General features: G+C 37.9%; 4 protein-coding genes, 1 long non-coding RNA gene and 1 pseudogene across 7 annotated transcripts; 2 read left to right on the forward strand and 4 right to left on the reverse strand.

The window, feature by feature from the left end:
* Window positions 1-4,308: 4,308 nt before the first annotated feature.
* SPX (spexin hormone) lies at window positions 4,309-12,025 on the reverse strand. Its single transcript, XM_060166746.1, has 6 exons — window positions 11,959-12,025; window positions 11,463-11,543; window positions 11,182-11,239; window positions 10,654-10,716; window positions 9,316-9,399; window positions 4,309-4,446 (listed from the first exon to the last, which is right to left on the reverse strand). Exons 1-6 carry the CDS (start codon window positions 11,962-11,964, stop codon window positions 4,388-4,390), a joined length of 351 nt encoding a protein of 116 aa, XP_060022729.1. The 5' UTR covers window positions 11,965-12,025; the 3' UTR covers window positions 4,309-4,387.
* A 6,292-nt stretch (window positions 12,026-18,317) lies between these two features.
* GOLT1B (golgi transport 1B) lies at window positions 18,318-30,872 on the reverse strand. Its single transcript, XM_060166745.1, has 5 exons — window positions 30,726-30,872; window positions 25,519-25,610; window positions 23,942-24,120; window positions 23,042-23,123; window positions 18,318-20,854 (listed from the first exon to the last, which is right to left on the reverse strand). The coding sequence occupies exons 1-5, from the start codon at window positions 30,748-30,750 to the stop codon at window positions 20,816-20,818; spliced, it is 417 nt and encodes a 138-aa protein (XP_060022728.1). The 5' UTR covers window positions 30,751-30,872; the 3' UTR covers window positions 18,318-20,815.
* Window positions 30,873-31,038: 166 nt separating this feature from the next.
* Window positions 31,039-64,313, forward strand: RECQL (RecQ like helicase). 2 transcript variants are annotated; one of them, XR_009543572.1, is made up of 15 exons: window positions 31,039-31,108; window positions 33,427-33,474; window positions 41,139-41,336; window positions 42,227-42,406; window positions 45,918-46,024; window positions 49,682-49,880; window positions 56,137-56,303; window positions 57,231-57,312; window positions 58,368-58,516; window positions 58,605-58,722; window positions 59,490-59,628; window positions 61,343-61,434; window positions 62,740-62,959; window positions 63,244-63,425; window positions 64,016-64,155. XR_009543572.1 is itself a non-coding variant. In XM_060166748.1 (15 exons), exons 2-15 carry the CDS (start codon window positions 33,459-33,461, stop codon window positions 64,166-64,168), a joined length of 1,950 nt encoding a protein of 649 aa, XP_060022731.1. In that variant the 5' UTR covers window positions 31,039-31,108; window positions 33,427-33,458; the 3' UTR covers window positions 64,169-64,313. The 2 variants fall into 2 exon arrangements, 1 of the variants encoding a protein (XP_060022731.1); XM_060166748.1 differs by having other exon boundaries at window positions 63,296-63,425; window positions 64,016-64,313.
* A 544-nt stretch (window positions 64,314-64,857) lies between these two features.
* Window positions 64,858-88,073, reverse strand: PYROXD1 (pyridine nucleotide-disulphide oxidoreductase domain 1). 2 transcript variants are annotated; one of them, XM_060166749.1, is made up of 12 exons: window positions 87,900-88,073; window positions 85,167-85,247; window positions 79,820-79,939; window positions 77,156-77,284; window positions 75,125-75,198; window positions 71,961-72,121; window positions 71,087-71,187; window positions 69,956-70,091; window positions 68,929-69,041; window positions 68,166-68,288; window positions 66,258-66,395; window positions 64,858-65,262 (listed from the first exon to the last, which is right to left on the reverse strand). In XM_060166749.1, the coding sequence occupies exons 1-12, from the start codon at window positions 87,981-87,983 to the stop codon at window positions 65,014-65,016; spliced, it is 1,509 nt and encodes a 502-aa protein (XP_060022732.1). In that variant the 5' UTR covers window positions 87,984-88,073; the 3' UTR covers window positions 64,858-65,013. The 2 variants fall into 2 exon arrangements, with proteins under 2 accessions (XP_060022732.1, XP_060022733.1); XM_060166750.1 differs by having other exon boundaries at window positions 85,167-85,225; window positions 87,900-88,072.
* LOC132529787 (uncharacterized) lies at window positions 67,212-79,150 on the forward strand. The gene is made up of 3 exons (XR_009543573.1): window positions 67,212-68,317; window positions 75,551-75,714; window positions 78,802-79,150. It is a non-coding gene; the product is annotated as an uncharacterized LOC132529787 (long non-coding RNA).
* Window positions 88,074-131,278: 43,205 nt separating the features above from the next.
* LOC132530012 (small nuclear ribonucleoprotein-associated protein N-like) lies at window positions 131,279-131,918 on the reverse strand (annotated as a pseudogene).
* Window positions 131,919-144,179: the final 12,261 nt, after the last annotated feature.

The following is a 144,179-nucleotide window of genomic DNA, read 5'->3' on the forward strand; positions in this document are numbered from 1 at the left end:
AAGTAATTTGGTCTTTAGTGATTATTTTTATTTTTCACATGAGGCAGAACCATGAATTTATACCTAGCTTTGCAGACAATCAAACTCCATAGGACAGTAGCTACCCTAAATCCAGATGTTGACACATATTAATGCATATGTACAAGGTCACTTCTCAAGTTAATGATCAGGAGATGTTACCATTGTACTGTACCATCTGACTGTAACAGTTTTTTTCTGTTGTTTAAAAGGAAAGCCTTTTTGAAAACTTGGTCAGTCTTCCATAGGTGATAAATTGTTAAATCCATATGAATAAATATATCAGTATTTAAAGATTTAACTGCATTGATAATGTTTAAAATTCTTTTAGACATTTAAATAAGATAATATGTGCAAAAACACCTACTATAAAATAGTGCCTTATGAAGGATAACATTTAAAACTATCTTTTAAAAAAAGTAGCCAAAAGAAAATAGAGAGTCTACTTAATTATAATAAGGACAATGTCTCTGAGACATTGTTGAATGAGTGTAGTTAAACATATTAATGCTTTAAATGTAGTTAAACATAAATCAGCAAAAAACAAAACAAAACAAAACCCAAACCCCACATTCTCTCATGGATTGTTTTTTCCACAACTGAATGTTGTTACATTTAGATCACAGTGAATACCTTGGTTGGCCCAGGTCTGTAGGGGCTCTAAAAAAATTTAGGTCTTCTCAGTGCTGGGTTGTTGATGGCAATAAGGGAAGAGAAACAATGACAGTGTGTCAGATGGTGCAGGACCAGTGGAAAACTGCACTCCAGCTCTATCACCCCGTTGTTAGGGGAGAGTAGAAGAATGGCAGATACAAGCATCAACTCAGGTCAAAATGGAAGACCGTTGCAAACTCCCCTAATTTAGAGGTTTGTAAGGAAGGAAAATAAATTACCTAAAGCCTAATCCTTAAAAAATGCCCAATGGATACCAATTAACCCAACTCTCCAAGCTCTGCAGAGGAGATCAGAAAAAAATATGAACTAGATTTGTATTACAATCCAAATACTCATTTGCTGAAGTGCCAGAAAGATCTCGTGATAAAATGGGTTTCACTTTTGCAATAACCATGAAAATAGATCCCTAATAAAGTGGTGCAATGTGTGTATTCAGGTGATACTCTTGATTGGTAACTGGTTGATCCACGGCTACTGAAAGCATGAGCTATACAGAAGCTATAACTTCTTAATAAAAAACTTTAAAGTTCAAGTTTTTTTGTTTTGTTTTTGTTTTTGCGGTACGTGGGCCTCTCACCGCTGTGGCCTCTCCCGTTGCAGAGCAACAGGCTCCGGACGCGCAGGCTCAGCGGCCATGGCTCACGGGCCCAGCCGCTCTGCGGCATGTGGGATCTTCCCGGACCGGGGCACGAACCCGTGTCCCCTGCATCGGCAGGCGGACTCTCAACCACTGTGCCACCAGGGAAGCCCAAGTTTTTTTTTTTAAATGAAAGAATAGTTCTTTGATTAGAAATGAGTACAAATGGTATAGGACACATGGAAATGACTGATTTGCAAACACCTGGCTTCGAGTGGCATGTGTAAGAATCAGTTTCTACCCTGCACTTGGTCCTCTATTCAGACAGCTGCTGCCACCTGACTCCAACCCCTTGCTCCAGTCACTTAGTTGTCCTTTCCCCAAGACTGACAAAGCCTGGTGTCTAGTTGCTCTTTCCCCAATATTGACAAAGCTCGGTGAGGAACAACCAATAGGATTGTTAGGTGACTGTGTGTCTAGCACAGCACCTTATACACAGTAGTTGCATAAATGAATGGTCTTACTGGGAGAAACATAGATACAAAAAATTGATGCTCTTAAAGTATGTATAAAAAAAGAAAAAATAATAAATAATGTATGTATCCATAAATTGGAGGACAGGAAATATGGAAAATTGTGTGTGCCTGACCAGCTGACAGCAAGACTTTTTTTATGCATTGTACCACCCTTCCTTCCATGGTAAGGGCTAGAGTGAACAGAGCTGGCTTTACATATACAGATGGGAATATAAAATATTACAAGTGCTATACTAGTAGCTTTCCTGGACACAAGGAGGTCTCAGAAGAGGGATTGGTTAAGTGTACTTGAGGAGACTGAAAGCGACTTCCTAGGATGATCCTAAATTTCTGTGAAGTAATGTGGGAGATACAACTGCCCACTTCACATTGTGGTTGTAAGGATAAAATCAAATTAGACGTGAACATTTCCTTAAGGGATTTATAGTCCAGTAGGAGGAGACCAACAGGTTACATTCCCAACTCCTCTTTCTCCTGAGGCCAAGGTAAAATAATGTAACTCAGGGTTGGTAGGATATAGACTTTTATTTCTCATCAGCAGGTAAAGAAGAAATGCTAGTTGGAGGCTGATTTTAACCTCTCACCTTCTCTCCTTGCTTAGGATCACTATGGTGGGGGAGAGGAGTCATCCACTGGGGAAAACCAGGGAAATAGAGAGTAATTGAGAGCCCACCCTGGAGACCACGTAGCCACAGGGGAAGAAGGCTATAGAGGCAAAGAGGGGAAGAGCAACTGGAACGGGGTGAAAGTGGCTGCAAGTCCTATCTGGAGGTGGGGTATTCTAGTACATGGACATGCACAAGAGGCATATATTTTCCAATTTTAGACAAGCCATACAACGTGAAAAGTTTTGAGCACTGATCACTTATTCATTTCAGTTTTGAACAAGATAGAAACAAAGAGAATTGCAAAGACACCCCCGGAGAGAGAGAAAGTTACAGCAAACGGGGCATATGCAACTACTGGGTTAATGTGCACATCTGTACGGCAGAACAATGTTCAGGAAATTCAAGTACTTGTAATATTGTAGCTGATATTATAACAGCCGTTGGTCATTTAGACAGCTTTTACAAACTCTGTTTTAGTGGGAAATACTTGAGATTGTTCTAGTTGTAGAAGAATTACTTTGTAAGATAGACTTTAAATGTATTCTGGGACTAGACATAGTATTTAAGTAGTCCATATGTACAAGTCTATGTCAGGTGAGTACATAATTCTCAATAAACTGGACATATACACTGTCTAGAAAATCCACTTTAAAATCAAACAATAATTAATGACAGGCACCTATTATAATGCCACATAGATTTTTTTTTATTGCTAGCATATTATTTTTTTGGCAGACATCAAAGTTACATTAACTTGAATACAGTTTCATTATTCAATTATGAAATGGGATACAGACAAATCTTATAAGCAGGGTTTTGATTACTTAACACAGTAAAATTGTAATTCCAAGTTACAGAGACATTCACATAATGATATTCTTTAGCTACTGACTAATAGCTATATACTGATGACAATAAGAATGGACAATACTTTCTACTTGTGACATTTATCAATAACAACTCTCAAGTAATTAAGTCAAAAATAATGAACATGATGGTCGTATTGTAATTCCAAATAAATATACTATATGCTTGCTGTAGGTATGTGTGTATTTTATTTTTCAGATAGTACTGAACCCTAGTTGAGTTAAAAAATGAATAAATTAGGCATATTACCATGCACTTTGTATCAGGGTGCCTTTATGTTATGTTTTTATGTCAAATAAAGCCTAGAGTTCTAGTCAATTAGAGTAAGTAGTGTTTGAGTCTGTTTAGCCATGGAAAATGGGTTACCTCTAAAAAACTGGTTTGTTTCTTTTGTACAAGAGCAGCGTGTGTTTCCATCTGCTTATTTCCCAGTAACTTTTAGATCCTTGTTTCTAAACTGAATTCGGGGAGATCCCCAGAGAGCACAAGGGGGAGCTTCCAGCTGTAGAACCTTCCACTGGCTCCAGTCTCACCAAGGGTCCCCTCTCTCAGCAACCACACTGCAGTGCCTGATCACAGGGCTTCTTCCCAGTCATCCCTTCCCTCTTCCCTTCCTGACAACTTACCTCTCCTGGATACTAAAAGAATCACACTCTACTCTTTCCCATCTTGCCATGCTTCCCTGCCTCACCCTCCTTGGAGGTGACAAAAGGGGGAAAAGGAGAGGAGATTCTCTGCTGAGTGATAAGACAGCGCAAGTGGGTAACAGAATGAAAAAAAGCAACTAAGAATGATTAGATCAAGATGGGTATTTGTTGTCACAAAACAAAAGAACACTCTAAAGAGTCTTCAACCCAATAATTATAAATGGGCTAAAAAATTCAAGAGTAAGACACAAGGCGATCTAAACAGGACCTGAAGCAATGGAAGAAAGCAACGATGTTCTCACTAAGAACTCAACATCACTTTAGCTTCTGAAAGAATAAAACTGGCTGCACATGTTCCTAAGATTACAAATGAAGATAAAAAGGGTCCACAGGCTTTATTCACATGGTTCATGTTTTCAACAAGAACAGAACTATAATTGAATGGAATCTGGTATATTTTCACCAGTTTAGCAGGCTATCTTCTAGGAATCTGGTTTGATCAAAGTTTTCTTCTCCAGCTGTAAGGATAAAAAAAAAAACATAACATAAACATGTACCCTGTGTTTTATAAGAAGAAAATATAAGATGAAGAGAACCTCAGGAGATAAACATTTGCCCCCCTACATTATGTCAACTCAGGCACTCTGCTATGGAAACCACCTCCAAATTGGATTTTGATTGATTTTGTTTCAAAAATTTCCCCCTCAGCTTGGTATGCATTGAGGAATTCACATATGACATGTGAATCTCTACAGTGAATTTAACTATTACATGGTGTGTTTGGTAGAAATCTGAAAAGGCCACATGTCTTGCTCTAAATATGCCTCATGTCTAAAATACCCACCAGTAGAACCATTCACTTGCATCAAGGTACTGTTTCTGTATTTCCTGTTAAAATGCAGTTTAGCTGGGAAAGATGACAGAGGAACACATTTGCACATATTCTCCTTCCTACAAGTTGAACTAGATGTCTGGGGTGGAAGTAAGACAAAAAGAAGGGACACTTGTTAGCTGGGCAGGACTGCACAACTTCAGAGCAGGAAGAATCACCTCTGGGGTGGGGACAGCAGACTGAGATGACAGCAGATTCCTGGGACTAAAAATGGGTTGAAGGGCTGAAATTGAGGATGGGGAAGGGAGAGGAAGCTGCCAGAGGCAAAATTCCGTTCCTCATTTTATGTAAGGTCATCTCTACAGAAAACCACTTTCCCCTAGTTAGTTACAATATGGTTGGAATATCTGAGTTATAGTTTAACCTGAACTGGTAGTAAACTTCAAAATACTGCAGATTATCAGCTACTCTATTTTTTAAAAAATTTTTATTTTTCTATTTTTAAAGATTTTTATTGGAGTATAGTTGATTTACAGTGTTGTGTTAGTTTCTACTGTACAGCAAAGTGAATCAGTTATACATATACAAATATCCACTCTTTTTAGATTCTTTTCACATATAGGTCATTTCAGAGTATTGAGTAAAGTTTCCTGTGCTATACAGTAGCTCCTTATTAGTTATCTATTTTAAATATACTAGTATGTATTTAAAGGAAGGGAAAAAAATAAAAAAGAAAGGAATCATCCCTGTATATCCTCCATTAAGGTAACAATCCACTACTTAAAATAATAATCCACTGCATAAAATAAGTCCAAATAATACCTAGGGACTTCAGAATAAAAATATTAAAGGTGACTAGTTATTAATCTATCATATGGGAATCCAAAACTTTCCCACCCATTTAGACTAATAAAATTTTGTTTCCCCATTTCATCATCAGAGACAAGCCACTTCGGAAACTTCAATAATTAAAAACTTGAATTTATTCTCCAACAAAGACTTGAAATGGAGACCTACAGTCACATTCTTCTGTAAAGTTTCTAATGAAGATCCCTCTCCTCCTCTTTCAAATTAGCTCTACCTTCTCCATTCCAGCTCTCTTTCCTTTCTGGCTCTGCACATCCTCCCAGCAATTAAATCTCAGACTTCACTAACAATCCATCTCCAACCTCACTGTCCTCCTACTGACTTCAAAAATCAGTAAGAGGGACTTCCCTGGCATTCCAGTGGTTGAGACTCTACCCTTCCACTGCAGGGGGCATGGGTTCCATCCCTGGTCAGGGAGCTAAGATCCCGCATGCCTCGCTGCGCAGTTGGAAAAAAAAAAATCAGAGTGCCAAATGCTGAATTTAGAAAAGACCACCTTGGATGAAGCATCTTCTACCCATGATTCAACTCTTTCTCACCTTTTCATCACAAGAATTCTGAAAGCCATGCCAGTAAGCATCCACTTAATCTCTTAACTCTGCAGTTTACCTTCTTTTCCTAAATTCCCTTGAAACAAGGTTTCAGACGGGCAAGGCAGCAGCAAATCATACCACTGGGCAGGGGCTGAGGAGAAGACTTGTGAACCGTGATTTAACAACCCTTTCTACCCAACACAATCTTCCTTCTCCTTTGACTTCTGTACTCTTCCTAAGCATTCTGCTATATTTGATGCTTCTCATCACTCCTTTCTTGAAACTTTCCATCCTCGACTTCTTAGATTCTCTGTTATTCTGGCTCTCCTCCTACCGTTCTGCCTGCTCCTTTTGAAGTCCCTTCACTGATACGATTTTCCCCCTTTCCCTTGATCTCTGGGTATTCTCCAGGGCAAATCCTTTATTCTCTGCCCTTTTCCCACTACATCTGAGGCCTAGGAGAGAGTTCCATTTTCATGTTCCCAACCTTTATTAACTGGCTCTGAATTTCCAGTTGTTCCCAAACCTGACGTCATCAGAATAATGTGAGTGAACTTCTTAAGGATACAGATTCTGGGGCCTCACCCAAGTAGTATGGAATCAGACTCTCTGGACCTAAGGCCAAGAAATCTGTATTTTCAGCAAGTTCTACAGAGAACTCTGATGGAGCCAGTCCACATGTGGAGAGCAGAGAACCAGTGACCCTTTATACACCTTTATACACCTTTATCCACTGGAAAGGCTCCGTCACCTCAGACTGAACCTTAATTATATCCACAGGCATTTTCATTTGTCAGTATCACCATTTTAAACTCACAAAAACACTTTAAAAATGTGCTTGACTCTGGATTCTCTCTTTCGTTTTCAAATTTTATTGAAGTATAGTTGATCTTACAATGTTGTGTTAATTTCTTCTGTACAGCAAAGTGACTCAGTTATACATATATTTTTTTCATAGCCTTTTCCATTATGATTTATTACACGGTATTAAATATAGTTCCCTGTGCTCTACACGAGGACCTTGATTTTTATCTGCTCTTCCTTCCGGTATGCCTCAGGGTTGAGCCTCCATTCCCACTGACCTCATCACTCCACTCCTGAATGACTGCCTTAGTTTCTCACTGACATCATCACTCTGGCCTTTTCTCTTCAACACCATCTGAGAGGTGGCAGGGCATAGCTGAAAGAGCTACAGCATCCCACAGCCCTGAGTTAAACTCCGCATATCACTTCCTGCTGTGTAAACTCCCCATATCACTTCCACTCTATGTGGACCTTAGGAAAGTATATACAGCTCAGGAAGGGTCAGTTTTCTGGGCTATAAAGATTAGCATTAATATCTGACACGCAGTAGATGTTCCCATATTGTAGCTATTGTAACTGCTCTTATGGTTACCCTATAAGCAAGAACCAGTTTCATCTTCCTTCATCATGTCCTCCTTCTGGTAAAAATCCATGGACCATCTGATTGATTCTCAGATAAAGAATAAGTTACCCCCTGTTCTTTTATCCTAGTACTAGTATGTACCTGCAATGTGATAGTGGGCAAGCTACTCAATCTTTCTGTGCTTCTATTTCCTCATCTGTAAAGTGTAGATAATGACAGTGGGTAATCCTAGGAGGTAATTCATTTGTTATGGACTAATGAATTATTAATAAATGTATCAATCCGTATCAAGTGCTTGGAACAGTGCCTGACCCACTGCATTATAGTAAAACCCTCAATAATTATTAGCTAGAGGGAGTAGTAACAGTAGTTGTAGTCATAGATATACTATGGCCATGACTCTCACAGTCTACTGTCCTACTGACTGTTCACACCCTGCCTTTTCACTGCAAAGGCCATTCTCATTCTTGCTTTTGTTTAATCCATTTTCTTCTCTACCTGTCACAGTGCCTGGCACCTAGCAGGCATAAATGCAGATTTGCTGAATTCAGTATTATAATCCCCACCACCCAACCAAGTCAGCCGCAGACTTTCTCTGATTTCAGAAGACCTCTCTAGGGCTTCCCTGGTGGCGCAGTGATTGAGAGTCCGCCTGCCGATGCAGGGGACACGGGTTCGTGCCCCGGTCTGGGAAGATCCCACATGCTGCGGAGGGGCTGGGCCCGTGAGCCATGGCCTCTGAGCCTGTGCGTCCGGAGCCTGTGCTCCGCAATGGGAGAGGCCACAACAGTTAGAGGCCCGCGTACCACAAAAGAAAAAACAAAAAAATAAAAAAACCCTATTTATCCCACTCTCTTCCATTTGCTTCTCATAGGTATTTTGTTAAATACATTTTAACATTTAAATTATGTCATAAATATGGCATCATTACAGTTTTTGAGAGGGAAAAATCTAGATCCGTTGAATATGCTTTGATGACCTCTATTGTTAATGCTAATAGAAAGTACGTACTTTGTTTCATTTGGCTCTTAGAGCAACCTGCCCATGGATGTCATTATCTCATTTTACCCGTAATGACACTAAGGCTCAGGGTCACCCAGCTAGTAAAGCAACAAGGCCAAGATTTGAACCCAGTCCTGTTATACTCCACAGCCCTGGCTAATGTGCAACAAGATGCCTTAATGCAATTAGTGGTTTTAATGCTACATGGACAGAGAGCCGCTATTTGAAGAACACACCTAATCCTGGTATGGAAGAAGCTATATAGTATAATGCAAATCACACAGGCTTAGAATCAGAACTAGCCCAATCTCTTAGGGTGAACCATAAGAAACTGCTGTGTTTGTAAGTAAAAAATCAGTGATTTTCAGCTATTTCATTTGGTTCAAACTTTAATAGTGAGTAACTGGATTTGCGATTATTTAAACCTCTTTTGGCCTCAGTTTTTTCAAATATAAAATAACGAAGTTGGACTTTCTGGAGTTCTAACAGAAATAAAAGCTCCAATAGGCTATGGATTATGGAATTAACATGAAATTCTCCAGTCTCATCAAGGAAATGTTTTTACATTCTTGGGAAACACTTTAATGAGCAGCATGCTAGTATTAAAATAATAAACATCTCTGTGAATTTCTGGTGGTGTGGGCAACCGTTAATTATTTTAAAAAATCTGAATAAATAAAAGCAACTTCATTGTACTCAACACAGAATGCCCAAAGCACTCAAAGCTTCCCTGTCCTGCAGTTAAAAGAGGTCACTATAATTATACCTTCTTGCAGTTTCTGCAAGGAAGCCAATAGCACAGCTGCTGCCTCTGGAAGAGTTAGTAGTTGGGGATTTGGGCTTCGTCTTTCTGGAGAAACGAAAAAATAAATACAGATTCTATTAGCATTTAAATATTCATATAGATAAATCCTATTCCAGTATGCTATAATACTAGAAAATCTCTGTGAAATACCTCTGTGATCCCTCAGCAAAGAGCCCCTTACACAGAATGATTTTTACAAGTTGAAACATTTCACACTTCCCTTAGGCATTGCTTACAACTGGTTATGTTGTGTATTACACGGAATGGAAGAAAATTTAAACTATATACTACAGAGAATTTCACGAAAGCAAGGAGGATTAAGATAAAGAACTCATGAGAAATTTCCCCCTCAGAGCTTAAAATGGGATGTCTGGGCTGAAAGGTTTAGATGGCACCCTGCCTGGAGCCTGGACTATCTTCTCTCTTGTTCCTTCCAAAGCAGTTTGAGAAAATAATCTACCTTCTTGGCCACATGTTAAGTCAATTATTTGACTGAAGGAGAATCTGCAAAATATTAAAAACTATTTCAAATCTAAGCTGACAGAAGACAAACGGTCCTGATTCAACACAAACCATGATTTTTAATTTGGGAGCTGCTGAAGTGGGAAAACAACTTACCCTCCTACGGTAAAAAAAAAAAAAAAAAAAAAAAAAGGTTAATTACACTGCAGGCTTGAAGAAGGTAAACAAAAATTTGATAAGCACCTATGTGCTTAACACAGTGTTTGGTATTTTTCAAAATGAGTCTACTTGGTATTTTTAACAATCTTGAACATTTATCAAAATGAATGGTATTGTTATTTTTAAATCCAATGGCATGGAAAGGTTTATCATGAAACAGTCTCTGGCTCCATCCTTAAAGGCTCCCACTTCTTCACTATTTCTGGTTTTGAACCTTTTGATAGTTCTTTTTAGTAATATAATAGAGCTGTTTGAAGTTTTTAGGCAAATCACTATTTTAATAATGATGATGATGATGATACCAACATTGGCAACAACAACAGCGTTTAAGAGAAGTCTTGTAAAGATCATGCCCTAAACGGGAGGCCCATTTCTCGGACGGGGTAGGCGCACAGCTCTCATATCCATCCTGACGCCCGGGAGCGGAACCCCGGCCCCCGCCGCCCACCTCCATACTGGCGGGGCCTTGCGATCCCCAGCTCCGCCGCTGCCAGCGGCGCCGGGCGGGGCCGGCTCTCCCCCGGGAAGGCCCACGGGCCAGTCTTGGAGGCGGAGCGCGCCCCTCCGGTCCTGCGCGGTCCTCTGTAGACCGCGGCTCCCTCACCCCGGCGCACTCACCGGGCGGCGGCCGGTCGGCGAGGTCCTTCCTCCGGCTCTGGTCGGAGATGAAGCGGCGCCCCTCTGCCAAGGCGAGACACGGGCTCAGCGCCCACCCGGCCCGATCGATCGGGGTTCCGGGGCCGGGAGCGGGCGGGGCCCGGTGCGCGCGGAACTGCCCGGGTTGGGGCGCCGGCGCGGATGAGGGAAAAGTCCGCACGCCCCCCGCCCCCGGGCCCCCGAGTGAGCTTCGGAGGGGGCGGCGATCTCGCTCACCTGCCAGGGTGGGGCGGTGTGTCCCCGGAAATCCCAGTCTTCCTTTGGGCAAGAGCCAGCAACCCTCCGGTTTAGGGTGGAGGATTTCTGATAATCTACCCCCGCCCCCCAACCTTTCTCCTTGATTAACTGAGACCAGGATGACCTCGATTATTTATGGGAACAAACTCGATAGGATTCTCTCCCCACAGCTCTACATCTATCCCACCAATTCATGCACCCCTACGGATCTCCCTCTATTGCTGTCGGAAGAGCAAAGTATTTGGAACGTACGTGCACCCTTCAGGTAGAGCATAGCTTGTGGAGTCCAATTCCTTCTCTCAAAGAGTCTCTATAACCCGGGGAGAAGAGGAAAGCAGTTAGTAAGGCGTTGCTGCCCAGCCCACTATTAGGAAAAAAAAGAAGGGGGGGAGGGAAAGAAAGAAAGGGAAGGGAAGGAAGGAGGGAGAAGATATTAGGAAAAGGGGAAGAAATTGAAAGAGAGAGGGAGGAAGGAAGGAAAGAAGGCAGGCAGGCACACAGCACGCGGAGTCCCAATTTTTGCGTTTGATTACCTGCGGAGCACTGTTCGAATTTCCCATGAAAGAAAACACCAGGAAAAGAGTCAAGGTTGTTACCACCAGACTTGTGAATCCCTGTATGAAAAGATCAAAGAAGTCGTTTCTGTGCCTCTATAGGATCTTCTGCTTCCTTCCCTGGCGCCTGGACAATTACAAATCCCTTACTTTTTGCTATGTTCTGTTTTAGCGCTCAGAGGGTGGGGCAGAAGCGGGTTCCCCAGTTTATCGTCTAGTTAATCCACAAAGAGTTCTTTTTTAAAAACAATTAATTAGAAGTATATTATTTTTATTATTTAACCCAAATGAGGATTTGGGTGAATTAGTGAAACTTTTTCTTTGTAAAATCAAATGATTCTGATATTTTAAAGGCATAACGTTTAACTATCCTTTAGCCTCTGAAACACTTATTAAACATAAAAGAGGTAAAAAGCTATACAGCTTTTTTATAAAATAGCTAAAAAAACCTCAAGTATATAAAACCTTTACTTACCTTCATGTTCTACACCTTTCCAGAAGCTGCAATAACTATAACCTAACCTCTGAGTTTTCTAATTTTGTTCTGAAGGTGGGGCTTTTAAATCTTAGGGTCAAGGATCCCTCCTGATTTTGCATAGAGCTAGTGTCCACAGGGACTTCCTGTCAGTCTTCAAGATTGAGAGGATCTGATGACTCCTCCAGGGAGATTCAGTTGCAGGAAGCAGAGGAATGATTGATGGGTGAATATCATTTACTGTCCACATCAGCCAGGAGATATTCTGAAAATATCAGCATCATGACCTTTGATTTTCCTATTAGCTTCCCAAGGCAGTATTATTATTATTATCATTATTATTATTGAAAATGATTAATAACCCCAGGCAGAATCAAAAGTAAATGAACAAAGTAAGAAAACTTGTCTTGGGTAACTAACTAGCTATCAAGCTAACACCGGTGAGTAAAGATGAATCATTTGAGTAGAAATGAAAAGGTCAGGGAATCTCAATGGATTTTGACATCAGTCATTCACTTAATTATCCATTCAATTATTTAACAAATATTTATGGAATGCCTACTATGTAACAGACATCCTTCCTTTTAGTTCAAGGGACACAGCCATGTGTTAAAAAGACAAGTCTCTGCTTTGATCATGCTTATCTTCTAGTCAGGGGGGAAACACTCCAAACCGGTAAATAAGGTAATTACAGAATTTTAAAATGCTTTATAAAGGAAAAGTAAGCAAAATGATGTGATAAGGTAAGTGGTGGGCTACTTTAGGGAAGGTAAGAATAAAAGGGGGTCTGGAAAGATAAGCTGGAGTCAGACATGGGATAAACTGGGGTGGGAATCAGTATTGCTGACATTCTCAGGCAGAAGAAAAATACAAAATCTTGGGATGGCAAGTAGCTTGGCTTGTTTGAAGAACAGGAAGGAGACCAATGGAGCCAAAGCTGTGTGGGTGTCAGGGGAGGACACTGTAAATTGAGGTTGGAGAGTAAGAAATGGCAACTTGGTTGTAAGCAAAAGATGATGATGGCTTAGACTAGGGGAGTCCTTGCAAGGAATGGAGAGCTGTAATGAATTTGGGAGGCAGAAAACATGGACTTGTGGATAAACCGTATATGAGAGTTTAAGAAAAATAAATCAAGGATGACTCTTAGATTTTTGGTTTAATCAATGGGTGAATGATGAAACTCTTTATTGAAATTGGAGAGACTTCATAAAGAAGCAGTTAAGAGAGGGAAATAAAGAGTTGCCTTTGGACACATTAAAATTAAAATGTATATTAGACATCCAAGGAGAAATGTGAAGTAGGCAGTTGCAGATGTAAACTCTAGAGCTCAGCAAACAGGTCACCAGCCTATAGATTTTTTTTTCTAAAGACAGGAATTATCAGATTTAAGAATCTTGAGAATTTTAAGGCAGGAAAAAATTGGGATTGAAAAAATACTTAGGGAGTGAACGGAGTTAAAGAGAGGAAGAGATAGAGTTCTGAGAACAAACCTACAGAGATTGAGCAGAGGGAAAGTCAGCAAAGGAAGCTGAACGGAAGCAGTCGGAAAGAAAGAAATTCCAGGAGAACGAGGCCATGGGAGCTGGGAGACTATCCAATAACATTGAAAGGTTAAACTGATGTGAGCTAAGAAGTGTCTGCTGGATTTGAGAATATGATGGCTTTTGAGAACAGAAGCTAGACTGGGATGGGTTGAATAGGATATGAGGAAATAAGGACAAGTGTGGACAACCTTTTTGAGAAATTTCACCAAAAGGGGGAAAGGAAAATGAACTTTTAAAAAAGATATGTGAGTGTGGTGGAAGCGGGCTATTTTTTTTTTTTTTTTTTTTAGCCTTGCAGCAAATCTGAATCCTTTCAATTTTAGGGAACTTTGGAAATTCCCTAAACTATAAATTATGATTCTTGGTGGGAGGCAGCATCTTCCTTGTATTGTAGAAGCTGAAAATGCTAGACACTCTTTACCAGCCTCCCTATCGGGTAGAGTGTGGGCATGAGGCAGGCTTCACCAATCAGACGTACCCACTCGTCTGGAGCTGGGGAGGGAAGAAAGTGGGGAGTAGGAGAAATACTTTCTAGTGCAGCACTGGTTGTAGGATGCTTGAGTTTGTGGGGGCAATCCTGGCTACAATGCTAGTGACAGACACCAGCATCCAGTGCTAGAGGAAGAGTGATACTAACCGCACTGTCCTTTTAATAAAGTCCTCTTTTGCTTAAATCAACCAGGTCTGTTGGTTTCTTTTGATGACCATTTGCAGAACATGTGTGCTGATGGGGATGATCAGCAGAGAAGGAGAAATTGATGATGTGGAAAGAGAACTGCAAAAAAGGGAGTTTGTGGAAGGCAAGAAAAATAGGACCCAAATTTGTCAATATCCAGTTGAAACAGTTCTATACACAGGCAGACAGTGAACAAGGACCAGAGTGGCCACCATATATATGCTAAAGTACCATGGATGAGAGAGATGGTCACTTTCTTCGGAACGTTAGAGCAGTGCTCCGCAGGTATTAATGCGCTTTTGAATCACCTGGGAATCTTGTTAAAATGCACATTCTGATTCATTATAGCTGGGGTGGGACCTGAGAGTCTGCATTTGTACTAAACTCCCAAGTGATGCTAATGAATGCTAGTCTACTAATCCTTGGACATTTTGAGTAGTAAAGCTTACAAGATATAAAAAGTGATAAAAAAAAACACTAACGCTTAGAGTCTACATGGCTGGGAGAATGGTTAACAATAGAAACATCAGGGATAATGGAGAGGGACTAGATGAGTTTAGTTTGGGACTTAAGTTTGAGGGGTGATGCTATCTACCAGTAAATACTTGTCTAAGAGAGACTGGGGTTTGGGCATTTGATGTTTGGAATTGTCGATCATGTGCGGCCAAGAAAACTGAGATCTGGTTAGTAAATGAGAATGAAATATAGAAAGTAGTTTGTAGGTAGAAACTTGAGGAATATTTACTCCTTTTAAAGAATAAGTATAGCAAGAAGGAGCCAGAACCATGAATGTAGTGTTTTCCACTGTTTTAGGAGAGGAGGAAGATAAAAACTAAGGACTAAAAGGTTTTCACCATATCTAAAGAAAATCAATATTACTTTAAATATTACGTTTTAGGATTTTAGAATTTAATTTCAAAGGATTGTTAACAACTTCCAAAAAAAAAGCCACAGAAGAAAGATGATGCATGTGTTTATATTTTAAAACAATTCATAAGTGAAACCCAGTTATTAGGTTAACCCTAACAAGCAACTAAAATGTCTTTTCCCCCCCTCCATACACAAAACACACAAAGGTTTTAGAAAGAGGGACGGGAAAAGAAATTGCCAAACTGTGATTTGCATTTACCATCTTAAGGAAAATATAATGAACGTGATTTGTCTGTAACAGTTTCGCTAACGAATTCACAAACAGATTATTTACGTCAAAGCTGCCATTTTCAGCATAATATGCACAAGTGAGCAGAATGGCTTTGACATATTATCAATATTGTAGTCTTATCAAAAGTAACATGCCAGAATGTGTTTGTTCTAAAAGGGCATTGACTCCCAATCAAATGTTTTTGTTAAATTCACAATATTTTAAGATTTTTACAGGTCTAAACCTAGAGATTGGCTAAGAAAAGTTACTTATTTGAGAAAAAAAGTTGTTGCATAAAACCAGTAAATTTTATTCTGCTGATATGATGACCCGGCAGTGGGTACTGTACAAATTGGATCCAAAACCTTTTTTAAAGGCATATTTAATGGAGATCATTTTGCCTGCATCACTGATGTTATCTGAATTCTTCTAGTTGACTGGAGCGTGCCCAAGCCCCATTTAAAAAATACTGTCACAGTTTAAACTGCATTCTTACAAGGTCAGTGATTATTGTGTTCACACAGAAAACAGCTATCTTTTTAAAAAATTATTTTTAAACTTTATTTATATATTTTTAAATCGAAGTATAGTTGATTTACAATGTTGTGTTAGTTTCAGGTACACAGCAAAGTATTTCAGTTATATATATATGTAAAACATTTTTTCAGATTCTTTTCCATTATATGTTATTTCAAGATATTGACTATAGTTCCCTGTGCTATACAGTAGGTCTTTGTTGTTTATCTATTTTATACATAGTAGTATGTATCTGTTAATCCAAAATTCCTAATTTACCTACCCGCCCCTTCTGCTTTGGTAACCGTAAGTTTGTTTTCGATGTCTGTGAGTCTATTTCTGTTTTAAGTTTGTTTCTATCAGTTTTTTAGAAATCACACATAAGTGCTATCACATGATGTTCGTCTTTCTCAAACAGCTCCTATCTTGGGTAAGAGTACCTGGACAATATGACTATTGAGATACTCAAGTATCCAAATTACTCTCTGATAACAGAATAGAGGGTTTTGGTACAGGATGATGAGGTCATTGGGTTCAAGTCCTACTTTGGCTTTATTCTCTGAAGGCCAGTCAGCCCCATAGGCCAGTTGTCTCACAAAGGGGTGGAAGAAGTAATTTCCCCAAAGGGCTACCAGTTTTAGGAGGAGATTTAGGGACACTGAGAAGGCCTGCTATCCAAAATAAAGCTCTCCACTCATTGGCCAGTGTCTTTACTGTCCTTTACTTAAGGCTTTGAACTTTAAGAATGTCTTTTCGCAAACCATGTAAATACCACAAAACAATTGGCAGGTTCTAGGAGAGGACAGGAAGGGCCAGCTGTTTTGGCCTAGTCAGTCAAACAGAGGTGACCTTTTAATAGGTCTTAGAGTTGGTAAAGGTAAGACCATGAAAATGTGTCAGTCGATGAAGGATCTGGGGACGCCATTTCTATGTCCAACCTCCTATATGGATACAAGTAGCAGAAGAGCAGAAGTTGGAAGCTTGCAGCCCAGAGGACAATGTTAGAAAGATGTGCTGGATACTGTATTTAAAAACAGATTCACCAGACAACAGTCAAGACTTACAGTTGAATGACTGGATTCAACAAATACTTATTGGGTACCTTAACTGGTAGATTTGGCCAGTGGTTTTCAGCCTTACTAAAGTATAAGATCAAAACATTGCAGACGTTAAGTGATTTTATTTAAGTCACAAATACTTAAGTATTATATATTCCTTCCATGTAGAGAAAAAAACATTAAGCATTTCTCCACTAATTTCTAAATTCACTGCTCACTTTTTTTACCTGAAGTCTATTTCTATTTATGATTACATTTAAACAGTTTGGATATGGAAGATGTGACCATTATGTAAAAAAGAAAACTGCATATAAGGCTAATTTAAAAAACACGAGGTTATGACCCAGCAATCCCACTACTGGGCATATACCCTGAGAAAACCATAATCCAAAGAGTCATGTACCACATGTTCATTGCAGGACATGGAAGCAACCTAAGTGCCCATCGACAGATGAATGGATAAAGATGTGGCACATATATACAATGGAGTATTACTCAGCCATACAAAGAAACGAAATTGAGTCATCTGTAGTGAGATGGATGGACTTAGAGACTGTCAAACAGAGTGAAGTAAGTCAGAAAGAGAAAAACAAATACCATATGCTAACACATATATATATAGAATCTGAAAAAAAAATGGTTCTGAAGAACCTAGGGGCAGGACAGGAATAAAGATGCAGACATAGAGAATGGGCTTGAGGACACAGGGAGGGGGAAGGGTAAGCTGGGGCAAAGTGAGAGAGTGGCATGGACATATATACACTACCAAATGTAAAACAGATAGCTAGTGGGAAGCAGCCGCATAGCACAGGGAGACCAGCTCGGTACTTTGTGACCACCTAGAGGAGTGGGATAGGGAGGGTGGGAGGGAGATGCAAGAGGGAGGAGATATGGGGATATATGTATATGTATAGTTGATTCACTTTGTTATAAAGCAGACACCATTGTAAAGCAATTATACTCCAATAAAGATGTTAAAACAAAACACGAGGTGGGTTATTGTGCAATGCTAAAGTTTTAGAATTTCTTAATAAAAATACATCTGACCATTGTTATGGATTGAATGTGTTCCCTCCAAATTCACATGTTGAAACCCTAACCCCCAACATCATGGTATTTGAGAGTGGGCCTTTGGGAGGTAATTAGGTTTAGATGAGGTTATCAAGATGGGGCTCCTCATTAAGGGATTCGTGTCCTTATTAGGAGAGATGAGAACTTGTTCCTTCTCTTTTTCTCTGCCATGTGAGGACACAGTGAGAAGGCAGCTGTCTGCAAGCCAGGAAGAGGGCCCTCTCCAGGAACAGAATCTGCCAGCACCTTCATTTTGGACTTCCCAGGATGCAGAACCATGAGAAATAAACATCTGTTGTGTAAGCCAGTCTATGGAATTTTGTTATAGCAGTCCAAGTTGAGACAACCACCAGTTAATAGAAAAGTACCCTTTTATTGAGAAGTAAGACAAGTGTATTTACAATATTCAACTGTTAGATCATATAATCTGTGAGACTTTTAAAAGCAGCAGTATTCCAGGAATTACAATTTATAAGGGGAAAAGGAAAACATTCCAAATAGGTTTCTGTTTACAGAAAATACATTTGAACAATGCCAGAAACACTTAAGGCTAAGTAGTATTAGACCTTCTCCTCCGTCTTTATAGCAATAATCAGAGAATGTTTTTTGTCACAAAGACAGAAGGCTAATTTTGGAAAGGAAGAAACAGTATGATGTACAGTCCTTTCTGTCAGAAGACAAGTATGTTTAAAAATAGAGCCTCATCAATGGCTCTGAATAAGAAACATACAATGCTGCCAAGCAGTCCCAAACTCACATCTGAGATAAACTGTGGACTCATTTAAAGCTGAAAACTGCTCCAAGCCTCTCACTCTTACTAAGGACTGGGAGATTATCACATCCTTTACACATGTCTAATAATGCTTTCTGAAATAAGATTGCTGAAAAAGAGATCTCTGTTACAGTGCAAAGAACATTTTGATAGAAATTCATGTCTACAAAGGAGCTAAATAATACAGATGTTCCACACATTAACAGATACTGTTCTTGCTTTAAAAAGGTAGAATTATCTAGCCACTGTAAATAATACGGGTCAGTCAAAAATATGTATAACAGAGTCCTACAGGGCAACTTGTATAAGTCAATCCCCAAAATATGTATATATTTGACACTCTCCAAGTGAGGATATTACTTTTTTGAAGAACATTAGACACAACACTAGGTTTCTTATTATTCCATGAACTATTGAGGTAGGAGTCTCATTTTGTCAATATCATCTGTTTTCACAGATTATAAGTCAAATGCCAGTACCAAAAAGACAGTAATCCACAAGGCTGAACCATTAGACTATCTACCAAGTCCTTCCTTCTTTAGATGAGCAAGGTTGGAACTTCTCTGTGCATCAAGAGATTTAACTAAAAATAACATAGGCTGTAATATATTTTGTAGACACATTTGTCAATAAAAATCACAAATTTCAATTATGATTTTATACATTAAAAAGCTTTGCAATTGTTAAAAAAACAGAGTAAATAGTATAATCATTAGTGGTAAAACAAATAGTACTATGACTCTTGAAATGTCTTCCTACATCTATCAAAAGGGTGCCACCTTGGAAAACTACTAATGAAGAAACAACTACTGTTTCCTACTGCCTGTCAAGCAGCAACAGTAGAGAAGACAACACATCATTTTTGTAGTGTCATGTTTTTCAGAACTATAGCCAGTTTAATTACAGTAAAATAATTTAGTATGTGAACTCAGATATTCTCTCCATGAACTCAAATGAAGAGTGATCATATGAAACACACATTATGCATATTGATTTTTGTTATGGAAAAAGCTGAAAAGAAGGGAAAACTTGGCTTATGTAAATAGCCCTTAAAAAACAGCTGTAAGTTTAACCTTTTAACATGGTACATCTTAAAGTAAATATTACCAGTAGTAATTTTATGAAAAGCAAAATAATAAATCACTACTAAATTGTAAAAAATAAAAGAAAAAGAAAAACTGGATCACAACATGGAAATATCCATTTGGGTTGCATCATGTAGTATCTTAAATAACAAACTATTCAATGAAATGAGCTAGGTAACAGACTCCTACATCACGAAGAATGCTTTTTTTGTTAAATGCTTACATGTCATGAAAGATACAGATGCTCACGTGAGAGTCCCAAGAAGTATGAGGACTTCCAGAATGTGTTCCTGAAAGAAAAAGTGCTGAGTCAGCTATAACTTAGAAACTACAAGCTAGTAAAGAATGACCTTTGCATATTCCAACAAAGAATATCTAGTTCAGATTTTCATCTGGCTTTAAAATATTAAGATTCAGAAGAACCACAAAAGTTTTATTTTAACCATACGTTTACCAAAAAAAAAAAAGAAAAAGAAAAAGAGTGATTCATACATCGACACTGGGTTTTCCTGGTTTTAATATATCACGATGACATAATCCAATCTAACTCATGCACCACTTTCAGAGACACAGTGCAACTGGAAATATTTTCGCTGCTGCAGAGGACATTACAGTTCTAAAAAGCAAATGCCTATGGGTGTGCTTGCATCTTCAAAATAAAAAGAAAAGAAACAGGCACTACAGTTCTCTAAGGATGGCTGTGTTTCACACACTGTGGAAAAACAGTAAAAATCCCCTTCAAGAGTTTCAATATGCATTGTAACATAGATTTCATCTCCTTCGGTTTGCTTGCTGACTTCTTAGATGACTTGGTTAGAAGTCTGTTTTCACTGCTTCTTTGTTAACTGCTGTTGCTACTCTGTAGGCTATACGTTTTAAACTTCTGTAAGGAACATTACAAGCTATTTCATGTAATTTAATTTTGTGCTGAATATTCTTCAAAGGATTTTATAAATAATACAATATTTTAAATGAGTCTTCAATTCACTTGTTGTTATACCATATTGTTGCTTTCTCCGACTTTATCTACAAACTGCAAGAAGAAAAACAGATAATTAAATGAAAGCCTAGGGCACTATAAAATATTACATCAACACTTCAAATGTTGATTAAAAAACCCAGCTTTATAAGATTTGTGGAAATTTAAGGTATGACTGACAACGATTAATCCAGTACTACTCACCACCATCTTCTGACACATAAATGTATATAAAAAAAATTTTTTTCTATAAGTTGTTTCTGCATGACATGTTACACATATGACTTTAAGGGTGCAATACAAGAAACACAATGCAATTAATAAAAAATTGGATAAGATGAAGCTAACACTGCTAGCTCAACAAAAAAAAGTAAAAAAATAAAAAGCTGAAATGTCAGCCATTCATGCATTAATGAACCCAATAAGGTATTTCAACTGACCATTATTGTGGATCTCTTCTGGGCCTATGTAGTCTTTGAACAAACAGATTTAGCTCCATTAAGTTCAATAATTAACAACAGCTACTGACTAAAAATACTTTAAATGTGTATTCTGGACTTCAGACTGAAAGTGGCAATGACATTAAAAAGAGACTTAATGATGCAAGCATAGATCGATAATTATGGAACATAGGTTTTAACACACATTAATGTAAGTGGTTATTTACTTTGGTTACTCCACCCCAAATATAAAGCAACTGGGCTTTCTTCAGCATTCCAGATGGTGATGCAAACAGACGTTGAAACAAAGTAATTAGTGAAGATATTAAAAGTTACATAACCCAAGTGACTATATAACACTACCAAAATCTAGCAATCATCTAACCCTTTCTTTCATTTCATTATTCACATTTTTACTTAAGCATTTATTATAATGAAGTAATAATAATAGGAAACACAATTTATAGTATTGGATGTCCATTTATGCAAATACTGAAGAATCCTTAAATTAAGGACATGATTAATGATTACAGCTCTATAACTAGAAGTTTTAGTACATTCAAAAGACATTCTAGGTATAAACAACATTGACTACTGTATGAGTTTGGGGATTAATGCAAATGAATCAGGATATACCCCTACAAGCCTAGGTTCTAGCATTTTATATTATCGCAAATAGATCAATTGGCACACTGAAACTAAAAGTTGCTCTCAAAGCACTCATGGATTCATTAGAATTTTACGGTAAATTTAGGTGGAGAGAAAGCACAACATTGTCTCTCCAAAGGTAATTTCAAAAAATGTCTAGGTTATCTGGGCTGCAAGGTTCTGATTTGAGGATGGAAATGAGATTAGGCTTATAGTGGTACCTATTTTTAGTGGGTAAGCCATCCTTTAGCTCTTTGAGAATTCAATAAATGCTATGAACTACCTCTCTAGAAGCATCTACAAAAGTCTGCAAACAACTTTAAGAAGTTGACTGCCCGCCCTGGAGAAACAGATTTGACAAGACTGTTCTAACCGTGGACAGAGCTAGGAACGGAATTTTATCATCTGACTCCCAGTACAGTGCTTTATTTAATTGTCTTAAAGCACTCCATTTGGTGATACAGTCTAAGAGAGAAAACATTTGTAAGAAATAATGGTGTCCTTTTATATTATCGCTTCTAAAATTAGAGATCATATAAAAGTTAATTGAAAAGTGCCTTGAACTCTCAAAGAGAAAGGCAGCATAGCATATCAATCCAAGTTACATGAAAAAAGAGAGAACAACATTAAAAATGGATACAGTGAAACCAAATTTCAGGTTCTATAGGTTTAGCAATGATTATTTTCTCTGGTATTCATGGTAACCACGATCTATGCGATGCAACCACTCATATCATAATAAAAAACTTATCAATCATGTATCAATTCCTCAAATTTCTACAAAGAGCATCAGACAGCATTTATTTTTAAAATTTTTATTTTATTTAAAAAACTTTTAAAAATTATTGAAGTGCAGTTGATTTACAATGTTGTATTAATTTCTGCTATACAGCAAAGTGATTCAGTTATACGTGTGTGTGTGTGTGTGTATACACACACACATACACATTCTTTTTTATATTCTTTTTCATTATGGTTTATCACCTGATATTGAATATAATTCCCTGTGCTATACAGTAGGACATTGTTGTTTACTCATTCTATACATAATAGTTTGCATCTGCTAACCCCAAACTCCCAAGCCGTCCCTCTCCCCAGAGAACATTTATTTTAATGGTTTAAAAAACATATTGTTAAATATATGATTACTTACTGATCTAATTCCAGGTAAATTCAAGAGTGATCCAAGGACTGGCACTCTTCTAATAAATCCAACAACCACAGGAAAGAAGCCCCTGGGAGAGGCGAAGAAAGTTCTTAGAATGAACACATTCTCTATTACCAAAATGAACAGTTAGCCATGTAAAAAAAAAGGATCCTGTTGAAGTTTTGAATGTTTTAAGAGACTTCAAAATTCAGTTATTCCTTACCTCTCCCTGGATTTGAACCCTTCCTTAGTTGTGCTCATAACATTCTGTTTATATAGATATAAACATCTATAATGGCATTACTATTACATCCTACTGGTACCTTTCCCATATTAGAAATGAGAGATTCTCTAAAGCAGATTTGGCACTTAATAATGTGTGTTTCCTGTGGGCAATATGGTGCTTGGCAGATAGAAGACAAATGATACACCTTTCTTGAATAAATAATTAAACCAACTTACTTGAAAGTATTTTCTCACACTGCATACTATTATTTACTGGGTAAGTGGCATTTGTAAAATATTAACTGATCAAAACCTCCCATAATGTATTTGGTCCAAAATTTTCTAATATCTACATGCATTAAAGAAAGTGTCATCAAGTGACAGTAACTGTACAGCATCAGGTCTACATATTAAAATGCTGGATCTATCTATCTATCTATCTACCTATCTATCTATCTATCTATCTATCACTGTCTGGTTGGTGAAAATACCAAACATAAACAGAGTGCCGTAAAATGCCAACAAAATAAATTTTATTGCATTGAAAATACTTTATAAAATAATTTATACCCTGACATAAGCAATCATCTGCATCTGATAAACACATCTGGGTTTCTGTAATAATTATATGACATTATGGTTTACCTAAAGAGAAACAATAAAATAAAATGGTTGCCTTACCTGAACAAGAGAAAGAATCCATAAATTTCGAAAATCATGCCTATCAAAGGCCAACCAATCAGGACTACAAATACACCACCCAGGAAAAATCCTGTAGCTTTCATTTTATGTTTTTGGAAGAAGAATCTGAATGTTCTTTCTAAACCAATTACAAAAGCCAAGCCAGCCACAAATAAAACCTAGAAGAGGAGGAAAACGTAACACAGAAAAAGTAGTTAAATGCACTGCATGTGTTTGAAGGGGTAAGGTCAAAGCTAAATATGATAAAAAAAGACATGTGGCTTTTAATGTGAGCAACTGGCCAGAGAAAACTACAATGCACACCAAGAGGCAGAACCACGTTAAAGCTGTAGTTGTATCCCACTCTGTTCAGTCCTCTTCTATCTTGATTAGATGAAGAAAAGAGAAACAAAGAAAGATTAGGTGTCACCCAGCAGCATCTGCTTCTGCAGTGGTTTCCCCAGCTTTAGCTAGATGGCGATGGCTTAGTCAAGCAGATGAGCGGCAAGGCAAGAGAGGGAAGGTGCCCGTAAATATGTCAACCGAAGGTACTCCTGGTTCTGAAAACTTGATCGGGGTGATAGGAGTTCCCATGGATGGGAGAAAACCTGACATGGCCCAGTTGGTAGTAGAAGAAACCACGCAAAGCCAGCAAGAAGATCCTAGTTTTATTAATTCCGGAAATCTGGGAGCAGCAGAAATGAAATACAGCCATGCATTCTCAAATACTTATAGTTTGTATGTTTTCAGACAATGGACAAGAGATGGTGATTGACTAAAAGCCTGCGTTTTCCCAGGTTCTATTCCCAAATACTTGCCTTTCTTCATAACCATTCTTCAGCGAAAAATATTCCACAAAAGTATTTATTAAGCCTAATGGTTAAGCTTCACATTCTGAGATACCAATGCTGTTTATATTATTGTTTATTAAAACATTAATTTTGAACAATTGTTACCCTTTATATTTTCCAATGTCCAATTAAAAGCCCAATGTTAACATACACTTCAGAAATATTTTATCGTTATTCAGTGAGTTTATTGCCCTCTTAGAAGGGTTATTATTTATTTCTAGAACTCTTGCACAGCCTTCACACATGGACAACAGAGTACACATTCCAAATAAACAATATACACACCGTTTTTTAGCAGGTCAATTATTAATATAGATATATTTTTAAAGGTTTAAGTGGTTTTTAAAAATCTGTTCATTTTATGCTATTTAAGCAAATGTTAAATCTCAGATGTGTAAAGTCAAAACATTAACAAATTTACTAAGACATGGGGCTATCAAGTCATCTATTTTGAACTATTTGAGGCAGTCTTGATTTAATCTATTGTAAATCACATAGCAAACACTTAACAGAGCAGTTATGGAATTAGAAAACTTCATTAAGCATTTATCTTTTATTTAAACAGAAAGCTGACAGGTTCCACCCCTGATGAAATCAGAGGATGTAACAGGAGTCTTCACATGAGCAACAGTGAATTATTTCCCCCCAATTTCATAGCAGGCAATAATTCATTAGTAGTTAAAACTTCCTTATGAATTTAGTTAAAATAGATATTGAAAAACTCACATTTCCAATAGCCAGTAGTGCTTTGTCAAAAAAGAGAATCATTCCAAAGAACAGGAAAAACACTCCAAATCCTGTTAATCCCATTCCAATTTCTGCAATATAAGTTATATGGTTAGGGGTACAGCAAAAGTAAAGTTACATTAAGATCCTCATAAACTAAGCAAGAAAAAATTTTCAGTTTTTCTTTTGACTGATATAAGGAAATAGGACCCCAACATTGCAGGTTGACATAACGACATTCGTTAAGATCCAGAACAAATTAAATTAACAACAGAAAATTACTCCCAAAATTTAAAATATGAATGGGAATTTCTAATCCTTATATGAGAGAGAGCATTTCTCACAAACATATTCATAATAGAGAAAGACAAACCAGGAATCTAAACCTTTGGTTTTATTATTTTTTCCCTCCCAGGAGCCCTTCCGGCATCAGACATAAGTATGTGGGTTCACTTTTGTCTCCTCTTCTCCTTTCATATTCCATGACTAGTATTTGTATGCACAATATCTGCAGTTCCTTCTTTCCCTTCTGAAAACGAATTCCTTCCTTAACCCACTGGAAATGCTATGGGAGGTCAGCACAGACTGCTTCTCACAATGACAACAGGAGAGATTTTGAGTCAAGAAGCCGTCTCCTCCAAAGTTAATTTTCAGACTTTTAACTTCTTCATGGCTTATTATGGATTTATCTTCTACAAGTCTCTCTCAACTATGCATCCATTCACATATTTAGTCTAAGAGTCCTAAAATAACCTCTCTAACATTTCAAAGAACATTGTTTTACCTAATATTAATATTCTGGGTTTTTACTTTTTCATTCAAAAACAAAGAATTGTTGATCAACTCTTACATGCCAGCAACTGTTCTAGGTACTGAGTATAGAGTGATGGACAAAGTATAAGCTTTTACGTCTATGGTTACTCTTTATACAAAACTAATATTTTATTGCCTTTACACTCCCTAGACTTATCTTTATGTCTGAAGAGTCTTAACTTTCTAAGATTACAGTTGTACTATTCTGTTAACGTTACAAAGCACAATCCACAAAATTAGTTCCTTGATCATTTCAGTTTTGATTTCAGGAAACAGTCACCAATCCTTATTTTACCTAGCAGCACTATCTGCATAAAATAATAAATCAGACCGAAACTGCCATATTTTGGGAAACACAATTTTAAATACACAATAGTGATTTCTGATCTGTTACTTAACTTTTTTGCCTCAGCTCCAGAGAGCTAAAATCTAAGCCACAGCTACTTAAAAATTTAAGCCATGTAATATGTTATGATGAGTTGAAAATTTACATCCTATGCCTTTTTCGACATCCTTCACCTCAATTTACAGTTAACTCTTGCCTCCCATTCCAGCTGCCTTGTTCTCCGAAAGTTAGTCTAAAAGAATTCGGGTACTGTCTATAAATACACTGGTAAGTGTATTCCACGGACACAAATTCTCATGAAAATTGGAGGCTCATACCTTCATGCTTAAATGCTTTAGGAGAATTTAACCAAGTAACTGTTCAGGTGTCAGACATAATTTCCTACAGGAAAATATGGACAAAACAGCAAGGACAATTCCATTAAATAACTATTTAGTAGTTAGGATTTAGTCACTGGCAGCTGAGTTATTTAAATACAACTCATTTCTATCTTTTCACAAATTGTCCTAATGATTATGTACACATTTTGAGATGTTTGTTCATCAGAAAGGAAACTATATGGCAATATGCCTACTATGTATTGAGAATTTACCATGAATTGCCCATTACGAGGTGCTTTACGTATCTTACAGAACTTAATCCTCCCCATACTACTGCAAGGTAGGCATCATTACATTATTCTAGAAATTTTTTTTTGCCAGGTTAAATATGTTTGATTAAATGAAATTCAAGGGCACTGGAGTAGGCTGGACTTCTGGGAGAAGCATCTTTAGGTTTAATATAATTAGTTTGTTACTAATATAACTAAGGAGATGTCAGTATGAAATTGACTGCAGTGAACAAGGACAATGTCTGTACATGGTTTTACATTTAATGAGATGTTTATACAAATATGTCATAATTCCTTTAGCAAAACTGGGGTGTTAAAAAGTAGCACCAGCCCCATGTTTCATGTGGGCAACTGAAGACTCAGATTAATAATTCACCCTTGATCACAGAATCAGCAAATGTGCGTGTGGAGGGGGACAGGTGCAGGGAGGGACGGGGGTGTGGTGTGGAGTCCGTCTAGAATTCAAATCCAGTCTTCAGGCTCCACATCTTACAACTATAACAGGGGAAACCAAAACATTCCCACTACTTTATCCAGTGTCGTACAGAAAGAGAGGGTTGCCTATAATATTTTTGCCAAAACCGACACTAGCATGTTATTGCCCAACAGTCCCTGATCTGAATGGGTCAAAAGTCTCAAACTGACCTCGCTGTGTTATTTTCTCCCCTCCAGAATTCCATTCTTGCCTATGCCTATGTATTCACAAGCCCTCTGGTTATTAAAGCCCTACTTGGAGCTGCTCTCTCACCACCACAATCATACACAGTAAAATAAACATCTTCCTCTGTGCACTATCAAACCTTCATTCCCGCTCGTGCGCGCACGCACACACACACACGTGCACACATGCGTGTTTTTAAAGCATAATCTGATAAAAGCAGTCTAATAAAACAAATGTATCTAAAATCAAAAGCTTATTGTAGAAATTTGATAAGGAGAGCTGTTATTAATCCAATGACAATCACTGTTAGCATTTTGATATCTTATTTAAGACATTTTAAGGCAGCATTGTCTTTCTTACTATGCCCATTCCTTTCAAAAAGTAAAAATATCACAATAAAGAACTCAATTGAACACCATGGTAGAATTTCAGGCAATGTGACATAATGAAGTAAAGATTTAGAGGCAGCATAGGAACTGCCCCACTCCAGCCCCCTCAATAAATCTTGTGGGGTTTTTCGGGGGTGGGGTGAGGTAGGGGGTGCTAATATAGAATTCCTTAAAACAATTATGAATTGCTATTTACTATGATCAGTACTTGGTCTGGTACTTCTCTTCCAGAATCAGGATCCCAGAATAATTTTGGCAAGTCACTTGAATGATGGCTGATTCCTACAGTTAAACACACACACAAACACCATTTGAAATCCAAAGAGCTTTTGGTTCACTAATCATTTTGTGTTCTGATCCACTGTCTTATCTAAAACACTTGGCAAATGCGCAGCAGAGAGTATAATTTCATCCTCCTCATCAATTTAATGAAGTGAGGAGAATGCTTCTTATTCTGCCCACATTCTAACCCAACCCCCTTGTTTTGGTTTTTGGAAGGATGTAAATCAGGCACTTGTCCCTATAAGACTTCAGTAGAAAAGAATCTCTACACACAGGATAAGCAGTTCATATATTTACCTATGTAATAATCACAGACTAAGATAGGAAAGTTAGATAGGAAAAGTATGTAGAGATTAAGTACTTCCTCTGAGTAATTAGTAGTATTAGAAATAAATCCTAGCAATTTATGTATACAATTCTGCTAAATTCTGGGTTTCAACTGAGAGCAACAGAGCACTGCATCATAAAGAAAATAGGCTCTGAATATTCTACACAGTCTCTCAAAAAACAATCAATGCACAATTCTAAAGGATAAATATCTACTGTTGAAACTGTTTTTGCTATGGAACAATTTCATCATTCTAAGATAGATTTCAAATAAGCTTTATAGCAAGTCTTCTTAGATGCTAGTAGGGTACCGTGAAAAGAACAAAGGTTTTTGAGCCAGCAGACTTGGGATCAAGTCTTGTTTCTGTCACTTTCCTCATGATTATACACTGAATTTCTTTTGAGCCTCCTTTAATTTATAAGAGACATACTCCTCTTTGCTCTACAGGGCTCTTATAAGAATTAAGGATAACGATTTATATAAAAGCCCACGGTAAACTGAAATAAGATGCTTTTATACAGTTATATACAATGGCTACTTTTATTATAACAGTAAACCAAAACATCCCACAAAAAACAAACAAAAACCCCAAACAAAAAAGGACTATACTTATATTTTCTCTGATCAGAACAGGCAGACCAAAATGGGCATCCAAGGTACAGACCCAGTCCAATTTGAGGAAGGGAGGGAGCCTGACTGGGGTGGCAGTGTGTGCAGGAGTTATTAGCAGCTCGGTGAAGTTCAAGTTAGCCATGACTTGAATCCAAACCTTACGACTCCACTTTAAAACAGGGCATTTTTAAAGGAAGTTCTATTTTTATTTCAACAGACTGTTTAGTTCTTAAAATCTTTAAAATTCAAGTAAGTTATTTAAAATAAGAAAAACAAAGGCGTGGCAGAAAAAACAAAATGAGATAAAAAGTCTATCACGACCATCAAAAGATAGGAAGCACTGGAAGAAATGTAAATACAAAACTATTAAGATTGACAAAAAGGGATAGAAAAGTGGAAATTTTATATTGATAGAAAAAGAAAACAGACAGCAATGTTAATCTTAGAGATAAGATAGGCCTGGAGAACTCTGTGGCAGGCAGAAAGATGCTAAAATAATAAAACATGCCACCAAAGCACAATATACAATATTAACGAAAGAAATCGTTTAACTGAACACAGAGTTTACTATTGGGGAGACAGTAGCCGGTAGAAAAGTGAAGTTGTTTCAAGGGACTTTTAAAAGGTTGCTTCCAGTAGTGGCAAAAGGCAAATACTCAAAATATTTAAGCGTAAGCACATTTTCAAAAACAGCCTATCATAGATGACATTTAAAACTCGGCCTCCCAAACAACCAGCAGTAACTTGTAGAGGACCCCAAGCATGTCATGTGCAGAAATGTCCCCAAGAGTGGGCTGCGGGCACAGCGCATCAAACTTTCTCTCGTGGCCACCCGCGGGAACAAAGCGCCCATCTCCCCGGGAGTGAGAGCTGCGCTACCCCGGTGCGAGACAGACGCTCGGCGAAAGCTCCCCCTCCCCAGCTAGGGCGTCTCCCCAGACCCCACCGACTCTCCCCCCAGGCCAGGTCCACCACCGCGAGTCTAGCCCTCGTTTCCTCCAGGCAGCCCTCCAGACGCCCACAGCCCTAGCTCTGTCTCGCAAGCCACCGCCCCCATTCCGGAACTTCATTCATTGACCCGGGAGGGCGGCGGGGCGGGCAGGCGAGACCCAGCCCAAGGAAGGGGTGTCCGGGGCTCGAGGCGGGGCCTCGGAGCAGGTACTTACTCTGTGTGTCCGTTAAGGAGATCATGGCTGCAGGGGTGAGGTCGGCGTCGATAGCACCTCGGAGCGGCCAGGGTGTGAAGCAAAGTCGAGAGAACGAAGCCGGGAAACAACCCAGGCGAAAGCCGCCACGTCTTCCGGAAACACGCAGCCGCCCACACCCCAATTCAAAGCCGTTCCCCATTGGCTAAGCCTGCTCCCAACATCAACCAATCACCTGTGGCTTTGTTCAGTGACGCACATGGTGGCCACACCCCTCGACCAATAAGAGAAGGGTATTACTTCCAATTGGTTGAAAGGACCGACCCGGAAGGGTGGATGCTCCTGGCTGGAAAGAAAAGAAAGCCAGGTGGCGGGAAGTTTTCGTTGGAGCGCGTCTGAAAGCGGTGAGTAGCGGACCTGAGGCAGGGGCGTTTTGGGGTCGGAGACCGAGGAGGGGAGGATGTCCCTTAACCCCCTGGGGAGACGTTCTGGGGTAACTCCCGTTACCGCTTTGAAACAGCTAATATTCCTTTTCCTGGCTGATGGGGAGGCCGGCTCATTTCCTTCCACCAATACATTGGGGAGAAACAGGGGCCCTCGCCCTTCTAATCGAACTCTCTATCATCGCTCAGCTCTAATGGAACTCGGTCCTTTAGGGGCACGTTCCACTGCCGACCGGTCTTTTTTTATCACCAGCCTTTTCCGTGCAGGAGGCTTGGGTACCACAGCCGGTTTATTTGCAACCACTGTTTACTGGGAAACGCCACTGGGAACGCCTAAGCGCAAGGGAGGGTATTATTAAATTGCTGTTGCGTCTAAACGCAGGGGGCGAGGAGTTGGAGGATGTGTGTGTGTGATTTAGCCTCTGGTACTTGGTGTCAAGCATGCATGACTGCCTGAGACCCTGTAAAATATTTCCTGAGGATGCTTGCAAAAGTTCAGATATAGCAAGTAAAACCACTGAATCATGGAAGTAGTAATTAGTAAAAGTTCATGTGTACACACCAAAAAGACAGTTTGCCAACCGGGAGCACTCAAATCGAAACATGGAATTAGGCTCAGGGCTATATTGTTATAAAGCAGCTTGTTTAGTAAGGACTGTTTATTCTTCACACTGATTGGTTATAATATTAACATTTTCTTAAAGGATAGGGAATTGATTAGTGGTTACCTCATAGCATCCTTGGGAAACAGTTGGAGTTTTGCTTCTGATTTCCAGAGGCAGAAACAAAAAAATGCCCCAGGTCAAGTTAGTCTTTCAAAATAAGCTAAATTAAGTTTTGTTTGTATGTCTGTGCTGGTTTTGTCTGCCCAGGAAATTTTCAAGACTGGTCTCCGTTTGTTTTGGATTTTAACAGTGCCTAGGTATACTTCTGACACACATGCTATAGATAGCTCATTAATTTTTGAACATATTTTATGTTCAGATAGCTTTTGCTATTAAATCACATCCTTTGGGGAAGGAGTTTATGAGCAGTTTTTTAACAGTATAATCAAAGGAGTCGTTTAAAATAGTGGGGCAAAATGGTTGTAGATTACATCGTTTCATAAGTATAGAAAAACCCTCTGCTTTCAATCTCAGCAAACCTGAGCCTGCACTATATGCAAGGCACTGTGCTAGGCTATGTGGATACAGATGTGAAGGGACTCAATCCCTACCCCCCTGGAGAACCTTACAGTCTAGAGAAGGAGAATTATATTTCCACAAAATGGTGAAGACATATTCATATCGATAAATAATTAGAAGTCCTTGGTTTACTCCCCTCCTTCAGTATCTTTTAGTGGTGTGGCCCTTCCAAACTTCTTAGCAAGGTAAAGAAGACCCTACTTATTTTTCCAGCCTAGTAGTGACTACAGAATTCTACATGAGGAAGGGCATAAGATCAGCAGTTTGAGTAAGGGTAGGGTGATGCTGAAGCTTTGGAGAACATTCTAAGTTAGTTTTGGAAAATATTGGTGTTCCATGTCAGAGTTGGGGGAGGTGTTCCTGGAGATTATGGACAATCTAAATAAAGTTCCTACCCTCCAACCTGACCTCCTTCCACTTGCTCGTGTGTACTCTTAAGTTTTAGTCATTCAGAAATATTTTGAGTTCCTTAATACAAACCAGGCTTTTTCCCCACTTCTGACCTTTTCATGTTCTCTCCCTCTGAAATCTCACCCCTCTGTAGAATACCAATTCCTCTTTTAAGATTGAGTCTAAATTGTAACCCTTTAAAGCAAATATTCAGTAAAATGTTAAATTATTAATTTGAATATTATGTTAATGGATTTTGCTTCATCTGGGATATTTGAATCTATCCAACTTGTTATTTGTAAAATAGCCTACACCATCCCAATTTTAGAGACAGGGAAAGGGGCTGAGATGAACAAGTTGTTTAGGTTTGCTAAGATCACACAGTAATTTAGTGGTAAAGCTGTTTAACCTCAAAGCTTTGCTCTTTTTTTGTGACATTGCTTTGTGTCTGGTGGATATTTGTTCAGTGTTCTTGACGTCATACTTGTTATTATATGTTTATGTGACTTTGGACACCTCTGAAATCTAGAGAATTTTCCATAAAAATGTAGAGTGGGAAGAAGCATGTAGTCCTTATTGAAAGGTCACTGCAGTATATAGTTTACTTTCTAACATTTTTTGTGCTTAGTAATGACATTATCATTGAGCATTATCAACGGTACTGTTTTTAAAAAGTTGTTGCTCTGATTTTTTTTTCACTTTTAGAAAGAAACTTGGCTCTCCAATTCAACTTTAGAATGGCATCCATTTCAGGTTAGTGGAGATGATTACATTTTGTAGTTCATTCTCTTCTCTTTCTAATTGCATGTTTTTCTCTGTACCTTCCCCTCAATTTTGCTGTGAACCTTAAACTGCTCTAAAAAAGTCTTAATAGAAATTAATAAAAAATAAATTTAAAAAATACTGGTTTTAAAAATTTTGATTATAGAAGTGATGTTTTTTCAGATTTTTTTTCATTGTGGGAAAATGTACTTAATGAAATTTACCATTTTAACTGCTTGTAAGCATGCAGTTCAGTGGCATTACGTGCCTGGCATTACGTGCATTTGCACTGTTGTGCAGTCATCACCATTATCCACCTCCAGAACTTTTTCATCCCTCCAAACTGAAACTCGGTACCAGTTAAACCCAGTCCTCCCTTCCCTGCAGCCCCTGGTAACACTATTCTGCTTTCTGTCTCTGTGAATTTGACCATTCTAGGTACCTAATTTAAGTGGAATCATACAATATTTGTCCTTTTGTGTCTGGCTTATTTCACTTAAGCATGTCTTTGAGGTTCATCTGTTTTGTAACATGTATCTTTTTAAGGCTGAATCATAGTCCATTGTATGTATATACCACCTTCTCTTTATCCATTTGTCTGTCAGTGGACATTGGGTTATTTCACTTTTTGGCTTTTGTGAATAATGCTGCTACAAACATTGTGTACAAGTATCCATTTGAGCCCCTGCTTCCAGTTTTGGGGGGTATATACCTACAAGTGGAATTGCTGGTTAACATGGTGTTTCTATGTTTAATTATTTTAGGAACTACTGTACTGTTTTCCATCGTGACTATCCCATTTTACATTCCCAAAAAGCAATACGTAAGAGTTCCAAGGAATGATATGTTTCTTGATAGCATTTGGGAACTTATCAAGTAGACAATATAAATCATTTATAATCTCACTAGTCAGGTTAATACTGTAACATTTAGATGTATTGTTTTTCAACAAAATTTTTAACGTTTTGTACATAATGTTTGGTAATGTGATTTTTAAAAACATAATGTAGATATAGAGTATAGACATATTGTTAAGTAAATTCTATGTTGTAAATATTCTATTTTTAATACTGTTTTGTATTTTATTGTTTTGAAGTGACATTAAACAATTAACACTTTTGGTGTTGAACTTTCAGTCTGTCTCCATTTTTAAAATGTAAAAAAGGTTGCATTGAACATCTTTGAATCAAAAGCTTTGTGTGCGTCTCTGATTATTTCCTTAAGATAAGTTCCTGTAAGTGGAGCTATTTGAAACGTTTTTAAAGTATAAAAGAAAAACTTCCATTTGACCTTTTCCAGGCAGCTACTCTTGGTATTTTGGTATATTTCCATCCATTGCTTGTTTTTATAAACTTGGCTAGATTCTGTTGTGCTTATTAGTGAGGTCTTGCTGACTATTCAGTAAAGAAGTGGATGGCAGGAGTGAGGAACTTATTCTATGGTATTTTCCTGTCCTTTGTAGGATATAGTGAATATGGCCTTTGCTACATACTAGCACTAACAGTGGGGTAAAAAGATTAGGTTCTTTTCAAACTTTAAAGAAATGGTTTTCCTAAGTATGGCATCCTCCCATCCACCCCTAAAAACTACAATTTATTTAAATATAAATATGAAAAAAATAGTGACATAGATTTTGGCTTTGTCTCATGACTCATTCTCACAGCTTAAGGGTTAATAATAAATAGTAACAATTTAAGTTATATTAAATGCTAATCCAAATGTTCTTTACTAAGAGACAAAGGTGAAGGTTTCAGAGATGTTACGGAACCTTGCCTCAGTTGGGTATAGTTATTATTGGAATGCATAAATGAATTATTCTACTTAACAAGACTTTAAGCTTTCTCAGTAGGCTATGCTTTTAAAATAACTGAGTAATGACATAGATAAATTTTATTTAAGAGGAGATGCTTACTTTGAATCATTGCCTTTACAATATTGTGCCCCTTTCAAATAACCCACCTCTTCTATTGTTCTACCCACTTGTCGAACTATATTTGAAATGCCTCTGAAGTTGCCTTCAGGCAGTTTATTGATTTGGATTTGACGGCTTCCCTTGTGGCAAATCCCTTTCCTTTCGTTGTTCATTTCAGTATGGGATATTGCTAGAAAATGTGCTGTTTCTGAAGACTGATACCTCCCTTGCATCAGCTGTAAGCTTAGGAACTCTGGAGTGTGATTCCTGCTCAATACTATGTGCTCTTGAGATATATTATAGTAATAAGCCCTCTTTGTTACGGATTATTGAAATCTTTCACTTTTCAATCTCATCTCCAATAATACAAGTCATGTGTTGTCCGTGCTGGCAATAGAGGTGACATAATTTTGAACAAAAACATTAAAAGACCCTGATTTATTACAACTAGCTCTATTTTCTTATACTCTTAGTCAATCAGGACTTTATCTAAGGTACGATGATACTGACTTTGTAGCGTAGTTTGACATTAACATCTCTGTTACGTAGGATTTGATCAGGAAGCAGAGCCACTATGAGAGATAGAAGGGACTAACTGTAGGGATTCTACTTGGTGTGAATATGGGAAGTGGTTAAGCTCTTTCTTTCTGTCTGTTGCCTGCGTGTCTGGAGCTGGGCCCAAAGTTGGAGGAGCCAGCAGTTAGGAAGAGAAGATGCATATGCAGTGGGGAATGCCCAAACAAACTGCTCCCCACGAAGATGAATCTTACTGGAACCTAGATCAGTCTCTTATTGCCTCAAAGCCTCCAGTGTAGGTGATGCAGGACCTGTCAAAATGCTCACGTCCTTCCCCGTGGAGTTGCATATGACCTGGCTGAGTGTTCAGAGAAGCCAAGGGAGGAGAACCAACAGGATCTAGAGGAGCTGCAGACCCTGCTGTCTCCCTAAGGATATCTAGCAGCAGCTGGAATCATGGACCCAGTTGCTGCCCCATGCCAGTGAGGTCACCAGGCCTGACCTTGCACTGACCTTCTTAAATATGGAAAATATGGCGACGGCTTCACTTCCACCTTCTAAATCTCTGGCTCCCCAACATGATACAGCTGTCCCTGGTCCAACCAAATATACACTGATCCTCTCCTCCGAAGAGGACAGGAATTCTTTTTCTTCATCTTTGCGTGACGCTCATTCCTCTTCTTGCTGAATCACATCCTTCTTGATAATCTTCTAACTTAAATCCTGAGATACGAGGTTAGAGACTATTAACACTTTTTATTTTAGAATTTAGGGGAACGCGAGCAGGAACATCAATCAACCCATCCACCCATCCATCAACTGACCAACCAACCAACCAGCAACAAGAAAAACCCAAATTTGGCTTATATAGGAATGTCAAAATAAGGGAGAAATGCTTATAGCTATTGCAGTTCTTGGTTCTCACCTGATCACGTGGTCATAGCTATTATTTTATAACTGCCTTTTCAACTTCTCATTCCATATCCTTTTGTTCTCAGCAAGCACCTCACCTGGTCATGGGGCCTTGCCTGGTGGGATATGCCTTAGCAGTTTGCTTATAATGAGTTTTTGTAGTTTTCCATTAACTCTAATCAGAGGACATGGGAATACCAAAAGACAGCCTAGAGGATCCCCTCCATTCCAGACACACTTCTTTCCTCTGCAGTGTCATAGCAATCCAGTTCCCTTGAATGGTCAGGATCACTCCCCCCAGCCTGTCCAGTAACCCCCTTCTTTGCCTGTTGCTTTCCTGTCGTGAGGAATGCAAACTGGCCAAGTGGTAGTCAACTCCAGTTAAATGGAACCGTTGCTTTTCCTCCTGGTATAAGAGTTCTTCCTCGCTGAGACCTCTAGACCAGCAGAGTCCAAAGTTTCAGGGATGGGAAGCAAACATTTCACTAGTGGCAGTGGGAAGAGCACTATTCACTGTTTGGATAGGTAAGCACACTTATCTGCCTTCCACTTGGTCTTTCCTACCATAATAGTCCTTACTCTTGGGTCAGGAGACCTACGTGTGAACTCAGCCAGTTGCTGAATATACCTGTTCTAATTATGCCTGCTGGAACTGGGGAAGTAACCACAGAGTAGGTTGGAGGACCTCCTAACCCACTGTATGATGCACCCAAGCAAAACTGCATTGATCATCGGCTTTGCTTGTCCAGTCCCTACTCTGACTGGTGGATCACCGTGGCATTTTAGTTCTCCAGGAATTATCAGTTTAGAGTTGATGTCTGGTAATTTCTGAGAAGTTATTTTCCTTTTCCCAGTACACAATTACCTTGATAAGTTTCTCTGGAGAAGGATAGTGGAAAGATTTACCACATAAATTTTTAGCTGTGTAGGAGAGTCCTTTTTCAAAGGGCCCCAACTTCCACTTTATACAAGGGACTCTAGGTCTATAAACTGGCCATTTCCAGGAACTGGTTGAAGGACTATGTCTCCGTTGCGGTGATTCAAATCAGGCTTGTGTTTACCAGAATCAGGCCTTTGTATTTTGCCTGTACAGATCAAGTCGTCTGTTTCCATTTCAGACATCATGATCAGCTAGCTACTGCCGAAGATCTCTGTGGGTCAGACTGTTCTACTCTATTGCCGGGTATGGCAGCCACATCTACGTTTCCTCTGGTCGTGAACTGAATTCCCAGCATTTAGCCCCCATGTCTTAGAATCCATCATTCTCGTTGATTCAGGTAGTCTAGTTCAAAGGCAGTACTTCCCATGGTCATTCCGGGCTTACAGAGAACAGCCATTCCAGCCCTCCCAACTTTCTGATATTCATCTTTGGGACTAGCTAAGTAAATTATTAGAGCCACTCCTGGCCACTATATTTAGCACACTAAATCTAGAATTAATTTCTTTCTTTTTTTTTTTTTAAATTTTGTTGTTGGACTGTGTCCTGTCTTTTTAAAAAATAAATCTATTTATTTATTTTTGGCTGCGTTGGGTCTTCATTGCTGCCTGGGCTTTCTCTAGTTGTGGCGAGCAGGGTCTACTCTTCATTGTGGTACGCGGGCTTCTCATTGCTGTGGCTTCTAGCTCTAGGCGTGCGGGCTTCAGTAATTGTGGCACACGGGCTCAGTAGTTGTGGCTTGTGGGCTCTAGAGCACAGGCTCAGTAGTTGTGCAGCATGGGCTTAGTTGCTCTGTGGCCTGTGGGATCTTCCCGGACCAGGTCTCGAACCCGTGTACTCTGCATTGGAAGGCGGATTCTTAACCACTGCACCAACAGGGAAGTCCATAAATCCAGAATTTCTTATTGAGTCCACACCAGTAAATTTGGCTTCATTCAATATTGTATGCACCTTGATTTAGTAGCCTTAGGACCTGTTCCCACGTATACTCTCTAGTTTCTGGTGATGGATATTGGCAGATGCAACTCTTTTGGTGTGTGTCATGTTTTCTCACAGTTCACATTTTTATACCTCATCCTCTGGGGCCTCGTGGGTCTTGTAGCACTGGAAGGTGGTGGGGGCGGATCCTTCGAGTGATTAACATGCTCTTGCAGGGCATCTACCTCAGGAAAGACCGTAACAGGCAGGAGGAGGCTGTTTCAGAAAGGGGAGGGGGGGGCAAAAAAGACTTGGCAGAATTAGTGGCTCAAGGTCCCCTGCTTTGTTGGAATCTGCCCATATGTTCCCATCCCGATTTCAGGGTCTCACTCCTTCCAAATCAATGTCCTAACTTTAACAGAAGAGTCCCTGCGAGGTTGGGAATTCAGTTTGTATCATAATTCAGCCACCTGCAGAATTTAAACTTGTTTGTATTCAGTAATCTCTGGAGATAAGGGTTTTGTTTAGGACAGTCATAGAAACTTTGAGGTCCCTTTATGGACACCCTGCATTTCTCTCATCAAGTGCTCCAGCATACTCGCAAGCAACCAACCAACCCCATTATTCTTACAAAAATGTTCTGTGACAGCAAACACTTGGTCACCCAGAGCATTGCCTTCTCTAGGTACTTAATTACTGGTATCTATAGATGATAATTTAACTTTGTCTACTGCATGCTGTGGAATACCATTATCGCTTCTACTACTGCAGAGAGGGGTCATTAATACCCTTAAATCTAATCAGATCAGAGACTCAATTCCAGGTGGCCCAGAAGCGATTCAGAGAACCCATTAAGGTTCTGTTCCTCTGGGACAACATTTGGCATTGGTCAGGTTCCATCAGAGAAGCTGAATCATTATGAGTGATATAAGGGATTTATGCCAGGGATTAGTCTCTACATGATCATGGGAACTGGTGAAGAAGTCCGTTGCTGGTCTGGAAGTCACAAGAGCCAGCAGCAGGGTCAGGAGGATGGATGTGGCATGTGGGAGGATAAGGAAGAGCTGAAACGCACTAGGACCAAGTGGAACCTGTGTGTCATTGGGACTCATGTGATGTGTCACTGTCCCCAAGGCTCTGACCTCCAGGACGCTGGTGCCCTGCGGAAGAGCTGGTGCACTTGCCGCAGAAAGTTGCATTTGAACCCAGCCAAGGATTCAAAGAAGCTGAAGAAGCTGTGGGTAAACCTGCCCCTGCTTCTGCCCCCTGTCAGCAAGGTGAGCCAGCGGATCAGCGACAACGGGAGTGAGCTGCAGCAACACCTGACCTTATGCCAGCCTCCTGACTGTAAACCTGGCTGCTGTTTCATTCCTACAGATTTCCCTGGTGGCCAGCCCTAACCAAGAATCATGCAGGCAGTTGGTAGAATACAAAGCCACCGGAGCATCCTATTGTAAATCATAACTATAAGATTTCATCTCATGAAAAGATGAGATATATAAGATTTAATCTCATGAAAAGGCATTAAGACTGGACACTGACTGGGAATTCCCTGGCGGTCCGGTGGTTAGGACTCTGTGCTTTCACTGCTGAGGGCCAGGGTTCAATCCCTAGTCAGGGAACTAAGATCCCACGAGCCATGCAGCATGGCCAAGAAAAAAAACAAACCAAAAAAACAAAACAAAAACTGGACACTGATTAATGCAGGCAGATGTTTTAGAAAACACCAATCTATAAAATTTTTCTAGCTTCCACTGATGTGATATCAAAAGAAGTCTCACTTTGACTTTAATATTTGGACTGATTAGAGTCATATGTTAAGGCTTCTTTATAAGTTAGCATGCTGGCCTTGTAATGCCAATTCCAGTAGCATGCTTGATTTCTCTCTTTACTGTTACATCATTGTATTTATAATCACCGACTCCTTACAATGTCACAGTATGAACCCAAATATGAATGTTTTTGTAAAATGATAGCTAAGTAGTTAGGGTATGACTTTTAAATAATTTCCTCTTGCTTCAAAGTCTGGTCACTTTACTGAAATGATTTAGGAGATGGTTGGACCACTGCCCTACAACATAATAAAAAAAATTATTATAGATGAAATGCTTAACTGTGTGCCAGGTACTGTGTTAAGAACTTTCAATATGCTATCTCATTTAATTTGTTATAGCAGTTCTATGAAAGCTAGGTATTAATATTATCCCCATTTTACAGATAGGGAAATTGAGGCTCAGTTAAGTAGAAGGTACTTAGCCTGAGGTCACTCAGCCAGTAAGAGGAAGACCTAAGATTTAACTCGGGTCTGTGTGGCTCCAAAACACATGCTCTTAACCACTCTGCTATACTACGATAAGTATATAATTTTGATGGTGAGGAATACGTAAAAATCAATAATAAGGAAACCTAAAGTTGTGATTAACTCTGTCTGGTCATTGTATCTTTTTTCCTCCCTCGTAGCTCTAAATGAGGAACTGGATTCTATAACCAGTGAGCTACATGCGGTAGACATTCAAATTCAAGAACTTCTGGAAAGGCAACAGGAGCTTATTCAGAAAAAAAATGTCCTAACAAAGAGACTAAAGCAGTGTTTAGAGAATTCTGATGCTGGCGAGAGCAGCGAATGTGATTCGTCACCTGCCTCTTGGAATAAAGAAGGTTTGCTCTTTTTTTGTTGTTTTTCTTTTTATCTTTGCCAGTTTTGTTTCTTCTCAGTTCTATGAACTGGAATTAAATCATTGTGCCTGGGTCAGTGCTTTCTAGTAGCTTAAGAGTTGAAACTAGCCATTCCTTAAGTGGCAGGGGAACTTGGAAGCAGACCATTCTTTACCCATGTTCTTTTTAAATGAAGCCTTTATTATTCACAATGTATTATTTTGTGCAAATATGGTTTTAGCAACATTAATCGGTGCTTGGAAAAATAAGATATTTATTTAACTCAGTTTTCTAGGTTTTAACTAGAAAAAATTAAACAATTGAGAAAAAAATTCACACTTGTTAAAAGGCAGTGCATTCTCCTGCCCTAGTGAACAAACCTTTCTTGATTCAGGGTCTTGCCAAGCATCTTGTTTATCATTAATTGTGGAATACTATAACTCTTGAAAGAATTGAATTGCTTTTGTGGGCCTTTTTTTCCAGTGTTCATTTTTAAACAAGATATTTACACCAAAAATTTCAGGTAATCGTTAACTTTGTTCATGATAGTTGAGTTTTCTATGATGCTATGAATTTCCTGATGGACATGCAGACTGTTTTTCAAATACCTGACCAAACACCTTTCTCCTCTGTAAGTTATTTATCACCGGCAAATGTTGTCATTTTTTTCTGATGTACTTTTTCTTATGATATATCATTAAGTATGATTTTGCTTAGCATCGGGAATTAAACAGATCTCAAAATTATTATTATAAAAGTTAAATTGTCCATAGTATTAAAAGTCTTATATATTGATCTGATTCTTCTCTATTATAAAAACAGCCATTCACATTTGTGTCTCATTCATAATACTGAATAGTTCTAATCTATCTGGTTTGTTTTTCTCTTTCTAGATTTTCCATGGTCTGGTAAAGTTAAAGATGTTCTGCAAAATGTCTTTAAACTGCAGAAGTTCAGGTCACTTCAGCTGGAAACGATTAATGTAACAATGTCTGGAAAGGAGGTATTTCTCGTTATGCCTACAGGTGGGGGAAAGAGCTTATGCTACCAGTTACCAGCGTTATGTTCAGATGGTGGGTATTAATCAACATTAATTTAACGTGAAGAAACATCGTTTCTCTGAATATATCTTTAAGTCTTTAAAAAAAATGTCTAGCCCTATATTTGCCAAAATCAAGTGCATTTTTGTTTGATTTCTCTCTCCACTAATACACTTTTAAAGGATTCACCTAGAGAGGGAATGTTAAAGACTGAGAGTAGGGCTTCCCTGGTGGCACAGTGGTTGAGAGTCCGCCTGCTGATGCAGGGGACACGGGTTCGTGCCCCGGTCCAGGAAGATCCCACATGCTGCGGAGCGGCTGGGCCCGTGAGCCATGGCCTCTGAGCCTGTGTGTCTGGAGCCTGTGCTCCGCAACGGGAGAGGGCACAACAGTGAGAGGCCCGCGTACCGCAAAAAAAAAGACTGAGAGTAATTCATTCTTTTATCTGGTTCCTGAAACATCATTAAAGAACATGTTGTAGGAGAAAAAGCCCTAGAAAAGGAGTCAGTAGGCCTGGAGTCGAGCCCCAGGTCTTTGTGGAGTGTCTGCTGTGGTGTTAGGCCCTGGAGATACTGGAGTCAGCAGATGTATGTGGTCCTCGTTTTCACAGAGCTCAGTGGCCAGCAGTGCTTCCTCAAACTTTAACGTGCATAAAAATCAGCTGGTAATCTGATCAACATGCAGATTCTAGTTTAGTGTGAGACCCAAGAGCTTGCATTTCTGACAGGCTCTCAGATAACACTGATGCTGCTGTTTGGGGACTACCAGGGGTATAGAGCAGGGTCAGCAGACTTTTCCTCGAAGAACCAGTCAGTAAATGGGAGAGGCTCTGCGGTCCGTGAGGTCTGTGCCGACTGCTCAGCTGCCAGTGTAGCAGGAAAGCAGCCACAGACAATAGGTAAAGGGATGGCTGTGGCTGTTTTCCAGGAAAACCTTATTTACAAAAACAAGCAACCGGCCCTTAGTTTGTTGACCCCTGGTCTAGAGAATACAGCTTAATTGCAAGCAATTGCTTTAAGGGTTTTGTGATAAAGGTTTTAATAGGGAATTAAGTCAGTGCAAAGATCTGGTCTAGGGGCTGTTAGGGAAGGCCTGAGGAAGTGGCTTTTTTTTAATTTTAATTTTTTTTTAATTGAAGTATAGTTGATTTACAGTGTTGTGTTTCAGGTGTACAGCAAAGTGATTCAATTATACATATATATGTATATATATATTTTCAGATTCCTTTCCCTTATAGGTTACTACAAAATATTCAGTAGAGTTTCCTGTGCTCTACAGCAGGTCCCTGTTGGTTATCTGTTTTATATATAGTAGTGTGTATATGTTAATCCCAAACTCCTAATTTATCCCTCCCTTACCCTTTCCCCTTTGGTAACTATAAGTTTGTTTTCTGTGTCTATGGGTCTGTTTCTGTTCTGTAAATAAGTTCATTTGTATCTCTTTTTTTTTTTTTTAAGGATTCCACATATAAGTGATATATGATATTTGTCTTTCTCTGTCTGGCTAACTTCACTTAGTATGATAATCTCTAGGTCCATCCATGTTGCTGCAAATGGCATTATTTCATTCTTTTTTATGGCCGAGTAATATTCCATAGTGTGTTTTTGTGTGTGTGTGTGTGTGTGCGCGCACCTAAAAGTGAGAGAACATGCATGGTGTGGGGTATTCAATAACCTGGAATCATTTCAGTGTGGCAGGCAGTGAAGGCCAAGACATGTGGAAAGAATCTTTAAAGATATTTTAAAAACTTTTCCTTAGATGAGTGGAAAGCTATTGAAGGGTCTTCAACAGGTAAGAGACTTGTCAGATTTGTGGTTTAGAAGGATAATTCCAGCAGATGGAGGAATTCCAGAAATATTTAGGAGGTACGTTCAGTAGGACTTGGTATTCATTGGATACAGGACTAGGAGAAGAGATAGTCTAGCTGCCCAGATTTGAGGCTGGGACAGATGGTGAAGTTGTTCACTGAAACAGGGTACATTGGAGAAAGAACTTATTTGGGAATGGAGAGGGAAGGTGATGAATTTAATGTGGGGCCTGTTGAATTTGTGATGCCTGCAAGATATCCAGGTAGTATTGTCCTCTGAGTAGGAGGATGTTTGAGTGGAAAGCTTGGGTCCGAGAGACCTGAGGTTGCTGGGTTGGAGGCTGTTAGTATGCAGATGGCTATTGAAGTGAATTATATCATCCAGAACAGCGTGAGAAGAGAAGGGTGCCCAGAACAGAAACCAGAACACCAAGAGTTTAGGGATAAACAGAGACAGAGGGCCTTACAGAGAAGGCTAATACAGAGTAGCAAAGTGTAGGAGGGTAGTCAGGAGAGTATGGGGTTATCAGAAGCCTGGAGAAGGGAGTATTTCAAGCAGGGAGTAGTTAATAGTGATGACTGTTGGCAAAAGGTCAAATAAAATAAGGACATGGAAGTTCCAGTGGACTTAGTGACAAGGGACTCAAATATGACCTTGGCTAGAGCAGCTTCAGTAAAATAGTTGGGTGGGAACCAAAGAGCAATTGTTTGGGAGTGAGTAGGAGTGAGAAAGTAGAACCAGTGAAAGGGACACTCCTGGGAAAGAATTGCTATGCAGGGAAAAAGACAGGGGGCCCTGAATTAGGTGTTCAGGGTTTCTTCAAATTTGAGAGGGACTTGACCGTGTTTAAATGTAATGAGGGACTTCCCTGGTGGTCCAGTGGTTAAGACTCCGCACTTCCACTGCAGGGGGCACGGGTTTGATCCGCGGTCGGGGAACTAAGATCCTACATGCCATATAGGGTGGCCAAAAAATAAAATAAAGTAAGATAAAATAAGATAAGATGATAAGATAAAATAAAATACTAATGAGAAGGTGCCAGTAATGAGGGAGAAAGTGAAAATACAGGAGAGAGGACTAATTGAGAGGGTAAAATCCTTGATAAGGTCGTAATCTTGAGTATATTTTTTAAACTGGTCTGCTTTCTGCCCTAGGTTCTTTTAAGGAACAAACTACAGAAACGTAAGAACTTAGGATTTTAACAATGTAGAATAGCTTTTGTAGCTGCTGCAAACAATTTCAGTTCTCAGAGAAAGGGGATATATTACGATAACTTGTCAGTCAATAAAACCGTTCACTGATTTCTGATCCGACTAAATTAATCTGGTGCAGTAAGTGAATGGATACTTATGTAACTATCATTCTAGATGATACAAGTTGCTATGTTTTCTTTGGAAAGCTAACTGGATAGTATTTGACTTGATTTATATCATTTTACTGAGATTACCAATACCAAATGTTAAAAATGATAGTAAATTCCAAATGATAACATCTATCTATATTTCTGTAAGACTGATAGGGTGAGAGATGTCTGTTTATCTTATATCTGCTTATTTGGCTTATTGTTTATTCGTATCTACCTCCTTTATTAATGAGGGTAAGAAATAGCTGGTATATTGCTAAGGCTGCATTGAAAATCAGTCCGAATTGATAGGCAGGGCCGGAAGTTACAGTAAAGAAGGTAAACTCATTCTGGTGGTGATATAAAATTTAAAGTAGATTTCTTTCTCTTTTAGGTTTTACACTTGTGATTTGCCCATTGATCTCCCTTATGGAAGACCAATTAATGGTTTTGAAACAATTAGAAATTTCAGCTACCATGTTAAATGCTTCTAGTTCTAAGGTATGCGTGTGTGGCTTTTATTGTATTTTATTTTTAATTTACACTCTTCATTGAAATAGGAACCTTAGATTCAATTGAGTTGCTTATAAAATTAAAAAACTGATAACTGTTTACATTGGAGTCGAAAATTACTGCTCATAGGTCAGTTCTAGCCCACTGCCTATTGTGTGTGGTCCGTGAATTAAGATTAGTTTTTATATTTTTAATTGGTTAAAAAAAATCAAAAGAAGAATAGTATGTTGTGAAGTGTGAAAGTTACATGAAATTCAGATTTCAGTGGCCATAAATAATGTTCTGTTGGAACAGAATCATGCTGGTTCTTTATGTGTAGTCTGTGACTGTTTTCCCGCTGTAACGGCAGAGTTGAGTAGCTGTGATATGGACCACAACACCTAATATTTTCTATCTGGCACTTTACAGGAAATATTTGCTGACTGTTTTATAGTGTCCATTCTAAAATAGTGAGCAAGAATTTCTTATTATGCAATATAATTAAATAGAAAAAACGAATTAGTAACAAGGTACCCAACCCCTGTGGAATTTCTTCTGTTTGGGAATGGACTCTCTTACCTTTATCTGTAGAATAAAGCATTTCCAAGGTGTTTGTTTTTTAAAAAGAATATTATTGAAAATTTAAAAAATATACAAAAGTAGAGAGAATAGTATAAAAACTGCCATGTATCGTTAAGTACCTTTAACAGTTATCAGCATATGACCAATTTTTTTCGTCTATATATCCCCAATTTCCCCTCCTGCCCACCCTTGGTTTATTTATTTGAGATAAGTCCCAGACATCATATCATTTCAATTGTAGCTTCTTCTTCAGTGTGTATCTCTAACATTTTAAAAAGGTAACTGCAATGCCATTATCACATCTAAAAAATTTAGTATTAGTTCTTTAAAACCATCATATAAAAAGATTCAGATTTTTGTCTCATCAAATGTTGTTATTTTTTTTAATCATGGTCCAGATAAGGTTCATGCATTATGTTGTATTGGTTGATATATCCATAGGTTTCCCTTATTTCTTGTTTCCCACGCAAATTATTGTTTAGGTTGTTTTTTTTGTTTGTTTTTTTGTCCTATACTTTCCTATATTTTGTTTCTTCCTGACTGTATTCTTGTGATGTTGTTTCACTTGTTTCTTTTAGTTAGATCTAAAAGCTTGACTGTATTTGGGCTTTCTTTTCTTTTCTTTTTTTTGGCAAGAGTATACTTTCCCCTGGTATCACTCAGGAGGTATATAAAACCCAGTTATATTTTTGTGACATTAGCTTGATCAGTGGGTTCAGCTTATGTCTGCCTGCTCTATAATTATCAAGTTCTCTATCACCTTTTCACCTAATGGTTTTTAGCAGCCACCGATGATTATTGCCTATCCTAGAGCATTATTTAATTAGGGGGTTACAAGACGGTGATTTCTAATTCTCACTTTTTCTTATATTAGCTAGACTTTTTCTGTAAAAAAGAACTTTTTCCTTATTAACTCTGCATATTGAAAGTTCTTTCCCTTTCTTTACCAATTTTCAGAAAGAGTTGGTTTTCCAGCATTCTCCGAAGGTGGTCAATAAGTTCTTTTTTTTTTTTTTCCCAAGTATCATTGTAAATTTACGGATTTTTAACATGTTTGATGTCTTTTGATCCATAGTTATTATTCTTTTTTTATGGTGAAATAGTCCCATCTTTGAGTAGTGAGAGTCTTATCTAAGGTGGCTTCTCAATCTAGCTCATAGCTTTTGAGTCTTTGCTTTCTTTTATAAGATATTCTGTGCTCATTTTGTATATTTCCTCCCAGCCCTAAAGTCAGCTATGTCTTCAGGAAGCCCTGGTTCTCCTAGTCTTTCCCATATAATTTTGTTTTATTTAAACTCTTGTGTCATTATAACTGCTTTCTCATTCACCAAAATGAATCTGTGGAGAACACTGCCTTCTCATATTGCACTTCTTTTTTTTTTTTTTTTTTTTTTTTTTTTGTGTTACGCGGGCCTCTCACTGTTGTGGCCTCTCCCGCTGCGGAGCACAGGCTCCGGACGCGCAGGCCCAGCGGCCACGGCCCACGGGCCCAGCCGCTCCGCGGCATGCGGGATCCTCCCAGACCGGGGCGCGAACCCGCGTCCCCTGCGTCAGCAGGCGGACTCTCAACCACTGCGCCACCAGGGAAGCCCATCATATTGCACTTCTTTAAAACTGAAAAAGAGAGTAATAATAATGGAAAGTACAGTTGACCTTTAAACAACGTGAGGGTTGGGGGCCCCTAACTGTACACACAGTCAGAAATCTGTGGGTGACTTGTAGTCAGCTCTCCTCATTTCAGGGATTCAACCAACTGCAGATCGCAGTACTGTAGTATTTACTATTGAAAAAAATCTGCATGTAAATGGACCCATGCAATTCAAATTTGAGTTGTTCCAGGGTCCACTGTAGTTAGAAAGGTGTGATAATTACAAGTTCAGGCTATGTCACTACTGCTTGAAGAGTTGCTGAGGAAATAGCCTTATGTTTGCTCCTCTAATATTTCTGGGACATTTAGGACCAGCTGAAATATTTAATACACTTTGGCCATTTCTTAACAAAACTAGGAATATCTCGAGTTAACAAACTGCTTTTCTGGGATGATTGAAAGTGTTTTGACTTTCTATCGCATTCACCACTTCTTTTGGTCCTAATTAGGTTAGAGGGAGAAAATACAACATCCACTGTTCTAAATATTACAGAAAATAACAACATTAAGAACCTAATAGCTGTTAGTTCTTAAGATTTATTCTTATTACATATGTCAGCGGTCCCTGACCTTTTTGGCACCAGGGACCAGTTTTTTGGAAGACAGTTTTTCCACGGACGGGGGTTGGGGGTGGTGGTGGTTTCAGGATGACTCAAGTGCATTACATTTATTGTGCACTTTATTTCTATTATTATTACATTGTAATATATAATGAACTAATTATACAGCTCACCATAGTGCTGACAGGAGGTGAGCTCAGGCAGTGACGTGAGCGACGGGGAACGGCTGTAAATACAGATGAAGCTTTGCTCACTCGCCGCTTATCTGCTGTGCAGCCCGGTTCCTAACAGGCCACGGACAGGCAGTGTTCTGTGGCCCGGGGGTTGGGGACCCCTGATATATATAATATATAAATATATGTATTTCATATTATAAAAATTTAATGAATAAAATACTTCATAAAACCTAAATAGATTATGAGTAGATTTGATAACATCATTAAAATAGCTAGTTCACACATGCATGAAATGATTTCAAATATAATGTTAAAAATTAATAAAACTCACCTTTATCACCATACCTGTTGCATTGAGCTTACATTTTGGCATTTATTGTGAAAAATTTAGCAGTATGCCTTTATGGAATAAATGCTTATTGGAGTGTCTTCACATTCATTTTTTTGTTCTCTTTTTTGTCAAATGAGATTATTCTTTTATCAGCAGTCTGGATGTAAGTAAGTAACTGAAATGCTGTTTGCACAGCTGCCATGAAGTTTAGTACTGGGACATTACTTTGATTTTAATGAAGTAAACATCTGTTGCTAAAAGAGCCCCAAGGCTGTTGCTTCTGAGTAATGAATGTCTTCATTTACCACTGAGTATTGCAGTCTGCTAGCTTAGCTCTGCTATCATTGTGTCTGTGTTTCCTTTCAATAGGAGCATGTGAAATGGGTTCATGCTGAAATGGTAAATAAAAACTCCAAGCTAAAGCTAATTTATGTGACTCCAGAGAAAATTGCAAAAAGCAAAATGTTTATGTCAAGACTAGAAAAAGCCTATGAAGCAAGGAGATTTACCCGAATTGCTGTAGACGAAGTTCATTGCTGTAGTCAATGGGGACATGATTTCAGACCTGGTATGTATGTTGTATCTAGAAAACCCCTTGATGCTAGGGACTCTTTTCTTACTCAGCTTTACATGACGGAAATGCCTGCTTCCATTAAAATTATCTTCTTAGGTAGTTATTACTCATTTTTTCTTGCCTTAATATAAGGGGAGTCAAGAGGCAGAATCTTTGATCTCTTTACCCCTCACCCCTGGTAGTGTTTATTAGTCTAATTGCCTTTATCTTTTGAAATGTGTGCTTATTAGCAAATATTATACCTTGCCATCTTTAGCCATAAAGGTTTACTGACCTCCAGATTCTCCTTCACATCTGTTGAGGAATTTGCATCTGCTTCAGATTTGTCTCTTTTAGTCATCATTCTGGGTGTCTTTAGCACCCACTTCAGGATCTACACCCAACTAGCTCCTCAGTGTTATAGTTCTATGGTATATTTTAGTAACCTTATTCTTTGCTTCTCCAACAGAATCCTACAGTCATAGCCTGAATCAGATTACTCAGACATGTTCTGTGCAAAAAAAATCTGAAAATTAATTAAATTGTTTGGGTTTTTTTGCTATTGAGTTGTATGAGCTCTTTATATATTTTGTATATTAACTAACCTCTTATCAGGTATATGATTTGCAAATATTTTCTCCCATTCCATAGGTTGCCTTTCATTATGTTAATGGTTTCCTTTACTATACAGAAGCTTTTTAATTTGAGGCAACTCCACTTGTTTTTTTGTGTGTGAGTTTTTTTGCTTTTGTTGCTATTGCTTTTGGCCTCAGATTCAAAAAATCGTTGCCAAGACTGATGTCAAGGAGCTTATCTCATATGTTTTCATCTAGGAGTTTTATGGTTCCAGATATTACGTTTGAGTCTTTAATTCATCTTGAGTTGACTTTCATATGTGGTGTAAGATAAGGGTCCAGTTTTATTCTTTTGCATGTGGCTGTCCAGTGTTCCCAACACCATTTATTGAAGAAACTATCATTTCCCCATTATATGTTCTTGGCTCCTTTGTAGTAACTTTATTGACTGTATATGTGTGGCTTTATTTCTGGGCTCTCTATTCTGTCCCGTTACTTTAGCTATAGCTTTTATTTGTATGTTCTTATACTTTTATTACTGTAGCTTTGAAACATAGTTTGAAATCAGGAAGCGTAATACCTCTGGCTTTGTTCTTTCTCAGGATTGCTTTGGCTATTTGGGGTCTTTGTGGTCCATACAAACTTTAGGGTGGTTTTTCCTATTTCTGTGAAAAACACCATTGGACTTTTGATAGGAATTGCACTGAATCTGTAGATTGCGCTGGGTCATTTGGACATTTAAACAATATTAATTTTTCCAGTTCATGAGCACAGAATATCTTTCCATTTGTTTGTGTCTTCTTCAGTTTCATTCATCAGTGTCTTTTAGTTTTCAGTGTATAGATATTTCACCTTCTTGGTTAAATTTATTCCTGGGGATTTTATTCTTTTTTGATCTAGTTTAATTTCTCTTTCTGATAGTTGTTATTAGTGTATAGAAACACAACTGATTTTTGTATTTTGATTTTGTATCCTGCAACTTCGCTGAATTTGTTTATAAGTTCTACAGGTTCTTGGTGGAGTCTTTAGGGTTTTCTATGTATAATATTATGTCATCAGCAAATAGTGAGTTTTACTTCTTTCATTCTGATTTGGATGCCTTCTATTTTGTTTTCTTACCTAATTATTGACTAGGACTTCCAATCTATGTTGAATAAAAGTGGTGAGAAGGAGGCATCCTTGTCTTGTTCCTGACCTTAGAGGAATAGTTTTCAGCTTTTCACCATTGAGTATGATGTTAGCTGTGGGCTTGTCACATATGGCCTTTATTATGGTGAGATTTGTCCCCTCTAAACCTACTTTGTTGAGAGTTTTTATCATGAATGCATGTTGAATTTTGCTTTTTCTGCATCTACTGAGATGATCATGTGATTTTTAGCTTTCATTTTGTTACTGTGGTATATATCACATTGATTGATTTGCAGATATTGAACCATCCTTGCAATCCTGGAATAAATCTCACTTCATCATGGTGTATGATCCTTTTAATGTATTGCTGAATTTAGTTTGTTAATATTTTGTTGAGGATTTTTGTATCTATGTTTGTCATGGATATTGGTCCATAACTTTTCTTGTAGTGTTCTTTCCTGGTTTTGGTATCAGGATAACGCTAGCCTCGTAGAATGAGTTTGGAAGTGTTCCCTTCTCTTCTATGTTTTATAAGAGTTTGAGAAAGACTAGTGTTAATTCTTCTTTAAATTTTTGGTAGAATTCACCAGTGTAGCCATCTGGTCCTGGACTTTTGTTTGTTGGGAGGTTTTTGATTACTGATTCAATCTCCTTACTAGTGGTTTTTCTGTTCAGATTTTCTATTTCTTAATGATTTAGTTTTGATAGGTTTTAGTAGGAATTTATCTGTTTCTTCTGAGTTGTCGAATTTGTTGGTATATAATTGTTTACAATAGTGTCTTATAATTGTATTTTCATAGTATCAATTGTTATGTCTCCTTTTTCATTTCTGATTTTATTTATATGAGTCTTCTCTCTTTTTTCTTGTTGAGTATGGCTAACAAGTTGGTCTATTTTGTTTATCTTTTCAAAAAACCAGCACTTAGTTTCATTGATCTTTTCTGTTGTCTTTTTAGTTTCTATTTCTTTTATTTCCATTCTGATCTTTGTTATTTTCTTCCTTCTGCTAACTTTGGGCCTAGTTTGTTCTTCCTATTTTAGTTCCTTGAGGTGTAAAGCTAGGTTGTTTATTTGAGATCTTTCTTGTTTCTTAATGTAGATGTTTTTTGCTATGAACTTCCCTCTTAGAACTGCTCTTGCTGCTTCTTGTAAGTTTTGGTATGTTGTATTTCCACTTTCACTTGTCTCAAGACATTGTAATATTTCTCTTTCTTCATGTGTATCTCAACTAGCGTGACTACAACTAAATGCCTCCCAAAAGGCCTGTTCTTTTTTCTTCTATCTTGTAACTGGGAATCACTATTTGCCCTGTTGCTGTGTGCAGTCAAAAACTTTTTTTTTTTCTTGATCAAAAACTTTTGATTTGCTTCCCTTCTCCATGTCTTTCCCTCTTCCTCCCTATTCTCCCAAGCAATTTCCCCTTCAATCTTCCCTATCTTAGAAAATCACTTAATAACCACTCACACATTTACTCAAGCCAGAGTTTTAGCAAATCTGTTTAGTCAGGGTCTAGTCAGAAGACAAAAGCCATACCAGTTATTTGAACACAGAGAATTTACATTACATTATGTAAAGAATTGTTAACTAAGTAAAAAGTGATTATAAGCAGCTAACTGAAAAAGGAAAAGAAAACTAATGTATCATGGAGGTAAAAGCTAGAAGAAGCAACTACCATCCCTAGGGCTGGGGGAACAGGAAGAAAAGGTTGGGATTGACGTGATTTAGAAACCTAGAGGAGGGGCCTTGTGGAGCTGATGCTCAGACCTATGGGAGGCCCAGCTCCCTGGTGCTGGTGTCTGTGGAGGCAGAGATAGGGTGGACCTGTGATGAAGTCAGTTCTGCAAAGCTTAGAAAACTGCCAGCTGTACTCAGCTGCTGCTAAGTGGTGGATAAACCTTGCTGGGGCGACATTCCCGAGAACACCAGCAAACACACAGGAGGCAAACTGGAAGGAGCAGCACTCTTCTTCCTCCCCCAGCCTTGCACTTTGTGCTTCCAGGGCCAGCTGGCAAAGCAGAGATTCCCCACTCCAACGCCACAAAGCGGAGTCTAGAAGGGTGGAGTTGGAGCTGAGAACGAGTAACTTCATGGTGGCACATTGTCCCTGACTTATCCTACCTCTGCAGATCCGGTCCACCACCAAGTCCTATCGCCTCCACCTCTAAGTTGAATCTCAAGCTTGTCCACTTCTCTTTGTCTGTACTGCTATTTCTTAAGTCCAGCTGGGCTCCTTTCCACCAGTCTACTACACTAGTTCCCTAGCTGGTCTCTGTTCCAGTCTTACCCTTTTACAGTTCATCCTTCACCCAGCAACCAAATCAAATCATGTTACTTCCCTCCCTAAACTACCCAGCAAACTCTTTGTACTTAGAATAAAATCTACATTCTTAACTGGGGTCCCTAAGACCATATGTGATCTGTCCCCCGTTTGTCCCTGCCCCATTTCCCCTCACATGTTATACTCCAGCTACAATAAGGTTATCATGATGACCACTTACCATGCCCTGATAATCAGATACTTATTGATTTACTCCTTGCATTGTCTGATTTCTTTGCTTGAATTGTAGTTCCATTTGCATAGCACCTTTGCCTTGTTTTCTCACTTTATCTCTGGTGCCTAGGTCTCTAGGTGCTTGGCACATAGTTAAAAGTGTTCAACATATGCCAGGTGATGAATGGATGAATCTTGGACTCTTCCCCCACCCTCCCCCCACCATATCCCAATAGTCACTAGGACCTATGGGGTTCCAGTTCATGTATTTCAGTCTTTTCTTTCTGATTTATCCTCAGTGTCATGCCTTATTTCATATTCACTGTTTTTAGTTTTCCAGTCTGTCATTGCCACCTTTTAACTTGTCTCCCTTTCTTCAGCCTTTTGCTTTACTCCAGCCCATCCTTCACACTTCCACCAAAAGATGATTCCTGAAACATAGACCGTGTCCTTTATCTGCTTGAAAAATCACACGACTCCTCATTTCCTATAGGGGAAAGTTCTAGCTCCTTAGAATCAACCAACTGTTCAGTTCATAGTTTTACTTGAACCTGCCTTTTTTTTTTGCGGTACGCGGGCCTCGAACCCGCATCCCCTGCATCGGCAGGCGGACTCTCAACCACTGTGCCACCAGGGAAGCCCCTTGAACCTGCCTTTTTATACTCTTTGGAGTAACAGTATCAGTCAGGGTTTGGGTAGGGAAGCCGAGCTCTTATGAATGTTAAGGAATAAGGGATTTATTTTAGGAAGCAGACCTTGCGCAATTGTGGGAGGAGCTGGGGAAGGAAGGTCTGGAGGGGGAGAGTTGGAGGGTCAGAGAAAAGTCACTGACTAGTCCTGGAGCAGTGGTATGGGAGGACCAACCAGAGCTTGTAGAGAAATCTGCAACTGGCATGGCCATTGCCAGAGGGGCTGCAAGGGGGAGCTCAGGCGAAGTCTCTGGTTAGTTTCCTCTGAGTAGCCGTCACCTCCGTGGGTCTGCTGCCAGGCATCTAGGGGGCCGGCGTTGATCAGTGAAGCCTACAGCTGGGAAGAAGAGCTGAAGGAGGAATGGGGAAGAACTGGGACAGGCTGGCATTTGTCCACCATCCTATCTGCCGGGAAGGCCCTTCAGAGTGTAGCAGCTGCTTCTCTCCTGCCTCCCAGGCCTTACACAGGTTCCTCTTCTGGTCCAGCTGTAACTTGGAACCATCCAGGGAATAGAGTAGAGTTCCCAGCCGACTGGGGTTGACAGTAGGTCCATCTAGCACAGCACCCTGTGGTCTAGCCCCTCTGAACTGCTTGCTGACACCTGAACCTGCCGAGTGATTTCATGCCAGTGTGTTTGCCGCATGTGTGCATGCTGCTTCCTCTGCCTGGTGTTTTCTTCTTCTTCCCTTCCTCCCGAGCTTCCGCTGGATTCTTCCAGACCCAACTCAGATCTTACCTCCCTTGAAGCTTTCACAACTTCCCAAGCAGTTACTTTCTGTTCCGTTTTCATACGAGTCCTCTACCTTAGCATTGAGCCATCTCTCCCACATTTCTTTTTCACTTTTCTCCAAATAGTTTAAGTCCTTAAGGGTGTACTCATAGACAACTTCTCCAGTGACGTAGATGTGTCTAATAAATATGAGCCCAGAACGGCTTTCCTGAAGTGGGTTATATAAAAACCAGTGCCCTCACCAAGCGTCTTCTGTTCTGAGTTTGCCACTCTTGGATGATACCTGTGGTAGAAGGGTTTCGACTGATGGCCTTTTTATCTCTCGTCAGTTGCCATAGATTCAAACACTATGGCTCCTCCCACTCTGCCTCTCGAATCCACTGTTCAGCAGGTATAGACCAGTGCTTAGCTGATTGGAAATGTTGTGGTATTCCCTATCGAAGACACCTATGGCCAAGAAGTGTTTCTGAAGAACCAGTTAAAAGTAGAGTAAAGCCTGTCTTATCACCAAGGCTAGGCAGCAACCACAGCTTAGATATAGATGGCTGTGGAAGTAAAATTGCAGTCACCTTGATGATCTGCAGCATGTTAGAAGATGTAATTTACTCCTTAAAGGATAGCAAGAGGGCTACTTTGTTTTTTGGGTTTTTTTCCCAGATTATAAGGCCCTTGGTATTTTGAAGCGGCAGTTCCCCAATGCATCGCTAATTGGACTGACTGCAACTGCGACCAGCCATGTTTTGAAGGATGCTCAGAAAATACTGTGTGTTGAAAAGTGTTTTACTTTTACAGCTTCTTTTAATCGGCCAAATCTCTATTATGAGGTATGTAACTTTTATGTCAATTTATTTTTTATTTATTTATTTATTTTGTGGTACGCTCCGGACACGCAGGCTCAGCGGCCATGGCTCACGGGCCCAGCTGCTCCGCGGCATGTGGGATCTTCCCGGACCGGGGCACGAACCCACATCCCCTGCATCGGCAGGCGGACTCTCAATCACTGCGCCACCAGGGAAGCCCTGTGTCAATTTATTTTGTGAAGGATTGCAGAAGAAAGGTTACTTTTTCATTATGTCTATTTACGTCACAGTTAATTATATTTAAAAGTTTAAAAAAAATCAAGTGAGTATAAGCAGACTTATTAAAGAATGCTTTCTTCATATATCTCCTGTGCTGTTTAATTCTTTGCTCGGTTAAGTAGAAAACACTGCCTCATTAAATTTGCGTACACGCTTTCTTATGCAAGGATGGAGAGAAAGCATGTATTGATACTAAGGACCCTAATGACATCTCTATAGAAATTATGAAATAATGCAAAAATTAATATACCATTAAAGATTTGCTAATACTCCCTATTTAGATTTTATTTGATATACAACCTTGAAAGGTAAATAACCTCACAGCTGTTTTTACTTTCCAGTCCTTTTAAGGATAGACTTAATATTTTTCTGAGCTCTTACTGACTAGTTGTTTCTGCCATGGTTTATGTTTTTACAAAAGTAGCATCAGAAAATTTTAAAAGTCTCTGTCTTTACAACTTATTCACTGCTTCTGTGCCTCCTCATCTCTGGTAAATTCAAAAATAAGGATCAAGAAGCATCTGGGAGGTGATAGGGTCAGATGAGCGAGTGAAAGAGTAATAGAAAAAAACACCGTGCCCAAGAAAGAGCGGCGCCTTGAAAGTTATAAGTAAACGACCGCATGAATGGTACTCATTAATTTACTTTTTAATAAGTTAACTTTTTTTTTAGGTTCGGCAGAAGCCCTCAAACACTGAAGATTTTATTGAGGATATTGTAAAGCTCATTAATGGAAGATACAAGGGGCAATCAGGTAATATAGACACAAACCAAGTTTGAAGACTGAGAGAGAACTTTCCAAAAGTAGCACGTTATTTACACTAATACACTGAGAAAAAGATTAGCACCAGAAATATTAATGCATGGCAGAAGAACTTGAAAATATCATGATAAAATTAATTTGCTTGGTTATCTTAGAAATCAGGTGTGGCATTTGCTAATTACACAGATTATAAGAGTCATAAAACTGATTTATTTTTGCTTATTTACACTTAATTGCGTTAAAGAGTGGACCTAATGACTTAATGTTAATTATCAACAGCACATATTTAGTAAGTATCCACTGTGTATAAGATTGAAGGTTAACCAGTGATTTTCTAAAGGGATGTAAACTATAGTTCCTTATAGTAAAGGACACATTAAAGAAATAAACAGTACATACTGAATGAGCTAAGTATAGATGGAGTTGAGAGTGTGTATAACATGTGTTCCAGGATTAATGTAGAGACAAGTGTTACTAAAGCCAAGAGTTGGTATTAAAGTAGCACTTCAAAACTGTTCTGTGGATTTTCAGGAGATATTAATAGGGGCCATGGGTAAAAGGAGTTCCAGGGTCAAGTAAGTTTGAGAAAGGCTGCAGCTGTTTATTCCTCCTGCATAGTCACAGGGTGTATCAGCACCTCAGAAATTCTGACCAGCCCTGCAAACAGAGACACATGTGTTTGTCTAACTTTGTTAACCTTCCCAAACTTATTTGCACATGAAACTCTTTTCTCATAGCATGCTTGTTAACATCTTGTGGAGCTGTGGGGCATCAGTTTGAGAAAGACTATGTAGTGGGAGATAAAGTTGGAGAGAGAACTGAGATAATGGGAACCCAAACTGGTGGCTCCAGGCTTGTTACTGCTCTGGAGCAAGTTGGTGATCAGACCTTGAATTACACTGAAAAATCAGTATGTGTTCAGGGCCTTGGAATTTTTCATAATTCTTATTTTCCCCCATGCATTGTAATTATCAGCCTCTTCAGTGTGTGAGTTAAAAATTTTCTAGGAATGTACTATATATAGCTAACCATTTCTTTTACTACAGGAATAATATATTGCTTTTCTCAGAAAGACTCTGAGCAAGTTACAGTTAGTTTACAGAAACTGGGGATTCCTGCAGGGGCATACCATGCCAATATGGAACCAGAAGATAAGACCAAGGTTCATAGAAGATGGTCAGCTAATGAAATTCAGGTTAAGTAACAGATCTTCAATAGAAGCCTTATTCACCTTTGAATGTATTTTAACTTGACTTAATATGTAAAATGTTAACATATTTTAGGTAGTAGTGGCAACAGTTGCATTTGGTATGGGAATTGATAAACCAGATGTGAGGTTTGTTATTCATCATTCAATGAGTAAATCCATGGAAAATTATTACCAAGAGAGTGGACGTGCAGGTACGTGTAACTCACATCCAGAAATAATTTTTTTTAATGCTTATTTATTTGGCTGCGTCAGGTCTTAGTTGCAGTGTGTGGGCTCTTTCATGGTGCGCAGGCTTCTCTCTAGTTGTGGCACGTGGTCTCCAGAGTGCGCAGGCTCAGTAATTGCAGCTCGTGGGCTTAGTTGCCCCACAGCATATGGGATCTTAGTTACCTGACCAGGGATTGAACCCGCATCCCCTGCAATGGAAGGCGGATTCTTAACCACTGGACCACCAGGGAAGTCCCCTAGAAATAATTTTTAAAGAGCTTTAAAAACACTATAAATGATGTTTAATAATACTGTATTTTTAATCTTCTTTATTGGCTAGTATTTTTATAACAAACAATGAAATCTTTTTTGTAGTTTTATATTTGCCTATGGAGAAATTTTATGTTGTATTGGAGTGTCATGAATTATTTCTTCTTATATTTGCTAAAATAATTTGATGTCCATCTTTGCCTCCTGAGTTTTTAATTAGTGGTTTCAAGTCTATAATTTAAATAACTGGATTACTTATGGACACATTTTTAAGCTAGTAAGGCTGATTATTGATAGATCTCTTTAGTCATTTTTTAAAAAATTTGACGGCAGCTGTTACAAATTAACTTTCACAGCTTTGTCTGAAATTTCTAGATATATATTTAGACTATGAAATATTGCCAGCAAATTTTATGTATTATTTTTGCATGTTTGACTTTTTTAAAGTAATTATGCAATCTCAAGATTCTTCCCACTGCAGGTCGAGATGACATGAAAGCAGATTGTATTTTGTATTATGGCTTTGGAGATATATTCAGGATAAGTTCAATGGTGGTGATGGAGAATGTGGGACAACAGAAGCTCTATGAGATGGTGTCATACTGCCAAAACATAAGCAAGTAAGCACGCACCTTTTTGTCACTTTTGTCAATTAAAGACAAGCACAGTATGAAAGCACATGACATTACTTTGAGTCCTTACTCAAGTGAGTAAATACATTAGTGAAACATCAAGTGCAAACCAGTAAAAGCAGATGTCTGAAGGGTGGGAACCAGTACATGAACCTGCAGGATGCCTGAATCTAAGAAAATATATTCTCAGATATAGAGAACAAAGTAGTGGTTACCAGTGGGGAGAGTCGGGGAGGAGCAGTATAGGGGTGGGGGTGTGGGAGGTACTGCAATATGGGGAATATAGCTAATATTCTGTAATAACTGTAAATGGAAAGTAACCTTTAAAAGTTGTATAAAAGTAAAAAAATAAATAGTATCTTAAGTCTAAAAAAAAGAAAAAAGTCATTCTCTGTTTGGGAAGGATAGCTGTTAACTTTTTTCTAAATGTTTGGTAGAATTCACCTGTGAAACCATCTAGTCCTGGTCCTTTGTTTCTTGGGAGTTTTAAAATTACTGATTCAATTTCATTACTGGTAATTGGTATGTTCATATTTTTTATTTCTTCCTCCTTCAGTCTTGGGAGATTGTACATTTCTAGGAATTTGTCCATTTCGTCTAGGTTGTTCATTGGCAAATAGTTGTTCATAGTAGTCTCTTTGATCTTTTGTATTTCTGTAGTATTGGTTGTAACTTCTTTTTCATTTCTGATCTTACTGATTTGGGCTCTCTTTTTTTTCTTGATGAGTCTGGCTAAAAGTTTATCAATCCTGTTTATCTTTTCACTATACTTAATTAAAAATTATTACTAATAAATGCCAACCATCATCTGTACTTTCAGCAAATTGAAGTAGTAATTCAGACTACTGATCACAGCTCACCATAATAATAGAATAATATTGGAAAAGTTTGAAACATTGCGAGTATTATGAAATTGTGACACAGAGACATGAAGTGAGCAAATGCTGTTAGAAAAATGGTGCCAATGGACTTGCTCAATGCAGGGTTGCCACAAACCTTCAGTTTGTAAAAAACACAGTATCTGCAGAGCACAGTAAAGCAAATTGCAGTAAAAGAAGGTATGCCGGTAGTTGTGAAATACTGAATCTCAGACAATTTTTTAAAAGCAATGTCTATTAACAACATATGGAAAATATTATTATACGTGGTGGGCAGAATAATGGTCACCCAAAGATGTCCACATCTGAATCCCTGGAATCTGTGAGTGTGCTACTTTACATGGCAAAAGGGAATTAAGGTTGCAGTCAGCTGATCTTAAAATAGGGAGATAATCCTGAATTATTTAGGTGGACCCACTATAATCACAAGGGTTCTTAAATGTGGAAGGAGGCGTAAGATGTCAGAGTGATGTGAAGACTTACCCACTGTTGTTGGCTTTGAAGATAGAGGAAAGGGGGCCATGAGCCCAGGAATGCAGGCAGTCTTTAGAGTCTGGAAAGGGCAAGGAAACAGATCCTCCCCAAGAGCCTCCAGGAGAAATCCAACCCTGCTGACACCTTGATTTTAATCCAGTGAGACCCATGTCAGCCTTCTAACCTACAAAAATGTAAGATAATAAGTTTGTGTTGTTTTAAGCCACCAAGTCTGTGGTTATATTATGGCAGCAATAGGAAATTAATACAGTATATAACTCTGTATTTTAAAATAGGGATTCTTAAAACTCTGTTAATTATTTGATAATTTGTATCTCTGATGTTTGCAGCTGTCGCCGTGTGTTGATAGCTCAACATTTTGATGAAGTATGGAGCCCAGAAACATGCAACAAAATGTGTGATAATTGCTGTAAAGAGATTTGTGAGTTGTTTTTTAAATCCTTATAGGCTAATATTTATATGCAGGAATACATGAGGGCAATATTAGACACCCAAAATGGATTTAAAAGAATAAGCAAGGTGTGAATAGAATTTCCCAGATTCAAGAGTGACCACACAAAGTTTTGAAACAGAGGCAAAATTAAAAGCCATATGTGTATGCATTTATCTTATGTTGCTACACTGAGGACGTGTTAAATTTTTTTTTTTTTTTTTTTTTGTGGTACGCAGGCCTCTCACTGTTGTGGCCTCTCCCGTCGCGGAGCACAGGCTCCGGACGCGCAGGCTCAGCGGCCATGGCTCACGGGCCCAGCCGCTCCGTGGCATGTGGGATCTTCCCGGACCGGGGTACGAACCCGTGTCCCCTGCATCGGCAGGCGGACTCTCAACCACTGCGCCACCAGGGAAGCCCGACGTGTTAAATTTTTAAGAAATGAAGGGAAAGGTTTAAAAGCCTTCTGAATAGAAATACTATTTTGAGTAAGAGAACGCTAACCTCTTGTGATAATCTCGGATGCTTTATAGTTACTGATTGGAAAGAGAAATATAGTGTAAAATAGAGACTACAGCGTATCATTTTTGATCCAGATAATGGCTAACCACTCATAAGACACTAATTTAGCAGTGTGTTGGTGCTGTCTTTTCACTTTTTAAAATCCTGTGTGTATGTGTATTATTGGAAGAGCTGGACTAACCCGTTCCTCGTTGAGTTCTGATGCCTTGATCAGTGAAGGTCACAATTTTAACTCTGCAGCCAGAGAAAATTGTTTGTGTTTATTAGAATATTTTATACTGCCCAAATTAACAAAAGCCTGATACATAGATCGGAGTGTTAGTATCAGTAATTGGGAGTAACTGTCCACGACATTCTTGTCATGAAACTAGAGTCCCTAGGAAGCCATACCGGTTGTCAGAATATTCTTAATGAACACGCATCAGGTAACATGAAGAACAGACTGACTCGCCTGTGAACATCACTAAGTATTTGTCATAATCATGTTTGGCCGACACTCTTTGGTTCCTAGAGCATACCCAAAGGCCTTCTGATAACCAGATTATTTTCTTTACATCACTTAAATCTCAGTGTCTTACAGAGACTGTAGCTTAATCTAGTGATAAGAGACTTGAGCAGTAGTCCTAGCTCAGAACATAGAAACAAATCAGTGTTTAGGGTGGCTCGCACTGGGTGAAGACTTATTTTTTAAACTAGTCTAACCACTTAGGACGGCCTATCCTTGCCCTAATTTTGAAATCCCATTCACCTGTAACCATGCCTCTTTCATTACAGCATCTGAAAGAAAGAACATAACAGCGTACTGCAGGGATCTAATCAAGATCCTGAAGCAGGCAGAGGAACTGAAAGAAAAGCTCACTCCACTGAAACTGATCGACTCTTGGATGGGAAAGGGTGCAGCGAAATTGAGAGTAGCAGGTGTTGCTCCACCCGCGCTTCCTCGTGAAGACCTGGAGAAAATTATTGCGCACTTTCTTATACGGCAGTATCTCAAGTATATACAAACCCACTTCTTGCCCTTTCATGTTGTCTTTATGATTCTCATTTTTATAACTGCAGCAGAACAAATGGTTTTGTGGTTGTTTCATAAGAACTTTTAAACGCTATGCAAAATTTACCTAGTAAACAAATTCAAACTTTGATTACTGTATGTCAAAAAAGCACAAAACTAAAATACTTTCTATAAAGATAAACTACATTTTTATACTAAAAAGTTTTATATTTCATATCAATGTTACTTAAAATTATTGCACTTATTTTTTTTTTAATAAATTTCAGTTTGTTGTCTGCAATTTGTCAAAACCTGATCATTGGCCTTTATCTTCTGCAGAGAAGACTACAGTTTTACAGCTTATGCTACCATCTCATATCTGAAAATAGGACCTAAAGCTAATCTTCTGAACAATGAGGAACATGTTATTACAATGCAAGTAAAGAAGCCCATGCAGAGCTGTTTCAGGGTAGTTATTAATTTTTAGTTTTTATATATTTGAAAAAGACATTAAAGCCTATGGGATGCTTTTCTTTAACTAGTACTCTCCTGGGTCCAGTGGAGCATAAGAAGAGATTAAGTCAGTTTTCTTCCTGGAATCTGGGTATAGAAGAGAGAAAACCTACTTTTGTGTTCTGTAGAGGTATTGAGTAGAAGAATATGGACTAGGGGTTTCCAACCTTTTGGGATGTGAAGACTCCATTTAATGTCTGATGTTATGAGGCACCCTGCCCTTGCTTGTGGTCACTGTTGGCTGAGAAGTCTGCCTGTGCAGCAGAGGTTGAAAAGCACTGTCACAAACTAACTGCTCTCAAGCCTGCAAAAGCACACCCGCACCAGTGTGTCTAAGGACATGTCAGGTGTTCTTTACGGTCTTGACAGCACAGCCCCTTCTATTTAAGATGGGGCGCATACTAGAAGAAATTGGAAGATAAAAAACAAGACCACTGGACACTTAATTAAAGAGGTGATACAGAAGGACTATTGAGATTATTAATCTCCTGAGAAAATGGAATAGCTGAATTTTTAACCAGTGTTTGTCTTGCTGTTGTTTTGTAGGCTGAATCACCTCAAAGTTGTCATTCCGAAGGAGCTGATAAAAAGAGGGAAGAAAAAACTCCAAGTAACTTCCAGAAGAAGTCGGAGAACATGCTTCAGCAACCTGATTGTAAGATTACAGGGGCTAAGAAAAGAAAAATTGATAATGCATGAGTTGAGTGCTTCTAAATCTTCTAAGAAAAAGTTTATGCATGTATACACCATTAGTTTTGTAGTTAATCAAAAGTTTAATTTTAAGACAATTTCATTAATATTTTATTCATATGGAGCTATATTTTCAGAATTTATTTAAGTACTGAAGACTTGAGAACTTGAGACCTTTTGAAATTTTGAGATCATGAACTGTATAAATTTACAGTATGAAACAAGGGAAAAATAAATCATTTTAATGTAAAACCCTTTAAATGTAAAATACTTAATAAGTTCATATAACTTATCTTAAGCTCTTTATGCCTTGCCATAACTAGTTGTATTTTTTTCTTTTGACACAACTGTCTTTTGATAACAATGTTATTATAATGAATATTTTACTAAATAAAAAAGGAATAAGGTATCCATACAAATAATATTCGCAAGTATGCTACGCCTCTATTTAAGTAAAATAAAACTGTAAGCTGCTTGAAACCACAGCCCTACTTTGACATTTCACAGAGAATGGCTCTGGTATATTAACCAGACCACACTGTTGACTAAGTGGATAACAACATAGTTAAATTTGCTCCAAATCTAAATCACAAATGCATGTGTCTAAGTTTAAAAACACAGAAATGAATACTTAAGACTTAAGTGGTCAGTTCTGTGTTAGGAAAAAAATATATCTATAAATAAATGATTTGAACTGATTTCATCTTCAGAATTTTATTTATTTTTAAAATCTTCGTATTTCTGTATTTTTAACTTCAGATGGTCATCTTTAAATCAGTGCAGTCAATTTACTTTATTGGCATGTGACTTTTTTGTCTTATTTGGAACTCGATGTAGCTCTTGAAATGCCCTTTTTAGTCAAAATAATCTTCTATATCAATATTTGGATCTAGTAGATCTTCTCCATATGCTGAAAGATTCATCTGGTTTAAAATTAAGTTTTCAAATGTTTCTTCTAAATCAGTTTCACCAATTAAGACCGCTCCCATCATTCGCCCATTCTGCAGGACGGCTTTGATGTACTCTTGTCCTTTGGTACACCTCAGTATTAATTCATGGTCTAAACCTAAGCCCTGTGCATTGTATTTTCCCAGCAATACAACCTATATAGAGAAAGACAAAACAGTTATTTTAATGACTATGAAAAAGAAACATAATATGCAGTTATTTTGTGTTTTCCTAGAATGGCAAATCTAGTCACGAAAATTTACAGCTAAAAGTGCCATTCGGAGGAGCCCAAAGAAAACACTTGCATGGCATGCATTTACTCTACAGATGACACTACCATACAACCTGTATGAACATTAAAAATACCTAGCGAATATACAAATATGTAGGAGGTAGACTACATTAGCCGTGAGTCACAATTTAAAGATTTAGTAAGAAGCTGAATTTGATCTTTCATGGGCAAATTGTTTAGTCTCCCTGAACCGTATGTATATATTTGTACGTGTTTCTCCTTATCGGTAAATTAGGAGGAAAAATCCTGCCTCAGAGTGATGTAAAGAGGATTAAATAAGATAATATGTAGGGGGAAGTACCTGCTCATTCTTGAGTATGAACAGCTGTTAGTTCTCTTGAAAAAGGAGGAGTGAATTGCAACTAAAACTCAGAAATGCACCAACAGGGAACAAATCTGGAGGAGATTTCCCCCCCAACCCCCAGAACTATAAAATAATATAGTGAGAAAGTAGGTAATGATTATCAGATGATTAGTGATTAAGCCCAGCAATAATGACCAGGTATAAATTTGCAAGAAATGAGGAAATTTGTCATTTTTTGTAAAGTGATTAAAGCCATATAAGTTTATTCATGTGAGAAAATCAGATGATCATAATTAGTTACAAAACTAACAAGCAGGGGCTTCCCTGGTGGTGCAGTGGCTGAGAGTCCGCCTGCCGATGCAGGGGACACGGGTTCGTGCCCCGGTCCGGGAGGATCCCACATGCCGCAGAGCGGCTAGGCCTGTGAGCCATGGCCGCTGAGCCTGTGTTCCGCAATGGGAGAGGCCGCAACAGTGAGAGGGCCGCGTACCGCAAAAAAAAACACACAAAAAACTAACGAGCAGAAAAGGCACTAATCTGCTTATCTATCTTACCTTGTAGTTAAAAAATTTTGTTACATGAGCGAAAAGTTCAAAGCTGAAATCCATGTCAGTAGACTCGCCTGCACTAGCTGCGGCCATGCACTTTGCTGCATACCATCCCATCTGTCTAGCCTGGGTCCACAGCCTCATCTGAAATAAAAAAAAAGGTTATGCAATTTAACTTTTTATTATCATCATTTGAAAAATGTTATCACCTTAACCTAGTAAAATTCCTTAAAGGGGTTCAGTGCTTGACAGTCCTTGAGAACAGTTAGATCTTGCTAGTTAGGTAATTGGTTGAATCATCTTTGCCACAGAAGCAATCAGCAGTCCACACTAACCAACTGATTCTGGTGTTGGTCATTCTTATACCTCATGTGTGGTAACGAATGTCTTTTTGTGTGCAAAAAATAATAACCATACTCATGGATATGAGCTTTAAGCATTTCTCGTAGAAGTGATAGTTTTTTTTAAAAAAATTCAGTCTCCTCTCTAAACAACGTTGGGTCTGATGAAGTAAGAGGCAGCTTACGGTAAGGGAGCAGAGTAAACTGAGCACAGTAACAACTAGAGAACGGCCAACAGAAGTGGCCTGCGATATTACACTGCTGCACTGTTACCTAATGTATTCTAGCCTCTGAGTCCCTTTAGTTTGTGTCTCGGACTATATAAAACAAATGAATTAGTGTACTTACTGCTTCTGCAAATTAAGAGATGAAGTTTTATTAGATTCACTCAAAGTAAGAAACCCCTGTTTATTTTTGGACTTTCCTGTATCAGAGTATGAGGCACATGAAGGATATAATAATATACATATTCCCTAGATTCAACCCTTAGAGGGCTGAGATGTTAAAAAAAAAAAAAAAATCCCATGAACTCCAATTCCGAATTGAGTTTGGGACAGATATGCCGTAAAAACAACACTGGATGTCATTGTAGAGAAAACTAAAAAACAAGCTAGTTTGAAGCATTTTAGAATTATGGCTGAAATCACTGTCTTGTTGATGCTATCTCTGATGTATGTTAAAACATACTAAATAACAAAGCTGCTGCTTAGAATACATCTGGTTCTCCCACTACTTCACACTCCACAGTTACTTCACACTCCACAGTTAATCTGAATAAACATGCCTACCTGTGGAGCTGGTCTTTCACCAAGATAAGCGTTGACTGGTTCTTTCATCTGTTAACATCTACCTCTGTCTCTACTCCTACTAAAACAACCCCACCTCTGGCCGCTGAGTATCTTCCTCCAGCACTTCTGCTCCACCATTACAAGGCAGGCAACACTGTCGGGGCAGGAGGAGGTCTAGATCCAGTTAGAAGGGGTTGTTAGGCTGAGGAATTCTGCTTACTATGGGAACAGTCTTTCAGTAATAATTCCCACAGGAATAAGGTCATCAGAAACAGAATGTACGGTTTATAATCTCAGTTTGCTACTTTTTCATCCAAAGCTGTGCTGTCCCAAATCATAGTCACTAGCCACATGACTATTTAATTAAAAGTAAAATTAAAATTCAGTTCCTCAGTCACATTAGCCACATTTCAAATGCTTAGTACACACATCGCTAGTGGCTACCTGACTGGACACTGCCGAAATATAGAGTATTTCTGTCATCACAGAAAGTTCCACTGGACACCGCTGATAAGCATCTGAGCATGAAAAACAAAGTAACAATCATAATTCTTTTTAAATTAAAAGACATCCCAGTCTATTCCATCACTATATAATCACTTACCAAAAGGGAAAAATTCTAGTGTTCTTTTTGTTTGTTGTTTTTGTGACAAAAAAACTCTATGATAGCTTCCCACTTAAAGTAGAAAAGTTGGAAAACCAGAAAGCTGGATATGCAGGTAGCAGTTCCTTTATTTTCAGATGGAATCTATGATAAAAACCTGTGACCACCTATGCCAGCTTACCTGCTGCCAGACTGGGCTGGGCTGCCAGGAGGCCGTGCAGATGTCACCTGCAGCATAGATGTCAGGAAGGGACGTGTGCATGTGATCATCCACCTTCAGGCCACCGTCTTTTGCTACATCAAACTAAACAATGTTCCTCATAAGCATATGAGGTAAGAAAAAGAAACGTGACTTTTTCATTCTAAAGTAAAAGAGCAAGTCAAATTCTACACATTGATATGCTGATCTTTAATGAGAAAAGTTGGCTAAACTGCCAAGTTTAGACAACTAAGCTGAATTTCCAGGCACTCAAATTCCTACTAAGACGAACCCATGAAATTCTTAGAACTTCAAATTCTTAAAATTCTTAGAACATCAAAAATTGCCAATAACCATATGAAGACCCCACCCATAGTTACAAAAATATTCCTTAGTTTTTGTAAACTTCAGATGCTAAAAAGCAAAAAATACAAGCTGGCTTCTCTAAAAGAATCACTTTTAAGAATTCATAGGAGGTATCAGTTTCTTACCAACGTTTAGATAAATTGTGCATTATGTCCCCTTAATAATGACACTTAGGCTGGGATGTTAACTGCTTAAGGACTTGAAGCAGTAAAAAAAAATATTGCAAATCAAGACATGAATATGAACTAAACTGTTTTCAGTCATCTTAAATTACAGTTCTGTGCCACAACAATGAACAATTATTCATGCTTGAGAATTAGAGATCTTCATAAACAATACTTTAAAAGTGTTCACAGTGGGACAAAAATTTTCACCTTACATTGTTGCCACAGAGAAAAGGTTCTGTATTTGGTGTAACTCCTGTAGCACTGACAATGAAATCGCAGCCATATATCTTTTCATTGGTCAATTCCACATATACGGGCCATATCTCTTAAAATAAAAAAAAAATTATTCTCAAGTGTAATCACCACCATCTATAACATTATGTGAATACAATGACTAGAAGAAAGAAAGAAAGAAAGAAAGAAAGAAAAAGGCAGGAGATGACTTTAAAACAACACCTCTTAATACTTATAGGTACATCTGCTAAAACAATTTTTAATGTCATCAGTGCCATCTTCTTATTTTGGGTATAATCGCAAAACTATGGCAGGCATTCTAAACATTTTTCCTTCAAATTTAGACATAGAAATTCTAACAAAGTAAATTTAAATTGATAATACTTTATAAATTATTTCTTTAAAAATCTTTATTAATAGATTATACTCCATTGAGAGTTTAGTCTAACTAGGTTACTCACTTTTCAATGTTTTCCCTTATTATTCACATTCAAACTCTAACACTCTCTTTTCCTATGGAAAAATTTCAAAGAATTCAGAGCAGTGGGATATCCCATACAGTAGGTTTGGGTGAGTGTATTTCTGAGTAATTCTCACAGGAGTGTAGAATAGGAATTTTAAGAGATCTGTGCCTTAGTTTCAAATTTATAGATTTCATTCTGTTTGATTTTGAGGGTGTCACTTCACCTTTGTGAGTATCAGATTTTTTTTAGTTTTTATGTTTTGTCTTGATTCACAAGATATTCTGATTAACTCATTGCGTTATGATGGTCAAAACATAATGAGCCCTACGTAAGATGTTACGCTTTCTACAATTTATTAGAAAATGTAAAGAGTAGGTAGTGAAAACAAAATGATTTATGTTATTAAATTATGGTTTTATTTTTACTTTTCACATTTAAGTTTTATATGGAAATATGAAGCTGTTTTCTAAATATAATAAAGCAATATTAAGTTGTCTTCTTTTAAAATAAGTGTTTATTTTTTTCTTATTTCATCACTTACCTTTGTCAGCTATAACTAACTGATTATGATGGTCTCTTGGAAAAGTCAAGGACTTTTTCTTAGAAATTCTAAATTCTTCCTGAAGATAGATTTTCTTTACTTCACACATAGTTTCAATGTGAATTTTATGAGAAAACTAAAATAAAAGAAGTACTGGTCACTATAATACTTCTAGAAAGAATGATCTGGGTTACTGACGATGAAGAAAAAATTTATAATCCACTTATAAAAACATAGAGAAAAAATAATTCTTGTAGTATAAAAGAAAACACACTGAATGCCCACAAGCATGGCTCTCAGTTTCTGTTGGAAAGAAATAAGCAGAAACTCAGTCAGTACTTAAAGAGATCTAGTAGTTGAATTGGCAGGTAGCACCAAGGGCATACTTTTTACTGTGAGCTTCCCTGATAATTACACGTATATTTCTTTTAAATTACAACTGTTACAGACTAAAAAAAAAAGTTGATATATCCCAGATTGTTATATTCCAGAATCTTAGTAAAATGCCAGTTAGGTAGGAGATACTCAATAAATGTTCACTGAACTAAACTGAAGTTCCCAGGTTAAGAATACCATTAATCTTAGGACCTGAAGGTGCAGGAATAAATTACTTTGTGTAATTTCCATCACAAAAATTAGATACACTGTGAAGCCAGCCCCCTTCCAACCTACTGAAGGCTGAAAAGGTATCATACACAGTAATAAGGACTGCATGTTTCTTGCAATATTTAAATATCATAGCCTTTTAACAGCTATTAAAAAACTAAAATATCTAGTAAATAAAATGAGTAAAAGCAAGTCATCTGCTTATGCAATTAGGATATTAAATGTGTATTTTATTTAGAATCAATCTAATAACCTTTAAAATATTATACTACATCTAAAGTGACCTTTGAGAAAAGATTAATTTAAAATAGGACAGGTGTATTCACTAACGTCTCTGTATGGAGATCTCTGTCTCTGGAGAGTTCAATGGGGCCAAGTGGCACTGAAGCCCTTTCCTAGAACCATGGATTTTAAGGAAAGTGACCTAGCAATTCTTTGACTATAGGCTTATAACCAGTCTTTAACAAACAGTTCAAGAATTTAAAATTGCATTTAGATACGTTTAAACAGTATATGAAAACATACCTCTTTTGTTCCTTTAAGATCCAACCCTTCATGCCAATCAGGTCCCAAGGCACTGCCTGTATTACCAGCATTAGCTTTGGTTTGTGCTTCCTTTTTCCTTCCTGAAGGGATAAACTCAATTCAAAATCCAAATGATATAAAAACTGCCAGGCAGAGAATTACGTTTTTGTTCAGAAGTTTTTAGGCAATGTAATAATTTTCACACATACATTCATACAGCAGGACTAAACTTATCTATATTAATCATTTTAATCATAATTTTAATATTTTGTGATGTAGAGCTATAAAATGGGTAATCTTTCAATCGAGTGTTGTGTATAAACACTCAAAAGTGTTTTATGGATGTTATATACACTGGTTAATATGAAAGGTAAGAAAATTAGACATCAAATTTTGAAAATTTTGTCAATTTTTAGTACCCCCAAAACTTAGAAAATTCTTGCTCAATTTTATAAGCCAAAGTTTAAAAAAATAAAAAAGCTCTTTTAAACTAAAAAAAACTGCATTTGTTTTTAAACTCACTGCATTTTTAATAAAATTACCTTAGGTTTTGTCCAACTGGAGCATCTGTCCGCAAAGATGCAGATGGGCTGGTTTACTTAATTTACTTTAAATTGCCAGTTTTAGTTATACATATTTTTCATATAAAATACATCATACACATATATACACATATATAAATATATTTATCTTATAAATATTTTATACATATATATAAATAAAATCTTAAATATCACATAAGGAAATAGAAATAAATATCTATATTCCTATCCCCAAATAAAATATTTTTGCTAAATTTTCTTATAACCTTTTTCTATATGGTTAAAAAAATAAAGTTTCATCCGTGAATGAATGAGCTAGATGCTATATTTACCTTCAGTTGTATATCTTGTTCTTTTTTGTGCAATTTTAGCCTCTGGTTTTTCAGCAATGAGCTTTGAAGTCAAGAATTCAGCCGCTCCTGCATCGAAGAAAGTATTCCCAATAGCTTTATCTTTAATGGCCCAAATTACTTCACAGCCTTCAATTTCATACCTAAAGGAATATGAAAGTTAGTTGGAAGAAAAACTCTTTGTATCTACAAATAACAGTTATCTCTTAAGGCAAATGTAAATAAACTATTTTAAGGCAAACTGAGAAAGAATGATTATAAAGAGGAATGTAACACTTTTTCAGGATAATACGTGCTAAGTAGAATAATACAAGAAATGTAACCAGTTTACTGAAAAAACGTGACAAATGTATGTACTGAATATCAGGTAAAATTTCATTACAATGAACATCACTTCAAAGTGTTCAATTTCTACAGGATAGTTATATGAATGTCCGCCAGGGTTCCCAGGAGTGAGCAGTGCCTTGCTTATTACCTAGTTATAGAGTAATCAGTAATGAACGGATAGATGTTATATAGCTACAATATTGAGAACAGTTGACTTCTTTGCTAACAAATATTTTATGTATTCAAAGCACATTATGGAAGGACACAGAAAAAGGAGCAAATGAGAGATACAAACTAAAATCTTAACTTTGTTATAACAGAATAATTACCCTGCAGTGAATTCCCTTCATCTCAGAAATTTCCAAGCCATCTAGCCAAAGAAAGATCCAGTTCACAGAAAAATGAAGGATCTTAGAGGAAGAAAGGAATGGCCAAGGAAGCCACCTTCCATTACCATTCAGGAGGTAGCCAGAGCTCCTGAGCACCTGCAGTTTTATCTCTAGGTTTGGACACGGAGAATGTAATTTTCTTAATATTCATTCCACAAGGTCCCTGAAGTTCATTATAATTTATCTGCTATTACTACTTGTTTTGGTACAAATGAATTGGGACAATCCTGGACACACAGTATATATGGTCATCCTAACTACACTAGGATTTTATTTGAAATTACAATGGTAATAAGAGTGTATTAGTGTTATTAATTTTTAACATTGATTTATGGTAAAAAGTACTACCGTCTTTATATCTTAGACTGATATAAGTTAGGTTATATGACTTTTTGAGGCTGATCAATAAGCAGGTGATAAAAGAAAGAAGGTTTAGTACATCTGACTTCAGATCACCTGATGTTCATGCTTTCTGGCATATGGTAAAGGAGTCCCTTGCTTTCTCCAATGGGCCTTTATTTTTCCTCCTCTCCTATGCCAGCAAAGAGTATTTATAGTTACTAAATGTCAGATTATCTGGAGAACATTTTATCTTAACACTGCTCAGGTCATACAGCATTGCTGATGAGCAGAAAGCAGAATACACACACATTTGGTGATAAATTTTATGTCAATTTACATATAGGCACACAGTTACCACGAAATGATTTCCTTAATTTTTATAAACTAGAAATTTCTATAATTACCATTTTTTTTGTATTTTAAAGTAGTACAGCAACATAACACATATCAGAATAGCTTAAAATACTGATGCTAGACCAGCGAGCCATATTTACTCTAAGTAGTCACCACAAGTGACTCCTGGGTGTGCCGTACCTCACGAGACACCCTCTAATCCTCTTACCCTATGAACTTGTCCTCAGAAAGATGCGTAAGCATGAAGGTATCATCACCCATAGGGGAAATACTGCTTTCATTTTTAAAACCACTTTAAAAAACAGAAGTATTAAATTTTGTGAAATTATGAAAAACTATGTTTGAAAAAGAAAGGATTAACCTACATTTGGAAAGAAGAGATAATAACTAAAATAAAAGTATACTGAAGAAATCAACATTAGCCTCAGTGGGACACGGGGGCTATTAAAAAGCAGAAAGAGTCTGGTTATGTCATTTTTCATCAAGAGAAGACAAAGTCCTAATCATTCAGTAAACCTAAACCGAGAGAGTAACACTATATGGGAGCTTTCTTAAACTACCAGAGTTTACTGAATATAAAATTACGTGTTTTATATCCAAGTATGTGGTCTTTAATCTGCGACCTAAAGAAAGTGAGGAATAGGATTAAATGTTGTGAAACTCTGAACAATTTTGAATGAGAAAGATTTTCAATGTGAATAATAGTAATAATAATAGTAGTATTAAGTTATACTTTTGGTGATAACTGATGGAGAAAATCTGTCATGTGTACGTAAGGATTTGAAGCCCCTCTTACAATAAGTCTATGCCTCCCTCCTCTTGGCCCAGTTTGGTCTTGACTCCCTAGTTTTTTCTCTGCATTTTTCCATACAATGTCTCAAACTTCATAATTAAAACAATGACTGCCACACCTAGAACTCAGGCAATCCAACAACTCTTACAGGTTTCCACTGGGATTCACCATCCTCTAAAAAGGAGGGGCAAAAACCTAGTCTCAGAGTTGGAATGAATGAAAGTGAGAAAAGACAGGGCTTTGGCAGATTGCTTATTTTGATATAAATTTGTCCTCTTTGTAGTCAGACCCAACTTTCTGGCCTGAAAAATATCTAGACTATTCCATGTCAGCCATCTGCTGAATGATAAAATCACAAAGAAAGTGAATCAATGCTCTGTAGACCACAGCAGGTCCTCAATGTTTTCCAAACTTGAAGTATCATCTTAAGATGACAGTATTTCACATTAAGGTGTTCACAATCCCCAACTTCCAAAAACCAAGAGCTAGGAGTACCACATACCCTGAAATAGAACTCACAAACACTTTGCGTTTCATCGGCCAGACAGGTACCATACATGAGTGAAGCAGGATGGGTATAAGCAATAAAAAGTCGCGGGGACTATCACCAGAAACCTCTAAAGGTGTACACGTTTTCAATTGTTTTTCAGTACAGTACGTGCTTATAAGAACACATGTATGGGCCAAATCTAGACAGTCATCAGTGTGAGACCCTTTGAGACCTAAAGCATTCCCGAAATTCCTATGTTTTATAAGGTCAATTTTGCAACTATGAATTCCATGAAAGCTAAAAAAATAAAGTGGATTTTTCCCCTTGAAAATGTATGAAAAACAATTATATTTATCTTTGATTTTAGGATAACAAGATGTCTTCTAGTCTGTCAATTAATCACATGTATCACAGAGCAATTCTTACATAATATTCAAATACAGGTACTTACACTAATTCAAGTGCAATACCACCATTTCCTATGATCATTATTCTCTTAGCTTTTGTAAGCTGTTTCTGAAATTCCTGTATCAAAAAGAAAATGAAAAGAGTGTTTTGTAATAGTGGTTAATGCCTGAAGCAACAGGCTTCACTGATAATAAACCTCACTTTCCCGCTCTGCCAGGACACACCATCCCAATTAATATAATAAATGCTCCCTCCATGTTTCACCCCAAACTGCCTTTATAGCAAGGCCTCTTCCTGACTTTCCTTGCCTTTTATGTCACTACATTCAGAATTGCAGTAAGAGCCTGTCTTTAGTTTACCACATTCCCAATTATTTGACCAAATCAATTACCAACATGACATTGATCTAGACCCTGGAAACAGGATTCTTCCTTTCCTTCTAGTCCCTCAGTTGACACTTTCCTTGCAGTTACTCAGCACTTGGAACTTGCAGGAACGAGAAGCACAGCAGCACAGTGGTTAAGGGCACAGATCTAGAGTCCCTGGCTCTAGCAGTTACTAACCAGGTGACCTTAGGCAAACTGCTTAACCTATCTGCACCTCAGGTTCCCCAACTATAAATGGAAATAAGAGGTGAGTATATCTCAAGGTCTCTATAAGTATTAAGATGATAGAGATAAAGCTGTTGGGAGTAGGAAGCACATAATGTCTAATATTTATTTTAAAATGTTATTACGTTATAAGACAGCAAATTGATGCCTCCACCTCCCATCCCTCCCTCCCTCCCCACAAAAAAGATCACAATGAACTTGGAGAGAAAAAAAAATACCAGGAGTCATTCTTATGGTACTTTCTAAAGTAGAGAATAGTCCCATTGCTTCAAGATGACATTTGAATAGCTAAATTCCACCTCCTACTATGTCAGGTCACCATTTCTATTAATGGACCCCAAAACTTATTGTAATGTACAATACATAACCACCGAATTGACTTCTTTAAATTTTACAAGAAAAAACCTGAAGTTAATTCTACTTTGTCCTTCACTGAACACAGTAGGTAATTAAAGACCTGTAAAGAGCAGTGGACAGGGAGATGAATGTCATGAGTTTAGGTTATACTTCTGATAATAACTACTTTAGTATAGCTAAATTTCTTAGTCTCTCCATCTCAGCTGCCTCTGTAGAGTGGGAGTAATGACTGTCACACAGGATTGTCATGAGGATTCAGTGACTTCATATGTGTAGAGGGCCTCGCTGTAACACAGTTATGAACTCAATCTTTGATAATATGAACCTAAAATGTTTACAAGAACATAATCCAGTTCTTCTAATATTGGCTAAATTCCTAATTATTTAAGAAGAAAATACTACCAGTTTTCAAGACTATAAAATCTTATTATGTAAATGTACAATTACCACTTCATGGGACAGAACAACAACAATGAGCTTGAGGTAAGACAATAGTATTGTGACTAGAAAACAAGAAGGTTTTTGGCAGTAAGGGTCAATGAACCCTGAAATAAATTACCAGAAGAAGTTGTACAAGGTTCTGAAGATAGAATTTCACCTTATTGGGATAGTTTATCACTGTTCTTGAGCAGAACAACAAACAAGTGTCTTTTTCAGTTCTAGGATTCTGTCATGATTCTGTATGACAAAGATCTTCTGAATACTAACTAATTTCTTTGCTGAGAAGTAAATTTTGGACATGCTTTATCTTTTGAGAAAAAGATCATTACGTCATTTAGGATGCAAATCACATACTCCCGATCAGAGTAAAATAATGAATGTGTATGCAATGTAAGTTGTAACCTTCAGCATAGACATTACTTCTGGGATATCACATAATGGAAAGAACATGAATTAAAAAACAAGATAAATTATCCACTAAAACTAAACTCAAATTGGCAGTAATAAAACATTATAACTACATTCTGGTTTATGAGTCATGAAACCTTTCTTCTGCTGCTACAGTTTAGGAATTGACATTATAAGTGGAACACTCTGATTCAAATATAGAAAAAGTCTAAGAAACCTTCATGTTTCTTCCCCATGACCCAATGTCAAAATGTTACCTGAGCACTGTCTGTATCACGGATTCCTAACACATAAGGATTTCCTTCACATATCAACTTTGGTTTAGCTCCAGCACACAAACAGAGCTTCTTATAAATATGCTGATTGCCATCTTCAGTTAAAATGCACTGTAAAACCATAGAGCAACAAAGAGGAGAGGGGGAACATTTATACATAGGTACAACTGCACTTTAAACATTCAATAAGACAAAAGCAAAAAATATATTAAGGTTGCCTCTTGGTGGCCCTCAATACTTTGTTACAGCAATGACAAAGCTAACTAAGCATGAGAATGCATTCTCTGATCCAGTGATTCCTAATCACTTTAGAAGCATGAACCATTTAAAAAATCTGATGAAAATTAGTCCTTCTCCCATGGGAAAAAAAGGTACCCACAAAATTTTGGATAAAACCAAGGGAATCTCATGTTTGGAAAGGTATGTTGACCTTAGATTAGAAATTTAGAAAATTTCAAATTGAGCATTCTGATGAACATTTCCTTGATGAACATTCTGCTCTCAGTGAGAAGATACTATAAGAAGATCTAGTGATTCTAATCATATCAGACCTTAATGTCTGTTATGGGTACAGGGGAGTAGTGAATGGTAGAAGAGGTCACAATACATCTTCTTAATCTGAAAAATCAGAAGTGCTAAAAAACAGTATTTATATTCTTAAGTACAAATAACAATCACTTTACCAGCAAACTTCATGCTGTTTGGGGATTATATTTTCATATAAGTGAAAAACATGTTAACCTTAAATCCTAGCATGTACTGGCTTTAAAGTAAATTTATATTAATTTTGAATTAATGAATTTAGATGAATCTAAAAATACATATCAGAGATGCATTGTTTTTGTTCCTTAATATTGAATGAATATCTACACAAAAGTAGAAGCATTTAGAAAGCAGGTATACATAAGCATGTGCTACTATGAGAGATGTCAGACTTTGCTGGAATGGTTTCGAAGGTTAACCTTGTGCCATGTGTCTGATTTATAAAACTTGCCAAATAGCATTTACATACCCACTGAAATATTTGTTACCCATTCTAACTCTTCAGCTACATAACAAATACATAAAACCAATAAACCAACACAGTATAATCATACAGAAATGTTACACAAGTCTTCCTTTAGATAATCTGGTTAGAATTTTAACTAATAGAAGTTAGTTATAGGCACTGACCAAATTTAAAAAATTATTTGCATTTAGCTACTATAAAAGAAACACAAAACCTTTTCATTGGCTACTGTTAAATTTTTGGAAGTAGAGACGAAGGTAAAACACATCGTTTCTAATTCACTAAAGAATACAAAGGATGGATGACAGAATGCAGACATGTATGTTATGTAGGACACTTTTCAAATGAAACGTGTGGCACTCTGATTCACTCAAATGCCCTAATATATAAGTTCCCTCACAATTCATTAGTATACTTTTGAGCCTACCTCAGTGAGCAGATTCACTGACATGGGTGTTTCATGGAACAAGTACTACCACTACAAGTATTAGGAAATAACTGCGGTGTTTGGATTCAGATTTGCAATATTTTTCTCATAAAACTCAGTACTTTTTCTTACTTTTTTTTTCTCCTGTCAAGTTATTTGTTTCAAATGTGACATGTATGCTTTCTCCCTAAGGGAAAACTCAAATGTTAGCTGCTTTAGAGAAACAACTACAAACCCTACTTCCTATCTTGCCTAAAGCTCATCTGAAGGTACTGTTAATCATGTGACACTGAGACTTCCCGACATCTGAGACTGAGGTACTGCCTTTCCTGAGACTGTCTTAGTTTGGGCCTTATATCATTTTGGACTATTACAACCACCTTCTAATTTGGTTGTTGGCTACTGGCCACCTGCTCTATCCCAGTTCATCCTTGACACTGCTGTCAGATCCATCTTCCTAAAAGAGTATTTTAGCACTCCTGGCTCCACTTAGAATCTCTTTACTATTTTTACCACTGATTATAAAATAAACTCAATATTAACATGACATAAAAAGCTCTTCACAATCTTATTTACTTATTTCTCTGGGCTAGTCGGCCAATCTCCTTTACTTATCCACACCCCAACCCCTTTGACAGTCTCACTCTTCCACATGCCCCTTTCCTTTCTCTGGGTCTCTGAACCCGTAACGTAATCTCTTCTTCCTGGAATGTCCTTTTCCACCTGGAGAACTCAATTCACCCATCTTTAAAACATAGCTCAAATATTACTCAATCTGGGAGTCTTTCTGAATACCTACCATCAGAGCTTTGATAATATTTCAACAACTGTTTTCTTCTATGGGCATACATTAAACGTACGCATGGCTGTACTCCCTATGACACTGAGAGCTACCGGGAGTAGGTTCCTGCTATCACTGATACTGTATCCCAGTACTTATTAACACAGTGCCCAAAACACAGTGAACACTATATAAATGTTAATGCTAATTTAAAATGTAAAACCTAAAATGCCAGGCTAAGCTAATTATATGACCCAATAAACTCACAAAAAGTGTAAGTTTTTCTAATACTAATAGAAATCAATGTCACTGAAATTTATAAGCTAGAGACTTGGGAGGTGGTGGAACAGGTGGGGGTCAAAGGAAGGCAGGCAAAACCTCACCAAGATTTAACAATGGCAAATGTCATTAAGAAAAAAACGCTCTTACATGTTCTTTGCTGTTCAGTTGCTTTACTCCAGATTCTATAACCTTAATGTTGGGAAAGCGATTTCCTAACATGGTACTTGGTTGTTCTTCAACATCAAATTCTTCCAACACTTTAGAAACCTGTATTAGATAAAAGAAATAAAAATGTATACTTAAAAATTTTTTTCCTTTCAAGAATTAAAAAAAAACCTTTCATTTCTTTTTATACACTATTTATTTCATATTCATAAAACAAGAAAGTCTGCCAACTGCACTATATACAGTGAAAAGAGGGCCAGACTCTGCATTTTAAGACCTAAATTCAAATACTAGTCCTACCACTCTTGGGCAACTCAGAAAGTCACTGAGCCTCAGCTTCCTGGCCTGGAAAATTAGGGCTAACACTACTTACTTCTGTATAGTGTAATCAAACAGCTTATCTATTTCTTTATCCTTGTAGCTCTCTCTCTCCATTTACTAGCTAACCTTATTGTGATCTAGTCTTTGGACTCTTCTTTCCTCTCCTCCAAAATCATCAGCATCCTCTTGGACTCACTTTCCATCCTATCCCACTAAGACTCCATTGTGGATCATTTACTTCAAATGATGTGCCATGGATCTGGGGAAGGATTTTCCCCAAATCCTTCCTTGCTCTCTTATCCTTAACCATTAATTACCCTGAAAACGCCCAAGCACAGACCAAATTACTTGCTTTCTCTAGTCCTATACCCAGTCTGCTACAGAAGTACCACACACCTTTCAGACTGGTATTTGGGCTTAAACACTGCATGGAAATGCTACTGCATGGCTATAGCAGTTCTCAAACATTTCAGTCTCAAGACCCCTTCACACCCTTACCAATGATTGAGGACCCCGATGAGCTTTTGTTTTTTTGAGTTACACTTAGCAATATTTGCTGCATTAGCAATTAAAACTGAGAAATTTAAGTATTTCTTAATTCACTTAAAAGTAACAACAATAAAAACATGTTACACTGATAACATACCTTTAATGAAAAATATTTTTTCTAAAACAAAACAAATTAAGTGAGAAGAACAGCCCTGTTTTACATTTTTGCAAATTTGTTTAATATCTGGCTTAATAGAAGATAGCTGCATATCTGCTTCTGCATTCAAACTGCTTCTACCTTTAAACCACTGCAACGTTGTTTTGGTTGAAGTATCAATACATGAAGAGAGTTCAGTCTCACACAGATATGCAGCCCTTTCAGATAACTGTACATTCTTCTTGATGCCACACTAAAACTCAACAAGTGATGGTTTCTTAAAGATAGATGAAACGTAGAATTTGAAACCATATCAAGGACTTTTCATACTGTGACTGTGAAATCCATTAGTTTATCCTGCACTTTGAGTGGATCTTGGAACATCACACATCAGTCGTTTGGACAATCCTGGTTCATTAAGTTAACAGAGATCTTCCAAATACTGACACATTTCATATCAATAAATATAAAAAACCACATTCATTATTATCAACAATTTCATGAGAAAAGTCTAAGTACTATAAGGCTCACAGTGAAGAATGAGTTTTCCAAGAATCTAATTTTTGCTTGAAAGCTCTCGTTTTGTCATAATGGCAACAAGTACCATCAGTTGTTTTCTTAAAGTGACAGGCTCACTTCATTCATTTTCCAAACATGAATAGCCAGTTTGTCAGCTGTTCTTTCAAGTAAAATTGATGTTCCATGAAAACAGTAGCTAGTTCATCTTCAACTCAGCAATTGCACAACTGCTTTTCCTTGAGACAACGTTGTACTCGTTGTATGCCGAAGAGCTTTATGCATACATCGCATTGCATCATACAGAATATAAAAAAGATGTGTACTCAGGAGTCAAGATTTAATTAAACTAACATGTTTTTTTACTGGCTTTTATTTTTTTCACTAACTGTGTGGCAGTGAAGAACAAAATGGCTACCAATGTAAGTAGCCACCACTGCTTTTATACCGTCAGTGCAAATGTCAACATAGTGAGAAGAGCAATAACATCTTAGTAACATATTCCATTCCGTCAGTGACTTTTTCAAACTTTCACCATTCTAATATTCCCTGAACTTACTCTATCCTCTTTATTCTCAGTAAATCACCTTACTTCTAGGCATGAAGAGACCACTAAGAACTCTGACTACTTCTTTCCCACTATCTAGACATTTCTTTGCTAGTGTCCACCCTTCCCTGACCCATTCCCACTATTTCAGAGTCAATCCGTTGCTCTGCGCTCCATATCCCATCGCCTCTCACCTTCTCAGGACTCCTTCCTTGTTATATATTCCTTGCTCTCCTTCATCTTCAGGCTTCCCCACTGGTTTCTTAATCTCAACAGGTGAACAGGCTCAAGTGTTTCCCACCATAAAAGAATAAAACTCAACTTAACACTAGACCTTATGTCCTCTTTTTGCTGCCACTCTATCTTTTCTACCTTTGCAGCCAAATTTTTCAAGAGAGAAAAGTTTATGCTAACCGTCACTTTAGAATTTCCTCCCATTAATTTCTCAAAACTGTCTCAAAGTCACCAATGATTTATACTAGAAATAGCTACTTTAGAGCCATCATCTTACCTGACCATTCCACAGGATCTGACACAACTGACCACTCCTCTTAGTTGAAACTTTTGCCTTCCTGGCTTTAGGGTTACTGCTCTTTCACAGTTTTCCTCTTAGATCTAAGCCTAAGAAGAAGGATGGCCATTTTTAAGTTCTCCTTTCTCTCTGACCTCCACTTAGTGTTCCAAGGACACCACCACTGGGCCCATCTTCTTCTCCCGGCATGTGTCCTTCCTGAGAAAGTGCAAGCCAGGCCTGTAGCTTCAACTGACACTGAGACAATGGTGAATACTAAATTACCGTCTCCAGCCCAGTCTTTTCACTTGCTCTAAATGCTCCAGCAGTTTGGCATATCTAAATTTAGATAAAGTGCAATTTCGCATCATGGCACACAAGCCCGTCACCATCTGGCCCCTGCCTACTGGTTCAGACTCACACTCCACACACCAGCAGTGAACTGGCCCCTGTTAGGGCATGTTTCATAGCTACACATTTTTATGACCTTGGCACATGCCTACCTCCACTAGCTCTCTTATAAACACTGTAAAACTTTTTTCAAGTCTCAGTTTCAATGCAACTTCCAATGTAAAGCCTTCCTTGATTCGCAAAGGCAGGCTTTGGCACTCCTTTACAATGTTTTCTATGTATAAAAATAAATATGCATGTATTGGAATATTACCTCAGTTTTTTTGCCTCTATCAGGATAATGATCATATTGTATGACAACTATTTCTTGCATATCTGTTGTCCCAGTAGAAAGTGATCATTCTGAGAAATTGACCATGAGGGCCCTACAGCCAAAGTGCCTGGTTTCAAAACCTGACTTTATGCACCTCAGAAAGTTACTTAACCTCACTGTGGCCCATTTACCTCACCTGTAACATGGGGATAATATAACGACCTACTTCACAGGGTTAAGAATTAAATACATTAATATATTTAAAACATTTAGAAGTATAGCATAATAAGTACTCCATAAATGTGAATTATTATTATTATTAATCCTTTTTCTCCTTTAAAAATTACACAAGTCATGAATATGTGCTCTTTTTAACACTAAACAAATAAACAATACATAATAAAGATTAAATATTAAAATCCTTCTTTACCGCTCTTTAAATCTCACTTTCCCCTTACCCCAGGGATAACCACTAATGACTTTTTGACGTATGTTCTATACTTTTAATCTCTATAGCCTGGGTGCCTAGCACACTGGTTGGTAAATAATCTAGATGCTCAATAAATGATAACAAGAATGCAATTTCTGACTTCTAAACACTAAGAATAACTGACATTTGCAATATTTATTTTAATTCACTTTCACATAGATTAGTACATCTTAAGCTCACAATCTTGTTAAGTAAGGAAGATATTATCCTAATGATGCAACTCAGGTACAGAGATTTGCCAAGGTTACATAGCCAGTAAATAAGAGTTAGGCCTAGAACCCAAGTTCTTTTCCTTCTATTGTACAACACTTAAAAAAAAAAAGATTGGCAAAAACTAAACTCAGGTCTTACAACTCTGGGATCATTACACCAAATTAAGTCTTCTGTAAAGACATTAGAAGACTCAGCTATACATCTCTCTATCATGTATGTACTCTTAGCCGTAATTGAATATATACTTTTTTCTTTTAGAAATTAAGAGCCATAATTTGTTCTCTGGTTCTCCCAATCCCATAGTTCTTTTGGCTGTACCAAAGGTTCTAAGATATCTTACATATCTCTAGGCAGGTTATAAAGAGCAACATATGGCACTAAATTAACCTTGGTCTTAGGGGCTTATGTAAATCTTAGGGGTTTATATATGAGAATGGGGTAGGTTAACTGTATATTGATCTCTTCCCTGGGAGACAATATATAAAGAACTTTTATAAAACATACTTCAAAATTGGAAAGGTGTGTTTGTGGGAGATGGGTAAGGAGAAGGTTGCTTTTCCTCTTTAACATCAAGTCTCTAACCTTTTCATGAATAAATAATAAATCTTAGACAAAAGGCTGAAAGGAAAAAAAGGTACAATCTATTATCAGAGTATTATAAGGGAAAACTTCTAATGAATCAAAGACTATGTTAATAGTCTTCATTGCAGTGTGGGAAGAAAAGATTTATGTTTTTCATCTTTTTATTCATTTATTTTTTGCATAGGCATTATAATATTCACAATTGTAGCACTGTAGTACATGTATATAATTTATAAATATAATATTAAAATATGAGCTCAAAAGTTTTTAACAGGTGAGGTACAGGATCAGAAATGTTTGGAGACCACTTTTCTTTGATACTATGACCCAAATGTTCTCAGACTCCTATTATAATGTTACAAAGTGTGTAAAATAAACTCACAAACTACAAACTGTTCTGAGATGCTTATGACACATCTGAAACATTAATTATCTGCAAGTGTAAACTTGGCTCAAAAGCACTTTTCTTCTGACTCGTAAACACACAAACATATATACACACACATTTACAATAAAGATACACAAGTATATTTGCATAAAGATACACATGTATATGTGTGTAACATCTTTCCTCAAAAGATAAAATTTTCTGAAAAGTAATTCTGAGTGGGACAGAAAAGATGGGAGAGAAGAAGAGAAAACTAGAAATTCAGTACCATTCCAGGTGCTTTTGGTATTCAACCTGAACAATTTTAAACTTTGAGCTATGATTTTAAAATGAGTATCAAAAGAACATTTGTCATTTTAAACAATTAAAATATTACAATTACACTAACTGCTATTTGAGTGATTGTATTTTTTAAAGAGTAATACTAAGAAAGTTATATAAAGGTTCTTACCTGCTTGAAATTTGTAACTGCTTTAATGACAGGAGAAGCTGTGATCAGGAGAATATCTTCTGATGGAAAGTGAATTGCCAACTTATTAAAAAAACAAGTAGGAAAAATATGATAAATAACTAAGCATTAGTACATATGGCATGGTGGGGTGAGACAGGGATAATGCAATTTTAATAATGTTATTAACTTAGGAAACTAAAAACTCACTGTTCTTCCTCTAAAGGTCTTGGTCATATTTATGGGGTAGTGGTGAGTAATGTCCCCCTCTCATATTGTTAAAATGAAAAATACATTTACACTAAACTCAACAATTATCATGCAGAGGATGAGAAGAAACTATCTTCTTAATTAACAGTTAAACCAACTTCTATTTATTATAAAATAAGAATTTCAATTGCCTTTAGTAGAATGAAATTAAGCAAAGCTTTAATAAAACATTTAAAAGCTTAGCACCTTTCCCAAGTACTTCTATATTTGACAAAATTATCACTCTCTCCATCTTGCTTTCCTCTGTATATTCTGTAATTTATTTCCCCACTTTCTGTTTCCACTATTATGCTACTAAAATCACCTTGAAGTTAGCCTTCCAGTTTCATATTAACCAGCTTCCCCTGCTCCAAACACATTGTAACTAATCATCTTTCAAAATTTTTCATTTGATCATATTACTACACTGCTCAAAATCATTTGACTACTTATATGAGTCTTTGTTAAATTCTTAGCACGATTTATAAAATCCTTTATGATCAGGTCTCTACCACTTCCTGGCTTCATCTCTGGTCATCTTCACCAAGCAGCAAAGCATAAACCATACGCCTTAAGCTTTGCTGCTTCCAGATGGTGCCACGCTTTTCCACCTGAGATTACACTGTTGCCTCCCTTTGGAAAGTCTGTCTTTTCTTGTCTACTTGGTAAACTTTTTACTCATTCCTCTATATAGGCATAACTCAGAGATATTGTGGGTTTGGTTCCAGACCACTGCAATAAAATGAATATCTCGATAAAGTGAGTTGCATGAAACTTTTGGTTTCCAAGTGCATATAAAAGTTATGTTTAGGGACTTCCCTGGTGGTGCAGTGGTTAAGAATCCGCCTGCCAATGCAGTGGACACGGGTTGGCCTGGTCCGGGAAGATCCCACATGCCACGGAGCAACTAAGCACATACAACAGAACTACTGAGTCTGCGCTCTAGAGCCTGTGAGCCACAACTACTGAGCCCGCGTGCCTAGAGCCCATGCTCCGCAGCAAAGACAAGCCACTGCAATGAGAAGACCACGCACTGCAACAAAGAGTGGCCCCCGCTCGCCGCAACTAGAGAAAGCCCGCACGCAGCAACGAAGACCCAACGCAGCCAAAAATAAATAAATAAAAGTTATGTTTACACTATAGTTGCCAATATTAAGTGTGCAAAAAAAAATGTGTTCTTAAAAAATGTAATGCCTTAATTAAAAAATACTTTACTGCTAAAAAATGCTAACCATCCTCTGAACCTTCAGCGAGTGGTAATCTTTTTGCAATAGTAACATCAAAGATCATTGAGCACAGATCACCATAACAAATAGAATAATAATTTAAAAGTTTGAAATACTGCGAGAATTATCAAAATAGGACAGAGACACGAAGTGAACAAATGCTGTTGGAAAAATGGTGCCAGTAAGGCTTGCTAGAGAGGGTTGCTGCAAACCTTCAATTTGTAAACAATGCAATATATTCAAAGTACAATAAATTGAAGGGCAATAAAATGAGGTATGCCTGTACTAAGACAAAAGGACAACTCCCTTAATAAAGGATACTTTTTTCCTAATCCACTCCTTACCAACTCCACAGGTACCCCTAAGGTAGTGAACACATCGATGAAATGACTTACTTACTTACTTTTACTTATTTATTTATTTACATGACTCACTAGGCTGTGAGTCTCTAAAAAGGAGGTACCATACTCTGTTTGTATTAGTCTGATCAGCCCTTAGTACAGTGCCTGGATTATAGGTGTTTACTCAGAGAATAAATGAAAACTACACATCCAAAGGTTAAAAGTTAAGGGAAAAAACGTCTTCAATTTCTTATGACATCAGTGATGTCATAAGAATATTACATCTGTTTACTGTTTACCAACAGAATAATCCAGTCCCTTTTGGAATACATGTACATGTATATACGTGGTCTGATTATTCACTATAAATCAGAAAAGCATATCCTCACTGCATTTAATCCCTTGTCGGTTGTTTTTAAAAACATTACTAGAGATGATACCTCTTCTATCTTGGGAGTCCAAAGTATAGGAAACTTACGTAAGGGTTTCTTTACCATTCAGTTACGATGCACTAAGGACTTGGGCAGCCGTGCGGAAGCGGGATTCAATCAGCTAATTAAGAAAGGGGGCTGAATTTTCTGACCAAGGACTTACTAGTCGTAACCCGCCCCCCTCTCCTCCCCATCGGCTTTGCCATTACTAGGACCAGAGCCGGGTTCAGTCCGCTTTGCGTTTCCCCTAATAACTTGCTCGCCATCGCTCCTGCCTGAGGCGGAAGCGAAGCCTGCGAGGTACTAAGGACATCACCTGGGGCCACGACAGTCTCTAATATCTGGGAGCAAGAAGGAGTGAGAGGGGTAAAAGGAAGCGGCTAAAGAGCGACCTGGAAAAAAACTAGGAAAGGCTGGCGGGGAAGGAGCCTCAAGCGCCACCGCCTCCGGGATGGAGGAGAGGCGGAGCCGCCTGCGCGCCCCCCTTACCTGCTCCGCACAGGTGACACCCGCGATGCCACCCCCGACCACCACGAACTTCCCCGCAGTCGGGGTCGAGCACGCCGCCTCCATGCTCTCGAACTTCCAGCGGTTTTAGGACTACAGTGCGGAAGCCGGAAAAGTTTACAGGCTGGGAGAGGGAGTGGCGAGGGGAGGCCCCTTTCGGCGCCTGCCCCTGAGAATCAGAGCTACGGGTGCCCGGGAACTCACACTTAGTCTCTTCGCGCTTCTCCGAGCTACGGGTACCCGGGAGCTCATACTTAGTCTCTTCGCGTATCGGCCGGGGCTACGTTTCCTAAAGCGCAGAGGCGGCTTGGCAATTACGGGGTTTTGCGTTACTATCGCCACAGCTGAATGTAGTTTTTCCACGAAAATTTGATAAAGATAAGACAAAAACCAAAGTAAAGTAGATGGGTTGTCAAAAGAGGCTTGGCAGGTTGTCTAAAAACAGACCAGTGTTCTCACGGGGCAGACCGTTCTTAGAATAAATGAAGCTCTCACTGTTCGTTCCTGCGGGAAATTAAACACAGCCTCAGCTCTTACACTGTTCCTGGTAGAAGGAACATAATCCTTCCCTACCCTTAACCTAGCAAGGTAAGATTTTATATTTTGGAAGCACATTCTTCATAGACACATTAATCAAGACAAAAGCAATACTACTATTGTTTTCTAAGAAGTTATTTCCATTTACAATTTTGACCTCAGCAAAAAGTTCCCATAGTATATAGACTTGCCATTTTGTCAAAATAAAAGAGCGTTCTTCCCCAATTTTCAGTAAATAGCAGCATGTGTAAAGACTGAATTAAATATTACCAATCTAATTTTTTAAAACTATATTTACCATATTCGTATTATTACAGTATTCACCATTTAATTGTTTTACTATTTAGTATTACCTTTGCTGTCTCATATAATATTTCCCCTGGGGGTTGTATTATAAAATTAAGAAGATACTATTTCTCTAAATGGCTCACTCAAAAACTGGCAGTTATCAATCCCCCTTTAATTCTTTAAAACTCTGGAAATAACCAGCCTATATAAACGAGAAAACCTAACACATCTAATTACAGATATTTACTGATAGCTCTAATAATTATTGAGTTTTGATTTACTAAGTTAAATAGTAGGCGCTTTAATAAGTGATTCTAAGTCCAATTACTCTCTCAGGCAAGCAAGCAAAGCATTTCTAGCAAGAGGAAATTGGACTTTAAACCCATATAGATCTAGTCTTGTTTACTTCTCTTGCTTCTTTTTTTTCACACGATCTCCCTCATCTCACTGTGCTCTAGCTAGGTTGAACCACACTTGCAGCTTCCAGGATATGGCATATTCTTTAGTTTCTGAGCATTTGCACATAACTCTTTCTGTAATGCTCTTTCTCAGTGATTTTCCCTAGCTAAATCCTCACTGACCTTTGGTTTAACTAGCCATCACTTCCCCTAAGAAGCTTTATCTAATGTCCTCCAGACTGAGCTGGGTACCTCTTGTGACTTAAAACACTTTATTTTACCTATTACAGGTCTGATTCCCCCTCGCCACACCCCAATCATAAACTCCTTCATCTCAGGGATTACTTGTCTCTCTTTGAATCTTCAATTATTCGTGAGTGTCCATGTAAATGTGCTGAATGAATTAGTAAGTGGGTGGAGCATGAAACTTCCCTGAAGTCCCTTAAAAATGTAGTAGATCCTCTGGTATATTATGACAGCTATTTCCTCTTTGTGGAGGGCAAAGAGAAGAACAGACTGGAACTCAAGTTCCCAGAGGAAATGGAAAGAGACCAGATGTAGATGAGAGGGGGGGTGGCCCTGGGAAAGGAAGCGAAGCAGGGGGAGGCTCCTCTCTCAAAGGAGAAGGAATGGTGGCTCTACATTTCTCCTTTTGAAAGCTGGCTTATGTCAGGGAAGGATAGTGATAAGTCCTAGCTGCCTCCTTACTGGCTTGAATATTTAACTTTTAGAGATTCTAATGGTTAAGGAAGAGCACTAAGAAAGAGCTAGCAATGCATCCCACTTTATAGTGTTGATTGATTTAGATAAAAATGCACTCTGGGTGTGGAATGGGTTAAATTAAGATAAGATAAGTTAAATTAAGATAAGTTAAGATATAGGTACCTTTGGAACATGGATTCCTCAGGGAGGACAGGAATGGGTATGGGTTGGAGAAGAGGTGACTTCAGAGAAAGCTGGTCTAGAAATGAGGGAGGCTTCATGCCGAGGGGTAGGAGAGCAGCAGAGAAGCCAGAACGTCAGCTCCCTTTTTTTTTTTTTTTTAATTTTTCATTTATTTATTTATTTTTGGCTGTGCTGGGTCGTCTTTTCTGTGCGTGGGCTTTCTCTAGTTGCGGCGAGCGGGGGCCACTCTTCATCGCGGTGCGCGGGCCTCTCACTGTCGCGGCCTCTCTTGTTGCGGAGCACAAGCTCCAGACGCGCAGGCTCAGTAGTTGTGGCTCACGGGCCTAGTCGCTCCGCGGCATGTGGGATCTTCCCAGACCAGGGCTCGAGCCCGTGTCCCCTGCATTGGCAGGCAGACTCTCAACCACTGCGCCACCAGGGAAGCCCGTCAGCTCCCTTTTAACTCTTTCTGGGATGCTTAGGAGTGAGCAGTACACCAACTTAGTGGTTGTTTTGGAGGAGTGAAAGAAAGACCAGTTTATCGCTAGATATTCTGGTGTCCGCTTAGAGGTCGAAAAGAATAGTGGGCCCTGGAGTAGACCAGGACAACTTCACAGAGGAGGTAGGGTTTATACCGAACCTCAAAGGCCCAGAAGCATTTGGATAGGTTGAAAGGAACGATCTGGCAACCCAAGTGGGAAATATCTCGAGTACCAAAAGGTTCATGGCTGAAGTGAGCATGGGAAATATAGGAGATGGTAAAAAGAAGGAAAAACAGTGATTGGGGAGTCCAGGATTCATCTGGAAAAACTGAAGGAGATAAAACACTCTTTATCTCACTTCTACTTCCTTAACTTTTCTTAAAGGTCATCTCTAACTTATAAAGTATTAAAAACCTAGCTTCCTATTCTTCACCATGCTGATTCCAAAAAAATGTCTAAAATAAGAGGGTTTAGATTAATTTATTGAGCTGACTCATTGAAAACTGGGAAAGGACAATGAAATTTCATGCAATAGTTAATGATTAACAGCTTTTGAATCAGATGACCTAGGATCAAATATGGCTCTAGCATTTTCTTAATCATGGGATCTTTAGTGAGTTACTTCTCCACCTGAGCCTTAGTTTCCGTTGGCAAAGTGGGTGTAAGATCTACTTTGTGGCAGGTGTGGAGAAAAGGGAAGCCTCCTACACTGTTGGTGGGAATGTAAGTTGGTATAGCCACTATGGAGAACAGTATGGAGGTTCCTCAGAAAACTAAAAATAGAATTATTATATGATCCAGTAATCCCACTCCTAGGCATATACCTGGACAAAACTAAATTCAAAAGATACATGCACCCCTATGTTCATAGCAGCACTATTCACAGTAGCCAAGACATGGAAACAACCTAAATGTCCATTGATAGATGAATGGATAAAGAAGATGTGGCACATATATACAAAGGACTATTACTCAGCCATAAGAAAGAACAAAATAATGCCATTTGCAGCAACATGGATGGACCTAGAGATTATCACACTAAGTGAAGTAAGTCAGAAAGAGAAAGACAAATACCACATGATATCACTTATATGTGGAATCTAAAATATGGCACAGATGAACCTGTGTACAAAATAGAAACAGACTCACAGCCATAGAGAATAGACTTGTGTAGCCAAGGGGGAGGGGAGGATGGAGAGAGATGGACTTGGAATTTGGGGTTGGTAGATGCAAACTATTACATTTTGAATGGATAAACAACAAGGTCCTACTGTATAGCACAGGGAACTATATCCAGTCTTCTGGGGTAAACCATAATGGAAAAGAATATTAAAAAGAGAATGTATATATGTATAAAATTGAGTCACTTTGCTGTACAGCAGAGATTGGAACAATATTGTAAATCAACTATACTTTAATTAAAAAAATAGATAAAAGATCTACTTTGTAGAGTCGTTTTGAGGTACAGATGGGATAACATATTTAAACTTTCTAGCACAGTAGGATCAATGGTTAAGTTGTCTGCCCTTAGGAGGTTGAACAGTCTATATCTCTGCTCAAAAGATTTTATTGACATTCTTAACTTCAATGAGATTAAAATGCTTTTAACTTTCAAATGTCTATCTCTCATATCATTACACTGAATCTTCAAACCTGAAATTTCTAAAACCTCCTGGATATCTGCTCAAGGTTACCCCAGTGTCCTCAAATTCAGCATGAATCTAAACTGGATTCATCTTCTTCTCAGGATCTTTTCTTTGTTTTTGTTTTATTGAAAAAGCTGAACTTTCTAGGGAACAAGCAGTCTTCTTTCCCACCACTTTTCCTGTGAACATATTTTTCTTATCCTCTAAATTAAATCCTTGTCTGGCCTCAGAGTTTTTCTGATCATTCTTGGGTGATTAAAAAGTCCAGTGCTGGGCTTCCCTGGTGGCGTCGTGGTTGAGAGTCCGCCTGCTGATGCAGGGGACACGGGTTCGTGCCCCGGTCCGGGAAGACCCCACATGCCGCGGAACGGCTGGGCTCGTGAGCCATGGCCGCTGAGCCTGCGCGTCCGGAGCCTGTGCTCCGCAACGGGAGAGGCCACAACAGTGAGAGGCCCGCGTACCGCAAAAAAAAAAAAAAAAAAAAAAGTCCAGTGCTGCTTAGTATCAAAACTCCAGACTCATCGAGTTAAAGTTTCACCTAACTGCAGGCAGTCAAGGTTGGTTTCTTTTTGCTTTCTTGTCCCAGCTCTTCTCCCATCTAATAGCTGATGTTTTAAGCTGCTTTAAAATTGGAAGGTGAGCAAAGAGTAAGGGGAAGAAAGATCTTACCTCACTGTACAACCATGAATCAGTGGTGTGCTAGAACCACTGTCCTGTGAGAGCTGATTGTTAAAATTTCAGGAATTGTATAAATTGTTAACGCAACCATTGTTAAATATTAAATTATATAAACATATAATTAACTAAACTGTATTAAAATAAAGGTAATAAATACTCAAAGCTCATCATTTCCTAATTATTTTACCATTATCTACTCTTGAGGTTATTCACATCTATTTTATCCATATGGTGAAAATATCATACAATGTTGTACTACTGCACATTTCTTCCCAATGCCTCATTCAGTGATGTCACGCTGATTGCTTGAAATTGGTCATGATGGGTGTATTTACACCACGGAAAACTGCAAATGATGCAAATCAGGGATTGTTTTGTTGTATTGCCTAGACTTCAGAAAGTGATGGAGAAAGTATTAATAATGCAATTAAATGAAAATTGTGTTGTGTGTTATTTTTGTGGCACATTGTGAATAGCACAAAAAATCGAGGAAGTATTATTTCAGCGTTCAAAAGCAACTATCCAATTCAGCAAAGACATTACAGTTGTCATAGATAAACAAGTGAAGTTTGACCTATGTCTTTGTTGTTCATTTTCATCTTACCAGTTACCTTAGATGGAAATATCAACCAACATTCAAATTATACTCATTAGTCAATTGGTATTATAGTTTGACTTGGGAACAAGAATTCTGCAAAATCTATGAAAGTGTTAGAGAATCAGTTGGCTATATGGAATTTACAGTAGAGAGTATTGCATATTTATTATTATTATTAAAATTTAAAATAAGTGCTATACATCTTTATAGCAGTAAAATTTGCTTTATATATATGTACTCTTTCAGATACGTATTTATATGTGTGCGTGTATTTTTTTTCCAGAGAGCCAGTTGTTAAACATTTACCAGCACACTCCTGGCCATTGATGCCCTGCTGGTGTGACTGATAAATACTGATTCTTGGACAATGAGAACAGACTGGTGGTTGTCAAGGAGAAGGGGGTTGGAGGAAGGATGGATTGGGAGTTTGGGGTTAGCAGAAGCAAACTATTACATATAGCATGGATAAACAACAAGGTCCTACTGTATAGCACAGGGAACTATATACAATATCCTATGATAAACCGTAATGGAAAAGAATATTAAAAAAAGAATGTATATATATGTATAACTGAATCACTTTGCTGTACAGCAGTAATTAACACAACATTGTAAATCAACTCTACTTCAATAAAACAAAATGAAACAAAATGCTGATTCTTTTACTTTTCGAATGGGCATGCAGAGTCCCCCCATCACTGGGGATCTTTCACCTGCAGTTTCTGGGTCAGCCCTTCTCCAGACTCAGTCCCTCTTGAGATGACATAGGGTTCACAATGGGCCCTTGGCAAACTCACTTATCCTTTTTTTTTTTCCCAGCAAACCCTGAAATTGCACACTAACACACCATAGCATCTCTCTTCTCTCTGTCGTCAGACCACGTAGGTAGCCACACCTCCATGCCTTCAGCTGAATGCAGTGGCATTTCCTGTGTCCTCCAGACTCCAGGGGATACTGTAGAGCTCTCCAAATAGAAGTCTTCCTCACTTATGCTAGGCACAGGGACTGGAGGGTGAGGTGGATCCCCTTCCCTTCTCCTTAACTGTGTGCACTGTGAATGCATTGGGGCTAGTGGGGGTAAGGGCAGAGGTTGTTTCCTACAGCATACCTACAACCCTCTTCAAAAGAATTCTTATTATAGCCTTCTTCTAGTCATCAGAGCATTCTTTACGTTCTCGTATATAGCCTCAAGGAATATGATGGACTAATGCCGGCAATTTTTTCCTTTTAGCAGGTCCCTACTTTATAATCCTTAACATGGTCTAGTACCTTAAAGGCATTGGGATGTTTGGTACCTATTATATTGTCCTTAGCTTTGGGAGCTGAATTAGCACCCCCCCCCCCAATCACATTTAACTCCGTGAGACACTGTTTTTGTTTTATAAATATCAGAGTCATGCCATTTAGAAAACTGGAGGCATTTCTTACACTCTACCCCCGGCCCCCAAATTCTATATACCAAGTCCTACCGGCTCAGAAATGTTTCTGCTTCCTCATTTCAGTTTTGATTGTGACTGCTCTGTCTTAGGCCTTCTTCTCCCACTGTTAGAACAGGCTCCTCATGGGTCTTTCTTCCTCCATTCTCTGCTTCTAATTTATCTTCCATGCTGCCATAAGTGATACCTTACTAAAAGGGAAATGTGGTTGCTCTCCCTTCCCATCTCTTTTTCTTCTGGAACTTTTCCAGTTCCCTGAACACATCAAGATTTTCTTTTCTCTATTCCAGGTTGCCTTGTCCCACTTATAGAATCTGTGAGTCTGTGAATGGCAGGCTCAGATGCCACCTTCCCCACTATTCTCAGGCAGAAATAATGTCTATAGTAGTTTATTACATTTAACAGTGTTTATCATGTTAGAGCTGAGTGTGCCCCTATGGGGCTCCTCTTTGAGGAAAGCGTATCTTTTTCTTTTTCTTTATTTCTTTTCTTTTCTTTTTTGGCTGCATAGCATGTGGCATCTTTGTTCCCCGACTCATAACCAGGGATCGAAACCATGCCGCCTGCAGTGGAAGCACAGAGTCCTAACCACTGGACCACCAGGGATGTCCTGAACGTGTACGATTTTTCTTGCCTGTGCCTCTAATCCCAGCACTTAGCATAGTGACTTAAGCAGCATATATTCAATAACCGTTTCTGGAGGTGTCAGACTTAGCACTGTAGGCCTGATCTTACAAAGACTGAGTTCTCATAGAATGGTTAGATCCACCACTGTGGATTCTAACCTCACAGTGGATCACCGTTGTGAGGTATGAATTCGCCTTATGAAATATTCCTGTTCTTTCTTAAATAGTTTGCTGTGATATTTCTAGATCAAGTGTTCTGGGTAGTTAGGTGTTATGGTCACCCCATGGTATCAGGATGGAACCTCTGCTCAAAATTCGGTTTGGATGTCAAGATTTGATGATCACACACACGTATATACAAACCATGAGTAAATGGAAAGGTTTATTACTCACATAATGAGGTTTCCTGAACTTTCTGGAGAGAGCTGGGCAGGCTCTCAAGCTGATCGTTCCTTGAGAGGCAAGGAAAGGAGACCAACTTTGCTTTTATTACAGTTAGGGGATTGGGCCTGGATGAAGGTTCGGCACAAGTGGGCCAGGTTTTGCTGTGGTTTAACTTTCTTGCCAGTGCCAAAGGTGGGCACACCCAATTCCCTCAGCTTGCCCCTCTGTGGAGCAGAAGGGGAAAGGGTGAGGCTTGAAAGCAGCCAAACACTGCAGGTGGAGTCAGGTCCTTTATTACAATAGCCGGCCTTCCTCTTTTGGTTTCCAGCTCTATGCGATAGGTTTATAAAATTTCCAAGCTTCATACTTCAATTTCAATTTCAATCCTTATCACTAGAAGACACTCTTATTAAATTATAAGCCCACAAGGCAATTCCAGAGTCAAATGTAAATTCTTTTTTATCATCCACATCTCTTTTGTACTATAGAAAATTGGGAATTCTGTTTAGCCTTTCAAACTTTTTGAGTCACAATTAAAACTTCTAAAAGATGCCCTTTATAGTGTGAAAGGTTATTATAACACAACTTGCATGTCCTTTTCCATATACTCTAAATAGCAAATATTAGGTTTCAGCCTTATAGGTTTCATGCTATTTTTGAATAAAATGTTTCTGCTTAAGTTCCATAGCATTTGTTAATCTCTATGCTTTCCACGTATAAAATTACTGTGACAGCACTTGAAGGAATTATTATTTAATTATTTTTATGATTAATTATTTTCCATTTTAGTATGTAAGGCAACATTTTAATATCAGCCACATTGAAGATAGAGAAATTCTGATTGTTTTCTCAAAAATAAATAAAATACTTTCCACAGCCAATTATTATATTAAGGGAATAGAAACAAACAACACTGCATTTATACTTGTTTATTGAAATCACTAATATTTCTCATAAAATAAATGAAGGTATAAAGAAGGTAAAGCACATTTTTCCCTCCAAATGAGAAAAAATGTTTAATTATGCTATCAAATGAATGTAGCTAATTTACTTCAGTCGATATTAAATACTGAAACTAGAAATTAGGTTGTATCTCAGTGAATTTTATCTGTTTTGAAAAGAAATAAACCTCTGTTGTTTAAATAATACTGCAAATACTGCATTATCCATTCACTACATTAACCCAAGACAGATTTATATGAAGTTAATTTCTCCAGTCTTGAACTTATTTTTAGGTTTATATGAAACTTTAGAATTTTAGCTGTCGAAATGATCTTTAATACAATTCATACGTGGTTAACAACAGTGATTCACATTGAACGTGCTTGCCCAAACACATCAAGCTAAAAGTGGAAAGAAATTCTCATCAGAAGACTTGGGAGATACAAGTTAACCAAAGTTTGATTTGATTCAGGCCAGGTCGCTTATTGTATGAATGACATTTTGAAGAACAGTTGTATAAAAAAAAAGTTGTATAACACCAAAAAATCTTGTTCTTATTGTGGCTGTGAAAGGTAGTCATGGAGGGAAAAAATTTTTCTCAGGAAGATGCAGCATTTGTTTAAAGAGACGTATCAGGTGGCTGTGCTATGATCCATTTTTGTTATCTTTGAAGTAATCTAAAGTTTTATCAGTTATAGAATAGTTACAGCATCTGGTGTTTGTAGAGAATCGGTCGCCCATTTATTCCCTCTTTTCTTTGACTCTAGCCATCTGCCCCAGGAACCTACACTATCTTTTTCTGTATTTATCAATGCTTCCATTGAAAAGGAATGTTAAAGTCAATTATCAGATGACCATGACTCATGGAATCATAATGTAACTACCTTCCTCACATTCTAAGATAGTTTAGAAATGTATCAAAACATTTTACAAACCTAATAGTTTTGCAAAACACCAATAACTCTTTTAACAATATTCCTATTTTCCTTTTACATCTCTCAGTCCTTTTCCTCTCTTTCCTGTGATGATCCATTTTCTTTCGCCTGACCCTACAAGCACTGTTTCTGAAAGCTCCATCCTCCATGAAGTTCTCTTCCCTTTCTATACTGCCTTTATCAGCACATCTCTTCCTGGTTGCCTTTGGAATATACATTCTTCCCTTCTTCCTTACTAATAGAAACCCAATTTTGTTTGAATTGCCAATATGCTACCTAAAAATATTTGTCCTTCCAGACTCTTTTGCAGCTGAGGTGGCCACATGATACTGAGTAAGTGGGAGTCATCCAAAGATTTGGGGAAAACCTTTGTTCTCCTGATACAGGTCCTACTAGTTTCTCCTTTTCCCTTCCTCCTTCTTCCTGTCTGGAAGGTGGATGTGAGATTAGGGATAGAGCAGCCATCTTGTAACCACAAGATCAAAAGTATGAAGATGAGTCTTCCCTGGTGGCGCAGTGGTTGGAGGTCCGCCTGCCGATGCAGGGGACGCGGGTTCGTGCCCCGGTCCGGGAGGATCCCACGTGCTGCAGAGCGGCTGGGCCCGTGAGCCATGGCCGCTGAGCCTGCGCGTCCGGAGCCTGTGCTCCGCAACGGGAGAGGCCACAACAGTGAGAGGCCCGCGTACCACACACACACACACAAAAAGGATGAAGATGAAGCTATATTTGCTAATGATATGGAAGGAAGAGATGGAAATATCCTTCTCTAAATGCTTTATTGAGCCACTTTTTAAACTCTGGCTTGCCTACCTCCAGGCCTCTTGTTACTTGAGACAAATAAATCTCTATATGTTTAAGCCACTACTGTTTTTCTGTGCTTATCGCTGAATATAATCCTCACCTAGCCCCCATTTATTTAATTACTTTAGGACAGAAACATTTGATTCACTCCAATTACATCCTATCTTTAAAGCCATATTTATTCCTATTACTCATCTCTGATTTCTCTTCAATGTGCTATTTGAAAGTATACAAAACTGAAGGCACCATTCTGAATCATTTGCAAAGCCAAATAAATGGCTTTTAGTTCAAAGGAGTTCACTGATTTATTGTGACATTTCTCACTGTGATTTATCTCCAACATTTTGCTGTAAGCATGGTGTGATTTATAATTTGGGGACCTTGCTGACAGTTTGACTTCCATACTCCATTCCTGACCACACTGGTGTCCATTCGTGTTAATCACTCCTGCAAATCCAGTCTAATTAATCTTTTTGTAAAGTTACTTTGTGAGAGGGCATGACATATTTTATCAGACATAGATTTTGATTTGTTACCCTTTCTACACTGAGGCTGATTAGCAGTGAGCAGGAAGCAGACCACTACTCATGGCCATCTGATAATATATATTACCTGTGTGTCTATTCTTAGATCTATACCTGCATATTTCTATTTATGCCTAGATCTGATTGGGGTATCAAATAGCTATATAAATGTAACTGTTTCCAAGACAGTGACTTTGTTTTCTTCCCAATTATCATGGATTCAATTTAATGATTTAACATGGTCAATTCCTAAATCTGAATATATTTCTTCAGTTTCATAAATTTGTATTAACCGAAATTAGTCAAATATGCTTGATAAGCATGTTTTACTTTTATAATGAAAAATGTAATCAAATGACTTAAGAGAAGTACATTTAGGTTATGCAAATGCAAATCAGCATGACCATTCTAGCGTCATTCGCAAGTTTTTAATTGTTACATTTATTCATTCAGCAAATATTTACTGAGTACCTGCTATGTGTCAGACATTGGTCCAGGCACTTGGGATATATCAGTGAATAAAACAGACAAAAATTTCTGCCCCACCAGGAAAAGACAGATAATAAAATAAATTTTAAAAATGAATAAATAAATAAATGGGGCTGTATGTTAAAAAGCACTAACTGTATGGAAAACAATTAGAACAAGGAAAGTGAGATCAATAATATGTGCTGTTTACAACATTAATTAAGGTCCATAGGTAGGTTTCATTGAAAAGATGTTGTTTGAGCTAAGACACGAAGGAGGTGAGAGAGTTAGGTGCATGTCTGAGAGAAGAGCATCTAGACAATGGGGCAGGGACAAGGTGGCAGGCAATAAATGGGAAGACCCTAAAACAAGAACATGTAGGGTAAAACCTAGTTCTTTCTTTCTGTGTTTCTCTCCTGTGCGTCCCCTTTACTTTCACACTTCTGCCACACTCACACAGAGTACCTCACTTCTAACACTTTTGGTCACCAAATATGTGGCATTTTTTCCCTCACACTCAGCAATTCTCTGTGACATCAGCTGGGAGCCCTACAATTTCACTGAAATCTAACACTACTTGCCTGGACAGAGCATCAGATCTCACAGGCTCAGGGCTCAGTCCCACAAGACTCTCCCTCCCTACTTCAGCTGCCAATCACAACTAGTAGATCCCCAGGTCACCCACAACTTCTGTCCATTTGGCTACAAATCGGAGGTTCCCACAACCTCTCCTGAGGACTGAGTAATTTTCTAGAATGTGTCATAGAACTCAGGGACTTCCTTACTCTTACTGGTATATTAAAGGATATGATAAAAGCCACAGATGAACAGCCGGAACAAGAGATGCATAGGGTGAGGTCTGCGAGGGTCGCCAAGTATAGAAGCTTCTGTCCCCATGGAGTTGGGGTGTCACTCTTCTGGTGTGGTGTGTTCCCCAACCTGGAAGCTCTTGGGACCACTGCTCTTGGGATTTTATGGAGGATTCCTCAGGTAGGCATGATCAATTATTAAGTCCATTTCCAGCCCATCTCCCCACTCTGGAGGATGAGAGGTAGGGCTGAAAATTCTGAGCTTCTCAACATGGCTTGGTATTTCCCATGATCAGTCCCTGTCCAGGAGCCATCCAAGAACCCTCCCAGAGTTGCCTCAAAAGAACAAAAGAGGCTCCTGGTGTTCTTAACACTTAGGAATTTGCAAGGGTTTCAGGAGCTCTGTGCCATGAACCAGGGGCAGGACCAATGTATATTTTTTATTGTCTCACAAACCCACATGCTCATCAAAGAGAAAGTAGATGACTACTTGACTGTGGTACATTCACCCAATGGAGTTTTATGTAGCAATAAAAACAAATTAACTTTGATGACATAGTATGCAACAAAATGGAAGAATCATAGCAATAAGTGAAAACATTGAGTCCTCTCAAATTACTTACAGCCTGAAACTCTCTTTACAAAGTTTAAAACAATTAAACACCTACATACATGTATGAAAGCACACACACACTCTCTTTAGAATTATACATAATTCTAAACTATATAAAAATGAAAGAAGGTAACGATCGGCAAAAGATTCACAACGAGCACAATACTCAGGTGGACGGTTACCTTGGACTGGATGAGACAGGAGGTGGGTTGGTGGGGGAAACCACATGGTTAGATGTAGTTTATTTCAAGGTTCTAGGTTTTACAAATAAGAGCTTACCATGCACGAACAATGTTGAGACCAAGTTGTGAAGCAGGGAGTATGATTAATCTAATTCTGTGTTTCAGGGGTCCATAAAATCAAATTTTTTTCCAAATGAAGGATTTCCTAAAAGTGTCGTTTCCCACATTTTAAAAATAGAGAGCAGAAAACAATTATGAGGGACCATGCCTGACTTATCAGTGTTCATGGCCAGGAAAGAACTTGTGCAACAGTGTGAAAAGAACACACACAATGTGTTTGATGTTCAGAGAGACATAAACTGAATGTACAGAATCTGAGGGAAGCTTCTGTACCGTACAACTCAGAGACGTAACTGTGATCTCAAAGGTTGTTTTCAGAGGCAAGGATGGCGGTGGGTCACTAGCCACACATGAATCCATCCCAGTGCTTCACACTGCTATCTGTTTAGTTGCAGGTCCCAATTTTCACCAGAACTTCTGCTGACGCTACCCCAAACCGGCACGACTACTACCGGAAGCATTGTCCTACACCAGGGGTCGGCAAACTTTCTTCTGCAGAGGGCTAAATAGTAAACATCTTAGGCTCTGCTGGCTACAACTGTTCAGGCTTGCCGTTGTACTTATGAAAGCAGCCATAGATAATATTTAAGTGATTGAGTACGACCATGTTCCAATAAAATAAATTACAAAAACAGGTGGCAGGCCACATTTGGCCGGCATGCATAGTTTGTTGAACCCCTGTTCTATACTATCCATCCAATGACGAGTCTCTTTATCTTATAGTAGAGGGATATCCATACAGCATGCTTACCAGCATGGTAAGATGGTATTTAGGCCAGACCTTAGGGTTTAATGAGTTATCTCCCAACAGTTGCCACATCTTCCAATGTGAGAAGAAACAGAACTCTGTGGTCCACACTACAGAAATCTTTACAGTGGACTTATTATCAAATAACACTATCTCCATTGTTGCAAATTTGGGATAAGGATTTGAGGGAAAGCAAGCTCTACTTTTCAGAGTTGAAAGGAGGCTTCTCAGTTTTCTCTGGGGAGTGGGACTTATCAATGCTATCAGAACCCAAGGTGCCTTTCTGGGGGTGATCTACAAATTCTGTATACATATTCTTTGCCAGTGTATTTATACATTTGAAGCTGTTTGAAAACAAAAGTAAGCTGTCTTCTACCAGCCATTCAGACACTGTTTTAGGATAGCTCTGTGGATCTTTGAGGCTCTTTGGACGTATTATTTTTTCATCCTGTTTTTTAGAGTGCATAGCTAGCTCACTTTTTGCAGTGACGCAGCTCTGTCTTACCTGCAAAAAAGAAAACAAATCCCACAATAAAAGGGTAGCCAAAATATCTTCATTGCCTGCTTTCCTAATTCATCTGCCCACCTAGAGATTTTATTTGGCAACTTACGGGACCAATGTATTCAACATGATAGCGACCACAGTGGACTTTCACCCACAGAGGAAGGACCGGTGACTCGCTTCGTGAACAATTGAGTGAATTGTTCTAGTGTTCTTCTCTAGTGGATTCCCCAGCAAAGTGCTGAGGAGGCCAGGGAGACCACGCGCCCCCTCCCACAACAGCGAGAGGCCCGTGTACCGAAAATAAATAAATAAATAAATAAATAACGTTGCAGAGAATTGCGTGTTCTTTTTCCTTCTTTTGTTGCAATATGTATAAACTATCTCCTAGAGTGTTCAAAGCCTTGGAGAACTACACTTCTGAAAAAAATACTAAAAGTTTATGTATCTTCACTTTTCTCAAAAGAAAACATAATCCCATTGCTAATGTCCCAAGACACCCCTTTCCCCTGCCTGAACCACACCCTTACCCTCACCCCTGGCCCACCTGCCATCTCTACTCCTCCATCTTCTGGCAGGATCATCTAAAGGTTTTATGGAACAGTTTCCCAAGGTAATTTCTGGAGGGTATAAAAGCCATGAAGAGAAGCAAACAGAGGGATGGGGTTTTGAGAGTGTCCAGAGGCCTCTGTTTGGAGGGATTGTCTGGGAAAGCCCTTGAAGAAATAATGCTTGAGCTTAAATTCAGAGATTAAGATGAGCAACTGTGTAAAGATGTAAGACAGAGCCCCCCAGGCACTCCAGAACAGCAAGTACAAAAGCCCTAGGGTGGAAGACAGCAAGCAGGGTGCATTGGAAGACTGGCAAGGAGACCGAGGTAGTGGGAGCGGGGTGAGCTCTGACCACGGAGGAGAGACGTGGGTGGGAGGGGGCCGGAGCACTGAGCAGAGACAGGCCTCACCCAGTGCTGTCTGCGCAGCCAGGAGATAGGACTGTCTCCTGTTGGAAATGGGAAGCCATCGGAGGATGTGAGCAGAGAAATGACTCGATCAGATCTGTGTCTCTAAAAGATCGATTTGTCCACAGCCTAGAGAAAGGGCTAGGCACAGGAAGCAAGAGCGGAGCCAGACAGCTATTGTGACAGTCCACGCCGGAGATCTGCCCGAGACCTTCAATGTCTTGGATAAGGGCGCTGATAGCAGCCATGGAGGGGTCTACACATTCCAAACATTCAGAATGTTTGGGAGACAACCTGAAGGATTCCCTGATGGAGGTGTTGTAGGGAAATGTTTAGAAAATTCTGTGACAACTCCCTGTCAAGGACCCCCAGTAGCTAGGGCTTTATTTATTTATTTATCAGGATTATTTTCTCCAGGACCTTAACTATTCTGATAAGTTTTTAAGCAAAGTAACTTTCCCCTAACTTAGATGGTCTTGCCCAACATACTCAAAAATAACTGTGATTGTACAACAAATGGACTTAAATAACAATAGAGAAAGGGTTTTCAAAACACTAATGATTGCCCCTTGGTCATAAACATAGTCTTCTTTTGCTTGTCTCTATCAGCCACCTTTTTTGAAATTAAGACACAACATCTCTTTTTTGAGTATCTACCCAAGGTCATTACCCCTCCTCAGCAGTGGTGAAACAGAGTCCTTGGCGCTGTTGCCATCACTCTGGCTCGGCTCCCAATAGTGAAGGTGATTTCTTTTTTTTTTTTTTTTTTTGCGGTACGTGGGCCTCTCACTGTTGTGGCCTCTCCCGTTGTGGAGCACAGGCTCCGGACGCGCAGGCCCAGCGGCTATGGCCCACGGGCCCAGCCGCTCCGCAGCATGTGGGATCTTCCCGGACCGGGGCACGAACCCATGTCTCCTGCATCGGCAGGCGGACTCTCAACCACTGCGCCACCAGGGAAGTTCCTGCAACGTTATTTAATGCTCTTTCCCACCTGTTTACTAACTTAATGTCACCTCTTGAGAGGCAGTGGAGTGCTGGGTTCTAAAGCCTGGCTGCTGGGTTTAAATCCCTGCTCTTCTGTCTCCCAGCCGTCTGATCTGGAGGACATTAAAGCCTGCCTGTGCCCCAGCGACCTGACGAATTTGTTGAGAGGATTAAATGAGTTAATACACTTCGGAGAATGGCCTGTAGCACATAACGGACAGTAAGTAAATGTTAACTATCATTATTACCAGAGAGTAGAAAACAACCCTGCCTCTTGGGGCTTCTTAAGAGAAATGAAAGGTTGGAATTTCCATTTCCACTGTGGATGAGGTGGCCGGAGGGATCAGAGCACTTCCTGCCCCACTGCCTCCCACTTTTGAAGCAGCTCCCAGATTTTGTCCACAGAGCTGCAGGATGGGCAAATATTTTTGTGTCCATCCTTTCCTCAGGATACTTACACACTTGAAAACAAGGACAGAAATCTCACCTTTGGAGGCAGAAGAGCAGTACAAGTAATATCTGAGAATTACTAAATATTATTTGGGTAGGAAAACATTTTCTAACTGAATTGGTTGCTAAGTATTCACATACACACACACTATATACAATTTACACTTTTAAAAATATACTTATGAAATAGGCCTAGTAAAGGGAAGCGTTCCTCTTAATCTTATTATGTTGACTTGGTTATTCTCTTCTTTCCTTTAATCAGAGCTAACAAAGTAGAAATTTAAACTACTTTGCTTATATTTATATCCTTAGTACCTAGAATAGTATTCAGCCTAGAATAGGCACTCAACAAATATTTGTTGGAAGAAAGAACTATAATCTCAGCAATTCTTTGTGGTCAGTGCTATAATTATCCCATAGCACAGATGAAAAGACTGAGGCTAATGAACTTGTCCAAGATCACAACTCATCAGTGCTGGAGCTGGGTCCAGCTGGTGCTTTTAAGCATCCCAAAGCATTTGTATTATGTCTCCCTGTTTTAACATATCGTTCCAAACTATGTTCTGCCCTTCATCTCAAATTCCACCTGAATATGACCATCTCAGCACCTGACACAGTCCCTAGTATTTCACTCATCCAATTCAGCTAGCAAGTTACTGATAGAATCATTGGTAAATGTTGGTTTTCTCACATCAGTCTGCTGTTGAAAAATGTTGGTAGCACCCTGTAGAAATGAATGTTCCTGTCTACAGCAATTCTGTGCTTCCAAGTTTATTCCTGTTTTGATATCATCTTTTCTTATGTCTTCCAGTCACACAGGAAACTGAACTCATGCTCAATGTATTAACACCTTACTTTACTGAATGAGTAAACCAGTAAGTCATTCTTTGATTTACAAAAGACTTGCTAAAGCACAAAAGCAAAAACTGAGAAAACTGAGGGTCAGCTAGCTAAGTAACATGAACTCATTAACTGAGTTCTCCTGTAGTCTCTGAACATGATATTTTAGTCAGAGCTCTGGCCACATTAAGGGTTAACTGTTAAGAAAAAAGAAAACAAGAGAGTAAGGAGGAGCCTCTGGTTCCAACTGACTAATCTTTTCTCTAACCTGTTTTATGCAACCCTTAGAACCAAAGAAACTTTACCGAAGGATTAAAACTTATGTAAAACAGAGATCCTTTTATTTCCAACTCTGATTCTCTGGAGAGCAAGAAGCTCCAGCTCAAATGTGTGCAGAGCTTTATTTATATTGGTTACTCAATACGTAATTTTAAAAAATCTGATGATCTTACACTGTAGAGGCAGCAATGAATGAAGATGATGGTGAATGCTAAGGTAAAAGGAGTTCATTTATTTGGGTTGTTGTGGGTTGCAATTCAGTCACTTCTGCTTGGAAAAAATATAAGGTAGGCTTAGTATTGGGAAATATAAGACTCCTTGGGTTTTCTAATTACCTTGTTTATAATTTCCTGATAGTGACAATTCTATTTAATGCAGGACCGTGTAATAGTAACACTATTGCTTGTTCACAGGTAAGCATGTGGAAATATACTTTGATTTTTTTCTAATATGTAGTTACCAGTGGTTTGGAATATTTGAAGTGAGTCTAAATGATCCAGACAATGTTTCCTTCCTGCTTTTTCCAAGGTCTGAAAATTCCGCCTTTGTTTATCCAGTTCCTCCAAGTCCATCCTTCAAGTTTTGATCAAGCCGCATGTTCTCCATATACCTCTCTCCCTCCCCTGAAGTCCTAGAGCATTAGAGGTCTATACCACACACACACACACACACACACACACACACACACACACACTTCATTGGCATTTTCTTTCAAAATTCAAAAATGAGAAATTTATTTTTTTTTAAGCCAAATAACACAAAAGTGTAAAAAGACAAAATCAACTTGGTGCACATCCTTTTACAGTTCTTTCTATGCTCATGTAAAAATTATACAGAATGTATATAATTGTATGTATTTATATACATATGCTCCCCACTACTCTTATTCCCATGAATAGGATCATCATTATACACATAACTTGACTTGTTGCTGTATTCATTTAAACTGTGTACTCTAGATATTCCTCTGGGTCAGCACATGTATCTCAATCATTCTTGGCCTATTTTTTCTTAGAAATATGTCTATTTCTATAGAATAGATTTCCCAAAGTGAAATCACAGAAACAATATGTACTACAATTCACAACCCTACCATTTCTCTACCCCATTCCATTGAATGTTAAAATCTTTAAAATTTTGCAAATTTATTATATGAAAAAAAATGAAGGTATTGTGTTGTTTTGAATTGCATTTCCTTGTCTACTAGTGAGACTTAGCATCTTTTACAAAAGCTTTCTATAAATTTTTTTGTCTATTTGCATTTCTTCTTTTATGAACCTCAGCTCATACCCATGTTTTTCTTTTCTTATCAATCTGTAGAAGTTCTTTTTTTACATCAAAGATATAACCCCCTGCTTCTTATATATATTTCAAACATTTCCTCCATCTTTCTCTCTCTCTCTCCCTCCTTTAAACCTTATTTATGGTATTTTTTTGCCTTTGTGTAATTTGTATTTTGATGAAGTCAACTTTGTAGTTTTTTTCCATTATCGTTTCTTAGGTTTTTTTTGTTGTTGTTGTATTTTTGAAGAAGTATTTCTCAATCCTAACATTTTTCTCCTTTTTAAAAAAAATGTTTTTTACGTTAAAATCTTTGATCTATTGCTTTTTAAATTTTAAACATGATATTTAAACAGGGCTGGCACTCTATTTTCTTTTCCAATAGAGAGTAAATTATGATATCAATATCATTTGTTAAATAAACTCTATTTTTCTTGAAAAACTATTATTAGAGTACATATCAAATATTACATTTTCATTTTTACTGGCTCTAGTAATGGACTCAGTTTTGTACCCGTGACCTGTTTGCCTGTTTTTTTGGCCCATGATGCACTGCTTTAATCAGACTAGTGTTACAGAAGGTTTTAGCATCTCCTGAAGCAGGTGCCTACCATCCTTTTCAATTTCAGGGCAGGGCGGGGGCCGTCTTTCTCTCAACCTCAAGCCTAGAGAGCATGGCTTTAAGAAGTTTGCTCCAAGTGCTTTATATTTGTCCTCTGCAGTTTGGAGGACACAGGGGACTGGTGTCGGACTCCTGCTTAAGAAGTTTAAAAGGCAAAAGGCTGTGAGCGGATCCGCCTGCCAGGAGGTGGAAAGAAGAGAGGGCTACGTTGAAAAAGGACCCAGTCAGTGGTGGGTCAACCAGAGCTAGTCTGCGGCTGGCTTAGATCTGGACTGATTGGACTATATGGAGCGTTGATGAGACCTCAGTAGAAAGAGGCTAAACTTGTAGGCTGCACGTCAAAATTTGAAGGAGAAGTTGTGCCTGACTAGTCAGGGGACATGCATTTACCCTGCCAAGGACACTGCAGATGAGAGATGGTGAATGGAGGGTGGGATCCCCCAAGACCTGCGATAGTGTCCAAGAGAGAGTCAGTTTTAAATATCCGTCCTGGCCAAAGGAGGCAAGGATGACATTTCTGGTCTCATTAACTCCTTCCATACAAGTTTCAACTCTGCAGGAGACAGAAGCAGCCTTGTTCTACTGTGGGGGAAGAGATGGGTGTGTAGGCGTGGGGAGAAGACGGCAGAAGCGGATAGAAAACAGAAACAACCTGGACCTTTCTCCCAACTGCAGCATTTGAACAGGTTATAGTGGAAGGAAAGAAGCCTGAATTTAAGTGAAGTTCCAAGTGAACAAGATAGTAATCCGGAACTGAGACTTTTTATGGGAATGAACATGACAAGAGGGCTTTAATTTTTTTCTTTTGAAAGTTAACAGAAAGTAGCATGACCTGTCTCAGATTCCACTTAGTGTCAGGAAGAGAACTGGCCCAGTGAAATGAAATTTGATAGGCAGTGCAGGGGAGAAGACTAAGGTTATTTTCTGCTATCACCATGTAAATCCCATGTGTTCAAGGCTCTTGCAGTTGCAATCTGTTTCTAATATAAATATTGTTTGGGGGCACAACAGTGGCTTACTTCAGTTTTAAAGTCTTTTTTCAATAACACCTCCTTTTGAGAAAACGATGGCCTTCTCCTTGGAAAGACTCCAGGATACTGTTGCTAGCTTTTCTACTTAAATATTTTCTACAGATACTTCGTATTTGCCTTTTAACCTAACATATTTAGCTTTAGAGGCACGTCATCAGTTCCATAGGATGAAAATTGGTAAGGACGGTCAAAGCACAAGAGTCAAATTTGGGTCACTCTATAACAGGAGATTTTTTTAGTAAAATTTATTATTGAAAATAGGGATGATCATAATTTCAGACATGTGTATAGCATTTTAAACCTTCCAAATAGCCATTTTTTCCCTTATTAATCAGGAAATAAATAGGATTACATGTCCCATATTTGAAATGAAGAGAGTAGAAATTGTCTTAGGAACTACTTACTACAGATACTTAGGGGCAGGATGAGGACAAAATGAAACTCAAGCTTGAGGACTTGAGTTGTTCAGTTACTTTGTAAGCAACAGAGGCAGCAGGAGCTCCCAATTACTGAAACTTACAATATGTCAGGTTCTCAGACGGACACTTTACATCAATTATCTCATTGTTTATTATATGCCAGGTGGAAGTCTAATCTTTTTAGGGCCCAGCGAGAGATTTACATTATCTCCTCTTTAGTTGGTTCTAGGAAGCCTAAGGAGATTTACCTAGATGGTCCCTTGGCGGTTTCTGAAGCTTCAGAGATATTTAGGTCACTTGGATTTCAATGTTAGAATTAATTCAGATGTGGCAGTAGCAGCTTGGGTGTTTCAAATTGTCATCCAAATGTACAGTGTAAATGACAGTGCAGGAATAGTATGGGAGAATGTAGACTGGATTCTACATTGGCTTGGTTCACCAACATTTTTGTCTTACAAATTAGAAATTTTTTGATAGTAATAATCTGTAGTTTCATCTATTTTATGATAATATAATATAGTGATTGAGTGAGACAGTGTATTTATATTTGCATTCTGAAGTGGAGAAACAACATATGAAACAGGACTATGAAAACCCATAGGAGGCACTTTGTTTTGAAAAAAGTCCACTTTCTTCCTTTTATCTCTGTGTAGGTGAGATTTTGTGTTTCTTCATTGACTAGTGGCACTTACGTCATTTCTGGTTCATAAGTTCCTGTTCTTTATGCTGTAAATCTTGTTGTTAAAACCCATGCTAGGGCTTCCCTGGTGGCGCAGTGGTTGAGAGTCCACCTGCTGATGCAGGGGACGCGGGTTCGTGCCCCGGTCCGGGAAGATCCCACATGCTGCGGAGCGGCTGGGCCCGTGAGCCATGGCCGCTGAGCCTGCGCGTCCGGAGCCTGTGCTCCACAATGGGAGAGGCCACAACAGTGAGAGGCCCGCGTACCACAAACAAACAAACAAAAAACCCATGCTAGATGAGGCCAGTTGGTAGGACTACCTATATGAATTCCGATATTTATTCAGAATAAGTAAATTCAGAAATGTCAGAAATATACACTTGAGTATATCTTTGAATCTGCTATTCTATCTTTTGTCATATTTACATGGCAGAATAAGTTGTTTATATATGTAAGGAAGAGGGCAGAGGGTAAACTCTATTTGAAGTGTCTGTTTTCCAGTTGGGACTCTGATCATTTGCTAGATTGGATCTTAGCCTGGTAATGTCTCACTGTATCTGGAAATTATGGTCACATTTGTGGATTTTCTAAGGTTAAATTAAGTTTTAAATATATATTCCTAGAAAAGGCTAGAAGGAAATGTGTGTAGGTGGCAATAATACCTAAGCTTTTCTGGGGCAAATTTCCAGATGAAAATGTATAGTAAAATATAACTATTGATTATAACTATTTTTTATACAGGTAAACATTATCTCCGAATGCCTTCCTGTATTATAGATGGGAAAACAATTTACCTCAGATTACTGGTCACAGAGACCAAACTCATTTTTCATGGTAAAGCAGTGCATTATCCATTTCAGGTGATTTAGCTCCTAAATTCAAAAATACCAAAAGGACAACATATACTAGAGATATATGAGATTTAAAAGATTTTAAAGAGCCTCAGCACCTCATGTCTTAAGATAACCACATATAAGCGTATGTTAGATTGTTGTGTTATGGTGTTTACAATGATAAAGTACAAAAGGGTCTCTTCTACGTGTGAATACACTCTAGAAGACCAAACCTACACTTGCAGATTTTAACAGTTGTAGCTATTAGACTTTCCTAAACGTCTTGACCTGGGTTTACTTTTTTCTTGTCTTTTACTCAGAAGTCTTAGAATCAAGGTGAGGCCAAATGTGAAGCAGTGAAGTAGTATAATTTTTTTTAATGCCTCATGCTTTGGTCATGCCATATCCTAGAATTTAATTAATAATAATCACAGCTAATATTTGCTAAATGTGGTAGAGACAGGTATAATTATATTCTAAGTGCTTTTCATGAACTATATCTATCCTCATATCTCTGCCAAGAATGAGGGAATTGAGGCTAAAAGAAGTTAAGAGATGTATACAGTGTTTTGAAAAAGAGCTGTGATCCTAGCAAAGGTCGGTCAGCCTGATTCCCAAAACCCTGCCCTTCCTACTATACCAGTGGCCTTACCATAGTAGTTTTCAGTGTCCTGTTGACTTTTTGCTCTTCAACATCACAACAGGGAATTTTTTAAAAGCTTAATTTTACTTTACTATTATGACATTTGAACACATTTAAACAATCTCTCCTGGTACAGACAGATACTAATCCTAAACTCAAATTCAAATAAAGCTCCAGAAACTGAGTTTGAATTTCTAGGAACTCAAAGGAGAAATTATTTGGTTCTGTTTCAGAGCCTCTTTTATTTTCCGTGTCCTTTTCTGCAGCAGGGGTTCTGGAACAAGAGAGTTCCTGAGGATCCAATAGTGTCTGAGGAAGCCTGAGGACGTTTCAGAGAAACAAATGGTTTCCACTGTCTCGTTCTTTTCTCTGTTTTGTCCTGCTAGCATTCTCTACCTTGTCGACCCAGGTTAACATTTAAGATTTTTATAACCAAAGTAGAATTGGTTCTTTAAATCCTACTCAGGCCTAGCTGTTTGCAGGCAAATGGTTGCAAATGTATGTAGGTCCCAAAGCCCAAACACAGAAATTGTAAGCTAATCAAGACTCCTTTATGCCTTTTCCCGCCCTTCTTCCTTCTCCTTTTTCTTTTCCTTACAGCTGACCTTGCCTCTTCCCTCATCATTTTTCATGTCTGCAGCTGCCTATCCCGTTCTCCTAGGCCTTTGTTCTCAGCTAGCTGTTAAGTAACTTCTTCTAGGGCAATAGTGATAGTGATAAGGATTTCCCTGTCAAGAGAGATTTATTTGTCTTTTAATGAGGGACTCTTGAAGTAAGAAGTTTTCAAAATGCAAAAGAATAAATTTCAAATTGTAGAAAGTTTGGGAGGTTAATTTGGGATAGGAGTTCTGCTCCAGACTGGTTCCTTGTTCAAATAATTCATAGTTTGAAAGTGGAAGTATGTATTCAATAAAGGAAGTGAATAAAGGAAGTGAAACCAGAATACACTTTTGTTACAGTTGTAGCTGGGACCACAGCCTCCTAGCCTTCATGTAAGCTCACACTAATTATTTCATCATTTCAGTTACATAGACCCCATGTTCACATGTTTATAGGATAATCAGGGCATTATGCCTATGAAGATGAAGAAGAGTCTTCTTCATCTAAAAATCTCCAAATTTTAATTAAGTTAAAACAGTCGTGATAGTTTTTTCTTTGTTAATGCAAGTATGGTTGATTTACAATATTGTGTTAGTTTCAGGTGTATGGCAAAATGATTCAGTTTTATATATATATTTATTATATAGTTACATATATATATATTTTTCAGATTATCTTCCATTATAGGTGATTACAACATATTGAATATATTTCCCTGTACTCTACCATAAATCCTTGGTGCTTAAGAAGAGATTTTTAAAAATTTAAGTCTACATTTTTTTTAAGTTAATTAATTTAATTTATTTTTATTTTTGGCTGCGTTGTGTCTTCGTTGCTGCATGCGGGCTTTCTCTAGTTGCGGCGAGCAGGGGCTATTCTTTGTCGTGGTGCGCAGGCTTCTCATTGCGGTGGCTTCTCTTGTTGCAGAGCATGGGCTCTAGGCACACGGGCTTCAATAGTTGTGACGTGCAGGCTCAGTAGTTGTGACTTGCAGGCTTAGTTGCTCCGCGGCACGTGGGATCTTCCCGGGCCAGGGCTCAAACCGTGTCCCCTGCATTGGCAGGTGGATTCTTAACCACTGCGCCACCAGGGAAGCCCTACAATTTTTTGATAAACTTAATTTTCCTTTTTATAATGCCTGTCCATGATTTCAATTTAAAAAATATTGAATTTATTAATATAGAGTTTGTTATATAGGTGGTAACATTTCCAGCTACTTAAATTCTATCCTTTTAGAAATTTTAGAATTTTCTCTCACTCATAATCTACTTGCAGCACAGGTAAACTCTACCAGATGTGCTGTTTCTATATTGTCTGCTATTTCCTTTTTAGGATTTGTGTGCCACTTCTTACTGATCATAACTGTTGTTCTAAATAACAAGGAATGTTCCCACAGGGAAGAAAGAGGATGGATTTCTAGAACCTGCATCTTGTATGGTTCTGTCAAATTTTCGTAATTCTAGATGCAATTGTACAGAACAAGTGTCTTGCATCATTGGTCATTGGAGCAGGAAAGGTAACCGGTGATACAAATCCGATTTAGGATTTGGGTAGATTATTCTCATTATCCTATTTCTGTTTTTGTTTCTTTGAACCTTTCCCTACATCATTTTGCGCCCACTTTTATTATCCACCTTTATCTCCCCCCCCCCGCTTTTTAAATCCTTCTGGTTTGCTATTAATAACAAAAGTACCCACTGTGAAACCATATCATTCTTTTGTTTGTGTGCAGTTATCATGGCTATAATAGTTACCACTGACTGAACCCCAAAACTGTGCCACATACTTTGCGTATTTCATTCCTAGTCTTTAATAAAACCCTACAATTATCATTTTTGTTTTACAAAGGGAGTGTAAGAAGTCACACTCTATCAACTTCATCACTGTGTGATATCAGAACTTTATATTAAAGTTTACTCATTCATTTGCTTGTTCATTATTCAAGGAACACACTCATTCAACCAGTATTTATTGAGTATGTGTTATGTGCAAGGACTGGATTTAAATATTGTGCGGATTACAGGAGTAACTCACATACCCTTGTCCTAGATTTCAGGCTAGATGAGGAAATAATACCTGTGCATACATAACCAAAATACAAGGTAAATCTGTAAACTTCTTCAAGGTATGCTCTAACCCCCAGCCACTAAATAGTATTGAATACCAATGTGAGCTCAATGGATATTTGTTGAGTGACTGAGTGAATGTTTCAATAAACTGATATCAGCAGAGTAATACAGATAAAAGTCTATGTAAATTCAGAGGAGAAGCTCCTTGGAGACTGTGGCATTTGAACAGAACCTGGATGTAGACTCCCAGAGGGTGAGGGGAGAATATCGAAAGGTGAGCAAATTCTGTGAGCAAGGGTGTGGAGGTGGGCAAGTGTGAGGTGTGAAATGTAATCTGAAGTTCCGTGGGAAGGACCTTCATGGACTCATTACAGGATTTGGGCTTATTCACTTGGCAGAATTTTCATTTAACCATAAAAGAAAATTTTCCAAGTTGTATATAGAGCAAAGAAATGGGTCTCAATAGAAAAGTCAATATGTTAAGAGGTTGGAATTAACAGATACACACTACCATATACAAAATAGATAACCAACAAGGACCTACTGTATAGCACAGGGAACTCTACTCAATATTTTATAATAACCTGTAAGAGAAAAAAATCTGAAAAAGAATATATATATATATATACACAAAATTGAATGCCCAAGCGCCACAACTACTGAGCCTGCGCTCTAGAGCCCGGGTGCCACAACTACTGAAACCCGTGTGCCTAGAGCCCGTGCTCTGCAACAAGAGAAGCTGCAGAAATGAGAAGTCCATGCACCACAACGAAGAGCAGCCCCCGCTTGTCGCAACTAGAGAAAGCCTGCACGCAGCAACGAAGACTCAACGCAGCCAAAAAAAAAAAAAAAAAAGAATCACTGTGCTGTACACCTGAAACTAACACGACATTACAGATCAACTATAGTTCAATTTAAAAAAAAAAGGAAAAGTCAATATGAAAACCTCAGCTGGATTTGGGAGAGGGGATAAAGGTAAGCTACAAGTGATCTTTCAGTATTGGAAATTTTTAATAAGGGTATTAGACTTTTCAAACTTTCTTTCACTTGAAACAAAATACACAATAAAGTAAGACAAAGGTATCTGATACTGGGTAAAGACTGTTATCCTCAAAAGCAAAAGCAAAAAGTTCTTTATATTCTGACCACATATTTCTTGCACCATTATTCTTTTGCCTGACCTGTTTGTCCAGTTCTCAGACAAACTGCTTTGGCAGAGTACTATACAAAATAAGCCACAGTGGAAGTAGGGAAAAATGTTTTTTTGTTTGGACATGAAGTAGAGAAATTGCCTGGGCTTTGGAGTCTGATAAACCTCGGTTGCAGTCTTGGAATGACCCTTATTAACCGTGTGATCTTAGACAAGTCAGCTCATTTTCTTTTACAGATACTATCCTTTATTTTGACAGATATGGCTTGTTAGGAGAAGGCAAAGAAATCCCTGTCATTCTTTTTTTAAAAATATCTATTTATAATATTTATTTATTTGGCTGTGCTGGGTCCTAACTGCGGCACGCAGGATCTTCATTGCAGCATGCGGGATCTTCGTTTTGGCACGTGGGCTCTAGTTCCCTGACCAGGGATCGAACCCAGGCCCCCTGCATTGGGAGCATGGAGTCTTAGCCACTGGACCACCAGGGAAGTCCCTGTCATTCTTATCTATTCTTACAGAATGAAGTTTTTGTATCAGCCCATTTTTTATTCCTTAGTTTCTATCAGCAAATTGTATAACGATACGTGCCTGATGGAGTTTTGTGACGATGAACAATACAATATATATAAAGCGCATGTAGATGGTACTTAGAAAATAATGACTTTTCCCCCACACTAATTCTGTCCTGATTTCTTGTTTTCCTCACAAGGAAGGAAGATAAAAGGTTTTACAGATGCCTTGGATTGGGGGAAGTGGTATAACATAGTGGCTAAAAGTTCTGGTACCTCCACCACCCCCAAATTAGCATGTAAACTCCATGAGGATGGGGGATTTTGTCTGTCTGATTTACTGAGGCATCGCCAGCACTTTACAGAGTGTCTGCCATATATCAGGTGCTAAGCGAACATATGGAATGGTGAATAATTGGTTTAATACCTTGGCTTCACCATGGGACTTGGTTTGTATTTGGTACAAACCGAGGCAGAAGAAGGTGAAGTGATTTGCCCAAGGTCAAACAGCCTCAGTTTCTTCATCTGTAAGATAGAGAATAATAATAGTATTTTTATTGAGCTATACTTGGCATATAACATTAAACTGGTTTCAAGTGTCACAACGTAATGATTCGATACATGTATATATTAAGAAAGATGACCACCATAAGTCTAGTTGACATCCATCACCATACATGGTTACAAATTATTTACTTGTGGTGAGAACTTTTAAAGTCTACTCTCTTATCAACTTTCAAATATACAGTACATTATTATTACCTATAGTTAATTACATCCCCAAGGCTTACTTTATAATTAGAAATAACAGTATTCATTTCACAGGGTTTTATGAGGAGTAAATACATGTGAATGAGTTTAAAATAGCATCTGACACATAGTGGGCCTGCCATAAATGAAGCTCTAAATGGGGAGGCAGTGGGGCTTAGCAATTAATGGGTACCAATTAAATCATACCAAGTACAAGCTGAGATAGATAAACAGATAGGGACATTCAGAGGTAGGGTAGAGTCTCTGTTATTAAAAAAGCATATTAACTGCTCCCTCAAGCACTTTCTGACCTCTACAGTGGGCAGGTACAAAGTGTGATCCAATGCCACATCAGAGGGAGAAAGTGGAAGCTTCCTCTACAAGGAAAAAGGAAGGAAACAGCGTTTATTGCAGGGCAGATTTGCAGCCAAAGTCTTAGATGTTTTCATCCCTTACACGATCTCATTTCATCCTCACTGCCTATCTCTGAATTATTTATTATTCTTGTCATGTCACACATGAGGAGACAGAGGTTCAGAGTAGTCACCCAAGTCTATGTGACTCCGGGCTACACAGTCCTCCTACCACATGGCACTAATGAGGATACACCTTCATTAGCTGTCCCATACTTCCCCCGAGGGGCTTTGCTGTGGAACAAATGCAAATCTCCCATCTTTGGCTGCATGGTGAACAGCAGCAAAATGGTGGTTCCCTTCTCTGAGAAAGAGAAGGATTTTCTACCCATGTCCCAGGAGAAATGTATATATCTTATCTTTTCTAAGACATAAAAAAGACTTTGGATCAATAACAATACATCAAAACTCAAATCTCTGGTCCATACTGTTGTTCATTTTTTTTCACTTCATAAGCATTTCTACACTGTCATCATGAATAAATAGGAGGATTGAAATTATCAGAGATGTTATTGACACCACCTATGCAATGAAGAATTTGATGGCAATTGTTAAAGAAGCTACCATTTTTTACTTCAACCCAGCACAGGTGTATTTCATGCTATTAGTAGATGCGCAGAAGTAGAATGGGCCTTGGGAGCACGATGAAATTTTCCACTAGATTTTGTTACTCAGTGATTTCTTTAGCAGCCAAAAAAAAAAAAAAAAAGAAAAGTCACTGTATTATAAAGGATTCCTCCCTAGGTATAACAAGAAAAACATTAGCTGCTATATGCTATATGACTAGCTGTCACAGCATAATTTAATTTTCTAAGAAATTACTGAGAGTTGTCCTAATTCCAGACAATATAAAGTGTGACAATTTTTATAACATTAAGGATACTAATTGCAAGCCAAATGATATAGCTATTTTAACTTAGTCACAAGTAGCCTCACAGAAAAACAACTGGCTGTTAATATGTAAACTCTAAGCTCCTGTTTGGCTCCTAAAATGATAAACCTACTCAGCACGAATACTTAATCCATCTCTCTCCTGACTGCCCAGAACTCTCAAGTTTGATTGTCATGTCTGAGCGTCATAGATAAATTTCTAATGTGTTCTGTGTCTTTATTTCTTCTGTTGGAAATTCCACAGAACTCTGACTCACTGTGTTCTTCGATATCTCAATGTGCACTATTAATAAATGTCTCAAAGCAGAGACTTTTTAGTCGGTGGAAATGTTGTCCAAATAATGTAGGTTAAAGAGCAGCATGGAGATGAATGGCCAATGCATATTACTATGTTTACACAAAAATGATCAAAATTTTAAAATTTCCAAAGTTTTAGCAATAGGCAGAGATTTGAATTTTGTTTATGAAATTTGTTCATGAATGAAATGTATGTTATAAATCAATAAATAATAAGGGGGAAGGAACATATGCTAGCATATGTAATTTTTCAAATGAAAGAGAACTTTTCTTTCAATAAATTGAGAAACATTTGCTCCTGTCCCACTCCACCAGAAAAACCATTTTAATGGAATTTACTCAATCTTACTTGTTATGAAAATTTAGAATTTTTATTTTAATTATTATTTTATGGAATTTAATATTTAATTGTGTAATACTATGTTTCGTTTATTTGGAGGTGGAATTCATTTCCCAAAGGGTTTAGTCATTCAAATCAAGAAAACCATAATTAATATGTTCTGGTATGATGAAGATACATTCCATAGCCATTTATCCATTATTTTTAGTTACATGGTAAAACACCCCTGGGATAAAATGATAGTACTTGCTTCTTCCATAAGCTGTATGATATGTTTAGAAAGCACAATTGTGTAATCCAGGGGTCCCCAAACCCCCCAACCCGGGCCACACAGCAGAAAGTGAGCGGCAGGCCAGCGAGCAAAGCTTTATCTGCCGCTCCCCATTGCTCCGCATCACTCACATTACCGCCTGAACCATTCCACCCACCGACTCCCTGGAAAAATTGTCTTCCACGAAACCGGTCCCTGGTGCCAAAAAGGTTGGGGATGGCTGGCTGAATCCATTGTCAACCAAAAGATGCTGGTGGTAAATAAATATCAAGTTATTTTCAGAAGATAAGAGCAGTTAAGCTCTATGCCAGTGCAATATCAAGGACAGAAGATGGAAAATGCCCAAGTAGCCTAACGTTCTCCAGAATGTGTAGATAGGCTTAATCTTCTTGATTGTGAAGTAGGAAATTTGTGAAATGGAGAATGACTAAGTTTCAGTCTCCGCCCTTAGTTAGGAATCTAGCAATGCTGAAGAGAAATGTTCAGTCACACAAATAATACAGCAATAATATAACATTATAATAGAGTATTTTAATATGAATAAAATAGTAATAATATGATACTTTAATATCAGATTTCTTTTGAATCTAAAAGATATCTTCAAAGTGTGGTTAGAGCTCAGTGGGTGGAGAAATCATATTCAGTAGGGCAATGATGAAAGATTCTTGACTTTGTCATTGAAAGATTTCAAAAGGCTGCCCCGGGGGGCATTCGTTCAATTTGGAGGGAATGGAGGGAAGAGTCAGAGCCTGGAAAACAAGAGAAAATGTGATGATATCAGTTAAACAGAAACAACTAAAAAAAGAGTTTGGCGGAGTGTATGTATAAGAAATGAAATGATGTGGGGTAACCCTGGAAAAGAGGATAGGGGTTACTTTACAGAGGGACTTGAATGATAGGCTAAAAAAATTGATGTATTTTTGTAGATAATAACAAGCCTTTGAAAATTTTTGCATAGAACAACTGATATAATAAGAAATGTGCATTTGGAAACTTATTCTGGTATCAACGTATGGAATGGCAGTAAATATTGGAGGTGGAAAACTATTTCAGCAGCCTGTTGCAGAGATCCTGGCTTGCACAAAGAAAGCTGGAGCTATGTTACTGACAATGGGAGAAGAAAGAAGAGACATATCCTAGTAGCAAGGACATAGAGTACACATGTCCTGGTAACTAATTGGAATGTGGGGAGCAAGGAATTTGAGCGATCGGTGATAATTTCAAGATATCAAGGCTGAATTACTGTGGAAGAATGGTTACGCTGCTATTAGATATAATAGAGTCAGGAGGAGAAGTACGTTCATTAGGTAGGATGAAAGTTTGACTTTGGTTATTTTGTTTTGGTACGCTGTAGATAAAAAGTCACAAAAGTTTATTTCTTGGTCATACTCCATGTCCAAGACAGGTCAGTAGGAGAGTTCTTCTCCATGAAGTCACTCAGGGTCCCAGCCAGAGGGACGCCTCACCAGCAACGGCTGCAGCAGAGTAGAGAAAGATTGAAATTTTTCACATAGGTTTTTTAACCTATGGTGTCAACCTAGATGTGACACACATCATTTCTGCTAATATTTCTTTGGCCAGAATGAGCCACATAGCACCGCCTGAATGCAAGGGTCTGAGAACTATACTCCCTTGTATGCTTGGGAAGGAGAGGATGTCGTTGAGCACTAATAATGTCTACTACAGATGCACTGAGTGTAAGGAAGATGGATTTTTCCATAGTTTTGGGTAGTGTGTATGTGAAAGGGAAAATAATGGGTAGAAAAAGAATACTTTCTCCTACATTATATAAAAAGCTCTCCCTGCACTCAGCCAAAGGAGCTTTAGACTCACAGGCTTTTCTACTGTTAACCAAAAGGTGTTATTTCATCTCAGCATAATATTACCAGGTAATGATATTCAGGCTTCAGAAAAGTAAGAGGTTTATTGCAGAATGTCCTCTCCCAATGATTAAAGAGAATTTCTAGAAGTACTAAATGCAGTATTAATAAATAAATTCTTTGTTATGACTCTGTATTGCAACATGATCAATATAAGAAGCATTTTTATTTCTAAATCTTCAATAAAATATAATTTGTAGCATGGACATAAGTATTTGGAAGTTTACTCAAGAGTACTTATGATTTCATGCACCACAGGCACAATGAGAAGAGTTGGGATAAACTTAGTCACCAAAACTTACTGTTTATATTTGCAGTTACATCAATAAAGAAAAACTAATCATTATTTTCACAAGCTATTTAATTATGAGGAACCAGGGGATGTATTTGGTACATAAGGCATTCCCAACCTTTATATATTTAGACTCCTACTGGCCTATGAATACCAACTAAGGAAATAATGCTGAATTTGTTCAAATGTTTCACCTTGATAATAAATGTAATGAGTAAACTTTAGAATAACATCTACTCTTAATGTCTATTGTATCAATGTAATAACCTCTTTCCTTCTCAAAAGTCTCCTGGTTGGAATAAGTGACATAGTAACCCTAACTCTATCCAACTCCTTAGCACTAGAAGTCGTTAGGTTACTATACATTAATTCTTCTTGTTTTATATCTGGGAATTGTGTACTGCTGTATACAATGTCCTTGAATACCATATGCGCTCATTAAGATCTCATTAATGCTTGAAAAATAGATTGGGGAGTTGATATAGATGTGAGATGCAATAAGGTGTTACTTAATGTAGATGACTGTGGGAAAATTTTTAAATAAGTGAGTTTAAGAGATTGTAATTTAATTGTACCTTACTCACTTTAAAATGTGCTCATATCCATTTTGAAAGAGGCTAACAATTGAACATCACAAATAGGAATTTATGTACTCATTTATTTCAGTATGCAATTCATGACATAAAATCACTCTAAATAACATCTTCTGTCTCTATATACTCCAAAAAACCCCAACAAACAAACAAAACAACAACAAAGTCTATAATCTGGTGATCTAAGGCATACTTCGTAAGGGGAAATTTTAATGTAGCAATCAAGTCAATGAGTCGGATTCTCACTAAGATTGAGATGCTTCCTTTTTCTATTTTCTTTTTAAAATAAAAGCTGAGTGCCTTTAGAAATGCATAATGCAGCATGATAGCAGTTTATATGAGTTAATGCTACTTCCCAAAGTATGAAACTCAGAGTCAGGGAAAAGCAGATACCACATAAGAATCTGACTTAAAGCAAAACATTTCACTTCGTGTTCAGTACTTCAGCTTCCTTCCAAAAAAAGGGCATCAAAAACAGAACCTCTGCCAGAAATGTCCAGTTAATTAAACTATGAAAATAAGTTGCCATGGAGTACATAATTTCCAGAAGTCTATAGTCTTTTAAATGAATACATAGTTAATAGGAACATAAATTGCTTTTTCAGTACCCTGTATAAGAATATGACTAAGACTTGCTGAAAGCCACTTAGAATAAAGGGCATGTACATTTAATAAAATCTCACTGATGATAACTCCCAATGAAACCCTCAGGGACATTGCTTTTTAAATTTTTAAGTTACATCTTAGTACCAGCAAGTACAACAAAAAACAGAATTAAACAAAAATATTTTGACTGAATCAGGAGAAGGTTTTAATGTATTGTTTTAAGCAGCACTTTATCTCATTTCAGAAATCTAATGCAAAAAGGAATTGCTTAACAAGTGTACTTACAATTGCTGGTTTTCTAATGTTTATAATCAGAACTTTACTATTACTTGTTTACAATTTATCAAGTTTCCAGGAACCATTTTCTCCTTTGTTCTCAAACTCAGGTCATAAAGATACAGGCCAAAGTAATGACTTTTTAAAATCTTTTAAAAATAAAAATCTACAGCCAAAATATTTCATTTTTAAAGGCTGTCTTTTTATTATGGGATCTTAATTTGTATCAAATTTAAAACAATTCTTAACATGGCAATTTATATGTCCTGGCAACAAACATGGGACACAGACATTCATATATTCACTCCAGAAATGAAGAAGCACTGTTAAAGTCTACAGCAAATCACTAGAGTATTTATACAATAAGAACTGTGAGGCGCACTGACCTCTAAAGGGAGTAAGTAATTCAGTGGTTCTCTCTTTAAAATCTCAACTGTATTCCTCTTGCCGTATGTATTGGATCCTACCTTGGTAGGTGAGAAAATGGCGCCAAGGTTGTTGCTGGACCAAACTAAAAAATTTTCCAGGCGTTGGAGTTGCACAAGTGGTGGTGTAGCATTTCCGCTTTTCCATTTGATGACTGGTGACATCGAACAAATATGAAAGGTGAGACCTGGAGTCAGGATTGGGTACAGCTATTATGTATGTGATGAAACGTAGAGGAGACATCTTCACATTAATAATTCAATATTTTGATTTCCAAATATCTGGATGATTGACAGAGCTTTTGGACACCTTGAAGATGCAGCTTGAAAATCATATAGCAAACCCTCCATTATAGTCAGTATTGAATTTCCCAGTGTGATCCTTTCTTTGGAAATTCAGAATATATTCAAGATGATAATAATAATGTCTTTGTCTTATATGCTTTTAAATACTGACTAATCTATTTCCCAATTTAAAAAAGGACTTAGAAAGTAAAATATATATGTAATCTGGAATATGTAGACTTAAAATATATATACATTCATTTCCTGCATCTTTCCAATAAGAATTAAGTAGTGTTAGTTAATTTTTGTTGGGTTTCCTGGGATCATTGAATTAGTAGTGTTAAGAGAAATGTCAGATATTATAAAGTCTCAAGGGAATCAATTTTATCACCTGTTCAGGAACTTTGACCTTTATAGTGTGGGAATTCTATTACTATTAGCCTAAATAAATGGAGATTACCATGTTCCTGCCACCTACTAGGTTCCTATGCATTCAACAATTTTAATGATAGAATTGGTTTAAATGTTAAAACAGAAAGGCTTTTTATGTCAATGGTATTAATATTCATCATATTCTTTCAGCCACCTGGAACAACTGCATAATAATGTTATGGATAAGTCAGAAATTATAACTGTAAATAATTTGTTTGAATTTTAACTACTCTTTCTAGTTACAGAGTTTACATCAACTCTCTCTCTCTCTCTCTCTCTCTCTCTCTATATATATATATATATATATTTTATTTTTTATTATTTTTGCGGTACGCGGGCCTCTCACTGTTGTGGCCTCTCCCATTGCGGAGCACAGGCTCCGGACGCGCAGGCTCAGCGGCCATGGCTCGCGGGCCCAGCCGCTCCGCGGCATGTGGGATCTTCCCGGACAGGGGCACGAACCGGCGTCCCCTGCATTGGCAGGCGGACTCTCAACCACTGCACCACCAGGGAAGCCCAACTCTGTATTTTTATACCATCTTTTGTTTTAATGTGTTCTCATAACAGTATTGGAAATAGACACAACTTTAACATTGCTTTTTGCTGGTTGTTAGGAGCATTAGGGAAATATTTTAGTTCTCAGCTCCACAGAAACCAAAATATTGGTTAACCTTACGTTAAGTGTAGAGCGGGAGAGAGATACATGTATGAGGCTAAAAACTCAATATCCAGAAGCCAGTGGATATACATAATTTGAGGCAAAATTGCAATGGTTTTGATCTCAGTGTGTTTATTTTGTATGGAGAGTACTTCATTAATAGTTTGTATAGAGATAGCCTAAGAGTAAATATTTTAAAAATGCAAGTGAAACTTTATGTTTTTACTCTCAGATCTTCTCCCACACAGAAAATTTTTCTTTCAGCATTAAATGAATTGGTATCTGTTGCATGTGAGTGTATGTTGACAAACCAATTATTCAGGCAAAGGAAACCAACTTTGGGGCTGAATTACCTGGTTTGTATATCAGTCTTATTCATATTATCTCTTCAATTATTTCTTTTGCATGTATAGTACACATGGCCAATGTGCATGTCCAAAGAATGATTTAATGCTTTAAAGGATTGAACCAGTAACTCATACACTGAACATTCAATTCTAAAAGATGGTAAACTTTTCCTGAAAAAGAGCAGTAATTGGAATCTGACCCAAACACTTCAAACTGATAAATTTAAAGCAATAAAGGAAATATGGATCAAATTGAGAAGGTTCAAAGGGATTTCTGGAGACTTCCCTGGTGGTTCAGTGGTTAAGAATCTGCCTTCCAATTCAGGGGACATGGGTTCAAGCCCTGGTCAGGGAAGATCCCACATGCTGCAGAGCAACTAAGCCCATGCACCGCAACTACTGAGCCCGCACACTGCAACTACTGAAACCCGCATGCCTAGAGCCCATGCTCCACAACAAGAGAGGCCACTGCAATGAGAAGCCCGCCCACTGCAACGAAGAGTAGCCCCGGCTCGCCGCAAGTAGAGAAAGCCCGTGCACAGCGATGAAGAACCAACACAGCCAAAAATAAATAAATATAAAAAGTGAATCTATTTTTTTTAAAAAGGGATTTCTGTTCCAGGATATGTTTGGCAATTGCCTGGAGCAAAGTGTGAAATACTACTCTATGTGTTAAATGTCTGATAATTGATACGTCTGATAATTGGTCTCAAAGTCTGTAATAGGATTTAAAATTATTCTAAATAAAATATTACCTTCTTTGAGTTAGCTAAGAGGGCCATCATTCTACTGTAAAGAAAAACTAAGAGCTTTTATGTTTGTTGGTTTCATAATTGTGAACCAGCTTTCCCCAACAGGACTTTTCGTGTAAACATGGTAGTTAGGATATATAAGATTCCATCCAAAGCTATCATTAAGATGGAAAAAGTTGGCTGAAATGGTTAGTGAAAAGCACCATACTCCTATTTTCATGTGTTTTTTCCTCATTGACTACAAGGCAGACCCGGCCTGCCAGCCAACCCACCAGCTAGTAACAAATACTAGTTTAAAACTACTGACCACTTACACACATGCACACACACATGGAACTTCTTGGCTTTAAGAGAGTTTAAACAGTGATGTTGACTATAGGCCAAACGTTAACTCTTAAATTGTCTCTCTTTAAAAACATCTCAGTGTCAAGAGTTTTTATTTTTTGGCCGCACTGTGTGGCTTGCAGGATCTCAGTTCCCCCACGAGGGATTGAGACCTGGCCATGGCAGTGAAAGCCTGGAATCCTAACCAGTAGGCCACCAGGGAACTCCCTCAAGAGTTTTTAAATGGATTCCTTATCCCAGGTCTTAATAGTTACAGCTCCTGTAGGGAGCTCCTAGTAACTCCAGAATGAAACCCATGTAATTATACTTTTGGTGGCCCTCTGATTATCTCCAGGCAGATAGTTACTACTGAGTCTTAAAAAGTTGGTAGGGATCCTTTCGTCTCACTCATGAGTGTAAAGTAACATAACTATGTTTTGCTACAAACTATATGGTTTGTAAAGTCTGTTACCTCTTAATCCCATACCATACGTGTATAAAAGTTGAAAAAGATCTCGAGTGAGATGATTGATTTTGTGAAAAAAAATGACATTGAATAATAAATCTTCATCAGCTTTATTTTTTTAAAGGTGTTTAAAATTTGAGATGTTTCCTACATAGGCTTTCTCAGCTTTTTTTGAGCCTTATAGAACATTACATGGTTGAACATCTCAAGATATAAAATTCTTCCTCCCCTTTAAAAAAAAAAATGACCACACCATACTGATTCCAGGAAATTCAGTTTCCTGAAAAAAATTGATGAATGGTTTATAAGTATTTTTAATAATAATTTAAAGTAAGAGATTGTACGACTAGCATGAATATATAATTTGTTAATAAATAATGTTACATACTATTCTATTTCTGAGCAAAGTTCACCTCATAATAAATGAATATCCTTAAAAACATACTGGGTAAAAATACTTAGCAAATGAATATATCTAATGAAAGAGAAGATCAAGATATAGACAGAAATACTAGGTAATATTGCTAATTTTCCTGTCATCATTCAATTGTTCTGCTAGTATACCAGAAACTCCATGGCAGTTTTAAAGTTATTTTTATCCAGAAGAAAACCAATTGAAAATTACAGTCAGTTCTGAGAAGAACATCCTGTAAACTAGATAAGCCCTGAAATGAAAAGAAAAAATCTTCCGATGATTCTTATTATTTATTATACTTAGGTGCTTTAGAAATCTTTCCATATCACCAAACACCTCCATCTCAACAAAAAACACCTGGAAGGAAAATAGAAAAGATGCAGATAATTCTATGAGAAGAGTTCTAATACGACTTAAGGCAAAGTCTTTTCAAAAGTAACCTTATTCTCCTTGGTCTTTAAGAGAGTATAAATTCAGTTCTACAAAACTATATGGAATCAAAACCAATTTAGGCACAAATGAATCCTCATTATATTATTTATGACATATGCATGAATTTGAACTTAAGGATCTTTTAAATAAATGGAGAATCACAGTTTTAAAGGCTTTTCATTTGAAAGTTATAAATACTGCAAACGTTTTCACCCTACATAGGTTTTAGACCTCCTTAACATTACCATTCAAATGAAATGACACCTTTCAAAATAAGCTTTTTGAAAAAATCCTGATGCATATGCTACCTATTGAAAACATTTTCGGAGGTATTAATTTACATTTACATCTTGGAAGTAGTCTCATGAAAAATAATATTTTAATTATAATTCTGTTTCATTAACAGTACAGTTAACAATATAGAAAGAATCTCCCTAAGAACAAATGGCTTTTTAACTAGAGCTTCTAAATTTAACTTCTTAGCAAATTTAATTTGCCTCTTTATTATTTCTATATATTTAAATTTCCAGAAAGAGATGTAAAAGTTTTGGATATTGCCAGAGCTGAGAAAAAAATATATATATATAAACATACAGTAAAATTCCACCTCATATAACATATATGCTTTAAATTTCTCTAGTTTGTTTGAGAATCAGGTTAGTATAGCAGAAGTTACTACCTTTTGGGTTTTCTTGCTTCATGTTTTGGCTTTGCTTCTCTAAGTTCCAACAGCATATTTCTGACAAAACTGGAACTATCCGTTCCTGTCTGTCAGAAGTTTCATCAGAGAGATTTATCAGACTGACATTATTTTTTAAAGAACACAGAATTTAAGGAACAGTTGAACAGCTTAATGTACTATTCTTTTTTTTCTCTATTTTGTATTTACTTTTAAAAATAATTAATTAATTTTTTAACATCTTTATTGGAGTATAATCGCTTTACAATGGTGTGTTAGTTTCTGCTGTATAACTTTTATTGATGTAGTCCCTTAACAATTTTCAAATATTTTCAAAATTTTCTCTTACCCAATTTCCTTCTTGAAACAATCTGGGAAATTAATATTATAGAACATTATCGCTTTAGCCCTTCTTTGAAATAAACCATATATTTAATCCCAAATTTGTTCTAATGCTAAATAAATAATACTAGCCCAGCAACAAAAAATTCCTTACCTTTTAATGTCTCAGTGTCAGCAATATCAGAAAATACCTTTGTTAACAAGGAAGCTTCATGAAAAACACCAGGCTTGCATCCACTGGAGTATTTACTCCCCGACTTGCTAACCAGTAATCCAGCTCTTATGTACCCTTCACACCTTTCCCAGCTCTGACATCAGGCAGTTCAGAGAAACTCTGTCATTAATTTCCATCCCTATAGATAGAAAGTACCTCATAGACAGCAGAAGCAGATGGGTCATTATTACATTAACACATCAGTGAATGTTAACGTAGTAGATACAGAGTATCTTGGTGGAATTAATGGTGTGTCACACACAGCAGAAACTTGAATTTGCCATCTTTGTAAAGTACCAGAGTGGATTTTCATGGATTAAAGAGACTTTTGTAGTAAGGAATTGGTAAAAAGAAATGATTAAGAATATCAACAATATGTTTATATGCAAAGAATGAAGCTAGGGACATTGAAGTGTCTACCTAAATTCAAATAATGCTAAGGGCTTAAATCCATGAACATTCAGTAGCAGATTGAGATATAAGGGCAAAGTACATTAAAAAAATATACAGAAGACAATTGAAAGCCATTTATAATGAAGTGGGAAGAGGAGGGTTAAAGGCATAAAAATAATTTTCAACCCGTAAATTCATTTGTCAGCATTTAAATAGAGACACAACTGTAGCCAAGCAGTTTTTTCACTGACTTTTTCTATTATTACATAGAAACATCACAATTATTTTGAAGGAAAAGATTTAATTTATTTTTCATTTTTTCCAAATTGTTCTTTTTTCCTGAATTTCTAAGTCATATTTAAGTTAATATTCTAAGTTATGACAACTTAAGATCATATATAGCAGATAAAACAAATTCCAACTGTCAGTGAAAATGTGTATGTCTGTATAATCTAGAAAAGGTGGAAGTTCTCCAAGTAAAATTTTAAGTTCTCTGACTTCATATATTTCTTTAAAACTGAGTAATATAGTTTGAGGGTGTTTAGTAGAGATTTTAGGAGGAAAGAAACTGTTTTCCAATCCTAGTTTTAATTAACAATGATTCTGAAATTTTAGTATTTCTGGGCAAATTACTGATATTCCAAAGGGAAATATAAAATCACATGTTTTTGAAGAATAATGATTTCCCGTAAGAAGATAATTAATGTATTTAACAAAGTGTATATAATGATATAGAAATAATACAGAGACCCAGAGATGTTAAATAATATGTCCTATGTCACATGTTTAGTTTGAGTTGGATCCTGGACCAGAACTCAGTTTTCTGATCCATGGTCTGGTTTTCATTTAGACCAAAATGCCTGATTTTAACCTACATATTTATTTATTTTCCTAATTGTTTTCCCTCTGAGATGTTAAAGATGACAAACATACATTCAAATATTAATTCTTTCACCACCTGGAAAATAAATGTTATAAGGAAAATAATCTTCTACCTAAGAAAGGAACAGGTGGACCTGATATTTTTAAGGACTACCAAACGCCAGGCACAGTTATTTAACTGATATGTGAGACCTCACTTCATCTGCACACCTCTAAGGTGGGTATCATTTGCCCCAACTGATAAATGATGACACTGAGATTCAGAGAATATAAATTACTTGCTTAAGGTTGCACAGTTACCCAAGGACAAAGTGAAATTCAGATTCTCATCTGTCTGTCCCACGACATATATTGCTTTGTTATAAAGGATCTCTATTCCTATAGACTGAATTACCAATTGCTTCTTGTAAATTCTGTATTTTATTACAACTCTTTGAATGATTTTGTTATAGCTAGACATGGCCTTATGTTGGTCTCGTATAACGTTTGGGTAAGGTCAACATCGACCCCAATCTCAAACAATTTTAGGTCTTACTTGCTTCCTATAGCAATGTAAGTCATCATGGTGGTGGTGATTTAGATCATCTTTATGAGGGAACTCCATTATCAGATCCTAAGCTCCTCCCTACAGGGCAAACATCACTATCGCTCATTTTTATATTCCCTCTAGCCTTGCTAGTCAAAAGTGTGAATAAGGTGCTGGTAACTTTGACATCACGTAGGAGCATTTCAGAAACACCGAATCTCAGGCCCCATCCCACATCTTCTGAATCAGAATGTGCATTTAAAAACAGATCTCCTAAAAAAAATAAATAAATAAAATTAAAAAAAAACAGATCTCCTCAGTGGTTATATGTACACTTTTGAGGAAAAACTGTCCTATTGTATATTCCATTCACTGAATCCATTCCATTGATTCAGTCAGGAGTGATTAAGGACTTACTCTGTGACAGGGGATATTCTAGGTACTAGAGATACAACAGTGAACAAAGCAAAGTTCCTGGTCTCATGCAGCTTAGAGCCTGTGGAGGAAACAAAGATAAGCAAGTGAATAAGTAAATACGCAATTACAAATGGTACATACTGTGGAGAGAATTGACATGGTGGTGAGAGAAAGAAAAAAATGGCAGCACTCAACTTGAATCCTAAAGCATGAGAGAAAACCAAGGAAAGAGTGCTGGGGAAATGTTCGAGGCCAGAGAAGCAGCATGTGCAAATGCAAGTGGAGGAACAAGAAAGTGGTAGAAAGATGATGCTGGAGACAGAAGCAGGAGCCCGAAGATGCAGGAGCTCAGAGGCTGAGCTGACTTTGGGTTTATTCAGAGGACAATCCGGGGCTATTGAAGGGGTCTGAGCAGGGGTGTGACTTGTACTCAGCATCTTTAAAACATCAGCCTGACTGCTGTGTGTGGAATAGATCAGAAGGTGGCAAGAGTGAAAACAGGACATCTGTTGGGAGACTAGGCAGTATTCCAGATGAGAGATGATGAAGCCTTGGACTTCAGAAGACTTAGAGAAGTAAACGGGTTCAAATCATATTTGCGGTCATGACATGATGCGGAAAGGATTAGGTATGGGGAATAAATGAGAGGGAATTGAGGATACAGGTGAGGATATAATACATAATATGAATGGATGGTCTATGTATAAAATTTTTAAAAAGTAAAAGATTTTTAAAATGTCTTTAAAAAAATAATTTCTAGTTTGACCAAATGTGTGTTTTCACAATTTAAAACACCCAAACGGTATCACAATCAAAACAGCAGTCCTCTGCCTACCTCTGAATTTTGAGCAGGGGGAAGCCCAATTGGTGGGCCCATGGGTGGTCTCATACCAGGTGGGGAAGCCATAAGGCCTGGAGCTGGGGTTGCTGGACCAGCAGGTGTGGGTGGAGTCCCCTGCCTTGGTGAGTCCTGAGCTGGGGCTCCAACAGTGCTGGCAGTAGCAGCCACTGGAGCAGCAGCTACAGTGCCTCTTCCCTGGAGTCATTACCTGTTGGGATGGCCTCCCAACCCCTCGGACAGGACCTGCTAATCCAGCAGGAGCCTGGGGAATTGGAACACTAGCTGGTACACTTCAGTCAGCTGCCTTGCCAACCCCAGGACCTCTTGTAGTTCCAGCAAGTGGTACCCAAGCAATGTCAGTATATTTGGGGGTGTACCCTCCACAGTCACAGAAACCAAGCTCTCTATGTGGCAACCCCAGACCCCAAACCTGCTTTTCTTCATGCTCTGGCTGCTTTGGATTCTTTAACCTGATCTCCTTGATCTCATTCCTGTCACAGAGGATCAAGTTCATATGTTCGTCAAAAGCCTTAAAGATGCCAATGAAGATTTGGCCATCTTGCAAGATACATCTCAATCTACAGTTAATGCACTGCAGCATCTTGTTGCTCTTTCCACAGTCATGGTTTCCATTCCACCAGATCTAATGTCCCCTGGAAGGTTTCAGGATCCTTGAGACCTAAGGGAAGGCTACAGTTAGAGGTATGACGCAGGTTCTCCTACAAACAAGGCAAGCTGGGGCAGAATCTTCAAAGACTAGATAAAGCTTTTTTTTTTTTTTTTTTGCTTCAATCAGCTACCTGGCTATTCCAATACAGCTTTACCCACCTCTTGGTGTCTCAGCTAAGAATGTCCATGTCAATTTTGCCTTAAAATCTACCACGGGTACTTGCTGCTGCTGAGATCTCTGCGGGCACAGTGGACACTCTTGATCGCTTGGTGAGGTTGTCCTTCTACGTGTGACTTGAACTTCCACCTCTGGTATGTGCCTGTTCTGTGGTCCGTTTCAGGTGTGAGCAGTCCCTGGTCTGCTCCGTTGCACCGCTGTCTGTTCTTCAAAACAGAGCATTAGGCAACACTGGCCGCTCCACTCTGTTCCTCCAAAAGTCTTTTGAGGATTAGATTTATTAGTTTAATCTTATGTATTTTTTTCTCACTGGTTTTCCATATCTTTAGTTTTTTGAACGTCTTAGAAATATCCTAAACTTGATAGACTAACTTTTCTATTTAAAAATCAACTTTGGGGCTTCCCTGGTGGTGCAGTGGTTGAGAGTCTGCCTGCCAATGCAGGGGACACAGGTTCGATCCAGGAAGATCCCACGTGCCGCGGAGCGGCTGCGCCCGTGAGCCATGGCCACTGGGCCTGCGTGTCTGGAGCCTGTACTCTGTGGCCGGAGAGGCCGCAGCAGTGGGAGGCCCGTTTACCACAAAAAAAAAAAAAAAAAAATCAACTTTGACAATCATATATTTTTTTAATTTTCAAGATCTCTTGCCTTTTGAATAGCACCTCGGTTTTGTTTCATTGATGTAAAATCCATTCTTATCTAGGAGGATACTATTTAGAGCTTTCTCTCTCTCTCTCTCTCTCTCTCTCTTTAAAATTCTTGTCCCTTTGTGGTCTCTATTTCCTTCAGTTCCTTTTTGTTTCCCTTTGAATGTTTGTTTTGGTCTCTGTATTCCTTATTGGAGCTTTCTTTAAGTATCTGATGATCCTTAGCTATCCCTTTATTTATTTTTATATTGTTGTTTTACATCTTTATTTAGGTACTATAGAAATAAAATAAACTGCACATATGTAAAGTGGACAATTTGATTGGTTTTCACAAATTTATACACCCCTGAAACCATCACTGCAAACCATCGCCACAACCAGATGTACAGATGTTTCCATCTTCCAAAAAGTTGTCTTGTGCACTTTTGCAGTTTATCCCTTGTTCCACTCCTTCATTCTCCTCTATTCCTTTACCCCCTCGCTGGGCAACCACTGATGTGCTTTTTGTTCTTGTATATTTGTTTGCATTTTCTAGAAGTTTCTATGAATGGAATAGTACAGAATGTACTCTTTGCCTGGCTTTTTTTTTTTTTCCACTCGGCATAATGAATTTGAGATTTATCTGCCTTCTATATCAATAATTTTCCTTTTTATTGCTGAGGAGTATTGCTTCTTGTTAACATTGCTCTCTTAGCCTTATGGAGACTGAAACATAAGTCATTATATCTCCTCAGTTGTTTTTCCATCTTGCATAGATGTGTAGCTGTCTTTTGCCTGTAACTTTTCTCTCTCATTCTCTTTGTCTTTGTGGATTCATATTCTTTTTATCTCTTTGATGTCATTTTAAGATTGGCGTGATTAAATGAAGTCTAACATTGCATGCTGATTCCTTCAAGAAGTATTCCACGGCTTGGGAAGATATTTAGAATTCTTTCCTAACAAGTTTTACTTTTTATTTTTTTACATTAAAAAAATATTGTTCATTCCCTGTTTATAGGCTTCAAACTTAATTAATTTTTGATTATAAAAATTTAAAAAGGAATAAAAAATTGAAAGATATGAACTAGTGACAAATAAAACAAAAGATACAAAATTGTTAATATATATAGTATTTACATATGAAAATAGAATACAGTAACAGTTTTTGTGTTAGAGTTCCAGGTTATGACTGATTTTTCTCTAAGCATTTTTTATGTTGCTACATAGTTTTAAAACTATCTCATTAATGGATTGCCAAACATAGTGTGAAGGTGGTATCAGTGTTCTAAACATTCTCAGAAATGTGTTTTAAATCCGTGTTACATGGTGTCAAATAATTCTTCTATTATTCCACTCCACCATGAAGATATAAGTAAGATTATTTTCTATGCAAAAAGCTACAAATTAGGGGCTTCCCTGGTGGCGTAGTGGTTGAGAGTCCGCCTGCCGATGCAGGGGACACGGGTTCGTGCCCCGGTCTGGGAAGATCCCACATGCCGTGGAGCGGCCGGGCCCGTGAGCCATGGCCGCTGGGCCTGCGCGTCCAGAGCCTGTGCTCCGCAACGGGAGAGGCCACAGCAGTGAGAGGCCTGCATACAGCAAAAAAAAAAAAAAAAAAAAAAAAAAAAAGCTAAAAATTAGTAACCTGGGTGATTTTCTGACACACACTCTCTCACCTCTTTGCACCACAGAATCACTTTGCTGGAAAGTAATTTAGAATTGCCATTGTTTTCACACCACACGTAGTCATTCTTTCCTGCCATCCTTTAAAATGCATCATAGGAATTTTTAAGTCCCTAAAGTGAAAAATGCCTTTTCCAACATTCCCTTCACATGTCCTACCAGATTCAAAAGGCATGAATAGTATATTTGTTTAATTAATTTAATTAATTTAATTTTTATTTTTATCAAAGTATAGTTAACTTACAATTTTATGTTAGTTTCAGGTTTACAACATAGTGATTCGATATTTTTATAGACTATAGTAGGGTATGTTCCATGTGCACCTGAAAAGAATGCAAATTCTGCTGTTTTTGGATGGAAAGTTGTATGAATATCTATTAAATCCGTTTGGCCTAATGTGTCATTTAAGGGTACTGTCTCCTTATTGATTTTCTGTTTGGATGATCTATCCATTGATGTAAGTGGAGTATTAAAGTCCCTTACTATTATTGTATTACTGTCAATTTCTCTGTTAATATTTACTTTATAAATTTAGGTGCTCCTATATTAGGTGCATATATGTTTATGACTGTTATATCCTCTTTTGGATTGACCCTTTTATCATTATATAATGTCTTTCTCTGCTTTATTTTTTTAATAGACTTTGTTTTAAACACTAAGTAGTCTGATACAAGTATTGCTACCCCAGCTTTCTTCTGATTTCCATCTGCCTGTAATATATCTTTCCATCCCCCCACTTTCACTCTGTGTGTGTCTTTAGTTCTGAAATGAGTCTCTTGTAGACAGAATATAGATGGGTTGTGTTTTCTTAATCTGATCAGCCACCCTATGACTTTTGATTGGAGCATTTAATCCATTGACATTTAAAGTGATTATTGATAGGTATGTACTTATTGCCTTTTTGTAAGTTGTTTTCTGGTTGTTTTTGTAGTTCTTCTCTCTTCTCTTCTTTTTTTAGTCACTTCCCTTGTGGTTTGATGATTTTCTTAAGATTTTCTTAAGGATTCCTTTCTCTCTCCCTTTTTATTTCTATTGTAGGTTTTTGATTTGCAGTTACAATGAATTTCATATATGTCAACATTTAACTATATCTACTTGTTTTAAGTTGATAGTCATTTAAATTCAAACACATTCTAAAAGATATATTTTTTGCTTCCCCTTCCTCTCACATTTTGTGTTTTTGATGCCGTATTTTACATCTTCTATGTCTGTCTCTTAACTGTTTGTTGTAGTGATAGTTGAGTTTACAATTTTTGTCTTTTAACCTCTGTTCTAGCTCATTTAAGTGGTTGATCCACTGCCCTTACTATACCTTTGCTGTTACCAGTGAGATTTTTCTCTTCCTATATTTTCTTATTTGTTATAACATTTTCTTTTTCACTTAAAGAAAACTCTTTAACATTTCTTGTAAGAACCATTTGGTGGTCATAAACTCTTTTAGCAGAAAGCTTGTCTGGAGAACTATCTCTTTTTCAATTTCAAATCTGAATGGTAACCTTGCTGGGTAGAGTATCTTAGGTTGTAGGTTTTTTCTTTTCAGCACTTTCAATACATCATGCCACTCCCTTCTGGCCTTCAAAGTTTCTGCTGAAAAATCAGCTGATATCCTTCTGGGGATTCCCTTGTATGTGACTCTTTGTTTATCTCTTACTGCCTTTAAAATTCTCTTTACCTTTGACTTTTACCATTTTAATACATGTTTGTGTGGGTCTCTTTGGGTTCATCTTGTTTGGGACTCTGCTTCCCAGACCTGGGTATCTGTTTTCCTCTTCAGGTTCAGGATGTTTTCAGCCATAATTTCATCAAACCCATTTTCTGCCCTCTTTTCTCTCTCTTCTACTTCCAAGACCCCTCTAGTGCAAATGTTAGTATGCTTGATGTTCCAGAGGTCTCTTGAACTATTCTCATTTTTTAAAAATTTTGTTTTTCTTTTTACTGTTCTGATTGGATTTCCACTATTGTCTCTGCCAGATCACTTATGCATTCTTCTGTATCACCTAGTCTGCTGTTAATTTCTTCTAGTGTATTTTTCATTTCAGTTATTGTATTCTTCAACTCTAACTGGTTCTTTTTTTATATCTTCCAGTTCTTTGTTGAAGTTCTCATTGTGTTCTTCTATTCTTTTCCCAAGTTCAGTTAGCATTATTATTATTGCTTTGAACTCTTTATCAGGTAAATTATTTATCTCCATGTTATATGGGGTTTTTTTCCCATTTTTTTTTCTTGTTCATTCATTGGAAACATATTCCTCTGTCTTCTCATATTTCTTTGTCTCTATGAAATTAGGTGAAACTGTTACCTATCCTGGTCTTGAAGGTGTGTCCTTGTGTGGGAGAGTCCTTATGCAGTCTATCTGTGCCCAGTGGCTTTGGTGGGAGAGATGGATCTGAAGTGAGCATAGGCTGTGACTTCTCCTGAGCTGTGCTGACAGCCACCACATTGGTGGGAAGTAAGGTTGGAGTCAGAGGGGCTAGAGCTGAAGGCAGGTGCAAGCCAGGGCTTCACCTAGGTTCAGTGCTGGTCACTGCCCTATTGTGGGTGGGTCCAGGGCCTTGAGGCACTGAGGCTGCACATCTTAGCTGGCTCTGGGTCTCTGCCTTGCTCAGAGGCAGGGTCAGGGCCCAAGGAATTTGAGCCACACTTCTGCCCTGGCTATAGGCAGCGCTATCCCTGAGCTGTCTCTGCTTCTTCCCTGGTGTGTGCACACGCATTTGCAATGGTGATCTTTGCCCTAATGGGAGAAGTGCTGGAGCAGAACAGGCCAGAGCAGGAGTTCAGGGCAGGCTGGAGTACACACGGGGCCGTTCTGGCAGGCTGGTCAAAGCCCCTGGCAGTTTTCAATCTGATGTCTCTGTGCTGGGGCTGAGAGCAAGCAAGTTTGTTATGCACTCTTCAAGAGGGTGGAGGTCTTGACCAAATCTCTTCTCTTCCCTTCCTACCGAACTACATGTGGTTTATTCCTTACAGCCTTGGTTGTAAAAGAGCTGTTCTTCAGGTGGTTCTCAGCAAGAGTTGCTCTGTAAGTAGGTGTAGCTTTAATATGTTCATGGGGGGATAGGAGCTCAGGGTCTTCCTACTCTGTCATCTTGATCTTGCCCCCTCATGAGTAGTATTTTGAAAAGAGACAGGAGCTAACCCCATTCCTGCTGAAGCTTAGGGGAGTATGAACAATGCCTTCTCACTCAGAGCTTTGTTTTATTTTTATGCTTTTGTGGTGAGTTCCGTGTTTAATGGCTTGCAACTTTATATTTTAAAAGTGTCTCAAGAAACTATCTTGATGAATGCTTGGACCAAATTTTGGTAATATTAAGCAGTATAGAATAAATGTTATTATTAATATAACAGAACTAATCCCAAACATATCTATTATATTAAGAAATACATGGGCTTACCTTACTTACTAAAAGAAAGATATTTCAGATAACCCACAAAAGAAATCCCAACTGTATGCTCTGTATAAAAGACATACTTTCCGTCCTGTTTTAATAGTTTGAAAAATGATGCATTTTTAAGGACTTCTAAGATTCAGACATATGGATTAGCAGCTTTTGAAAGGCCTGATGTTCCCCCAAAATCAAAACAAAATAAGCACACAAACAAATGAACAACAATCTCTGAGTTAGAAGAGACTGTCAGGAGAATTTAATTTACTCTCCTTTAATGCTTGAATTATTCATTCAGTAATATTTGGAGCAACTATTGGGTACTAAACTCTTAAGTATAGTCTAGTTTGGAATTTGGGCAACTAAATAAACACTAGCAATGATGTTTTCAACCTGCTGGAAAAAATACCACAATTGACTTAAACATCAGAAATTTATTGTCTCATTGTTCTGGAGGCTGGAAGTCTGAGATCAAGATGTTGACAGGATTGGTTCCTTCTGAGGGCTATGCTATATCTTTCCCCACCTTCTCGTAGTTTGCTGGCAAATCTTTCGTGTTCCTTGGCTTGTAGAAGCGTCACTCTTATCACAGTCTTCATTTCCATTTGAATTCTCTGTGTGTATGTCTCTGTTTCCAAATTTCCTTTTTTTTTTTTTTTTTTTTATTAAGACACCAGTTGTATTGGGTTAGGGAACCAAACTACTCCAGTATGACATTGTCTTCACTAATTACAACTCCAGTGACCCCATTTCCAAATATGGTTACATTCTGAGGTAGTATTAGAACTTCAACTTATAAATTTGGAGGGAGGGGAAATAATTCAACCCATAACAATTGTTTTCTAGAAATTCTGCAAAAATGTTTGTTTGTTTGTTTTAAATTCTCTCCTCTAACTCAATGGTTTTCTTTCTTTCTTTGTTTAGTCTTTCTCAGTGGAGGAGTTTCTTTTATTGTTTTGTGGTATTTTCTGTGTTATTTATATTTTAGACTTTATTAAATTTTTTTGTGATCTAATATATGGTTAATTTTAGTAAAGCTTCCATAAGCACTTGGAAAAAGCTGTATTTTCTAATTCAGGTACAAAATTCAATATATATCCATATCACCTCCTTTATTGAAAACATTATTTAAGTCTTCTGAATCCTTTCTTATGCTTTTCATTTTGCTATGCCTTGGACTGGGGGGAGAAATAAGTTGCTATTATTTATTTCTCTCCCTGAATGTCTCTGCCTATCTATCTTTGCATATCCTGAATTTCCTGCTTTATGAAATTGCCGTACTCCCAGTGGGTGCATAGAAATATATAACACATCTTCACTGTGTATTGTTGTTTTTAGTACCTTTAACATGCTTTTTGCTCTGAATTTTAATGCCTTTTGCTCTGAATTTTACCTTGTCAGATATTATGATCATGACTTCTGCTATTTCTTTTTTTTTAATCTTTTCTTTTTTGGATATCATTGCCCATTCTTTTAGTCTTTCCGAATAACTTTGTATTTAGTGTGTCTTTTATACACAGCATAAAGTGGGGATTTGTTTTGTGAGTTATCTGAAAAAAAATCTTTCTTTTAATAAGTAAGTTAAGTTCATGTATTTCTTGATATAATAGATATGTTTGGTCTTAGTTTTGTCATATTAATAATGACATTTATTCTATAGTGCTTAATTTATCAGACTTTGATCCAAGCATTTTATATATATTATTTAATCCTTACACAAACCCTCATTTTTAAATATATGATGAAACTGAGGTACAGAGAGGATAGTAACACACCCAAGGCTACAGAGGGAGTTAGTGGTAGAGCTGGGATTCAAATTTAGTCTAGTTCCTGAATCTTGTCTTTTATTGACTGTATTATATAGCTTCTTTATTTTGTACTTTTTATGCTAACTCTGGGTAATTAATTTCTTAAGATTGATTTTTCAATTCACAAATTATCTCTTTCATCTGTATCTGATATGTTGATACCCATTCTGTGTGTTTTTAATATCAAAGATTAAGTTGTTTTAGTTTTAAATACTTCTTGGTCATTTTTAATAGTCATTTTAGGTTGATTTGAAAACAGTGCATTTGTTGTGTTTTTAATCATTTCATAGATGGTCAGTCAATATTGTTTATCTGATTATCTCAATGTATTTTCCTTGGAAATTTGGTCTGTGTTTTGTTTCTGATGACTCTCAGTGGCAGTGGCTTAATTTGTGTTTATAAGATCATATGTTCTTTTTTTTAAAATTCTTTTTTGTAAATTAATTTATTTATTTTTGGCTGCATTGGGTCTTCATTGCTGCACACAGGCTTTCTCTAGCTGCAGTGAGCGGGGGCTACTCTTGTTGCGGTGCGCGGGCTTCTCATTGCTTCTCATTGTTTTGGAGCATGGTCTCTAGGTGCACAGGCTTCAGTAGTTGCGGCATGTGGGCTCAGTAGTTGTGGTGCATGGGCTTAGTTGCTCCACAGCTTGTGGGATCTTCCTGGACCAGGGCTCAAACCTATGTCCCCAGCATTGGCAGGTGGATTCTTAACCACTGCGCCACCAGGGAAGTCCAAGATCATATGTTCTTCAACTAAATCTGTGGGAATCCTGAGGGCCCACATTGGGGATGTTCCCTTAGAGAGGATATGGTTTATTTGCCACTGTCCAGAATTTGCTGACATCTGAGATAACTTAAGCTCCAAGGAGGGTCAAGGTAATACAGGAGACTCACATTAGCTTCCAACCTTGAGACAGACCCAAAGCTTAGGACTTCAGGATCTCAGGACTCCTATTATTATTTGTTCCCAGAGAGACTTTCTTTCACTTACTATTTACTCACGGCTTTCTGCTCAGATTTCATTTCATTGCCTCCCCCATCACACTCAGATTTCCTTTCCTTCTTGTGACCTTAGCCATGCCTTAAAGATGTTTGTCTTAATTTGTCCAGGTTCTTGTTGTCTTTTAGTGGGAGGGCCCTTCGGTATAACTTCATACTACAAAAGCAGAAGTGTGTATGTATATTTTAAGGATTTCCAATCTATATAGTCAAATTGCCCTCTAGAAAGCTTATGATAATTTACACTCCATTAGCAGTGCACTAGGATACACTTTATTCTTAAGTTTGCTAACACAGGATATTATTTAGAAAAAAAATACCCATAAATCACAGGAAAAAGGAAAGTAGTATCTTTATATTAAAAATTTTTTAATTTTATATTAGAGTATAGTTGATTTACAATGTTGTGTTAGTTTTAGGTGTACAGCAAAGTGATTTAGTTATACATATACATATATCTATTCTTTTTCAGATTATATTAACTTAATTTTAAAAAATTACTAGTGAAGTTTAAAAAAATTTAATTGTTTCTTTGGGTCATTTATGCAATTTATTTTTTAATCACCTAGATATATGGATTTGGATATCAGAATAGGTCTGATCTGGATATAGAAAGTCTTAGACATGGATTATATAATCCAAGGAGAGCATGTACAACAAGAATAAATTAAGATAAAGTATATCTTAGGAAACATCAAAATTTATGAGTCATTTTGAGGAATAGGGGCCAGAGGAAGAGATGGGAGTGCTCAAATATGACTTATTGGGAGAAAAAAGTGATGTCAGAAATCAATGAAAGAGAAAGTCCAAGAAGGAAAATCTTGGTATGAATGTCACATTATGCAGATAAATAACATAGGATGAAGACTAAAAAATAGAAATTTGAGGTCAGCCAGTAAAAGTTCACTGCTGACTATAACTGGGGTGCATTCAGTGCTTGGTATGGGCAGACACAGTATAATGGCATAGTGTGACAGTCCTGAAATGTTACTGATATAGATCACTGGATCTTAACATATTGAGAATCAAGCATCCTTTTAAGACTCTGATGGGAAAAATGAGCTCTGTTTTTCTGGAAAATGTGGATTTGAACATGTAATTTAAATTTTGAGCACAATATCTAGAAATTCATATTCCCTCTGACAACCTCCTTTATATAGATTCCCCTACTGTAGCCTCATGGCAGACTTTTGATCATAAAGGCAAGAAGAAAGACAAACCAATAGCTTCAGGAAAGGTTAGCGTTAGGTTAAGATAACAGGTAAAAAAAAGGCCTGGCACTTACTAACTACATATTCAGTAAATGTTTATTGACTTTTCAGCAGGATAGGAGAGTTTGGTAAGACAGGAGAGGGAAAAGATAATTGTTGGTATAGTGTCCCCAGAGAATTGGGAGGCAATGGGATCGTGAATATAGTAGAGAGGTTAGCCTTATGGGGATGAGGGAAGCAGACATTAGAACTGTGTGTTTTTCAGAAACTGCTTTGTGTCAGGCATTGTGTTAGAACATGTTTGTACAATACCTCAATCTTTAAACAACCCTGTGAAGTAGGAAATGTTAGCTTTTACAGATGAGCACTTGAATGTTTAGAGAGATTACATAACTTTTTCAAATTCATGTTAGAAAATGGCAAGGAGAAGAGTCTAACCTCCATGTGTCACACAACAAAACTGCCACACCTGGTACAGTTATACAGAAATTAAGGAATTAATTACTATTGCTAAGATTGGACTTGGAGGGGAGGGAAATTTGGGATATTGGAGTCTCTATTTTCATTGTCAAACTGTTACCAGGGCTTCCCTGGTGGCGCAGTGGTTGAGAGTCCGCCTGCCGATGCAGGGGACACGGGTTTGTGCCCCGGTCCGGGAAGATCCCACATGCCGCGGAGCGGCTGGGCCCGTGAGCCATGGCCGCTGGGCCTGCGCGTCTGGAGTCTGTGCTCCGCAACGGAGAGAGGCCACAACAGTGAGAGGCCCGTGTACCGCAAAAAAAAAAAAAAGAAAAAAGAAAAAGAAAAAAAAAAACCTGTTACCAAAGTCAGGCTCAGCTGTTTGCAGGTTGAAAGTCAATAAATGAGAGACAAGTGTTGGTGAGAAAAGGAAAGCTTGCTTTATTCAGAAGGCCAGGAACCTGAGGAGAAGGTGGACTTGTGTCCCAGAACCAGCTTCGAAGATTCTGCTTGGCCATGAAAGCTTTTAAAGAGAAAAAAGAGGGAAAAAAATCTCAGTTAATCACTGAAGTAGGGGGTCAGATTCTTTACCATCTTCCATAGTGCGCAGGCTTGTTGACTTCTTGTGATCTTTCTTTAGATGCTATCTTGTTTATGCAGTCAGCTCACAGGGTTACTGAAGGGGAAGCTGGAGAAAAGATCTAGTCCTCCATTAATTATTTATTCTTCATTCCTACTTCTTCAATCTAAGAAACAAATCAACAGGTTAGACAAGGCATGATGTGATCGAAAGGTTTGAGAGGTGTGCTTGGGTGGGGGATTGGTGAAGCGTGGAGGCACCTGGTATAAAGGTTAAGTTAAAATACAGATTTGCTAAAGTGGCAACAAAAAAGGCCTCCTGCAAAGAGCTGCTTCCTGCAAAGGGCTGCTTACAAAATGACAGAATGATCCACTGAGAATGACCAGTAGCCTGGCTTACTCCTCTCTACTGACTTATCAGCACTGTCCCTTAGATGTCTGGATGGATGTCACACAGTCCTGCAGCCCCTGGGTCCTGCATCCTGCCCACCTCCAGGTCTGACAGCATTGGAAGCTGGGATTGACGCAAACCTCTGGGAAAGAGCTAAGTTGTTCATAGGAGATTTTCAAATATGAGCTAAATGAAAAGGGAGAACAAAAAGAACATAAAAGATCCATCAGAGCAATCATGTATTATTTCTTACCAAAGCCACCCAGCTTTGATTTTATTTTTGTTGTCAGTTTGTTTTTTCCTAAGACCACCCAGCGAGTACAGAAAGAAGCTGTGGAATTGTCCACGTTGTAGAAGCCTTAGGACTAACTTTTTTCCCCTCTGTACAATATTACCGTCTATCTTGGTTCAGCAGATTATTAGCTCTTTGAAACCTTATTTACATTTTTTGTTTTGTTTTATACTCAGGAACACTTCACAAATAATATTACTTTTGTTGTTTGTATTTGAGTGTTATTTTAATTTGATCTAAAGCTAAGTAACTTCCAAGCTAAGTTGATATGTGATAGAAATTAACTGGTTCCAAATAGTCATTTTTTTGTTGCTGTTGTGAATACTGTGGTTGGATATAATTATAGAGATGAGTTTTAAGTGATAATGTGTATAGTCAAAAGAACTCTGGTTTAGATTTGATTATTTAAGCAGATCTGATAATAATTAAAGAGTGATACCCTGTGATTAAGTTGTAACACTGCTCAGAGAAGTGGCATATGGTTAAGGTTGAAATCTAGCTATTTTATTTTCACTGTTAAAAAAGTTTAATAACCTATGCCAAAAATTCCTTTAAAGATTAGTGGTTTCCCTCTAAGTGTAAATTGATTGGTT

Source organism: Lagenorhynchus albirostris, chromosome 11 (genome assembly GCF_949774975.1).
Source record: "Lagenorhynchus albirostris chromosome 11, mLagAlb1.1, whole genome shotgun sequence".
Lineage (NCBI taxonomy): Eukaryota > Metazoa > Chordata > Mammalia > Artiodactyla > Delphinidae > Lagenorhynchus > Lagenorhynchus albirostris.

Coding starts and splice junctions, on each gene's coding strand:
- PYROXD1 (XM_060166749.1), bottom strand. CDS start 87,983: ATGGAGGCGGCGTGCTCGACCCCGACTGCGGGGAAGTTCGTGGTGGTC. Junction 75,199..77,155: donor GTGATACAGACAGTGCTCAG/GTAACATTTTGA, acceptor TTTTTGATACAG/GAATTTCAGAAACAGCTTAC. Junction 71,188..71,960: donor AACAAGATATACAACTGAAG/GTAAATATAGCA, acceptor TTATCCCTTCAG/GAAGGAAAAAGGAAGCACAA.
- GOLT1B (XM_060166745.1), bottom strand. CDS start 30,750: ATGATCTCCTTAACGGACACACAGA. Junction 23,124..23,941: donor GGATTCTTTCTCTTGTTCAG/GTAAGGCAACCA, acceptor CGCCTCTCCCAG/GGGCTTCTTTCCTGTGGTTG. Junction 20,855..23,041: donor ATTTACCTGGAATTAGATCA/GTAAGTAATCAT, acceptor TTCTTCTTGCAG/TTTGTAGATAAAGTCGGAGA.
- SPX (XM_060166746.1), bottom strand. Junction 11,240..11,462: donor ATTCGAACAGTGCTCCGCAG/GTAATCAAACGC, acceptor CCCGGGTTATAG/AGACTCTTTGAGAGAAGGAA. Junction 10,717..11,181: donor GCTCTACCTGAAGGGTGCAC/GTACGTTCCAAA, acceptor TCGCCTTGGCAG/AGGGGCGCCGCTTCATCTCC.
- RECQL (XM_060166748.1), top strand. Junction 41,337..42,226: donor TGCCTCTTGGAATAAAGAAG/GTTTGCTCTTTT, acceptor TTCTCTTTCTAG/ATTTTCCATGGTCTGGTAAA. Junction 63,426..64,015: donor CCATGCAGAGCTGTTTCAGG/GTAGTTATTAAT, acceptor GTTGTTTTGTAG/GCTGAATCACCTCAAAGTTG.